The sequence below is a fragment of the Melospiza georgiana genome, chromosome 13, assembly GCF_028018845.1.
Source record: "Melospiza georgiana isolate bMelGeo1 chromosome 13, bMelGeo1.pri, whole genome shotgun sequence".
In the NCBI taxonomy this organism is placed as follows: Eukaryota; Metazoa; Chordata; class Aves; order Passeriformes; family Passerellidae; genus Melospiza; species Melospiza georgiana.
In genome coordinates this window covers 3,523,903-3,647,860 of record NC_080442.1, presented here as the reverse complement: position 1 = coordinate 3,647,860, position 123,958 = coordinate 3,523,903, and the positions used below count along the sequence as shown (strand labels likewise).

At 55.3% G+C, this 123,958-nt stretch overlaps 6 protein-coding genes across 6 annotated transcripts; 2 read left to right on the top strand and 4 right to left on the bottom strand.

Annotated features, from left to right (window-relative positions):
• Positions 1 to 43,689: 43,689 nt before the first annotated feature.
• STRA6 (signaling receptor and transporter of retinol STRA6) lies at positions 43,690 to 60,744 on the top strand. Its single transcript, XM_058033065.1, has 17 exons — positions 43,690 to 43,811; positions 44,676 to 44,754; positions 45,618 to 45,703; positions 46,627 to 46,745; positions 48,224 to 48,411; positions 49,527 to 49,649; positions 50,497 to 50,564; positions 50,705 to 50,781; positions 51,472 to 51,533; positions 52,192 to 52,372; positions 54,445 to 54,520; positions 55,859 to 55,992; positions 56,988 to 57,105; positions 57,727 to 57,828; positions 58,587 to 58,750; positions 59,435 to 59,572; positions 60,534 to 60,744. The coding sequence occupies exons 1-17, from the start codon at positions 43,690 to 43,692 to the stop codon at positions 60,710 to 60,712; spliced, it is 2,016 nt and encodes a 671-aa protein (XP_057889048.1). The 3' UTR covers positions 60,713 to 60,744.
• Positions 60,745 to 62,817: 2,073 nt separating this feature from the next.
• Positions 62,818 to 65,711, bottom strand: LOC131088774 (immunoglobulin superfamily containing leucine-rich repeat protein-like). The gene has a single exon (XM_058033066.1). The coding sequence runs from the start codon at positions 65,261 to 65,263 to the stop codon at positions 63,743 to 63,745; it is 1,521 nt and encodes a 506-aa protein (XP_057889049.1). The 5' UTR covers positions 65,264 to 65,711; the 3' UTR covers positions 62,818 to 63,742.
• Positions 65,712 to 72,376: 6,665 nt separating this feature from the next.
• ISLR2 (immunoglobulin superfamily containing leucine rich repeat 2) lies at positions 72,377 to 75,430 on the bottom strand. Its single transcript, XM_058033063.1, has 2 exons — positions 75,308 to 75,430; positions 72,377 to 74,567 (listed from the first exon to the last, which is right to left on the bottom strand). Exon 2 carries the CDS (start codon positions 74,559 to 74,561, stop codon positions 72,465 to 72,467), a length of 2,097 nt encoding a protein of 698 aa, XP_057889046.1. The 5' UTR covers positions 74,562 to 74,567; positions 75,308 to 75,430; the 3' UTR covers positions 72,377 to 72,464.
• Positions 75,431 to 79,617: 4,187 nt separating this feature from the next.
• On the bottom strand, positions 79,618 to 90,672 carry PML (PML nuclear body scaffold). Its single transcript, XM_058033592.1, has 8 exons — positions 90,156 to 90,672; positions 89,888 to 90,075; positions 85,746 to 87,848; positions 83,586 to 84,177; positions 82,680 to 82,717; positions 82,313 to 82,405; positions 81,715 to 81,904; positions 79,618 to 80,490 (listed from the first exon to the last, which is right to left on the bottom strand). The coding sequence occupies exons 1-8, from the start codon at positions 90,217 to 90,219 to the stop codon at positions 80,402 to 80,404; spliced, it is 3,357 nt and encodes a 1,118-aa protein (XP_057889575.1). The 5' UTR covers positions 90,220 to 90,672; the 3' UTR covers positions 79,618 to 80,401.
• Positions 90,673 to 96,690: 6,018 nt separating this feature from the next.
• Positions 96,691 to 108,211, top strand: LOC131089068 (zona pellucida sperm-binding protein 3-like). The gene is made up of 8 exons (XM_058033590.1): positions 96,691 to 97,065; positions 100,519 to 100,637; positions 103,056 to 103,159; positions 105,385 to 105,562; positions 107,405 to 107,525; positions 107,628 to 107,719; positions 107,928 to 108,043; positions 108,183 to 108,211. Exons 1-8 carry the CDS (start codon positions 96,694 to 96,696, stop codon positions 108,209 to 108,211), a joined length of 1,131 nt encoding a protein of 376 aa, XP_057889573.1. The 5' UTR covers positions 96,691 to 96,693.
• Positions 108,212 to 110,479: 2,268 nt separating this feature from the next.
• LOXL1 (lysyl oxidase like 1) lies at positions 110,480 to 123,733 on the bottom strand. Its single transcript, XM_058033083.1, is given in 9 exon segments — positions 110,480 to 110,597; positions 111,982 to 112,081; positions 112,084 to 112,096; positions 112,444 to 112,461; positions 112,464 to 112,541; positions 114,715 to 114,871; positions 116,301 to 116,438; positions 119,403 to 119,511; positions 123,468 to 123,733. Coding segments are annotated over 9 exon segments (804 nt in total). The 5' UTR covers positions 123,652 to 123,733; the 3' UTR covers positions 110,480 to 110,590.
• Positions 123,734 to 123,958: the final 225 nt, after the last annotated feature.

Genomic DNA, 123,958 nt, shown 5'->3' with positions numbered 1-123,958 from the left:
GGGAATACAGGGAAAAAACAGTGGAAAAGCCATTGAAGAAAGGGCAGGAGGAGGAGGAAATGCTCATCCCAACAGTGGCTGGGTTGGAAAAGGGAAAACATCCACGGAAAATATTCCTGGAATCCTGTTGGTACATTTGGGCTGGAAAATATCCATGGAAAATATTTCAGGGTTTGTGTTGCCCCTTTGGGTTGGATAAAGGAAAATATCCATGGAAATGATTCCCTGCGATCTTGTTGGCACATTTGGGCTGAAAAGGGAAAAATATTGGGGCAAAATATTTCTGGGATCCTGTTAGCACATGTGGGCTGGGAAATATCTGTGGGAAATATTGCTGAGATCGTGCTGGAAAATTTGGGCTGGAAAAGGGAAAATATCCATGGAAATGATTCCCTGGGATCGTGCTCCTCCCCGTCGCTCTGGTGGCATTTTGGGGACCTGGATTTTGGATGAAGGAGACACTAAAAACGAAAAAAAAACCCCTAAAAATTCCCCTAAAATAAAAAAATTAAAGCTACTGGAATGACAGGGAGGAGCTGTGGGTGGACACCAGGAAGGTTTTGGGGTTCAGGGTGGGGGAGCCCCAAAATCCAGGTCCCCAAAACGCTGCTGGAGTGGCAGGGAGGAGCTGTGGGGTTGGAGCTTTGGTGTTTGAGGGTTTTGGGGTGCGAGGTGAGGATGGGGTTGAGCTTGATGTCCCCTTCCCCCCAAAATCCAGGTCCCCAAACACCACTGGGAGTGGCAGGGAGGAGCTAGGGGTCGGCACAAGGAAGGTTTTGGGGTCCAGAGTGAGGAGACCCCCAAATCCAGGTTCCCAAAATGCCCCACTGGGAATCATGGGGAGGAGCTGAGGATTTGGGGTTCGGATGGGGCTGAGCTTGGTGTGCTCTACCCCACAAAATCCAGATCCCCAAACACCACTGGGAGTGGCAGGGAGGAGCTGGGGGTCGGCACAAGGAAGGTTTTGGGGTCCAGATTGAGGAGACCCCAAATCCAGGTTCCCAAAATGCCCCACTGGGAGTGGTGGGGAGGAGCTGGGGATTTGGGGTTCAGAATGGGGCTGAGCTTGGTGTCACCCCCACCCAAAATCCAGGTCCCCAAACACTGGTGGGAATGACAAGGAGGAGCTGGGGGTCGGCACCAGGAAGGTTTTGGGGTCCAGAGTGAGGAGACCCCAAATCCAGGTCCCCCAAACACTGCTGGTGTGATGGGGAGGAGCTGAGGTTTTGGGGTTCAGAATGGGGCTGAGCTTGATGTCACCCCCAACCCAAAATCCAGGTCCCTAAACACTGGTGGGAATGACAAGGAGGAGCTGGGGGTCGGCACAAGGAAGGTTTTGGGGTCCAGAATGAGAGACCCCAAAATCCAGGTTCCCAAAATGTCCCAGTAGCGACAAGGAGGAGCTGAGGGTTGGCGCCAGGACGGATTTGGGGGTTCTGCGTTCAGATGGGGCTGAGCTTGAAGTTCCCTTTCCCCCAAAATCCAGCTCCCAAAACACCACTGGAGTGACAGGGAGGAGCTGTGGGTTCGGGGTTTTGGGGTTTGGGGGTTTTGAGGGTCTGAGGTGAGGATGGGGCTGAGATTGATGTCCCCTTTTCCCCAGAATTCAGCTCCTAAAACACCACTGGAGTGACAGGGAGGAGCTGTGGGTTCGGGGTTTCGGGGTTCGGGGGTTTTGTGGGTCCGAGGTGAGGAAGAGAAGGAGGAAGAGGAGGAGCAGCACTTCCCCATCCCCAGGGGTCTCTCCCGGGTGCCGCAGCCCCGTTCCCCCCTCTGTGCCCCCCCGGCCGTGCCAGAGCCGTGCCAGACGCTGCCGGCAGCGCTAACTCGATTTCCCGAGCCCTCATTTCCCTCTCCGGCCCGGCTTTGATGGACTCGGCCTAATCGGGTTAGGCCGGGAAGCGGCAGCGTAATGGGATGGGATGGGATGGGATGAGGGCGGCGCGGAGCCAGCGCTGCTGCCCGCGGGGCGGGCCGGGTGGCACGGGGCCTGGCACGGCACGGCACGGCACCCACGGAGCGATCCCGGGACAGCCCCGCCAGAGCCAAGGGCCTGGAGGGCTCTGGGCCGGGCCTGGGCCTGGCTTAGCCTCGAGAGAGAGGCGCTCCCGGAATGATCCCGTCATTGCCGGGGCTGATCCCGGAGCGGCTCCCGACCATTCCCGGGAACGGCTCCGGGAATGGTCGGGAATGGCCCCGGGAATGGCTCCGGGAATGGCTCCAGGAATGGCTGGGAATGGCGGCGGGAAGGGCCTCGGGAACGGCTCCGGGAATGGTCGGGAATGGCCCCGGGAAGGGCCTCGGGAATGGCTCCGGGAATGGCGGCGGGAGTGGCCTGCAATGATCGGGAGCCGCACCGGGATCAGCCCCGGGAATGGCTCCGGGAATGACGGAATCGGTCCGGGAGCGACCGGGAACCGCTTCGGCGGCTGCTCCAGGAATGACCGGAGATGGCTTCGGGCACGGCCCCGGGAATGAGCGGGAATAGCTCCGGGAATGGCTCCGGGAATAACCAGGAATGGTTCCGGGAATGACCAGGAATGGTTCCGGGACCAGCCCCGGGAATGGCTACGGGAGCAGCCCTGGGAATGGCCGGGAATGGCTCCGGGAGCGGCCTCAGGAATGGCTCCGGGAATGGCTCCGGGAGCAGCCCCGGGAATGACCAGGAATGGCTCCGGGAATGACCAGGAATGGCTCCGGGAGCGGCCCTGGAAATGGCTCCGCGAGCATCCCCGGGAATGGCCGGGAATGGCTCCGGGAGCAGCCCCGGGAATGGCTCCGGGAATGACCAGGAATGGCTCCGGGAGCGGCCCTGGAAATGGCTCCGGGGATGACCAGGAATGGCTCCGGGAGCATCCCCGGGAATGGCCGGGAATGGCTCCGGGAGCAGCCCCGGGAATGGCTCCGGGGATGACCAGGAATGGCTCCGGGAGCGGCCTCAGGAATGGCTCCGGGAATGGCTCCGCAGCCGCTCGGTGCCCGCCTCATTAACCCCATCATCGGTGCCGGTGCCGCCCCCCGGGGCCGCTCGGTGCGGATCGCGGCGCTCCGGGCCCCGCCGCAATTACCGGGCCCGCGCAGCTGCGGCCGGCGGGGCCTTAATTCAATTAGCGCTGCCCCGAGCGCTCCCCCGGGAGCGGCACCGAGCGCTCCTGACAAAGACATCCCCGCTCCAGCAGCCAGGCCGTGATTGGCAGCTGTCAATCAAACCGGGCGCGGTGGAAATGGCGGCGCGGAGGGATTGTTCCGTGCGGGGAAATTCCCGGAGAAAATCCCGGGGATGGCCGAGGATGGACAGATGGACAGGGGACGTGTGGCTGTCCCTGGCTGGGCTTGAGGGTCCCTTCCAACCCAAACCAGGGCGGGATTCTGGGATCCCCAAAGCAAACCTGTCCTGGGGACAAAAACCCCAATTCTGGGATCCCCAAAGCAAACCTGTCCTGGGGACAAAATCCCAGTTCTGGGTTTCCCAAACCGAACCTTTCCTGGGAACAAAACCCAGTTCTGGGATCCCCAAAACCAAACCTGTCCTGGGAACAAAACCCAATTCTGGGATCCCCAAACCAAACGTTTCTTGGGGACAAAACCCCGATTCTGAGATCCCCAAATCAAACCTCACCTGGGGACAAAACCCCAATTCTGACATTCCCAAAACCAAACATTTCTTGGGGACAAAACCCCAATTCTGGGATTCCCAAAACCAAATCTTTCCTGGGGACAAAACCCCAATTCTGGGATCCCCAAAACCAAACCTGTCCTGGGGATAAAAATCCCAATTCTGGGATCCCCAAACCAAACCTGTCCTGGGGACAAAACCCCAATTCTGACATTCCCCAAACCAAACATTTTTTGGGGACAAAACCCCAATTCTGGGATTCCTCAAACCAAATCCTTCCTCAGCATGTCCCCCGCCCTGTTTTGGGGGACAAACCCCCAATTCTGGGACTCTCCAAACCAAACCTTTCCCCCCTGTGATTTGGGGACAAAAACCCCAATTCTGGGATTCCCAACCCAAACCTGTCCTGGGTACAAACCCCCAATTCTGGGACTCTCCAAACCAAACCTTCCCCCCTTTATTTGGGGATAAAAAACCCAATTCTGGGATCCCCAAACCAAACCTGTCCTGGGGACAAAATCCCAATTCCGGGACTCTCCAAACCAAACTTTCCCCCCTTTATTTGGGGATAAACCCCCGAATTCTGAGATTCCCAACCCAAACCTTTCCCCGGGTGCCTCCCCCTGGATTTGGGGATAAAAACCCCAATTTCAGCGCTCCCACCAGGCTGAAGCACGGGCACCAGAGGCGATCCCGGTGTTTTTGGCCGGCCCGGGCTGGCTCGGTGACAGCTCCAGCCTGGCGCGGTGACAATCAGCGACAATCGGCGCCAACCGCGGCTCCGGTGGGGCTTTCAGCTCGGCGATCCCATAAATTAAAGCTGTTTAAGCGCCATCAGCAGCTTTTCCCTGATTTCCCCGCTTTTCCAGGCTCTGGATGTCCCCAAACCCCCGCTCGGGTGACAGCGCCAGCTCGGTGACACCCCAAAGGTCGCAGGTGCCAAATTAAGGGAGCCGAGCGAGGTCGGGCCGGGTTAAACCGAGCCTAAAACGCGGCTGGTGATTAAATCTGGGATGGAAACGAACCCCTCGGGATTTGTCTTTTCCAGGCTCGGCATTCCCGGGATTCACCCCCTGGGATTTATCTCAGCTTTTTTTTGGGGGGGGTGAAACGCCGGATTTGGGGTGAAAAAAGAAAAATAAAGGGAAAAAATGAGGCGGGAGAGGGAGGAGGAATTGAGCTGTTTCCCCTGGGAATAAAAACCTGGAAAAAAAAAAAAAAAACCTGGGAAAGGTGGAGTTTCCCGACGTTAATTCGCTCGAACAGCAGCGATTTGCTCAAGTCTTTGATTTCTTTGTCTCCCGCAGATGTCAAAGGCTTTTGTTCTCCGGAGGGAGAGCGCGGGGGATGAGGGAAAAGGGGGAAAAAGGATGGAAAAGGGAAAAATTTGGGGTCTCGGTGCCTTTTCCAAGGGGTGCTGGAAAAAAAAAAAAACTGGGATAAGTTTTCTGGGATTTGCTCGTCCTGGTGCGGGGGATCTGGGATTTTCACAAAGCCCACAGGGGTTGTGGGGTTCATAAATTTGGGGTTGTGGGGTTCCTCAAATCCAGGGATGGGCAGGGATTGTGGGGTTCCTCAAATCCAGGGATTTTGGGGTTCCTCAAATCCAGGGATGGGCAGGGATTGTGGGGTTCCTCAAATCCAGGGATTTTGGGGTTCCTCAAATCCAGGGATGGGCAGGGATTGTGGGGTTCCTCTGTTCTGGGATTGTGGGGTCCTCAAATCCAGGGATTGTGGGATCCTCACAACCAGGGATTGTGGGATCTCCAGATCCAGGGATGGGCAGGGATTGTGGGGTTCCTCAATTCTGGGATTGTGGGATCCTCAAATCCAGGGGTTGTGGGGTTCCTCAAATCCAGGATGGGCAGGGATTGTGGGATCCTGAGATCCAGGAATTGTGGGGTTCCTCAAATCCAGGGATTGTGGAACTCCTCAATTCTGGGATTGTGGGATCCTCAAATCCAGAAATTGTGGGATCCTCAAATCCAGAAATTGTGGGATCCTCAAATCCAGGGATTGTGGGATTCATCAATTCTGGGACTGTGGGATCCCTAGATCCAGAAATTGTGGGGTTCACCAGTTCTGGGATTGTGGGATTCCTCGAACCCAGGGATTGTGGAACTCCTCAATTCTGGGATTGTGGGGTCCCCAGACCCAGCAATTGTGGGATTCTCAAATCCAGGGATTGTGGGATTCCTCGATTGTGGGATCCCTAGATCCAGGGATGGGCAGAGATTGTGGGATTCCTCAATTCTGGGATTGTGGGATTCCTCAATTCTGGGATTGTGGGATTCCTCAATTCAGGGATTGTGGGATTCCTCAATTCTGAGGTTGTGGGATTCCTCAAATGCAGGGATTGTGGGATTCCTCAATTCTGGGATTGTGGGATTCCTCAGTTCTGGGGTTGTGGGATTCCTTGGATCCAGAGATTGTGTGATTCCTCAAATGCAGGGATTGTAGGATCCTCAATTCTGGGATTGTGGGATTCACCAGATCCAAGAATGGACAGGGATGTGGGATTCCCAGATGCCGGGAAAATCCTGACCTTCCTTGGACAATCCTGACCTTCTCTGTAAAATTGTGGTGTTCCTTGGAAAATCATGACTTTCCTTGGAAAATCCTGATTTGTCTTGGAAAAATCGTGACTTTCCTTGGACAATCAGAATTTTCATTGGAAAATCGTGACTTTCCTTGGACAATCCCGATTTCCCTTGGACAATCCCGAGCCCCGGGTAGAGCGTGGGGAGCCGTGGCCCTGCTCAGCAGGAATTGCTTCCCTCATTTCCATCGCTCCGGATAAATTATCCGGATCTGCTTCCCTGGTTTTCGTCTCCGCTCCCGGCTCTTCCATCCCTTACGGGAAGCCGGAGCGGGGAATTGGAGAGGTTGAGGAAGAAGAGAGAAAAAAAAAACAACAAAAAAAAAACCAACTAAAAAAAACCAGCCCCTGGCAGCTCTCAGATCCAAACAATAATCAGGGAAATGAATTCCAAAGGCGTTTTCCCGCATGACCAGGAGCGATAATTTAGCGCCAGCTGGAAGAGCCGGGATTAATCCCTGCGCCGTGAATAATTCATCGCGCGAATCCCCCTTTTTCCCTCCTCATTCCAGAGCCGCTCCATCCCCAAATTCTGCCGGCGGAGGGGATTTGGGGATGTGGAAATGAGATCGATCGGGGCTGGCGGCGCATCCCGCCCTTCCCCGGGCCGTGATTCCCGGGAACAGCGCGGCTGTCCCCGGGGATGGGGACAGATGGACATTTGTCACCGGGGTTAAGCAGCCTGGCCTTTCCCCTGCTCCCGGCTCCCGCCGCGGTTTCCTGGGAATACCGGCACGTGCGGAAATTCCCAGAAAAGCCACGGATTTGTGGTGCTGCTTTTTGCAGAGCCTCGGGACCAAATTTCCAAGGGATACAAGAGGGATCCGACCCCGCTGATGGGACTGGGGAGGGGTGGCATCTCCAGAGTCCCAGCTTTGTCCTCGTTCCCGTGGCTCCCAACTGTGGGATTCGGCATTCCCGGGATCGCACCTGGGATGTCTCAGTTGGGATCTCGGTGCCCATGGGAGGCAGAGGAAGGGTGGGATGGGGTTTTCTATGGAGTTCTCAGTTTGGGATTGTCCCTGTGTCAGCCAGAGGGGCAGGGCTGGGGTTGGAGTGGGGATCGCAGGTTCCTGTGGGATTGTTTGGGAATTCTGTACCAGGATGGTCATCCAGGCCTGGAGGGGGGGTCTGCATCCCAGAAACCCTGATCCATCCATCCATGGATCCATCCATCCATCCATCCATCCATCCATCCATCCATCCATCCATCCATCATCCATCTTCCATCCATCCATGGATCCATCCATCCATCCATCCATGGATCCATCCATCCATGGATCCATCCATCCATGGATCCATCCATCCATCCATCCATGAATCCGTCCCTCCATCCATGGATCCATGGATCCATCCATCATCCATCCATGGATCCATCCATCCATTTCTCAGAATAAAACAGGGAATTCGGGAATTGTGAGGGAATTTGGGATCTGTAGGGACTCATTGTCCTTCCGCCACCCTCAAACCCCTTCCCAAGCTGGAATTCCAGCTCACACAGAACAGCAGGAACCACGTCCATCCCCAGATCCACCATCCATCATCGGGAATGACATCGGCTTGTCAGGAATGACACCAGCTTGTCGGGAATGCCACGGGCCTGTCCCCAGCAGGGCCTCACCTCGGGAGAACTTCCCAAAGGTCAGCCCTGCCACCGCCATCCCAGCGCCGGGAATTTATCGACAGCAGCTCCTTCCTGACGCTGCTTCTCTGGGAACGAGATCCCTTTCCACAGCAGCACATTCCCGCTTCCCAAGAGGCTGGAAAAGCGTCAGGGCCTCCCTCTGCTCCGGCTTTGGGATGGGCATGGGGTCACAGAGATCCATGGCCGTGCTGTGTCCAGCCTTGGAATGAGGCTTGGGATGCTCCACGCCCCAGGATGGGCGGTGTGAGCTCAGCACCGGGAATTTGCCAGCGCTTCCCGAGGGATTTTTGGCAGGGACACAGCATGGGTTGGGCACTGGGAATCCTTGGGAAAACTCTCTGGCTGCTCCCGTCCTTTCCCAGCCCTCGGGAAATCCAATTTTAGGGGGAAACCTCCTTAAATCCCCCGAATTCCGCCGGCTTTTCCCGGCCCCGTGGAGACGGCCCTGGAGGTGGCCCCGCTCCAGCCGCAGCGGGGGACACAAAGCCACGCTCGGGGACACGCTCGGCGCGGGTTTGACCCCGCGTGTCGCCCGCCCGGCTCCTGTCACCGGCGGCGACATCGCCCGCGTGCCCCGGGGCCTGGCGGGGCGCCGGGCCTGGGGACAGATGGCGGCTCCGCGGGCGATGTCACCGCCCGTGCTCTGATCCGCCAGGACGTTTGGGCACCGCCACCCGCGGCCACCTGGAGCGGCGCAACAAAGGGACCAGGGAGGAGGAGGAGGAGGAGGAGGAAGGAGGGGGAAGGAGCCGCCTTCATCCCGCCGGGATCCTTGGCACGGGTGGGGCTGGAGGGGGCAATCCCAAAGGTTGAGAATACTCAAAGGGAAGACCCCACGAATGAATTTACCCCAGAAATAAATACATCCCCAATTCCCGGATCTTGGCTGGGCTGCGGCTCTCTGCATCCCCGCGGGTTTGCTCCGTGCCCAGCGCGCCCAAATCCATCCTTTTTGGTGGAAAAGTGGCTCTGGGTGCCACGGGAACACCCCAGAGCACCCAGCGCTGCCACAGGTGGATCCCTGCAGAATCCCCAACTCCCGGCCAGGAATTCCAGCTCTCGGCGATGCCAGGGAAGGGTTAAACCGCCGGGATCCCAAAAAAAAACCCACCAAAGGCGGGCAGAGGGGGTGTCCTGTGAAGGTGAAGCCAAGCGCGGACCTGATGGGAAGCGACAGGCGAGAGGACGCGCGGGATCCTGGAATCCCATTATCCCGAGCCCAGGGAAAGCCATTAACCTCGGGAAGCGGAGCGGCCGCGCTCCCCCCTCCCCCTCCTGCCCCTCCTCCTCCTCCTCTCGGCCTTTCCCAACATTTCCCCCCTCCCCAGGCAGGAGGAATCCATCCCGCCGCGAACAAAGCGCGGCCTACAGGTGGGGAAACTGAGGCAGGGCGTGTGGGGGAGAGCCCTGAGGGATGCGGAGGAGGAGGAGGAGGAGGAGGAAAAGCAGGAGCAGGAGGAGGAGGCTGGCGGCCAGGCCAGATGGCCGGGATTAATCATTCCTCGGGCTCCCGGCAGTGCCAGGGATGCGGGATCCGCCAATCCCACAGATTCCCGGCGGCTGTGTCTGTGTTCATCCCTCCAAAGCCCCCAGAAAGGTTTAAATTAGGAAAATATCCCCGGGAAACGGCGGGGACTGGGGAGTCGGCAGGGGTTTCCTTCCCGAAACCTCAAATCCCAAATCCGTGCGGGTGCCGATCCAAACCCGGGGGTCCCTCCCGTGCAGGAACAGCCCAGAATTCCTGGAAAACCGCGCTGATTTTGGTGACAATCCAGCGCCTCACGGCCCACCCGGAATCCTGCCGGCCTCTTTTCCACGATATTTTATTTATGGCCTCCCGGGGCCCTGTTGATCCAGGGAATTCTGCTGCGGAGCGCCATCAAAATTCAGCGCACGGAGCAACCTGTGCTCCACCAGCTGGATCCGTGCTCCGGGGCCGGCCCGAGCTCTGACCCCGGCCCCGGCCTGAGCTCTGCCCCCCAGGGATGGAGCTCTGCCCCCCAGGGATGGAGCTCTGCCGCTCCAGGGGATGGAACTCCGCCGCTCCCGGGGATGGAGCTCTGCCCTAGCCCGAGCTCTGCCGCTCCCGGGGATGGAGCTCTGCCCCCCAGGGATGGAGCTCTGCCCCCCAGGGATGGAGCTCTGCCCCCCCGGGATGGAGCTCTGCCGCTCCCGGCGATGGAGCTCTGCCCCCCAAGGATGGAGCTCTGCCCCCCAGGGATGGAGCTCTGCCGCTCCCGGCCATGGAGCTCTGCCCTAGCCCGAGCTCTGCCCCATCCCCGCCGCCCCTCCCGGGGAAGGATCGGCCCCAGCGGAGCTCCCGCTGCTCCGGCCCTGCCCCGCTCCCTCCTCCGCGGTTTTGGGAACAAAAGCGAGGCCCCGAGCTCCGGTTGCCGCGGCAACGGCGAGTTTGAAGGTGCCGCGGAGGCACTGGAGGAGCGGGGAGGAGAAGGTCGCTGCTCCTTCCCTCCCTCCTCCTCCTCTGCTTCCCTCCCTCCGGCAGCTCCGGGCCGCGGGAGGGGGAAGAGGCGGGAGGAAGGCTCAGACCGCGGGTTCGGGATGGGGGCGATGCTCAGCGCCCCTAAAGTGTTCCCTGCAGGAACACAGCGGGCGGGAGGCGGATCCCTAAATCCCGAGGGATCCCTAAATCCCGAGGGATCGCCTCCTGCTTGTGGGGGTCACACCCAGCCCCACAGCGGGGACACACCCAGTCCCTGTAGGGTGGGGTGTACAGCCCTACAATGGGGTCACTCCCAGCCCCATAATGGGATCACACACAGTCCCACAGCGGGGTCACACCCAGTCCCTGTAGGGTGGAGTGTACAGCCCTACAGTGGGGTCACACCCAGCCCCATAATGGGGTCACATCCAACCCCACAGTGGGGTCACACCAGTCCGTATAGGGTGGGGTGTACAGCCCTGCAATGGGGTCACACCCAGCCCCTGTAGGGTCACTCACAATCCTTGTATGGTCACACCCAGCCCCTGTAGGGTGGGGTGTACAGCCCTGCAGTGGGATCACACCCAGGCCCATAATGGGATCACACACAGTCACGTAGGGTCACACCCATCCTCTGTAGGGTGGAGTGTAGAGCCCTACAATGGGGTCACACCCAGCCCCTCAGTGGGGTCACACCCAGCCCCACGATGGGGTCACACCCAGCCTCATAATGGGGTCACATCCAGCCCCACGATGGGGTCACACCCAGCCTCATAATGGGGTCACATCCAACCCCACAGTGGGGTCACACCCAGCCCCATAATGGGGTCACACCCAGCCCCACAGCGGGGTCACACCCAGTCCTCCAGTGGGGTCACACCCACCCCTACAATGGGGTCACACCCGGTCCATGTATGGTCACACCCAACCCTACAATTGGGTCACACCCAGTCCCACAATGGGGTCACACCCAGCCCTGTTCCCACCAGGTGGATTTGGGGGATCCCGTTCCCACCAGGTGGATTTGGGGGATCCCTTCCCCACCAGGTGGATTTTATGGGAACAGAGCGACTTTGCCAGGCCTCAGCAGCGCACAGAGCTCTCTGGGATGGAGAAATCCCAAATGGAAGAGCCCAGGAAGCCGCTCCTCCCTGGGGTTAATTAACACCCAGCTGCTTAATGAGCAGGAGGGGGAACAGCCTGTCCTGAAATCCCAAAAGCTCCAAATCCCAAAATCCTGGCCCAGTACAAGGCCAGCCTTGTTCCCAAAGCCCGGGATCAGGGGTCACACGAGGCTCCCTCGGCCCCGCTAAAATCTGGGAAAAATCAAATTAAAACCAGGATCGGGATTGGGATCGGGATTGCTCGGAGCTGCACCGGCAGCAAGAATGTCCCCAAGGCCAGCAGGGCTGGGGTGGCAGCAGGAATGTCCCCAGAACCCCTTGGTGGCTTTGTCCCACAGCCTGAAGGGCAGGGAGGGATGGCAGGAGCCAGGATTGGGGCAGGGATTTGGGGCAGGGAATGAGGGATGGATTTGGGATTTGGGGCAGGGAATGGGGAATGGATCTGGGATTGGGGCAGGGAATGGGATTGTGAAGGGGCAGGGAATGGGGGATGGAACCAGGATTTGGGGCCAGGAGAGGACTGGGAAGTGGCAGGGAATGAGGGATGGATTTGGGTTTTGGGGCACAGAATGGGAGATGAGCCAGGTTTGGGGCAGGGAATGGGGGATGGATTCGAGATTGCAGCAGGGAATGTGGGATGGATTTGGATTTGGGGCAGGGAATGGATTCAGGATTTGGAGCAGGGAATGGGGGATGGATCTGGGACTAGGGCAGAGAATGGGGGATGGATCCAATTCCAGCATCTCCTTCCCCTCTCCAGCCCCAAACTGGGACAAAACCCCACGCACATCCCAGGGAAGGGAAAACCCAAAAATTCCCATTTAAATTCCCGTTTATCCCCACTGCTCCATCCCAGCACATCCGGCCACCCCAGAGAAGGCAAAACCCCCAAAATTCCCATTAAAACTCCCACTGCTCCCCGCTGCTCCGTGCCCGCCCCGGCTGTCGCGCGTGTCCCCTGGCGCGGTGACATCGCCACCCCCCTGCAATTAGCGCGGGGCCGCGATTGATGTGACAGGCGGGAGTGGGAGCTTTTCATGGAAACGGGGACAAAAAAAAAAAAAAAAAATAATTAAATAAATAAAAAACCCTAAAGAGCTGACGGGAGGGAAAACCGCCCTCTCTCTTTATGCTGCGCTCGGCCTTCCCTTCCCCCAGCCTAGCTAGGCGCGGCTTAACTCCTGCCTGGCCAAAGCCGGGACTGAGGCTCGCGTGCTGCCCCATGGATGTGGAAATTCCCCTTTTAGCCGGGAAAAGGATTTGTCTTGGGGTCCTGCGGCGTCCCGGCGGGGTTTATGGGATGGTGAGGGCGGGAATGGTGTTTTGCACCTGGAGGGAACTTCTGGGAACAGCTGGAGCCCCCGTGGATCAAAATCCACCCCAAATGGCCTCATTTTTTTGGGATCAGGGATCAGGGATCAGGGGAGGGTTTGTTTTGTAAGGAGCTGCTTTTGTAACCAAATCCCGGCCCTAATTCCGTGGGGTTTGTCCCGGTTCCAGGAAAAGCGGCAGGATGTGGCTGTGAGGTTTTTTTGGGGGATTGCTGTGGGATGTTGTGGGATCATCGTGTCTCCTGGTCCCCGCTGCCTGGGGACTGCAAAATCCTAAATAATCGCAGGGAATAACACCCTCAGGAAGGGAAAACCTCAAAATTCCCATTTATTCCCTGTATGAGGTGCCAGGGATGGCCAGGAATCCCACATCCCAATCCTGACCATCCCTGTCCCCACCTGCCCCAAATCCCAAACCCCAGATCCCAAATCCCAAATCTCAAATAACCCCAAATCTCAAATTGCAAACCCCAAATCTCAAATCCCAAACAACCCTAAACGCCAAATCCCAAACCCCAAATCTCAAATCCCAAACAACCCCAAACCTCAAATCCCAAACAACCCCAAATCCCAAACCCCAAATCTCAAATCCCAAACACAAAATCTCAAATCCCAAACAACCCCAAACCTCAAATCCCAAACCCCAAATCCCAACCCCAGCTCCTCCCCAGCCCTTCCAGGGTTTTTCTTTGGGGTCAAGGCAGGGATTTCATGGCGGACTTTTGGGAATGGGGCAGCCCCTGCTGCAGGGGAATCGGGATTTGTTCCCGGATTTTCGATCCCCTTGATCCCAAATCCCGTTCCAGGCTCTGGGGGCTAATTAGCCCAGAATTGATGAGGGGACAGGGAAAGGCCCAGGGCTTGGAATGTTAACGAGGGCCTCATTAGGATGGCAGGGTTAATTATGGGGTGCTTGGGGCTCATTAATTAATTATGGGGAGTTTGGGGCTCATTAATTAGGGGGTGTTTGGGGACCCTTTATCTGTGCTGTCCTGGCCATCTGGATCAATTAATGCCTCGTTAATTGGCTCGGTTCATTAAACGGCTCCCCCACAGTTTAATGGGGCCGGTGGGATATTTTGGGGTCTCCGTTGTCTGCTTGGGGTCGTCCTGGGAACCCCAAAATCGCTGGGGGAGCCCCAAGTCCAGTCACCAATGGGGTGGAGACATCCATGGGGACACAGCCCTGGAATGTGAGCGCTCTGGATTTAGGGTCCAAGGAATCCCTGGATTTAGGGTACAAGGAATGGGAATGTTCTGAATTTAGGGTACAAGAAATGGGAACGTTCTGGATTTAGGGTCCAAGGAATGGGAATGTTCTGGATTTAGGGTCCAAGGAATGGGAACACTCTGAATTTAGGGTACAAGGAATCGGAACACTCTGGATTTAGGGTACAAGGAATGGGAACGCTCTGGATTTAGGGTCCAAGGAATGGGAACGCTCTGAATTTAAGGTACAAGGAATGGGAACACTCTGGATTTAGGGTCCAAGGAATGGGAACACTCTGAATTTAGGGTACAAGGAATGTTCTGGATTTAGGGTCCAAGGAATGGGAACGCTCTGGATTTAGGGTACAAGGAATCAGAACATTCTGAATTTAGGGTACAAGGAATGTTCTGGATCTAGGGTCCAAGGAATGGGAACGCTCTGGATTTAGGGTCAATGAATCTCTGGATTTAGGGTCCAAGGAACGGGAATGCTTTGGATTTAGGGTCCAAGGAACCTCTGGATTTAGGATGCAAGGAATGGGAACACTCTGGATTTAGGGTACAAGGAATGGGAACGCTCTGGCTTTAGGGTCTGAGGAATGGGAAATCTCTGGATTTAGGATCCACAGAATGGTAACATTGTGGATTTAGGGTCCAAGGAATGGGGATGCTCTGGATTTAGGATTTGAGGAATGGGAAAATTCTGAGTTTTTTCCTGGGATTCTCTGGGATGGATTCTCCATCCCATTCCCATGGGATGTTCCAGGATGGATTCTCCATCCCATTCCATTGCTGTTCCAGGATGGATTCTCCATCCCATTCCCACGGGATGTTCCAGGATGGATTCTCCATCCCATTCCTATGGGATGTTCCAGAATGGATTCTCCATCCCATTCCCACGAGATGTTCCAGGATGGATTGTCCATCCCATTCCCAGGGAATGTTCCAGGATGGATTCTCCATCCCATTTATGTTGGGATGTTCCAGGATGGATTCTCCATCCCATTCCTGTTGGGATGTTCCAGGATGGATTCTCCATCCCATTCCATTGATGTTCCAGGATGGATTCTCCATCCCATTCCTGTTGGGATGTTCCAGGATGGATTCTCCATCCCATTCCCATGGGGGACGTTCCAGGATGGATTCTCCATCCCATTCCATTGATGTTCCAGGATGGATTCTCCATCCCATTCCCACGGGATGTTCCAGGATGGATTCTCCATCCCATTCCTATGGGATGTTCCAGGATGGATTCTCCATCCCATTCCCAGGGAATGTTCCAGGATGGATTCTCCATCCCATTCCCATGGGGGACGTTCCAGGATGGATTCTCCATCCCATTCCCAGGGAATGTTCCAGGATGGATTCTCCATCCCATTCCCATGGGAGATGTTCCAGGATGGATTCTCCATCCCATTCCATTGATGTTCCAGGATGGATTCTCCATCCCATTCCCACGGGATGTTCCAGTATGGATTCTCCATCCCATTCCTGTTGGGATGTTCCAGGATGGATTCTCCATCCCATTCCATTGCTGTTCCAGTATGGATTCTCCATCCCATTCCTGTTGGGATGTTCCAGGATGGATTCTCCATCCCATTCCATTGCTGTTCCAGGATGGATTCTCCATCCCATTCCTGTTGGGACGTTCCAGGATGGATTCTCCATCCCCTTCCTGTTGGGATGTTCCAGGATGGATTCTCCATCCCATTCCCAGGGAATGTTCCAGGATGGATTCTCCATCCCATTCCATTGATGTTCCAGGATGGATTCTCCATCATTATCATTATGGGATGATGAGGAATGCTAAGGGACAATAAGGGACGATAACGAATGATACGGGATTATAAGGGATGGTAAGATTTTATAATGGGTGATAAGGGATGATAAGACATGATAAAAGGTTATAAGGCATGATAAAGGAAGATAAGTAATGATAAGGGGTGATAAAGGATGGTAAAGGATGATAAGGGTTGATAAGGGGTGATAAGGGATTATAAAAGATGATAGCTGATGGTAAGGGATTATAAAACATGATAAGGGCTGATAAAGGGTGATAAGAGATAAAAGATAAGGATTTATCCCATCCTGATCTATTATCCCTGCAGGCAGATCCATTTCCTGGGCCCTTATCACACTTTTCCCAGCGCTCCCGATATTCCAGCCCTGCGCTGCTCCATCCTCATCCCAGCAGGAGGCTGAGGGGGGAACACAGCTCAGGAGGCATCGGGGAGCCCTGAGTTGTGTTTTGTTTTCTATTTTATTTAATATTTTATTTTATTTTATTTTATTTTATTTTATTTTATTTTATTTTATTTTATTTTATTTTATTTTATTTTATTTTCATTTTGTTGTATTCTATTGTATTTTATATTTTATATTTTATATTTTATATTTTATATTTTATATTTTATATTTTATATTTTATATTTTATATTTTACTTTTGTATTTTTACTTGATTTTTAATGCTTTCTATTTTACATTTTATTTTAGTCTATTAGATTTTCTGTTTTCTATTTTATATTCTATATTTTATTCTATTCTATTCCCCTGCAGGTCAGGGACAGGGGGACACGGCAGCCACGGGGGACGAGGGGACACCACAGTTGGGGACAGGGGGACAGAGCATCCATGGAGACAGGGGGGCATGGCAGGTGGAGTCAGGGGACAGGGGGGACAAGGGGACACCGCAAGTGGGGACAAGGGACACCACATTTGGGGACAGAGGACACTGCAGCCATAGGGACAAAGGGACACTGCAGGTGGGGACGGGGGACAGGGCAGCCATGGGGACAGGGAACACAGCAGCCATGGGGGGACAGGGCAGCCATGGGACAAGGGGACAGGGCAGCCATGGGGACAAGGGGACAGGGCAGCCATGTGGGGACAGGGCAGCCATGGGGGCAGTGGACCCCACAGTTGGGGACAGGGGACAGGGCAGTCATGGAGGGACGCTGCAGGTGGGGATAAGGGGACACCAGAGCCATGGGGGACAGGGAACACAGCAGCCTTGGGGACAGTGGGACATGGCAGTTGGGGACAAGGGAACGGGGCAGCCATGGGGGGCACTGCAGGTGAGGACAAGGGGACACCAGAGCCATGGAGGGCAGGGAACACAGCAGCCATGGGGGAACACGGCAGCCATGGGGACAGGGGACAGGGCAGCCATGGGGACAAGGGGACATAGCAGCCATGGGGGGACAGGGCAGCCATGTGGGGACAGGGCAGCCATGGGGACAGTGGACCCCACAGTTGAGGACAGGGGGGACAGGGCAGTCATGGAGGGACACTGCAGGTGGGGATAAGGGGACACCAGAGCCATGGGGGACAGGGAACACAGCAGCCTTGGGGACAGTGGGACATGGCAGGTGGGGACAAGAGACAGGGCAGACATGGGCAGAGGGGACATGGCAGTTGGGGACAAGGGAAAGGGGCAGCCATGGGGGGACACTGCAGGTGGGGATAAGGGGACATAAGAGCCGTGGAGGGCAGGGAGCACAGCAGCCATGGGGGGACACGGCAGCCATGGGGACAGGGGACTCTATAGCTGGGGACAGGGGACAGGGCAGCCATGGGGAAAAGAGGACAGTGCAGATGGGGACAAGAGGACCCCACAGTTGGAGACAGGGGGACAGGGCAGCCATGGGGGGACAGGGAGACATTGCAGTTGGGGACAGCGCAGCCAGGGGGACATTGTAGTTGGGGACAGGGGCCAGGGCAGCCCCGCCCCCCCCCTCCCGGAGCAGCTGCGGTGCCGCGGCCTTGAGGAGCTTTGTGGGCGCTGAAAGGAGCGGGGAGGGCCCCGAGGCTCTAATTGCGCTAATTACCTTAATTGGGGCCTCGGTCCCGCTCCAAGGTCATCCCTGAGTCCTTGGCAGAGGGGGAGGGAGGGGCTCCAAACCCCCTGGAAACGGGAATGGGGTGGTTGGGAATGGGGGATTTGGAATGTCCTGGAACCCCCTGAAAATGGGAATGGGGGATTTTGGGAATGTCCAGGAATCCCCAGAAATGAGAGTAGGAGATTTGGGAATTTCCTGGAACCCCTGGAAATGGGGGTGTGGGATTTGGGAATGGGGGAGTGGGAATGTCCTGGAACCCCTGGAGGTGGGAATGGGGTATTTGGGAATATTCAGAAACCACCCAGAAATGAGAGTGAGGAATTTGGGAATGGGGGATTTGGGAGAATCCAGAAACCCATGGAAATGGGAATGGGGGACTTGGGAATGTCCTGGAACCCCTGGAAATGGGAGTGGGGGATTTTGGAACATCCAGAAACCCCTTGGAGGTGGGAATGAGGGATTTGGAAGGCCCAGGAACCCCTCAAGGTCCTGGAGGTGGGAATGGGGAATCTGTGGGACACAGGTGCCCCTGGAAGCAGAAATGGGGAATTTGGGAACATCCAGGAACCCCTAGGAGCAGGAACAGGGGATGTTTGGGATATCCAGGGTGAGAACCAGGGCCGAGACGCTTCCAGGACCCTGGAGCATCCCAAAAAGAAGATCCCAATCCATGTCCTGTCCTCTCAGGGATCTACCACCACTTTTCCAGGCCCCCTTTCCCTCCTCAAATCTCTGGAATTCTCTGCGACTCTGGGATCGCATCCTTTTGGGATGGGAATGTTTTGGGGGGATCTGCGGCTGCCACTTCCATAAAATCCTGTTTTTCCCTGGAGCGCGCTCCCAGAGTGTCTGGCTCCCTTGCTATGGTGACAGACAGGCCCCTCTCCTGTCCTCATCCCAAAAAAAACACCCAGTTGCCATAGCAACGCGCTGATGGAGTGACAACAATCCCATGGCTTGGGATATGGATGGATATGGAATGGCTGGAGAGACCTGGCAGGGTCAGGGCAGGGAACAGAAATGGTGCCAGTGCTGGAGCACGGCCCAGGAATGAGGGGACACTGAGGGCATGGAGTGTGGCCAAAATCCAGCGGCTGGAACTTCTCTGGGCATCCCACATCCATCCATGGATCCATCAATCCATGGATCCATCCATCCATCCATCCATCCATCCATCCATCCATCCATCCATCCATCATCCATCCATCCATCCATCCATCCATCCATCCATCATCCATCCATCCATCCATCCATCCATCCATCCATCCATCCATCCATCATCCATCCATCCATCCATCCATCCATCCATCCATCCATCCATCCATCCATCATCCATCCATCCATCCATCCATCATCCATCCATCCATCCATCCATCCATCCATCCATCCATCCATCCATCATCCATCCATCCATCATCCATCCATCCATCCATCCATCCATCATCCATCCATCCATCCATCCATCCATCCATCCATCCATCCATCCATCCATTCCCACTTTTCCCAGCCCTGTGTCCCTGTCCCTGCCATGGCTGGAGCTGTTCCAGAATCTTCCCTGGCACAGTGTGGGGAAAGCAGCACAGGGGACTCCTTTTCCCTGGAAAAAGGAAAATCCTGGCTGGGGAAATGTCCTGGAAAATGCGACCCTACAGGGCACCTGTAGACCCTGGAGCTGCTTTCCTAACTTTTCCATGATAAAGGAGCTGGATTTCCTATTTTTCCATGGAAAAGGAGCTGCTTTTCCCAATTGTCCATTAAAAAGGAGCTGCTTCTCCCACTTTTCCATGGACCTGGCTTTTCCAGGGAAAAGGAGCCCCCAAGAGCTGCTTCCTCTCCATTTTTCCATGGAAAAGGAGCTGGTTTGCCCTGTTTTTCCATGGAAAGGGAGTAACTCTTCTCATTTTTGCATGGAAAAGGAGCTGCTCTCCCCATTTTTCAATGGAAAAGGAGCTGCTTTCCCCGTTTTTCCATGGAAAAGGAGGCCCTGACCTCGCTTTTCCATGGAAAAGGAGTTGTTTTCTCCCCATTTTTCCACAGAAAAGGAGCTGGATTTCCCATTTTCCATGGAAAAAGAGCTGTTTTGCCCTGGTTTTCCATGGAAAAGGAGCAGCTTTTGCCATTTTCCATGGAAAGCAGCCCCAGGCCGGAGCTGGGACCGGAGATCGAAGCCCTCACCATTAATTGCCTCCCCCGGCTCCTGCATAATGCACGAGCTGCTCCTCTGCACCCCTGCCTCATTTATTTTATTTTATTTTATTTTATTTTATTTTATTTTATTTTATTTTATTTTATTTTATTTTATTTTATTTTATTTTATTTTATTTTATTTTATTTTATTTTATTTTATTTATTGGCCCTTTTATTTAATTTACCATCCCCTTTTATTGATTTATCAACTTCCTTTTTATTGAATTCATCAACTCCTTTTATTTAATTTATAGCCCCTCTTTTATTTATCAAATCCCCTTCTATCTATCAACCCCTTTTTATTTATCAACCCCTTTTTTATCAACCCTTTTTTATCTTATTTATCAACTCCCTTTTATTTATCAAGCCTATTTTATTTTATTTTATTTTATTTTATTTTATTTTATTTTATTTGTCCTTTATTGAATTTACCATCCTCTTTTATTGAATTTATCAACTCTTTTTTATTTAATTTATCAACTCTTTTTATTTAATTTATCAACCCTTTTTATTTAATTTATCAGCCTCTTTTATTTAATTTATCAACTCATCTTATTTAATTTATCAAGCACTTTTATTGATTTATCAACTCCACTTTTCTTTAATTTATCAAACCTTTTATTGAATTCATCAACTCCTTTTATTTATCAGCCCCTCTTTTATTTTATTTATCAAATCCCCTTCCATTTATCAATCCCTCTTTTATTTAAAAACCCTTTTTTATCTTATTTATCAATCCCCTTTTATTTATCAAGCCTTATTTTATTTTATTTTATTTTATTTTATTTTATTTTATTTTATTTTATTTTATTTTATTTATTTTTTTATTATTTTATTTTATTTTATTTTATTTTATTTTATTTTATTTTATTTTATTTTATTTTATTTTATTTCATTTCATTTCATTTCATTTCATTTCATTTCATTTCATTTCATTTTATTTTATTTTAATTTCCAACCCCTTTCATCTCTCAGCCCCGTGGATCCTTGAGCTCCATTTTGCATTTCCAACATTGGGAATTCCGGAATTCCTCCCTGTCCCTCGTGTCCCCTGGTTGGTGGTGACAGCTGGCAGGGAGGGGACAAGTTGGGGACAATGTCTTCAACGCATTGTCACATCCCAAATTTGTCCCCTGTTTGATGGTGAGGGCCTGGAGGGAGGGGACAAATCAGGAATGGTGTCCCCAACATTCCCCCTTGTCCCCAAATTTGTCACCTGGTTGGTGGTGACAGCCTGGAGGGAGGGGACAAATTTGGGACAATGCCTCAGGGACACCTGCATGGCCCCCAAGAGGTCCCCAAGAGGGTCCCCAAGAGCATGACCAAGCCAGAGAAAATGTCCCCAGCGTGTCCCCATGTCCCAAACTTGTCCCCTGTTTGATGGTGAGGGCCTGGAGGGAAGAGACAGATCAGGAACGGTGTCCCCAACAGATTGTCACATCCCAAACTTGTCCCCTGGTTTACAGTGAGGGCCTGGGGAGAGGGGACAGAATGGGGACAATGTCTCAGGGACACCTGCATGGCCCCCAAGAGGTCCCCAAGAGTGTGGCTTGGGGACCAGGCCAGGGACAGTGTCCCCAACGTGTCCCCATGTCCCAAATTTGTCACCTGTTTGATGGTGAGGGCCTGGAGGGAAGGGACAAATCGAGGACAGTGTCCCCAACATTTCCTCTCATCATAAACCTGTCCCCTGGTTAATGGTGGCAGCTGGCAGGGAGGGGACAGAGCAGGGACAATGTCTCAGGGACACCTGCATGGTCCCCAAGAGTGTGGCTTGGGGACCAGGCCAGGGACAGTGTCCCCAATGTGTCCTGCTCACCACGGCCTCTCCCTGATGGATGTGACAATGTCACCGCGGTGCCACCCTCTCTGGGAGGACAGGACAGCATGCCCAGCCCAGCCCAGCACGCCACCCAGTGTCCCTCTGAGCTGCCACCAACCCTGGGCCACCTCCTGTCCCCTCCCTGCCACCCTCGGGGACAAGGATTGGGGTCAGAGCCCTTCAGGGGGATCTGTGACTGCCACCACCCCCTTGGCCACCTCGTGTCCCTTCCCTGCCACCCTCGGGTTGGGATCAGAGCCTGTTGGGGGATCTGTGAGTGCCACCACCCCCTGGGCCACCTCCTGTCCCCTCCCTGCCACCCTCGGGGACAGGGACTGGGGTCAGAGCCCTTCAGGGGAATCTGTGACTGCCACCACCCCTGGGCCACCTCCTGTCCCCTCCCACCCATCTGTGGGGACAAGGACTGGGGTCAGAGCCCTTCAGGGGGATCTGTGACTGCCACCAACCCTGGGCCACCTCCTGTCCCCTCCCTGCCACCCTCGGGGACAAAGATTGGGGTCAGAGCCCTTCAGGGGGATCTGTGACTGCCACCACCCCCTTGGCCACCTCGTGTCCCTTCCCTGCCACCCTCGGGTTGGGATCAGAGCCTGTTGGGGGATCTGTGAGTGCCACCACCCCCCGGGCCACCTCGTGTCCCCTCCCTGCCACCCTCGGGGACAGGGACTGGGCCCGGAGCCACCGGCATTAATTAATGATCTCGTTAATTGCCGGCAGCTGCCGCCCCCCCCCGCTCCGCTCACGGCCCGGCGGGTGCGAGACAGCGCGTCTGGCACGGCAGCGACACCTGGCACGGCACGGCACGGCACGGGTTAAAAACCGGGATTCGGCATGGAAAACCCGGGATTGGGGGCTTGAAAAACTGGGATTCCTGGATAAAAACCGGGACTGGGGACAAAAAACTGGGATTCGGGGAGGAAAAGCTGGAATTCCTGGATGCAAAGCTGGGGTTCAGGGATGAAAAACTGGAATTGGGGGAATAACAAAATGGGATTCAAGGATAAAAAAACGGGACTGGTGGAATAAAAACTGGGATTCAGGGATGAAAAGCTGGATTTCAGGGATATAACCCTGAAATTCCCAGATGAAATATTGGAATTTGGGGGTAAAAAGCTGGAAATTAGGGTATAAAAACCTGGGATTCAGGGATGTAAAGCAGGGATTGGAGAATAAAAAAATAAAAAACTGGGACTGGGGGGTTGAAAAGCTGGAATTTGGGGGGATAAAAAATTGGAATCTGGGGATAAAAGGTGGAATTCCCAGACAAAAAGCTGGAATTCAGGGATGAAAAACCAGGATTGGGGCCTTGAAAGTCTTGGATTCGAGGATGAGAAACCGGGATTGGGGGATAAAAAACTGGGATTCGGGGAGGAAAAGCCGGAATTCCTGGATACAAAGCTGGAGTTCAGGGATGAAAAACTGGAATTGGGGGAATAACAAAATGGGATTCAAGGATAAAAAAACGGGACAAAAACTGGGATTCAGGGGTGAAAATCTGGATTTCAGGGATAGAACCCTGAAATTCCCAGATGAAATATTGGAATTTGGGGGTAAAAAGCTGGAAATTAGGGTATAAAAACCTGGGATTCAGGGATGTAAAGCAGGGATGGGAGAATAAAAAACTGGGACTGGGGGGTTGAAAAGCTGGAATTCGGGGGGATAAAAAATTGGAATCTGGGGATAAAAGCTGGAATTCCCAGACAAAAAGCTGGAATTCAGGGATGAAAAAGCAGGATTGGGGCCTTGAAAGTCTTGGATTCAAAGATGAGAAACCGGGATTGGGGGATAAAAAACTGGGATTCGGGGAGGAAAAGCTGGAATTCCTGGATGCAAAGCTGGAGTTCAGGGATGAAAAACTGGAATTGGGGGAATAACAAAATGGGATTCAAGGATTAAAAAAACGGGACTGGGGGATAAAAACTGGGATTCAGGGATGAAAATCTGGATTTCAGGGATATAACCCTGAAATTCCCAGATGAAATATTGGAATTTGGGGGTAAAAAGCTGGAAATTAGGGTATAAAAACCTGGGATTCAGGGATGTAAAGCAGGGATTGGAGAATAAAAAAATAAAAAACTGGGACTGGGGGGTTGAAACGCTGGAATTTGGGGGGATAAAAACTTGGAATCTGGGGATAAAAGCTGGAATTCCCAGACAAAAAGCTGGAATTCAGGGATGAAAAACCAGGATTGGGGCCTTGAAAGTCTTGGATTCCTGGATAAAAACCGGGATTGGGGACAAAAAACTGGGATTCGGGGATGAAAAGCTGGAATTCCTGGATACAAAGCTGGGGTTCAGGGATAAAAAACAGGAATTCAGGGATAAAACCCTGGAATTCCCAGATAAAAAGTTGGAGTCCTGGGATAAAAAACTGCAATTGAGGGATAAAATCTGGGATTCAGGGATAAAGAGCAGGGATTGGGGGTTAAAAATCTGGGGCTGGGGGGTTGAAAAGCTGGAATTCAGGATTAAAAAGCTGGAATTTGGGAGGATAAAAGGTTGGAATCTGGGCATAAAAGCTGGAAGTGGGGGAATAAAAAAACTGGAATTCAGGGATGAAAAACCAGGATTGGAGCCTTTCAAAACTCGGATTTGAGGATGAAAAACCGGGATTGGGGGATAAAGAACTGGGATTCAGGGACATCACCCTGGAATTCCCAGATAAAAGGTTGGAATTTGATGATAAAAAACTGGGATTGGGGGGTTGAAAAGCCGGAATTCAGGGATAAAAAGCCGGAATTCCTGGATCAAAAACTGGAATTTGGGGGGATAAAGAGCTGGAATTCAGGGATAAAAGCTGGAATTCCCGGGTAAAAATTTGGGACGGGGGGTTAAAATCTGGAGTTCAGGCATAAAAAGTTGGGATTAATGGATAAAAAGCTGGTATTTGGGGATAAAAAGCTGGAATTGGGGGGTTAAAAAGCTGAAATTCAGGGATGTAATTTGGAACTGGAGGATAAAACTCTGGAATTCCCGGATAAAAAGCTGGAATTCAGGGATAAATAACCGGGATTCATGGATAACATCAGGAATTGGTGGATAGAGCCGGGATCGGCGCTCTGTGCGTGCGGCCCCAGCCCCGGCGCAGCCCCGCGGGCTCCTCAGATCCCCGCCCGCCAATCGCGCCCGACAGCGCCGAGCGGCGGCCCCGGCACGACCCCGCTGTCACCCGCTGTCACCCGCTGTCGCTCTGTGTCACTCGGTGCCACCCCGTGCCACCCCCGGCACCGCAGGGGGGGCTTTGTCCTGAACCCGCGCCCGCGGCACGCCCGTGTCGCTCTCGTGTCGCTCCCAGGGGTGGCTTCGTCCTGAACCCCAGGCCTGTGTCACTCCCGTGTCCCTCCCATGTCATTCCCGTGTCCTTCTCATGTTGCTCCATGTCACTTTGGTGTCACTCCCAGGGGTGGCTTCGTCCTGAACCCCAGGCCTGTGTCACTCCCGTGTCCCTCTTTTGTCACTCTCATGTCCCTCCCATGTCATTCCCATGTCCCTTCTGTGTCACTTTGCTGTCCCTCCCAGGCGTGGCTCTGTCCTGAACCCCAGATCTGTGTCCCTCCCATATCATTCCCACATCCCTCCCATGTCCCTCCCATGTCATTCCCCTGTCCCTCTTTTGTCACTCCCGTGTGCCTCCTGTGTCCCTTTGGTGTCACTCCCAGGGGTGGCTTTGTCCTGAACCCCAGGTCTATGTCACTCCCGTGTCCCTCCCATGTCATTCCCAAGTTCCTCGTGTCACTTACGTTTTCCTTCTGCGTCGCTTTGGTGTCACTCCCAGGGGTGGCTCTATCCTGAGCCCCAGGTCCATGTCCCTCCCGTGTCCCTCCCGTGTCCCTCTTGTGTCACTCCCATATCCCTCCTGAGTCATTCCTATGTCCCTCTTGTGTCACTCCCATGTCCCTTCAGTGTCACTTTGGTGTCACTCCCTGGGGTGGCTCCGTCCTGAACCCCAGATCTGTGTCACTCCCGTGCACTCCTGCGTCCCTTCCATGTCATTCCCATGTCCCTCCCGTGTCCTCCCGGCACTCCAGGGACGGCTCTGTCCTACCCCTCCCTGTCCCATGTCACTCCCATGTCACTCTCATGTCCCTTCCATGTCCCTCCTTGCACTGCAGGGGTGGCTTTGTCTTGAATCTGTCCCGCGTCACTCCCATGTCCCCATGGTGTCACTCCCGTGTCCCTCCCGTGTCCCTCTGGTGTCCTCCGGCTGTTCCTTCCGTGACCTGCCAGCCTTTGGAATGACGAGCCCGAAGCTCCGGAGCCCCCGGGGATGGAAATCTGGGAATCTGCCCGGCAACAGCCGCAGAAAGGCGGGAATCAGCGCTTTTCCCGGGATTCTTTCCCGGGGATTTCCTCGCTGGGGACAGGCGCTGTGACAGGAGGTGACACGGAGGGAGACAAAGCTTCCCCGAGCGGGATGATCCCAATCCATCCTGAGGGATTCCAGCAAAGGGATCCGGAATTCCGGACGGGAATCAGACCGGGGCTGCTCTGCCTGGATCCCCCCGTCACTGCATGCTCCAATCCCAAAAATTCTGGAAGGATTTCGGTGGGAAGGGAATCCACAGCTGATCCCATTCCATGGGCACCTCCCAGATATCCCAAACTGCTCTAATCTCATATCCATGGGCACTTCCCAAATATCCCAGATGGCTCCGATCCCGTTCCATGGGCACTTCCCAAATATCCCAGACTGCTCTGATCCCATTCCATGGGCACTTCCAAATAACCCAAACTGCTCCAATCCCATTCCATGGATGCTTCCCACTATCTTGTTCATGCTCTCATCCCAAAAATCCTGGAAGGATTTCGGTGGGAAGGGAAGCTGGAGCTGATCCCATTCCATGGACACGTCCCAAATATCCCAAACTGCTCCAATCCCATTCCATGGATCCTTCCCAAATATCCCAGATGGCTCCAATCCCATTCCATGGGTCCTTCCCAAATATCCCAAACTGCTCCAATCCCATTCCATGGGCACTTCCTAAATATCCCAGATGGCTCCAATTCCATTCCATGAATGCTTCCCAAATGTCCCAGACTGCTCCAATCCCATATCCATGAATGCTTCTCAAATATCCCAAACTGCTCCAATCCCATTCCATGGGCACTTCCCAAATATCCTAGACTGCTCCAATCCCATTCCATGGGCACTTCCCAATTATCCCAGATGGCTCCAATCCCATTCCATGAATGCTTCCCAAATGTCCCAGACTGCTCCAATCCCATACCATGAATGCTTCCCAAATATCCCAAACTACTCCAATCCTATTCCATGAATGCTTCCCAAATATCCCAGACTGCTCCAATCCCATTCCATGGATCCTTCCCAAATATCCCAGATGGCTCTGATCCCATTCCATGGGTCCTTCCCAAATATCCCAAACTGCTCCAATCCCATTCCATGGGTCCTTCCCAAATATCCCAAACTGCTCCAATCCCATTCCATGGGCACTTCCCAAATATCCCAGATGGCCCCAATCCCATTCCATGGGCACTTCCAAATATCCCAGATGGCTCCAATCCCATTCCATGGATCCTTCCCAAATATCCCAGACTGCTCCGATCCCATTCCATGAATGCTTCCCAAATATCCCAAACTGCTCCAATCCCATTCCATGAATGCTTCCCACTATCTCGTTCATGCTCTCATTGCAAAAATCCTGGAAGGATTTCGGTGGGAAGGGAAACTGGAGCTGATCCCATTCCATGGGCACGTCCCAAATATCCCAGATGGCTCCAATCCCATTCCATGGATCCTTCCCAAATATTCCAAACTGCTCCAATCCCATTCCATGAATGCTTCCCAAATATCCCAAACTGCTCCAATCCCATTCCATGGATGCTTCCCACTATCTCGTTCATGCTCTCATCCCAAAAATCCTGGAAGGATTTCGGTGGGAAGGGAAACTGCAGCTGATCCCATTCCATGGGCACTTCCCAAATATCCCAGACTGCTCCAATCCCATTCCATGGATCCTTCCCAAATATCCCAGATGGCTCTGATCCCATTCCATGGGTCCTTCCCAAATATCCCAAACTGCTCCAATCCCATTCCATGGGCACTTCCCAAATATCCCAAACTGCTCCAATTCCATTCCATGGGCACTTCCTAAATATCCCAGATGGCTCTGATCCCATTCCATGGGCACTTCCAAATAACCCAGACTGCTCTGATCCCATTCCATGGATCCTTCCCAAATATCCCAAACGGCTCCAATCCCATATCCATGGATCCTTCCCAAATATCCCAGATGGCTCCAATCCCATATCCATGAATGCTTCCCAAATATTCCAAACTGCTCCAATCCCATTCCATGGGCACTTCCCAAATATCTCAGATGGCTCCAATCCCATATCCATGGGCACTCCCCAAATACCCCACACCGCTCCAGGCCCCAGACAAGCTCAGCTCGGCTGAGCCAAGCTTAGCCAAACTCTCCCTATGAATTCCAGCTGGGAATTCCAGCCCTGCTCTCATTGTTCCAACACCTCGGAACATTCCCGGCTCCAGACTCAACGTTGGGACATTTGGTTGTGGATTTTTCCCGGTTTTCTTTCACGTTCCTGGTTTTCCAGCTCTCACCCTCACCCCTGCCGTGGTTGTTTCCATCTTCCCAAAAAAACCCGAGCCGCTTTTCTCATTGGGAAAACAAAGCATCCCAAAAACCTCCACCCCTAAAAAAACCCCAAATCCAACAGGACCCCCAGAATTCCCTCTTGGAATTTGTTTCCCTGCTTTGTTTTCCCAATGAGAGGAAAACTCCTCCCAAACCAGGAATTCGCCGCTCGTTCCTGGTTTGGGGTTGGAGGGAAAAGACATTCCCGGTGTCCCCGAGGCGGCGGCTCCAAAATCCGGGATTGTTTGGAGCATCCCTGGATCCCGGCGAGCATTCCCAGAGCCTTCATTCCCGGCCGCCCTGAGCACCTCATTAACGAGGGTCATTAATTATTCACGGCGCGCGTTGATTAGCGGCGCCTGCAGCCGGAATAATTTGTTTTTCCATCAACACTTCCCGGTCCCCAGCGGAGCCGCGGGAAGGAATCGCTGCCGGCTGGGAGTGGCCGCGGCTGGATCGGGAATGGCAGCCCGGAATTGCTGGGATATCCGGGAATGGCAGCCTGAAATTCCTGGGATATCTGGGAATGGCTCTGGGATATCTGGGAATGGCAACCTGAAATTCTTGGGATATCTGGGAATCGCTCTGAGATGTTTGGGAATGGCAGCCTAGAATTCCTGGGATATCCGGGAATGGCCCTGGGATATCCAGAAATGGCATCCCAGAATTCCTGAGATATCTGGGAATGGCAGCTCCACATCCCTGGGATATCTGGGAACGGCAGCCTGGAATTGCTGGGATATATGGGAATAGCCCTGAGATATTTGGGAATGGCAGCCCTGAATTGCTGGAATATCCAGGAATGGCAACCTGAAACTCTTGGGATATCCAGGAATGGCAGCCCAAAATTCTTTGGATATCCAGGAAAGGAAGTTCTACATCCCTGGGATATCTGGGAATGGCTCTGAGATATCCAGGAATGGCTCTGGGATATCTGGGAATGACCGCCTCACATCTCTGGGGTATAAGGGAATGGCCCTGGGATATCCAGGAATGGCAGCTCCACATCCTTGGGATATCCGGGAATGGCAGCCTGGAATTGCTGTAATATCTGGGAATGACTTTGGGATATCCAGGAATGGCATCCCAGAATTGCTGGAATATCTGGGAATGGCAGCTTGGAATTGGTGGGATATCTGGGAATGGCTCTAGGATATCCAGGAACGGCAGCCCCACATCCCTGGGGTATCCAGGAATGGCTCTAGGGTATCTGGGAATGGGAGCTCGGAATTGCTGGGATATCCGGGAAGGGCAGCCCCCCATCTCTGGAATATAAGGGAATAGTCTGGGATATCTGGGAATGGCAGCCCCACATCCCTGGGATATCCTGAAATGGCAGCCCAGAATTCCCAAGATATTTGGCAATGGAAGCCTGGGATTGCTGGGATATCTGGGAATGGCAGCCCTACATCCCTGGGATATCTGGGAATGGCAGCATGAAATTCCTGGGATACCCGGGAATTGCATCCCGGAATTGCTGGGATATCTGGGAATGGCAGCCTGGAATTGCTGGAATATCTGGGAATGGCAGCCTGGAATTGCTGGAATATCCAGGAATGTCAGCCCGGAGTTGCTGGGATATCCAGGAATGGCATCCTGGAACTGCTGGGATATCTGGGAATGGCAGCTCCAGTCCCTGGGATATCTGGGAATGGCTCTAGGATATCTGGGAATGACAGTCTGGAATTCCTGGGACGTCTGGGAATGGCAGCCCAAAATTCCTTGGATGTCCAGGAATGGCAGCCCCGCATATCTGGGATATCCAAGAATGGCAGTCCGGAATTGCTGGGACATCTGAGAATGGCAGCCTGAAATTCTCGGGATATCTGGGAATGGAAAGCTGGAGTTCCTGGGATATCTGGGAATGGCTCTGGGATATCCGGGAATAGCAGCCCAAAATTCTTTGGTTATACAGGTATGGCAGCTCCACATCCCTGGGATATCTGGGAATGGCAGCCTGAAACTCTTGGGATATCTGGGAATGGTATCCCCACATCTCTGGGATATAAGGGAATAGTTGTGGGATATCCAGGAATGGCAGCCCAAAATTCTTTGGATATCCAGGAATGGCAGTCCCACATCCCTGGGATATCTGGAAATGGCCACCTGGAATTCCTGGGATATCTGGGAATGGCAGCCTCACATCTCTGGGATATAAGGGAATAGTCCTGGGATGTCCAGGAACGGCTGTGAGATATTTGGAATCGGCTCCTCCAGTCCCTGCCCACTCCTGGCTGTGTTTTCCCTGCTACTTTTTGGGTTCTCCTGGAATTTTTGGGATCGGCATTCCCCCCATGGCTCCAATTCCAGCTGGGATGTTCCAGGAGGAGCTGCCAGCCCCTGAACAAACCCAGGACCCTTTGGCGAGGACCCCCAGACCTGGATAAACCTGGGAGTGATCCAGGATAAATCCAGGAGTGATCTGGGATAAATCTGGGAACTATCAGGGATAAATCCAGGAGTGATTCTGCATAAATCTGGGAATGATCCAGGAGCAATTAAGGATAAATCATGCAGCAATTTGGGATAAACCCAAGAGTGATTCAGGATAAATCCAGGACTGATTCTGGATAAATCTGGGAGAGATTCCAGATAAATTCAGGAGCAATCCTGGATAAATTCAGGAGTGATTTGGGATAAACCCTGGAGTGGTTTGAGAGAAATCCAGGAGTGATCTGGGATAAATCCAGGAGTGATTTGGGAGAAATCCAGGAGCAATCTGGGATAAATCCTGGAGTGATTTGGGATAAATCCTGGAGCAACCTGGGATAACTCCAGGAGTGATTTGGGATAACTCCAGGAGTGATTTGGGATAAATCCGGGAGCGATCCGGGAGCAGCCGCTGCTCCGCGCCCTCCCTGCTGCCGGTGATTTACGAGCGGCTGTTGGGAACGTGGCAGCTTTATCCCACTCCCGAGACTCCATAAATTCCGGAGGAAGATGGAGAGGCTGGGAAAGCTTTTCCTGCCTGATGGCTCCCCAGGCTCCGTTCATGGCGCTAAACGCCCGGGGCGGAATAACGGGAATAACGGATTAAACAGGCGGCACGGGGACACGGATGGGAGGGGGAAGGGCTGGAGCATCCCAGGGTTGGGCTGGGATATCCTGGAATATGGCCAGGGCATCCCAAATTATGGTCAGGATATCCAGGGATTTGTCCAGGATATCCTGGAATATGGCCAGGACATCCCAAACAATCATTGCAATATCCCAGAGACTGGGATGCTGAATTCCAATGGATCCTTGGGACATCCAGCAAATCCCGTGATAGGCCCATCCCATGGATCTGCCCCCATCCCATCCCTATGGATCTGCCCCATTCCTATGGATCTGCCCCCATCCCATCCCTATGGATCTGCCCCATCCCTATGGATCTGCCCCAATCCCATTCCTATGGATCTGCCCCATTCCTATGGATCTGTTCCCATCACATCCCTATGGACCTTCCTCATTCCATCCCTATGGACCTTCCCCATTCCATTCCTATGGATCTGCTCCATCTCATTCCTATGGATCTGCCCATTCCTATGGATCTGTTCCCATCCCTACGGATCTGCCCCATCCCATCCCTATGGATCTGCTCCATCCCATCCCTATGGATCTACCCCATCCCATCCCTATGGATCTGCCCCATCCCTACAGATCTGTTCCCATCCCATCCCTATGGACCTTCCCCATCTCATTCCTATGGATCTGCCCCATTCCATCCCTATGGATCTGCCCCATTCCATCCCTATGGATCTGCTCCATCCCATCCCTATGGATCTGATCCATTATATCCCTATGGATCTGCCCCATTCCATCCCTATGGATCTGCCCCATCCCTACAGATCTGTTCCCATCCCATCCCTATGGATCTGCTCCATTCCATCCCTATGGATCTGTTCCCATTGCATCCCAATGAACCTTCCCTATCCCATCCTTATGGATCTGCCCCATCCCATCCCTATGGACCTGCCCTATCCCTATGGATCTGCTCCATTCCGTCCCTATGGATCTGCTCCATCCCTATGGATCTGCTCCATCCCATCCTATCCCATCCCATCCCATCCCATCCCATCCCATCCCATCCCATCCCATCCCATCCCATCCCATCCCATCCCATCCCATCCCATCCCATCCCATCCCATCCCATCCCATCCCTCTGGATTTGCCCCATTCCCGATCCCATCTCCATTCCTCATCTCCATTAATTGGATCAGATCCTGGAATTCCCATTTTCACCCCCGTTAATTCCAGGAACAGACCCAGCCTGGCTCCAGGGGTGGAAAACTGGGAACAGCATCCAGATGGAAAAAACGCTGCTCCTGGATCCGGCTGGATCCTGGGAAAAAGGAAAAATCCAACCGGATCCATCCCTTTTCCATGGATGCTTTTCCCATTGTCTCCGAAGTTTTCCATCTCAGATTCCTCAGAGCTGCCAGGTATGGGATGGGAGGAGGACACTGGAATGTTCTGGATCTGCTGGAAAATCCCAAAATTCCTTGGAAAACGCCCTCAGCACAGCTAGGACTGGCCCAACAACACAAACATCCAAGGATGGAAATTCTGGATTTTTCCTGGGATCCAGCTGGGACTTTTCCTTGGATCTAGCCAGGATTTTTCCTTGATTTTTACTTGGATCCAGCCAGGATTTTTCTTGGATCCAGTCTGGATTTTTCCTTGGATCCAGCCAGGATTTTTCCTTGGATCCAGCCAGGATTTTTCCTTGGATCCAGGCTGAGCTGGATAAATTCTGTTTATTTTCCTCATCTTTATGATTTTTAGGGAATTTCCCCCCGGAGCAGAGCTCGTTAACAATCCCAGCATTTTTCCAGCAGTTCCCTCCTCCTTCTATCCCATCCCAACTCCCAGAATTTCCCTGGAGATCCATCAGGAATGGCCTCAGGATTCCAAATCTCCAAATTCATTTTCCTTCCCAATTCTGAGGTCGATTCCCAATCCACCTGTTCCGTAATGGAATTCGCTGCCGTTCCCACCCGGAATTCTCTTCCCAGAATTCTCCCTTTCCCTCCCCCTCCTGTCCCACTTTTCCTTTGCTCCCGTGATACTTCCAGGGCTGCAATGCCGGAAAATTGTGGGAATTAAGTCTGGGAATTTGAGCTTTTCTAGGCGAGCCAATGGAAAACCTGGAGATTTTCCAGCTTTTCCATCCAAGGATGTTTTCTCCCCTCATTTTTAGGGGAAAAAAATGTGGATTCCTGCTTTGTGCCATTCCATTCCCATCTTGCTCCTGGGAAATTGTTTTCCTCTTTTTCCCTAGGATTTTTGTCCCAGGAAGGACCCATTTTCCAAACCCCTGGAATCTCCAGGATTGGGAATTTTACAATGGAAAATCCAGAGGGGCAAACCCTGACATGAACAGGGCCAGGAGCAGCTTTGATCCCATTTTCCAACCCCTGGAAGCTCCATAAATCCCAAATCCACAACTTTCCCCCCTCCTTGTCCCTTTGTTTCCGCCCTCTTTTCCCCAACCATTTTCCCAAGTTTTCCCCACTTTTTTCCCCACCATTTTCCTCTTTTTTCTCCCCCTTTTTTCCTCCTTTCCCCTACTTTTCCCCCAATTTTTCCTTCTTTTTTCCTTTTTTTCCCCTCTTCCTTGTCCTTTCTCTTTTCCCCCCAATTTCCCCCTCCTTTTCTCCACCTTTATCCATCTTTTTATTCCCTCTTTTTTCCTTCTTTTTCGCCCTCTTTTTCCCTGGTTTTTCTTCCCACTTTTTTCCCTTACCATTTCCCCTCCATTTTCTGCTCCATTTTCCCATTATCTTCCTTTTATTCCCCTTTTTTTCCTTCCTTTTCCCTACTTTTCCCCCTCCTCTTCCTCCACCTTTCCCCCTCTTCATTCCCTCTATTTCCCCCTCATTTTCCCCTCCATTTTCCCTTTTTATTCCCTTTGTTTCCCCTCCTTCTTTTCCCTGCCTTTCCCCTGCCTTTCCCCCCTTTTCCCCCCTTTTTTCCTTCCCTGCCACTGGGAATGATCCATGGGATAATCCCAGATCTGTGGCAGCAGCTGCTCCATGCCTGGGAATTTGTTATTTAAAGGCTCCAATTCCTGGGAATTTGTTATCCAAAGGCTCGAATTCCTGGGAATTCATCATCCAAATGCTCTGGAGAAATGAGAGGAAATCGTTATTCCAGTGCTGAGGCCTTTCCCATCCATCAGCCAGAGTGGAATTCCCACCGGGAACGCAGAATCGATGGATGTGGCACCGGAATTCAGAATTCCTGGGATTCAGAGGCTCCAGGACCTTGGAGCTGCCAGAATTCCTGAGGCTGCAATTGAGAATTCCCAAATTCTGGATCCCCCAAGCCCTGCCTGGATTTGGGGAGAGATTCCCAAATTCTGGATCCTCCAAATTGTGGGAATTCAGGGAGAGATTCCTAAATTCTGGATCCTCCAAATTGTGGGAATTCAGGGAGAGATTCCCAAATTCTGGATAAGCCATGTCTGGATTCAGGATCCATCCCATCCCGGGAATTCTGGAGTTTCTCAGCAATGCAAGGCCTCCTCCAGGACCCTTTCCCATATTTTCTGGGATGAAGTTCCCCCATTTTTTTGGGATGAAAGGCGAGCCAGGCCGCAGGTGGCTCCTGTCCCAGACAGCTCCACATTCCATGAAAATCCCACATTCCAGGCCTGAAACAACAGGATTATCCTGGGGAAAAAGTGTCGGGATCAAATGGCACCGGAGGCCCCGGGGAGGGGAAGTTTTGGGATTTTTTTGGGGATTCCCAGACACCTGCAAGGAGCCAGAATTCCACCCCAAAAACCCGGCCCCAAAATGCCGGCCCCAAAATTCCAACCCCAAAATCCCAGCCCCAAAATCCCTGGGCTGAAATTCCCAAATAAATCCCACATCTCCCTGGAAGCCTCTTGGGATGTCCTGGTGCTTCAGGATGAGGAGGAGGTGGGAATTGGGATAAAGCAGAATTTGGGATGAGGATCCCATGGAAATCAGGATAAAGATGAGGTGGAATTCGGGATGAGGATCCCATGGAAATTGGGATGAGGATTCCATGGAATTGGGATGAGGATGAGGCAAAAATTGGGATGAAGATTCCATGGAAGTTTGGATGAGGAAGAATTTGGGATGAAAATGCCACAGAAATTGGGACGAGATGGGAATGAGGATGAGGATTCCGTGGAATTTGTGATGAGGAGGGAATCGGGATGAGTTAGAAGTTGGGATAAAACAGAATTTGGGATGAGGATCCTGCAGAAATCAGGATGAGTACTCTATGGAATTTGGGATGACACAGAAATCAGGATGAGGTGGAATTTGGGATGAGGATCCCATGGAAATTGGGATGAGGAAAGAATTGGGATGAGGATGAGGCAAAAATTGGGATGAGGATTCCACAGGAGTTGGGATGAGTTGGGAATCAGGATGAGGATGAAGTGGGAATTAGGATGAGGATTCCATGGAAATCAGGATGAGGATTCCATGGATATCAGGATGAAGGTCCCATGGAGTCCCACAGAACTGGGATGAGGATTCAATGGAATTCAGGATGAGAATCCCATGGAATTGGGATGAGGGTGAGGTGGATGACGCTGGAATTCCCTGCATCCTTGTCCAGCACTCTGGGATAAACTGGAAAAACAGCAATTCCCCATTGCTGGAAGCTCTCAAGGGAATTCCCTGGAATTCCCATCCCTGGAAGTGTCCCTGGATAATCCAGGATGCTTTCCCAGCTTTTCCCATTCCTGCTTTTCCAGGCCCACCCTCAACATCCTGGCAGCCCCAAAGCCAAGACCCTTTCCCAGGAAAAAAACCCTGAATTCCTGGAATTCCTGGAATTCCAACATTTCCAGGATATCTGGAGGAGTTTGGTGATCCCAGCAGAAATCAGGATGGATTTCCCCAGGAATATTTTTATTTGGAATAAAGAAAAACCCCTGAGGACTCAGAATTCTGCCCATTTCCCAGGATTCTCCTTCGGGATCCTCCAGCGGCGTTTTCCCTTTAAAAACAACCCTGGGAAAAGTGGGAAAAGCAAAACAAATCCCAAAGATCCCTCGGGGTCATGAGGCTCGGGCTAAAAATTCAACGGGATTTTCCGCCCAGATGAATTTTGCCGGGATTTGGGGTCACGTGGGGATTTGTCCGCATTCCCGAGGTTTTTCCCCGAGCTCCGGGGTTTGTGGGGTGGAGGATGGGCTTGGGGCTGCTCCCACCCTCTTGGCATCCCAAAATCTTTTCTGTCCCTTTCCCACATTCTCTGTGGGATCCCTGGGGGTGATCCCAGGGTTTGGCGTTCCCAAAATCGCAAGAAATCCCAAGAAAATGGTGAAATTTGGGATTTGGGGTTTCGGGGAAAGAGCAGGCTTGGCTTTGTGCATCCTGATCCTTGTGGGATCATCCAATCCTTGTGGAATCATCCCAATCATTGTAGGATCATCCCAATCCTTGTGGGATCCTCCCAATCCCTGCATTCCTCCCTCCATCCCAGGGATGTTTTTCCCCAAATTCCCTTCCCTGATATGCCAGGAGAGGCGAAATCCCCCCAAAAATGCGTAGGGTTTGATGAATTTGGGGAAAGAATCCCCGAATTCCCAAGAAACCCCAATAAAACCTTGGGATTTTGGGATTTAGGGGAAAGGATCGGGCTCAGCTCCCCCTGCCCTTCCCCCTCCACCCCAGGGAGGTTTTCCCCAAAATTCCCAACAAATCCCAATAAAACCTTGGGATCTGGGGAGAGAATCAGGCTCAGTTTTTGATTCCCTGTGGGATCATCCCGATCCCAATACAAATTCCTGTGCTCCCTCCTCCATCCCAGGGGGGTTTGGCCCCAAATTCCAGAAAAAACCCCAAGAAATTTGTGGGATTTAGGGGAAAGGATCAAGATCAGCTTCCCCTGGATTTGATCCCGGTAGGAGCGAGGGACGTTCCCATCCCAATCCCTGTGCTCCCCCCCTCCATCCTAAGGGCGTTTAGCCTCAAATTCCCGAAAAACCCCAAGAAATTTCTGGGATTTAGGGGCAAGGATCACGCTCCGTTCCCGCCGCTCCTCATCCCAAAGTTTCCCATCCCATTCCCGACATTCCCCGTCCATCCCAGCAACTCCCAAATCCCGGGAAAAGCTCGGAGCCGCCTCCTCCCCCCCCCGAGCTCAGCCCCAAGCCCCGCTGGGCCGGGTTTAAATCCCCGAACCCCCTCGGGGGCCCCTGGGCCGGGTTTAAATCCCCAAAGCCCCGCGCGTGGCCCCCGGCCAAGGCTCCATGGAGGGGATAAAGATCCCAAAGTTTTCCCTAAATCCCAAAGTTCCCGCAGTTCCCGCAGCCTCCGCAGCGTCCCGAGCTGCATGGCCGGGCCGGGCCGGCCTTTAGACCGAGCTTAGCAAAGCCCGGCTCGGCTCAGCTCGGCTCGGCTCGGCTCGGCTCGGCTCGGCTCGCCGGGGGAGTCGCGGCCGCGGCCGGAAGGAGGGGAAAGAAGGAAAGAAGGAAAAGGTAAACCGGGATTTGGGGGTTTTTCCCCTCTTTTCCCCTCCCCCTTTTTGTGGTTTTTAGGTTGTTTCGTCTCCCGGCTCCCAGGGTGGGAATTTTTGGGATCAAATCCTGGCCGGGAGGTGCGGGAGTTGCCAATAATCCCCCCAAAAAATTCCCAAATTCCGACTCCCCAGCAGAGATTTAACCCCCAGGGGACCCAAATCCAGCCCTGGGGATGCGGGAATTCCCAAAAATCCCCAAATCCCAAATTCCTCCCCCCCCCCCAGCAGGGATTTAACCTCCAGCGAACCCAAATCCGCAGGAATTCCCAAAAATCCCAAATTCTGCCCTGGAGGTGCGGGACATGCCAAAAATCCCCAAAAAATCCCAAATTCTGCCCCCCCTCCCCCAGAAACGCTTTCATCCCGGGTTTCTCTTCCCTGGGGGCTGCAGAATCCCAGGATCAGGAAAATCCCAAAAATTCCAAATTCCAGGCCCCCAGCAGGGATTTCACCCCTAGCGACCCAAATCCTGCCCTGAGGGTGCGGGAATTCCCAAAAAATCCCAAATTCCGCCCCCTAACAGGGTTTGAACCCCCGGTTTCCCTTTTCCCGGAGGCTGCAGAATCCCGGGATCAGAGAAATCTCCAAAAAATCCAAGAAAAATCCCAAATTTCCGCCCCCCAGTAACGCTTTCATCCCGGTTTTCTCTTTCCTGGGGGTTCTGGCATTCCAGGATCAGAGAAATCCCAAAAAAAATGCCCAAATTCCACCCCCTAGAAGGGATTTCACCCCCTGGGCTTTCCTTTCCCTGGGGGCTGCAGAATCCCAGGATCAGGATTTGGGATTCTGGGAATGGGGGGACTGCAGGGATTTGGGGGGAATTTTGGTATGGGGTCAAGGAGAATCAGGAATGGGGTTGAGAATGGGATCAGGAATGGGGTTGGGAAAAGTTAGAGCAGCTCCCGGGGCTCTGGGAATGGAGGAACTGGAGGAATTTTGGGGGAATTTTGGAATGGGATTGGGGGAAAATGGGAGGATGGGACTGGGAATGGGGTCAGGAATGGGGTTGGGAATGGGGTCGGGAAAAGCTGGAGCAGCTCCCAGGATTTTGGGAATGGGGGAACTGTAGGGATCTTGGGGGTGAGTTTTGGGGTGGGATCAAGGAGAATGGGAATAGGATTGGGAATGGGGATGGGAATGGGATCAGAAATGGGATTGGGAATGCAAATGGAGTTGGGAGTAGGGTGGGGAATGGGTCGGGAAGAGCTGGAGCAGCTCCCAGGATTTTGGGAATGGGGGAACTATGGGGATTTGGGGGGAATTTTGGGGTGGGATCAAGGAGAACAGGAATGGGGTTGGGAATGAGGTTAGGAAAAGCTGGAGCAGCTCCCAGGATTTTGGGAATGGGGGAACTTGTGGGGATTTTGGGGTGGGATTTGGAATGAGGTCGGGAATAGGATTGGGAATAGGGTTGGAAGTGGGGTTGGGAATAGGATTGGGGTTGGGGTTGGGAATGGGGTTAGGAAAAGCTGGAGCAGCTCCAAGGATTCTGGGAATGGGGAACAGGAAGAATTTTGGGGTGGGATCAAGGACAACAGGAATGGGGTTGAGAATGGGAAAGGAACTGGGAATGGGGTCAGGAATGGGGTTGGGAAGAGCTGGAGCAGTTCCCAGCTCTCCTGGGATTTTGGGAATGGGGCAGCCATGGGGATTTTGGGGTGGGCTCAGAGATGGGGTTGGGGAAAAGCTCCGCAATCCCTTGGGATGGTCCCGGAATCTCTTGGAAGTCTCTGGGATGTTTGTGGGGTTTGGAGAGCTCTGGGGCTGCTTTTCCAGAGGCTTTTCCCAAAAAAACCCTGGGAGAGGCTTTGGGGGTTCAGGAGCTCCGTCCCTTTGTTCCCATCGCGTTTTTGGGATCGTTTTGGGGCTGGATCGCTGAGTTTGGGGTCTCCTGGGGGCCGCTGGGGTGGGATCTGATCCTAAATCCACTTTTGGGATTTGCAGGGATTGGGAATGGGAATTAAGGGCAATCCTGATGATCCCAACCCCTGGCCCAAGAATTCCCTGGAAAACCCTGGAATGAAATTTGGATCATTTTGATTAAAAACTGGATTGGGATCAGGGAATTCCCTCATGGATCTTTTCCATTCCTGGTTTTATTCTGGGAATTCCCTCCTGAATCCTTCTCCTCTTCCCAGTTTTATTCCAGGAGTTGGGGATTCCCTCCTGGATCCTCTTTCCCTTCCCAGTTTAATTCTGGATCCCCTTTTCCCTTCCTGGTTTAATTCCAGGAATTGGGGATTCCCTCCTGGATCCCCTTTTCCCTTCCCAGTTTTATTCCAGGAATTCAGGAATTCCCTCAAGGATCCATTTTCCATTCCCACTTTTATTATGGGATTTCCCTCCTGGATCCCATTCCCGGTTTAACTTTGGGATCTGGGAATTCCCTCCTGGATCATTGTCCCGTTCCCAGTTTTATTCCAGAATCTGGGAATTCCTTCCAGGACCCCTCTCCCATTCCCAGTTTTATTCTGGATCCCCTTTTCCCCCTCTGGTTTAATTCCAGGATCTGGGAATTCCCTCCTGGATCCTTTTTCCCTTCCTGGTTTTATTCTGGGAATTCTCTCCTGGACCCCTCTCCCATTCCCGGTTTTATTCTGGATCCCCTTTTCCCACTCCCACTTCCATTCTGGGATCTGGGAATTCCCTCCTGGATCCTTTTTCCCTTCCCGGTTTTATTCTGGGAATTCCCTCCCGGATCCCATTCCCGGTTTTATTTTGGGATCTGGGAATTCCCTCCTGGATCCTTTTCCCCTTCCCGGTTTCATTCTGGGCATTCCCTCTCGGATCCCATTCCCGGTTTCATTTTGGGATCTGGGAATTCCCTCCTGGATTCTTTTCCCCTTCCTGGTTTTATTCTGGGAATTCCTTCCAGGACCCCTCTCCCATTCCTGGTTTTATTCTGGATCCCCTTTCCCCACTCCCACTTCCATTCTGGCATCTGGGAATTCCCTCCTGGATCCTTTTCCCCTTCCCGGTTTCATTCTGGGAATTCCCTCCTGGATCCCATTCCCGGTTTTATTTTGGGATCTGGGAATTCCCTCCTGGATCCTTTTCCCCTTCCCGGTTTTATTCTGGGAATTCCCTCCTAGATCCCATTCCCGGTTTTATTTTGGGATCTGGGAATTCCCTCCTGGATCCTTTTCCCCTTCCCGGTTTCATTCTGGGCATTCCCTCCCGGGTCCCATTCCCGGTTTTCTCCCGGATCCCGAAGTTCCCGGGAGCAGGGGGTGGGGGATGGGCGGGAGTGTCATGGAGGGCTCCAAGGTCGCGGGAGGAGCGGCGGGATCGGATTCCAAGGAAAACGGGACCGGATTCCAAGGAAAACGCGAGAGCTGGGAAGGGCTCGGCCGGGAATGCGGATCCCGCTGGGATCTTGGCCTTCCCGCCTCTTTTTTTGGGATTTTGGGAGTCAAGAAAGAGCTGAGGGATCCAATTTTATGGGGGGACAGTTCCTGCGGTGCTCCAGAGGCGGAAAATCAGGGAAATTTTGGAATGAGCCCTTCCATAAAATCGGGAACTAGGCCTTCACTAAAAATCAGGAATGAGCCTTTCCCTGTGTGGGAAAATTGGGAATGAGCTGTTCCCTATGTCCTGGGAGGCTGAAAAAGTCGGGAACTCTCAAACCCCATTCCCAAATCCCAAATCCTAAACCCCATTCCCCAAATCCCAAACTCCATTCCCAAATCCCAAATCCCAAACCCTCTTCCAAAAATCACAAACTCCATTCCCAAATCCCAAATCCCAAATCCCAAACCCCCTTCCAAAAATCACAAACTCCATTCCCAAATCCCATTTCCAAACCCCATTCCCAAATCCCTAATCCCAAATCCCAAACCCCATTCCCAATTCCCTAACCCTAAGCCAGCTCCCAAACCTGGGATGGGATTTGGGATGGGATCTGGGATCACTGCAATCCCAAACTGGGATTTGGGATTTGTGGGATCCCAAATTGGGATTTGGGATGGGTTTGAGGATGGGCCTTGGGGTGGGGTTTGGGGTTTGGGATATGGGATTTGGGAATGGAGTTTGGGATTTTGGGAGTGGAGTTTGGGAATGGAGTTTGGGATTGCTGGGATCCCAAACCGGGATTTGGGATTTGAGATCACCTTTGGAGGGGCAGGTTCTGATTCCCAGTAGATTTTTGGGAAGGGAGGCACAAATCCCCAATTTTCCATCCCCATCCTGAGGGAATTCCAGTACTGGAGCAGAGCCAGCTCCAGCTGTCCCCTCACAACCTTGGGGACATTGGGGACATCCCCAAGCCGTGTCCCCAAATCCCGAGGTGACCCTGGCGCTGCTCCCGCTGTCCCCTCATTGCCTTGGGGACATCAGGGACATCCTGGAGCTGCTCCCGGGGTGTCCCCAAGCCCTGGGGTGTCCTTGCCACTCTCCCCTGGGGACACTGGGGACACCCCTGACCTATCCCTGGGTTGTCCCTGGGGCTGCTCCTGTGGTCCCTTGGGGACATCGGGGCCATCCCGGAGCTGCTCCTGCCGTGTCCCCAAGTTCTAGAATGGCCCCAATGTCCCCAGAGTCCCTGGGGCTGCTCCCTCTGTCCCTTGGGGACACTGGGGACGTTCCCGAACCGTGTCCCCAAATCCTGGAATGTCCTCGGGGACATTCTCCTGCTGTCCCTTGGGGACACTGGGGAGTGACATGCCCGAGATGCTCCCGGGATGTCCCCAAGTTCTGGAATGTCCCCAATGTCCCTGGGGCTGCTCCCGCTGTCCCTTGGGGACATCGGGGCCCTCCAAATCTGCTCCCGGGGTGTCCCCAAGCCCTCAGGTGACATTTGGGGACATTTTTGGGGTTGTCCCGGCACCAAACTGATCCGGAATTCCCGGGATGGCGCTGGGGACAGTCCCCGGGCTCGCGATGTCGCCGCTGGTGGCACTTTGGGGACAGCGCCGCGGCCCCTCCCCCCTGCGACCTTCGCGCCGCTTTCCCAGCTCCGAGAATTCCCAAAAAACCCAAACAAAGGCGGGATCGGCTCCGGAGCCTCGGGAGCGGCCCCGCCCCGGCTGCGGGATCTGCTGAGAATTGGGATCAGAGCCGCTTTTCCCGGCTTTTTCCCCATTTTTTCCAGAATTTTCCCCATCTCTTCCCCACTTTTCCAGCCCTCATCCCACTTTTCCAGGCGTTTTCCCCACTTTTCACAGCACTCTTCCTCTTGTCCCAGCGTTTTTCCCAATTCTCCGCTCCCTATCTCACTTTTCCCCACTTTTCCTGGCGTTTCTCCCACTTCTCTCATAATTTTCCAGGAGTTTTCCCCTCTTTTCACCACATTTTCCCCTCTTTCCCCAGCATTTTTCCCCTTTTTGGCAGCGTCTTTCCCACTTTTCCAGCCCCCTCTTTTCCCAGCATTTTCCCCCTCTCTTCCTGGCTTTTTCCCCACTTTTCCTGGTGTTTCCCCCATTTTTCCAGTCTCCTCCCACTTTTCCAGCCCTCATCCCGCTTTTCCAGCCCCCATTCTTCTTTTCCTGTCATTTTTTCCACTTTCCTGGCATTTTACCACTTTCCTGGTGTTTTCCCACTTTCCCATATTTTTCCCAGTTTCCCAGAGTTTTTCTCAGCTTTTTTCCCCACTTTCCCGGGTTTTTTCCCCACTTTCCTGGGGTTTTTCCCATATTCCCTTTATTTTTCCCACTTTCCTGTTATTTTTCCCACTTTCCCAGGGTTTTTCCCACTTTCCCGGGATTTTTCCCACTTTTCCAGCCGTGAGGGCCCCGGTGGGGGAGGGGCGGCCATGGCCCCCAACGGCTCTGTGGGATTTCGGGACTCCCCCCTGGAGCCAGGAATTTTCCTGGATGAGGATTTGGGATCCGACTGGTACATCTACGAATCCACGGAGTCTGCGCCTCATGATGAGTGAGTGGCCCCAAAATGTCCTCAAAATGTCCCTAAGTGTCCCCAAAAGTGTCCCAAATAATGTCCCCAAAATGTCCTCAAAAGGTCTCCAAAATGTCCCCCAAAATGTCCCCAAAAGTGGCCCCAAAAAATTCCCCAAAATTCCCCCAAAATGCCCCCCAAAATGGCCCCAAAATATCTCCCAAAATGTCCTGAAAACTGTCCTTAAAATATCCCCCCAAAGTCCCCAAAACATCCCCAAAATTGGCCCCAAAAATGTGCCCAAAACAGCCCCAAAATGGCCCTAAAAGTGACCCCAGAACATTCCCAAAATTGGCCCCAAAATGTCCCCAGAATATCCCTAAAATATCCCCAAAATATCCCAAAAATATTCCCAAAATATCCCCGAAAATGTCTCAAAAATGTCTCCAAAATGTCCCCAAAAGGCCTCCAAAATTGGTCCCAAAATATTCCCAAAAATGTCCCCAAAAGGTCCCCAAAATTGTCCCCAAAAATGTCCCCAGAATATACCCAATGTGTCCCCAAAAAGTCTCCAAAATTGGCCCCAAAATGTCCCTAAAATATCCCCAAAAATGTCCCCAAAAATATCCCCAAAAATATTCCCAAAACATCCCCAAAATGTCCCCAAAAATGTCCCCGAGTGTCCCCTTCCCATGGAGCAAATCTCTGAGTTTTGGACCCTCTAAAAATCCTGGAATTTTTGGTCATTCCCAGATTTATTCCTGAATTTTTGGCCCTGGAATTTTTGGGGCCAGCCCTGTCATTCCCAGATTTATTCCCATCAAAATCTGGGATTTTTCCCCTTTTTCCCCAGCCCTTTTAGGATTAAACCCACCCAAATCCGGAATTTTTACCTTTTTCCAGCCTTTTTCCCGATGCCATCCCGGAATGCCACCCCACAATCTCCCCCCAGCTGTACCACACCGTCATGGCTCCCATTTCCGTGAGTATCCGCCCCAAAATCCCCATCCCCACCCCAAAATTCCCGGAAAAAACCCCAATCCCACATCCCCACGTTCCATTCCCATTCATCTTCGATGGATTTTCCCACCAAAACCATCCCAGAATTCCTGGATTTGTGGGATTTCGCTTCCCTGTGGGACGAGAACTCCAAAATTCCTCCCAAATCATTCCCAGAACACTTTTCCATGGATTTATGGGGTCTCCATGGGGTTCCCATCATTCCCACCATTCCCAGATCGCTTTCCCATGAATTTATGGGATTTCCATGGGGTTCCCAGCACTCCAGGACCCTTTTCCATGGATTTATGTGGTCTCCATGAGGATCCCATCATTCCCACCATTCCCAGGTCTCTTTTCCATGAGTTTATGGGGTCTCCATGGGGTTCCCATCATCCCATCATTCCCAGGACTTTTTCCATGGATTTATGGGGTCTCCATGGGATTCCCATCATTCCCACCATTCCCAGATCTCTTTCCCATGGATTTATGGGATTTCCATGGGGTTCCCAGCACTCCAGAACCCTTTTCCATGGATTTATGGGGTCTCCATGAGGATCCCATCATTCCCACCATTCCCACCATTCCCAGGTCTCTTTTTCATGGATTTATGGGGTCTCCATGGGGTTCCCATCATCCCATCATTCCCAGGACTTTTTCCATGGATTTATGGGGTCTCCATGGGGTTCCCATCATTCCCAGGTCTCCTTTCCATAGATTTATGGGGTTTCTATGTGGTTTCCATCACTCCCATCATTGCCAGGACCTTTTCCATGGATTTTTGGGGTCTCCATGGGGTTCCCAGCGCTCCAGGACCCTTTTCCATGGATTTCCATCCCGTTCCAGCTGGCTGTGCTCCTGGCCTTGTCCTTCCTGGTCAAGCGCCGCCGGCTCCACCTGAGCTGCTGGAACGGCGTCCCGGGATTGCTCAGGTATGGAATTCCCAAAATCCTGCTGTTCCCTCCCTGCAAAGGGCTTGGAATTCCCAAAACCCCTTCCATGGAAATGACTCAGAATTCCAGAATCCCATCCCTGCAAAGGGCTCAGAATTCCCAAAATCCCTTCCTGTAGAGAACTTGGAATTACCAAAATTCCGTCCTGAAAAGGACTTGGAATTCCCAAACCCTGCTGATCCTTCCTTAGAAAGGGCTCAGAATTCCCAAAACAACTTCCATGGAAATGACTCAGAATTCCAGAATCCCTTCCCTGCAAAGGGCTCAGAATTCCCAAAATCCCTTCCTGTAGAGGACTTGGAATTACCAAAATTCCGTCCTGAAAAGGACTTGGAATTCCCAAACCCTGCTGATCCTTCCTTAGAAAGGGCTCAGAATTCCCAAAATGCCCTCCATGGAAAGGGCTCAGAATTCCCAAACCCAGTTGATCCCTTCCCTAGAGAAGACCCGCAATTCCAAAAGTCCCTCCCTGGGAAGGAGCGGGAATTCCCAAAATCCCTCCCTGGGAAGGAGTGGAAATTCCCAAAATCCCTCCCTGGAACAGGACGGGAATTCCCAAAACCCCGTTCCCGCAAAGAGCTCAGAATTCCCAAAATGCCCTCCATGGAAAGGACTCGTAATTCCCAAAATCCCCTCCCTGGGAATTCCCAAAATCCCTCCCTGGCAAGGAGCAGGAATTCCCAAAGTCTCTTCCTGGGAAGGAGCGGGAATTCCCAAAATCCCTCCCTGGGAAGTGCTCAGAATTCAAAAATCCCCACCCTGGAAAGAACTCGGAAATCTGAAAATCCCATCGTTGGAGAGAACCCGGAATTCCCAAAATCCCCTCCCTGGGAATGAGCGGGAATTCCCAAAATCCCCTCCCTGGAAGGAGCGGAATTCCCGACTGGTGCCGATTCCTGCAGCCCCGGGAATCTGCTGGAGCAGGACGGGCAGCGCGCCGTGGCCGCGGCGGTGCTGGCGCTGCTCTGCTCCGAGCTCTGCCGGCTGCTGCTGGACCCCGACCCGCTGCCACTGCTGCCACCCACGGCGGGGACACCCGCGGGGACAACAACGGGGACAACAACGGCGTCACCCGCCGCCCGCGGTGAGACACGGAGAGCCCACATCCCACCCTGGGAAGGGCTCGGAGTTCCCAAATCCCCACCTGGGAAGGGTTTGGAATACCCAACCCCATCTCTGGGAAGGGCTCAGAGTTTCCAAATCCCATCCTGGGAAGGGCTCGGAGTTCCCAAATCCCATCCTGGGAAGGGCTCAGAGTTTCCAAATCCCATCCTGGGGAGGACTTGGAGTTCCCAAATCCCATCCTGGGGAGGGCTCGGAGTTCCCAAAATCCCCATCTGGGAAGGGCTCGGAGTTCCCAAATCCCATCCTGGGGAGGGCTCGGAGTTCCCAAAATCCCCATCTGGGAAGGGCTCGGAGTTCCCAAATCCCATCCTGGGGAGGACTTGGAGTTCCTAAATTCCATCCTGAGGAGGACTTGGAGTTTCCAAATCCCATCTGGCAAGGGCTCAGAATTCCCAAATCCCATCCTGGGAAGGGCTTGGAGTCCCCAAATCCCCACCTGAGGAGGGCTCAGAGTTCCTAAATCCCATCCTGGGAAGGGCTCGGAGTTCCCAAAATCCCATCCTGGGGAGGGCTCGGAGTTCCCAAATCCCATCCTGGGAAGGACTTGGAGTTTCCAAATCCCATCCTGGGAAGGGCTCGGAGTTCCCAAATCCCATTCTGGGAATGGCTCAGAATTCCCAAATCCCCACCCCACAAAGGGCTCGGAGTTCCCAAAATCTCCACTCTGGGAAGGGCTCGGACTTCCCAAATCCCATCCTGGGAAGGGCTCAGAATTCCAAAATGGCACCCCTGGAACACCCCAAATCCCTCCATGGAAAGGGCTCAGAGTTCCCAAATCCCCATCGCTGGGAAGGGCTGGCTGGGCTGGTGGCAGTGACCCCTTGTCCCCAGGGTGGTGGCATTGACCCCAGGGTGGTGGCAGTGACTTGGTATCCCTGGGAGGGTGGCCGTGTCCCCAGCGTAGTGGCAGTGTCCTTGGGGTGTTGGCAGTGACCCCAGGGTGGTGGCATTGACCCCAAGGTGGTGGCAGTGTCCCTGGGGTGGTGGCAGTGTCCCCAGGTCGATGGCCAGGTCCCCAGGGTGGTGGCAGTGATTCAATGTCCCCAGGGTGGTGGCAGTGTCCCCTGGGGGGGTGGCATTGACCCCAGGGTAGTGGCAATGACCTCTGGGGTTGTGGGAGTGTCCCTGGGGTGGTGGCAGTGACCTCTGGGGTGGTGGCAGTGACCCTGTGTCCCTGGGGTGGTGGCAGTGTCCCCTGGGAGGGTGGCAGTGTCCCCAGAGTGGTGGCAGCGATGCAGTATCTGTTGGGCAGTATCCATGTCCCTGGGGTGGTGGCAGTGACTTGGTATCCCTGGGGCGGTGGCATTGACCCCAGCGCAGTGACAATGTCCCAGGGTGGTGTGTCCCTTCGCGGTTCCGTCGGTGTCACCCCTGACCCGCGGTGTCACCGTGCAGAGTTCCGGAAGGTTCTGGCCCTGCTCTATTTCCCGGCACTGTACCTGCCCCTGCTGGCCTGCGCCGGCCCCCGGCACCGCCTGGGCTACGCCGCGGGGACCCTGCTGGCCTGGGGACACTGCGGGGCGCAGGCCTGGCACCGCGCGCAGTGTCCCCTGGCACCCAAGGTGGGTGGCACCGAGGTGTCGTGGCTTCCTGGGGTGGCTCTGTGTGGTCTTGGCTCCCTTGTCACCTCCTTGAGTGACCCTGAGGTGGCACAGCTTGGTGGGGTGGCCCTGAAGTGCCATGACTTCCTTGTCACCTCTTGGGGTGGCCCCGAAGGGTTGTGGCTCCCTTGTCACCTCCTTGAGTGTCCCTGAGGTGGCACAGCTTGCTGTGGTGGCACTGAGGGGTTGTGGCTCCCTTGTCACCACCCTGAGTGGCCCCAAGGCCGGGAAAAGGACAGAGAGGTGGCCCAGGGCAGAGGTGGCTCCCTGGAGTGTCCCTGAGGTGCTGTGGCTCCCTGGCCAGCCCCAAGTGTGTCCCTGCAGTGTCCCCTGGCTGGGCTGCTGGCAGTGACCCAGTGTCTGTGTCCCCTGGGTGGTGGCAGTGTCCCTGGGGGTGGTGGCAGCGTCCTCAGGGCAGTGGTAGTGTCCTCAGGGTGGTGGCAGTGATGTGGTGTCCCTGAGAGTAGTGACAGTGTCCCCAGGCCAGTGGTAGTGTCCCCAGGGTGGTGGCAGTGATGTGGTGTCCCTGGAGGTAGTGACAGTGTCCCCAGGGTGGTGGCAGTGTCCCTGGGGGTGGTGGCAGCGTCCTCAGGGCAATGGTAGTGTCCCCAGGGTGATGGCAGTGATGTGGTGTCCCTGGAGGTAGTGGCAGTGTCCCCAGGGTGGTGGCAGTGATGTGGTGTCCCCAGGGTGGTGGCAGTGTCCCCAGGGTGGTGGCAGTGTTCCTGGGGTGGTGGCAGTGACCCTGCGTCCCTAGGGGCGGTGGCAGGGACCCCGTGTCCCTAGGGACAGTGGCAGTGACCCCGTGTCCCCAGGGGTGGTGGCAGCGACCCCAGGGGATGGTGGCAGTGACCCAATGTCCCCAAGGGTGGTGGCAGTGACCTCGGGTGGTGGCAGTGACCCCAGGGGATGGTGGCAGTGACCCAGTGTCCCCAAAGGTGGTGGCAGTGACCTCGGGTGGTGGCAGTGACCCCAGGGGATGGTGGCAGTGACCCAGTGTCCCCAAGGGTGGTGGCAGTGACCCCGGGTGGTGGCAGTGACCCCGGGTGGTGGCAGTGACCCCGTGTCCCACACAGATCCACCGGCTGTACTCACTGCTGTCCCACGTCCCCGCGCTGCTGTCCCTGTCCCTGCTCAGCCTCTGGTACCCGGCACAGCTCCTGCGCAGCCTCCGGAACGGGGACAGCCCCGAGCCGCGGGTACGGACACGGGAACTCGGGATCGGGATCGGGATCGAGATCAGGATCAGGATCAGGATTGGGATCGGGATCGGGATCAGGATCAGGATTGGGATCGGGATTGGGATCGGGATCGGGATCAGGATTGGGATTGGGATCGGGATCGGGATTGAGATCGGGATCGGGATCAGGATATGGATCGGGATCAAGACTGAGATTGGGATTGGGATCGGGATCGAGATTGGGATCAGCACCAGAACTGGGACCAGGATCGGGATTGGGATCAGGATCAGGATTGAGAGCCTGATTGGGATTGGGGTGGGGATCAGGATCACGATTGGTATTAACCTGATTGGAATTGGATCGGGACTGGGATCAGGACTGGGATCTCCATGTATTGCCCTCCCAGCTCTGCTGCTGGGGGTTCTCCGTTGCTCTCCTGGGATTGGTTTTGGAGTTGAAATTGGAATTGGGATCTCCACATGTTCCCTCGCCCTGCTGGGGGTTCTCCATTACTGTCCCAGCACCGGCAGTGGGGTTGGGAAATTCCTCCAGGATAAATCCCTTACACAAGAGGCTCCTGCCATCAATGGCTCCCTTCAGGCCGGCTCCGGGCTCTCCTCATTTTCCCGGATAATCCTCGGAGCTTTGTTGGGAAGAGAGGAGGGAAAAGCAAGAAAGGCCTGAGGTGACCCCTCATGGGGGAACGAGGGATCCCACAGGGGTTTGGGAACAAAATCCCACTTTATTCCCACTTTTCTGTACCAACATCACACATTCCGTATGCTGGCCCGGGCTCAGGAATTCCTGTCGGGATACGCCCGGGCCAGGGCAGCTCTGCCACCCCAAATCCATCCGTTATCCCCAGATTTCCGGGAAAAGCTATTACGGGAAGTACCTCAAGGCCCTGCTGTCCAAGCGGGACCGGAAAGGGAGGTAAGGATGGGAATTCCCATTCCCGGCAAATCCCATTCCTGGCAAATCCCATTCCCGGTAAATCCCCTTCCCGGTAAATCCCATTGCCGGCAAATCCCATTCCCAAGGTGGGGAATGTCACCCTCTCCCACCTCCCGCAGCTCCGTCAAGATTGATGAGAGCCTCGGCTCCCGGATCCGCTCCTACCTGCTCTCCTACATCTACATTCCCGAGGAAGGTGAGCACCTGGAAAATTCCATGGAATCTGGGCACAGTTGGGGTTGGGATTTATGGATCAGCCAGGCCATTCCCAAAATCCTGGGTTGCTCCAAGCCCTGTCCAGCCTGGCCTGGCTTGGAGCCGGAATCCAGCTGTGCTTGGGGTAGGGATCCAGAAATCCATGGAAAAGGGGTTCTGGGAGTGATGGGAATCCCAAGGAGGCCCCATAAATCCATGGAATTACGGAAAACCCAGGGAGGCCCCATAAATCCATGGAAAAGAGACCTGGAATGATGGGAACCCCATGTAGGCCCCATCTCCATGGAAAAAGGTTCCTGGGAAAGATGGGTTCTTCATGGTGGCCCCCTAAATCCTTGGTAGTGATGGGATTCTCATGGAGAATCCATAAATCCATGGAAAAGTGGTCCTGGGAGTGATGGAATCCTCATGGAAGCCCCATAAATCCACGGAAGGGAATTGTCCTGCACAGAGGGGGTGAAATCCTGGGAATGCAGAGCCATTCCCATCCATGAAGGGGGCAGGGAATATCCCAAGTTTCCATGGAAAAGCAGGATGGACCCATCTGTCCATTCCCGACTCTCCATCCCAGCAGTAATTCTCTGTGAAAATCCCATTCCAAAGGGTGTTCCCTTTGCCGGGTGCACCCTGATCCTGCTCCACCACCAAAAATTCCCAATTTTCCTTCCAGGATTCCGGATCCCACTGAAGCTGGTGGTATCCGTCACCGTGGCTGTCATCGCCGTCTACCAGGTGACATTCCCAGAGGATCCTGAGGGATCCCACCCAGGAATGGTGTTAAAATTCCTTCTGGAATTCCACACTCATGTAAATCCCAAAATCCTGTAGGATCCCCTCTGTAAATCCCTAAATCCCAGAATTCTGTGGGATCCCAGCCGTAAATCTCTAAATCCCATGGGATCCCAGCTGTAAATCCCAAAATCCCATGTGATTTGAGCTGTAAATCCTGCAGGATCCCAGCTGTGAATCCTGAAATCCGTGGGATCTGAGCATTAAATCCCAAAATCCCACAGGATGCAAGCTGTAAATCCCAAAATCCCACATGATTTGAGCCAAATACCCCACAGGATGCAAGCCATAAATTCCAAAATCCTTTGGGATCCAAGCCTTAAATCCCATGGAATCTGAGCCATAAATCCTGAAATCCTGTGGGGTCCGAGCCTTAAATCCCAAAATCCCATGGGAATTGACCTGTAAATCCCACGGAATCTGAGCCATAAATACCAAAACCCTGTGGGATCTGAGCCTTAGATCCTGTGGGATCTGGGCCATAAATCCTGAAATCCCACGGATCTGAGTCATAAATTCTGAAATTTAATGGGATCTGAGCCATAAATCCCGAAATCCCGCGGGATCCGGGCCGGAGCTGAAGTGTCCCCATGTCCCACAGGTGGCCGTGCTGCTGCTGGTGGCCGTGGTGCCCACGCTGCGCATTATCCGGGCGGGAATGACCAAGGACGTGGTGGTGCTGCTGGTGCAGTTCGGGCTCGTGCCCTCGCAGGGCGCGGCTGTGCCCGGGGACCTGGAGCAGGAGCTGCGCACGGCACGGCACTTCCTGTGGGCGCTGGAAGGTGGAGCCGCATCCCGAACCCAATCCCGATCCCGATCACCATCCCAATCATGATCACAATCCCGATCCCAATCCCGATCCCAATCCCAAGATGGCTCCCAATCTAGATCTCAATCTAGATCCCAATCCAGATCCCAATCCCAATCACGATCCTGATCACGATCCCCATCACGATCCCAATCCTGATCCCAGTCCCAATCCTGATCCCAATCCCAATCCAGATCACAATCACAATCTCTATCCCTATCCCAATCCTGATCCCAGTCCCAATCCAGATCACGATCCCAATCCCGATCACAATCTCAATCCTGATCTCGGTCCCAGTCCAGATCCTGATCCTGATCCCAGTCCCAATCCGGATCCCAATTCGGATCCCGATCCCAATCCGGATCCCAATCTCAATCCTAGTCCCAATCGAGATCCTGATTCCAATCCTGATCACGATCATGATCCCAGTCCCAATCCAGATCATGATCCCAATCCAGATCCCAATCCAAATTCCAATCCCAATCCTGATCTCAGTCCCAATCGTGATCCGGATCCTAATACCAATCCCGATCACAATCACAATCCAAATTCCAGTCCAAATCACGATCCCAATCTGAATCCCAATCCCAATCCTGATCTCAGTCCCAATTCAGATCCTTATCCCAATCCCAATCCACATCCCAATCTGGATATCAATCCAGATCCAGATCCCGATTCCAGTCCTGATCCCGATCCCAGTCCCAATCCAGATCCTGATCCCAATCCCAGCCGGATCAATGCTCCAGAGGGATTTCCTGAGGATTCCTCCCCTGGAGGATGGGATGGGGTGGATTCCAGGGGGTGAATTCCAGAGGGATTTTGGGAGAATTCCTCACCTGGAGGATGAGATTGAGTGGATTCCAGAGGGATTTCCAGAAGATTCCTTGCCTGGAGAATGGGACTGGGAGGATTCCAGGGGCATTTCCAGAGGATTCCTGGCCCAGAGAATGGGATGGGGCAGATTCCAGAAGGATTTCCAGAAGATTCCCTGCCCAGAGGATGGGACAGGGAGGAGTCCAGAGGGATTGCTGAGGATTCCCTGCCTGGAGGATGGGATGGGGCAAATTCCAGGGGATTTTGGGAGGATTCCTCACCTGCAGGATGGGATGAGGTGGATTCCAGGGGGATTTTGGGAGGATGGGATGTGGAGGATTCCAGGGGGATGCGGGGAAGATTCCTGGCCCAGGGGATGGGATGGGGCCAAATCCAGGGGGATTTTAGGAATGGATGACAGAGATTGGGCAGATTTCAGCAGGATTTCGGGAGCAGCTGGCAGGGATGGGGCTGTGCCAGGCTGGCACGTGCCAAGGCGGGAAGAGACTCCGGGAAAAGCCGTTGGGAAGAGCCAGAGGGAAGAGCTGGCGGCAGATGCTCCAGGCTTGGAAATGTGCTGGAAGTGAACAGATGGGCCTGGATCCCCGGAGAGTGGAAATCCTTGGATGGGGGATGAGGGAAGAGCAGGGAAGAAGGAAGAAAAGGGATCAGGGAATTCCAGGGATCAGGGAATTTCAGGGATCAGGGAATAGCAGGGGTCAGGGAATTTCAGTGATTGGGGAATTTCAGGGATGAGGGAATAGGGATGAAGGGATAGCAGGGCTGAGGGAATTTCAAGGATGAGAGAATTCCCAGGATAAAGGAATTTCAGGGATCAGGGAATTCCAGGGATAAAGAAAGAGCAGGGATACCCTGCTCCTTCCTTGAGATCCCACCAGCTCCAGGGAGGATTTTTGGGGCTTTTCCTGGATCCCCAAACCTCTCTCATCCCATTTTTTCCCTCTCCCCTGTTTCCCGCAGATCCTCTTTCCCAAGGCCCCCATTCCAGCTCGCTCCAGGGATTTTCCTGGATTTCCCTTCCCCTTTTCCCTCGCTCTGTCCTGTCCATCCCCCCTTGGGAGCTGACAGTGGGAGTGACAAAAGGGGAAACTGAGGCACAATGCAAATCCCAATGTTTCTGTCCCCATCCCCAAGGTGCAATTCCCAGCAGAATCCTGCTCCCGGAATTATTCCCAATCCCAAATCCGGGATTTTTTCCCCATTTTTCCACAGTGTGCTACATCTGCTCGCTGGTGCTGTGCTGCCTGCTCACCTGCGCCATGCTGCTCCGGAGCCTGGGCATGCACAGGTGGGGCCGGCCCTGCTCCTGGCATTCCCAGGATTCCCATTCCCAATATTCCCATTCCCCATTTCCCTGTTCTTGATATTCCATTCCCAGCATTTCTATTCCCGATACCCCCAGTCCCATTCCTGATACCCCCAGCCCCATTCCCAATATTCCTTTTCCCGATGTTCCCATCCCCATTCCTGATGTCCCATTCCTATTCCCAAAGTCCCTGGCCCCATTCTCAATATTCCCAGCATCATTCCCAATGTTCCCTTTCCTGATATCCCCATCCCCATTCCTGGTATTCCCAGGCCCATTCCCAATGTTCCTGTCCCCTTTCCCAATGTTCCCTTTCCCAATGTTCCCTTTCCTGATACCCCCATCCCCATTCCCAATGTCCCTGGCCCCATTCCCAGTGTTTCCAGCCCCTTTCCAATGTTCCTATTCCCCATATCCCCATTCCCAATGTCCCTGGCCCCATTCCCAGTGTTTCCAACCCCTTTCCCAATGTTCCTATTCCCCATATCCCCATTCCCACTGTCCCTGGCCCCATTCCCAGTGTTTCCAACCCCATTCCCAATGTTCCTATTCCCCATATCCCCATTCCCAATGTCCCTGCCCCCATTCCCGATGTTCCTATTTCCAAGATCTCCATCATCATTCCCAATGTTCCCAGCCCCATTCTCGATGTCCGTGTCCCCTTTCCCAATGTTCCCTTTCCTGATACCCCCATTCCCAATGTCCCTGGCCCCATTCCCAGTGTTTCCAACTCCATTCCCAATGTTCCTATTCCCCATATCCCCATTCCCAATGTCCCTGGCCCCATTCCCAGTGTTTCCAACCCCATTCCCAATGTTCCTATTCCCCATATCCCCATTCCCAATGTCCCTGCCCCCATTCCCGATGTTCCTATTTCCAAGATCTCCATCATAGTTCCCAATGTTCTCAGCCCTATTCTCCATGTCCCTGTCCCCATTCTCAGTGTTCCCAACCCCATTCCCGATGTTCCTATTCCCAATATCCCCATCCCAATGTCCAATGTCCCTGCCCCCATTCCCAATGTCCCCACCCCTATTCCCAATGTTCCCATTCCTGATGTCCCTGTCCCCATTCCTGATACCGCCATCCTCGTTCCCAATGTCCCTGGCCCCATTCCCAGTGTTTCCAACCCCATTCCTGCTGTCCCTGGCCCCAGTCCCAATGTCCCTGTCCCCATTCCTGATACCGCCATCCTCATTCCCAATGTCCCTGGCCCCATTCCCAGTGTTCCCAACCCCATTCCCGCTGTCCCCGGCCCCAGTCCCGATGTCCCTGGCCCCATTCCCGGGCTGGGATCAATCGGGATCATTTTCCCTCCAGGTCCAACCTGCGGGCGCTGTACCAGGGCGCTGTGCTGGACGTGTTTTCCAAGGCCCACATCCTGCGGCCTTCCCGGGAATCCCTCGTCTGCTGGATGGCCTTCTCCAGCTTCCAAGCGGCCTTCGCCTGCCTGGGTAACGGGATTTTGGGATCACGGCATGGAGATCCTGATTGTCCTAAAGATTAAGCAGCAATTCCCCATTTTTGCCCCATTTTCAAGAGGGTTTTTAACCCCCTTTCCTTAAATGGAATATGGCGGGTTTTGGGAGCATGGGATGATTGGGAATTGGGAAAAACTGGAAAAATAGTGGGAATAATTGGGTTGGGAATTCAAAGAGGAAGAAGGAGTGAAATGATGTCTAGGTAATGGAATTTTGGGATCATGGGATGGGGGATCCCAATTTTCTTTAGGATTAAGTGACAATTCCCTATTTTCGCCCCTTTCCCAAGAGGGTTTTTAGTCTCCTTTCCTCAAATGGAATCTGGCAGATTTTGGGAGCATCGGATGGTTGGGAATTGGGAGAAACTGGAAAAATAATTGGGAAAACTGCAAAAAAAATGAGAAAAATTGGGTTGAGAATTCAAAGAGAAGGAAGGAGTGAAGTGATGTCTAGGTAACGGGATTTTGGGATCACGACATGGGGATCCCAATTTTCTTAAGGATTAAGCAGCAGCTCCCAGAAGGGTTTTAGCTCCCTTACCTCAAGCAGGATCTGGCGGGTTTTGGGAACACCAGATGACAGGGAATCAGGAAAAACTGGAAAAATAATTGGAAAAATTGAGTTGGGAATTCAAAGAGGAGGAAGGGGTGGGATGATGCCTGGGTTTGGCTCAATCCCAAATATTTGGGTGGGAAAAGCTGTGGAAGCCTCTTGTCCTCGGCACATTCCGGGGGCTCCTCGTCCCCATCCCAGCCTGGATCATCCTGGGAATGGGGAGGGGGACCCCAAAAAAAGGGAAAATCTTCATTCCACCCCCAGGAATTGTAGGGACAACCCCTTGGGAACGCAGACCTGGTTTTTGGGACTGGTGGAGTTTTTATGGGATTATCAGGAAAGCCCCGTGCAGGGATCTGGGGAAAGAGAGCTGTTGTTCCATCCTGGACTCCTGCTCCGTGTTCCCATTCCAGGTCTCCTGATCCAGCAGGTGATTTTCTTCCTCTGCTTCGTGGCCTTCACCTTCCTGGTGGTGATCCCGCTCCAGCTCGGCACCAGCTCCCCTCTCTTTGGGATCATCCGGAACATGTGGTGAGCTGGGAAGGGCTGGGAACCCCAAGGAATGGCCCAGGATGGGTTTGGGATGCTCCGTGTGGGGTTTTTCCAACCCCGCTGGGCGTTTCTGCTGCCTGGGGTGGTGCCTTGGGACATTCCCAGTACCTTGGGACGTTCCCGGTGCCTTAGGACATTCCCAGTGTTTTGGGACACTCCTGGTGTCCATCCCGCTCTTTGGGATCGTCCGGAACATGTGGTGAGCTGGGAAGGGCTGGAAATCCTAAGGAATGGTCCTGGATGGATTTGGGGTATTCCATTTGGGGTTTTCCCAACACGCCTGGAAGCTTCGGCCCGTGGCGGTGTTTTGGGACATTCCTGGTATTTTGGGACTTTCCTGTTAATTTGGGGCATTCCTGGTGTTTTTGGACATTCCCAGTGTCCATCCTCCTCTTCAGGATGATCCAGAACATGTGGTGATCCCTTGGGAAGGGTGGAAAACCCCAAGGAATGGTCCTGGATAGGTTTGGGATGCTCCATGTGGGGTTTTTCCAACACCACTGGGGGTTCCTGCCCGTGGCAGTGTTTTGGGACATTCCCAGTGTTTTGGGGCATTCCTGGTGTTTTGGGACATTCCCAGTGTCCATCCCACCCTTCCAGGCCCTTCTGGCTGACCCTGGTGGTGGCCGTGCTCGTGCAGCATCTCCTGGCCCATTTCCAGTTCCTGGAGCAGCATTCCCTGCAGAAGGAGATCACCAACAGGTACAGGGACACCGCCATCGTCCCGTTGTCCCTGATTGTCCCCAGGGGGGGTTGGCAGGAATTCCAGGCTCCCACTGAGGTATTTCCAGATGTTCTGGCCTGGATTTTGGTGGGGTGACGCCGGCAAGGGTGGCCCTGCTCCACGGGCCCCGTTTCCAAGCCCAGATCCCTCAGGATTGGCCAGGTGGGGTCGGTTACCACTGGCAGATGTCCCCCACTCACAGGTGGTGTCACCACCCGTGACCAGGGTGACAGAGGGACACAAGTGTCCCGTGCCACCCCCTGACAGGGCAGAGATGTCCTCCTGGTGTCCATCCCAAACCAGCAGGCGTTGTCCCTCACTCCTACATGTTGTCGCCACCCAAGACCGGGGTGGCAGAGGGACCCAGGTGTCCTCCTGGCAGGTCAGTGAGGCTCTCCTGGAGTCCATCCCAGGCTACCAGCAGATGTCCCTCACTCCCATGTGGTGTCACCATCAGAGACTGGGGTGACAGAGGGACCCAGGTGTCCTCCCGGCAGGTCAGCGAGGCTCTTCTGGAGCTGGTGGCCTCCATCCCAAAATCCCATCCCCTCATTTTGGCTGGTTCCTCACTCTCAAGGAGACAATGAGCTCCTGACGGTTCTCCAGAAGCCTGGGAGGGTGTTGGCTTCTCCCAGTGGGATGGAGCCACCTGGGCTGGACACAGGCAGGGCTGGGAGGTTTGAGGTGGCCGGAGTTCTCCTGGAAGGGCCATCCCGGGGGTCTGTGTGTCCTGCAGGCGCGCGCTGTACATCGTCACCTTCCTGCTCTTCCCCACCAACGTCATGGTGGGCTCCATGGCCGCGGTGTGGCGCATGGTCATCTCCGGCCTCTACAACGCCGTCCACTTCTGCCGGCTGGACATCAGCCTGCTGCACCGCGGCGTGGAGACCTTCGACCCAGGTGGGACAGCGAGAGGTCCCCGTGCCACCACAGGGGGTTGGGATGGGGGCCTGGAGCTGCTGGGATTGAGGGTGGCCCCAAATGTTGGGAGTGGGACACCTGGAGCTGGTGGCTTCTCCTGATTCCTGCTTTTTATCCCAAAAAAATAAGTGGTGACCTTGGAACTTCACCAGTGGTCACCTCGTGTCCTGGCAAAAAGAAGAGACCTCCACATTTTTCCTGTGGGATTGAGGGTGGCTTGGAAATGGGATGATGGCAGCAGGTGGCTTCTCCTGATTCCTGCTTGGTCCTGCTCTTTGATCCCAAGAAATGGGGGATAACCTTTGGGGTTCCACCAGTGGTTACCTCATGTCTTGGGATAAAGGAGGGGGGACCTAAGGGGACCTCGGGCCTTCCTCTGATTTTCCTGCTGGGATTGAGGGTGGCTTCAGAGCGTTGGGAATGGAACACCTGGAGCAGGTGGTGCCAGCTGGGTCCTGCTATTTGTGTCCCAAAAAATGGGATGAGCTGTGGGGTTTCCCCTCATCTCCTGGGATAAAGGAGAGGAGACCTCAAGGGAGCTCAGGCTGGCCCCTGATTTTCCTGTCAGGATTGTGGGGCGTGGAGACCAGAGCTGGATCCATCCCTGGGCTCTGGGTGGGAATGGGTAGTGCTGTCCCCAGTGAGGGCACGGTGTCCCCACAGGGTACCGCACCTACTGCCACTACCTGCGGGTGGAGGTCAGCCAGTGCCACCCGCTGCTGAAGGCCTTCTGCTTCCTGCTGCTCCAGCCCGGCCGGCCCGAGCCGCCAGCACCGCCCCGGGACACCCAGCTGGAGGAAGGTGGGACCTGGGGACACCAGGGGGACTGGGGGAAGGGACAGGAGAGTGACCTGTGGGTGGCACCTCTGGTTACTGTGGGGACATCCATCCATGGATCCATCCATGGATCCATCCATCCATCCATCCATCCATCATCCATCTATCCATCCATCATCCATCCATCCACTCATCCATCCTTCCATCATCCATCCATCCATCCATCCATCATCCATCCATCCATCCATCCATCCATCCATCCATCCATCCATCATCCATCATCCATCCATCCATCATCCATCATCCATCATCCATCCATCCATCATCCATCCATTGATCCATCCATCCATCATCCATCCATCCATCCATCCATCATCCATCCATCCATCCATCATCCATCCATCCATCTATCCATCATCCATCCATCTATCCATCATCCATCTATCCATCTATCCATCATCCATCCATCCATCCATCCATCCACCCATCCATCATCCATCCATCCATCATCCATCCATCCATCCATCCATCCATCCATCCATCATCCATCCATCCATCATCCATCCATCCATCTATCCATCATCCATCCATCCATCCATCCATCCATCCATCCATCCTCTCCAGGATATGGATGGGGCTCTTTGGGGTGTGGTGGGATCTTGGTGGCTCCAGGAAAATGCGGCTGGGGCTGGAATCTGGGAATCTTGGAACACTTTGGGTTGGAAGGGCCCTTAAAGCCCATCCAGGGACACCTCCCACTATCCCAGGCTGCTCCAAACCCCATCCAACCTTTCCTTGGACACTTTGCGCATCCAGGGGCAACCACAGTTCTTCTGGGAATTCCATCCCAGCCACGAATTCCATCACAATCTCCCCTTTCCCAGCAGGAATCCATCCCTCTGCACCTCATCCCAACCCCTCTCCCGCTCTCCTGGTGCTTTTCCAGGCCCTGAATCCTCTCCCTGCTGCTCCCGTCTCCTTCCAGGCCTCCAGCTGATGCATCCCAAGCCCCCGGCTCCGGGAAGGGCGCGGAGCCGGCGGATCCGGGCGCGCTGGTGGGTGGCCTACACGCTCCTGCACAACCCCTCGCTGACCGCTTCCCGAAAAACCGCGCTGGCCGATCCCGCGGCCAACGGTGCCCAGCTCGGTGTTCCCAGGCCCTGAATTCCCGGGAATCCCATCCCATCTTCCATCTCCCATCCCTGAATTTCAGGCGCTTCCCGCGCGCCCTATCCCAGCCTCCAGACTCTCTCCGAGGGTTTATCCCTAAATCTGTGCCAAGCCACTCCCGAGCTCCAGAGGTGACATCTCTGAGCCCAGCCTGGATGGAGCTGAGCCAAGGAAAATGCTCCCAGCATCCCAAAAATATTTTGGGATTCAGTCCTGCAGCCATCCCCCTTCCCAGCCGCTTTTCCAGCACGGGACAATTCCCAGGGAACTGGAAGAGGAGCTCGGAGGGATCCCCAGCTGGCCAAAGGAATTCTCAACCACCAGGAATTACCCCGGGAACTCCACGAGGGAGAAAATTCCCATTCCTGGCTTCTCCCTTCCCGATCCCAGCTCCATTTGGGCTCCACATCCACTCCTGGAACGTTTTTTTCCCTGATTTTTGAAGGATCGAATCCCACCCTGCTCCCCACCCTCTTCCATTCCCGGTTTTGTGGCGATCCCAGGGTTTTCCAGGGCTGGGATCCATGGAAAACCTCACTGGAAAGTGCAGGGGAAGGAGAATAAATGGATACCTCGTTCCTACTCCTGGGATGTGCAGTTTTCCTTGGATATTCCCCCAATTCCAGCAGGATTTGGGACCACCCCAGCCCCGAATCCAGGGAATGGTTGGGACAACCTCGCTCAGCAGAGATTTCAGGGACCTGCTCCAGCTGGGAATGTCAGGATCTGATCCATGATCCAACTTTAGGGCTGTTTTATGGGAAAACCGCTCTCTTCCCATTCCCAAAACTTTGGGAAGGGTGGGAATGGGAACGGGGAATTTTGGAGATAAAACCCCATAGGGATGGAATGAGATGGTGCTGGATCACCTCTTCCTGCTCTTAAATCTGAGAATTCCCAACTTTTTGGGCTGGAATGAGCAGGCCCCTGGTGGATCCCAAACTCTCCAAGATTCCCTTGGGAATTCTCAGCCCACCCCGCATGGAGATGTCAGATCATGCTGGGATTTCCTTGGAAGTGGCCAGAGCTGCTCTCTGAAGGAACCCAGGGACCCCATTCCCTCCCTCTGGACTGTTCCCAGCACCCTCAGGACGGTTTGGGGGCACTGGGGGTGATTCCCATGCTTTGGGATTTCCTTGGAGCATCTCCTCCCTTTTCCCAGGATTCCCTCCCAGCCCATCCCAACCCCTGCAGCTCCAAAGGCGGCCTAAAACCCCATGAGAAAACCCCTTTAAAATTCCCTTTAAAAATCCCTTTAAAAATCCTAAAAATCTACAAAATATCTTTTTAAAAATCCCAAAAATCTCTAAAATCCATTTAAAAATCCCTAAAATCTGCTGCAGCTCCGTGCTATGGGTGGGGCTGAATTTTGGGATCAGCTTCCACAGCCCCACCCAAGGCTCCCTGGAGATCCATGGAATTTGTGTGGGTTTTGGGATAACAGAAGCGCCCTGGGCGGGATTTGGGAATTTCTTCCCCTTCCTGTTGCTTCCCGGCTCATCTGGAAACTCCAGATCCGCATCCTCACCCCTCTCATCCCAGCTGGAATTTCAGGAATAATCCTGGATCCCACTATTCCCAGGGATAAAATGGAGTTTAAAAGTCGAATGCTGTGAAATGAACCCAAAACTTCCATTGGGGTCACGGTTTTTATCCCACAGTGGGGAAAATTTGTGGGAATCCAGGAGCTCCCCACAGAGACCTTGGCTGCCCTTTCCCTAAAATCCCTCTGGATAAGGAATGTTGGTGCTGGAGAGCTCCAGGCTCTGATTTTGGGGTCAATTCCATTCCCGGGCAGCTGCAGGGGGGGATTTTGGGGTATCCCAGGATTTTGGGGGTTTGGGGTGGGGGGGAAAAGGGAAGTTTGGGGGATCTTGGGATGCTCCAGAATTAGGAAGGATTTGGGGATTCTCCAGTGCTGGGAGGGATTTGGGATAGCTGGGAATGACAGAAGTGTCCCCTGATCCAGGAGGGTTGGGGACAATCTGGAGGAGCCCAGGAGTCGCCATCTCAGGGAATTTTGGGATTTTGGGATGCACAGACCAAGCGAAGCCCAGCTGGTTTAGATAAAAAAAAAAGGGAGTTTATTCAAGGTGTTTATAAAAAAGTAATTATTCATTCAAGGTATTTATTAAAATTGTTTCTTTATTACAGGTGTTTATGATAGGTATTTCTTAATTAAAGGCATTAATTAAAGGCATTAATTAAAGGCATTTATTGCTGTCCCTACAGGGCATTACAAGGCCGGGGGGCTGCAGGGTGTGCCCAGCTCCCACTGGGAATTCTGGTGCTGTTTCCCAGTCTGGGGGCCATGGACATTCTCAAAATCCCCCAAGGGTTTCCTGGGACACCTGGAGAAGGAATATTTGTCCCACCGGGAATTCTGGAGCACTCGGGGAATGTTTATGGCTTCAAAGCAGCTCAGCTTCTCTGCTGTTCCCAATCTTTCCCCCATTCCCACCGGGAACACTTTGGGAATCTTTGGCTCAAGCCTGGTGGGTCCAGCCCAGACGGATTTTTGGGATGGTGGTCAGGGGGTTTTTGGGATTCCTGCGGCATTCCAAGGCCTTGGAGGTGCTCGGAATGCTCCTACAGGGATAAAACCGGTGAATTTCTTCCCAATCTAAGGCTGTGGGTCCAACCAATCCTCTGTCCTTTCTGTGTCCCCCAGGACCTCATTCCCAGGGATTTTATCCTTGGATCCCTCCCCGTTAGCAGTCGTGGTGGCTCTGGGGCGGGATTGTCACCACTGTCACCTCCTGTGATCACCTCAGATCTGGGCAGGGAGAAAAGCGGGAAGTGGGGACAGCCGGGATTTGGTGGCAGATCCCGACAGGATCTGGGCTGGATCCTCCCCACGTTCCCTGAGTTCCTCCAGGAATGGGAACGGCAAGGGCTGGACCACCCACCCCTGTGGTGGCCCCGTTGGGCTCCGGAGCGCTCCCGGACGCCAGAAGCTCAGCAAAGGCACTACGAGAGGAAAAACTACGGAAAAATCGGGAATCCCGAGGTGCCGCTCGCCCTTCACCAGAGCAGCAGCCCCAGAGCCAGCAGCAGAATTCCCAGGCGGAATTCCCGGGCTCCCGCCCCGCTCCGGGCCTGGCCGGCCACGCGGTAGACGATGACCAACTTCTCGCCCATGCCGGACGGGTCCAGCTCATCGCCCTTGACGCAGCTGTGCCCGCCGGGGTGCCCGGCCTGGGGGTCATCACGGGGCAGCTCCTCGGCCGGGTTGGCCGAGCCAGCCAGCGCCACGTTGACGGACACGTCCCTCGTCCCCACGTCGTTGACCGCCACGCAGGTGTAGGTGCCCTCGTCCTCCTTGCCGAAGTCGGGGATGGCCATGGTGCCGTTCTTGAAGGCCAGGAAGCGCTGCCGGCCTGCCTTGGCGCCGCCGTCCCGCGCCACCGTGGGCCCGTGGATGTCCACGCGGCGCTTGGCCGTGCGGATCTGCCAGCGGATCTCCGGCGGCGGGCTGCCGGCCACGCTGCAGTGCAGGGTCAGCGTCAGCCCGTCCCGGGGTCCGGCCGCGGCCGGGCCGGACAGGTAGGTGAGCTGGGCCGAGGGCGGCACGCAGAGCGCGCCGGGGATGTCGGTGACCGGCCTGCCCCGCAGCCTCGCCGGTGCCGCACACAGCGTGGAGCCGGCCCTGGAGAGCACCACCGAGGTGTCGTGCGCCCACTCCTTGAGCCAGAAGAGCTTGCAGGAGCAGTTGAAGGGGTTGTGGAAGAGCTGCAGCTGCGCCAGCGCCGGCAGCCCCTCGAAGGTGCCGCGGGCCAGCGTGGCCAGCTCGTTGTCGTTGAGCCAGAGCGAGCGCAGCTCCCGCAGCCCGGCCAGCGCGCCCTGGGGCACGGTGACCAGCCGGTTGTTGCTGAGCTTGAGGATCTGCAGCGCGCTGAGGTTGCGCAGGTCCTGCCAGGGGAAATCCGCCAGCCGGTTGTGGCTCAGGTCCAGGTTCTTGAGGTGTGGCAGGGCCGCGAAGGTGCCGGGCTCCACCGAGGAGATGTGGTTGTAGCCCAGCCACAGCGACTGCAGCTCGGGCACCTCGGCCAGCGAGGCGCGGCCCAGGCGGCCCAGGCGGTTTGCGGAGAGCGTGAGGATGGTGACATTCGGGGACAGGCCCCGCGGGACGTCCCGCAGCTCGCGGTAGGCGCACTCGGCCAGCAGCCGCCCGTTCTTCTTGGTGGAGCAGGAGCACGGCGTGGGACAGGCCAGGCCTGGGGACAGGAGTGTCACCAGCGCCAGGACGCCCAGCAGAGGCCTCATCCTCGCGTCCTGCCGGGGACAGAGAGGGTATGAGCCCGGCCAAACAGCCGGGATGGGAAATGATTCCAGCTGGCAAAAGCGGTTTGGGAGATTCCCTAAATCCCGGCCTCTCTCCCCCTCGAGCTCGTCCTTCCCCCTCTGGAAAATCTTTTCCGGGTTTGGGATGAAACGCTGTTTGGGATGAGGAGCGAGAGCCGGGGGGTTCCGGGTTCCTCCCGCTGAGCTGAGGAGGAGCAGAGCCACCGCAGCTCTTTCCCAACCAGCCTTCCCATAAATCATGGAATTTTCGGGATTTCCAACGGGCTCGCAGACCGTGTCATGGAAAAAACCCAGCGCCTTCTCTCAGCCAGGGGCTGTGGGGTCCCCGCTGCCGCTGGAATTCTTGGGAAGGGAATTTTTCCCGACTTAACTCCTCATTCCCCTCTCGGTGACTTTTCCAGGGCGCTCCAGAGGTTCGTTCCCGCTTGGAATTCCCAGCAGCTGGCGGCCAGACCCCTTTGTCTGAGCCTCGCAGGCCAATTCCCCTGCCCTCCATTCCCAGCCCTGCCATTCCCGGCGGGAATTTCTCCGGAATAAACCCCATCGGGAGCTAAGGGGTGCCAAAGGCGCCTCGCTGGCTCTGGGGGAGATCCAGGTGACATTTTGGGGTGCCCAGGGAGGGACAGACCCCATCTCCCGGGGATTTGGGAGGGCAATCGCGGGATTTTGTCCCTCCTGGAGCTGCGGGTGTCATCCCACCCCTTTTCCAGAGCCCCCCGGGACTCCCCCGCCGCCTCCCGGCGCATTCCAGAGCCGTGAATAACCGCCCTGCCTCCTTCCTTCCCTCCTCTCCCGGAGCTTGTTCCCGATTTTTTCCCGCTTTTCCCCCGCTCCAGCCCCGCTCCCCGGGCCCGCGCCCCCGCCCCGTCACCGCCGGTGGAGCCCCGGTGTCCCCGCTCCGCTGGACTCGGTCCCGCCGCTCCCGGGCCCTCCTCGGCTTCTCCTCCTCCTCCTCCTCCTCCTGCTGCTCCTCCCGGCCCGTCCCCTCCCCGTCCCCCGGGCCCGGATTGTTTTCCATGGCACCGACCCGCGGGGCCCGTCCTCGGCTCCGCCAAAGTCCCCGAAAACGCGTTAGCACACACCCGTGAGCCCAAAAACCCCTAAAAAACATTGACCCCAATTCCCTGCCCCCCAAAATCCCCTAAAACCCGTTGGCACACACCTCTGAGCCCAAAATCCCTTAAAAATCTGTCACCCCAATTCTCTGCCCCCCAAAATCCCCTAAAACCCGTTAGCACACACCCGTGAGCCAAAAAACCCCTAAAAACCATTGACCCCAAATCCCTGCCCCCCAAAATCCCCTAAAACCCGTTAACACACACCCCTGAGCCCAAAAACCCCTAAAATCCATCACCCCAATTCCCTGCCCCCCAAAATCCCCTAAAACCCGTTAGCACACACCCCTGAGCCCAAAATCCCTTAAAAAACTGTCACCCCAATTCCCTGCCCCCCAAAATCCCCTATAAAACAGTGACCTCAAATTCCTGCCCCCCCAAAATCCTGGCAAACCCCATCAACTCATACCCCACACCCCAAAGTACCCTAAAACCTGTTAGAACACACTCCTGAACCCCAAAATCCCTTAAAAAACAGTGACCCCAAATCCCTGCCCCCCAAAATCCTGCCAAACCCCATCAACCCACACTCCTGGGCCCTAAAAGTACCCTAAAACCTGTTAGCACACACCCCTGAGCCCAAAATCCCCTAAAAAAATTCACCTCAATTCTCTGCCCCCCAAAATCCCCTAAAAGCCATTATCCCACACCCGTGAGCCCCAAAATCCTCTGAAAAACGATTATCCCAAATCCCTGCCCCCCAAAATCCCCTGAAAACCCATTATCCCATTCCCTGTACCCCAAAATCACCTAAACCCCATTACTCCAATTTCCTATACCCCAAAATCTCTCCAAACCCCCGTCCTCCCACACCTCTGCTCCCAAAAATCCCCTAAAACCCCATCAGCCCAATTTCTTGTCCCACAAAATCTCCTAAAACCTGTCACCCCAATTCCCTGCTCCCCCAAATCCTCTAAAACCCCATTACCCCAATCCCTTGTACCCCAAAATAACCTGTCACCCCAATTCCCTGCCCCCCCAAATCCCCCCAAACCCCATCACCCCCATCCCTGCCCCCAAAATCTCCTAAAACCCCATCACCCCAAATCCCTGTCCCCCAAGAGCCCCTAAAACCTCATCACCCCAATTCCCTGCCCTTAAAATCCCACAAAACCCAACACCACAATTCCCTGTCCCCCAAAATCCCCCCAAACCCCATCACCCCACACCTCTGCCCCCCCAAAATCCCCCAGAATCTCATCCCCCTCCAAACCCTTGACCCCAAAAATCCCCCCAAACCCCGTTTGGGGACACAGGGTGAGGACAGGCTTTGGGGACAGGCTTTGGGGTCAAGCTTTAGGGACAGGGTTTGGGGTCAAGCTTTAGGGACAGGGTTTGGGGTCAAGCTTTGGGGACAGGCTTTGGGGACACAGGGTGGGGACAGTGTTTGGGGTCAGGCTTTGGGGACAGGCTTTGGGGACAGGCTTTGGGGACACAGGGTGGGGACAGGTTTTGGGGTCAAGCTTTGGGGTCAGGCTTTGGGGACAGGGTTTGGGGATAGGGTTTGGGGACAGAGTTTGGGGTCAGGATTTGGGGACAGGGTTTGGGGACAGGGTTTGGGGACAGGTTTTGGGGTCAGGCATTGGGGACAGGAGGTGAGGACAAGGTTTGTGGTCAGGATTTGGGGACAGGATTTTTGGGCAGGTTTTGGGGACACAGGGTGGGGACAGTGTTTGGGGATAGCGGGGTTTGGGGATAGTGGGGTCAGTGTTTGGGGACAGGCTTTGGGGACTGGGGTTGGGGACAGAGTTTGGGGACAGGGGTGGGGATGGGGTTTGGGGTCAGGCTTTGCAGTTAGACTTTGGGGACAGGTGATGAAGACAAGGTTTGGGGTCAGCCTTTGGGGACAGGGTTTTTGGACAGAGTTTGGGGACAGTGTTTGGGGACAGGGTTTGGGGACAGGGTTTGGGGACAGGGTTTGGGGACAGGGTTTGGGACAGGGTTTGGGGTCAGGCTTTGGTAACAGGAGGTGAGGACAAGGTTTGGGGTCAGTCTTTGGGGACAGGGTTTTTGGACAGAGTTTGGGGACAGAGTTTGGGGACAGGGTTTGGGACAGGGTTTGGGACAGGGTTTGGGGCAGGGTTTGGGGACAGCATTTGGGGTCAGGCTTTGGGAACAGGAGGTGAGAACAGGGTTTGGGGACAGCATTTGGGGACAGGGAGTGGGGACTGGCTTTGGGGACAAGGCTTGTGGACAGAGTTTGGGGAGAGGGTTTGGGGACAGGGATGGGGTTAAGGTTTGGGGTCAGGCTTTGGGAACAGGAGGTGAGAGCAGGGTTTGGGAACAGTGTTTGGGGACAGGGAGTGGGGACAGGGTTTGGGGACAAGGCTTGTGGACAGGGTTTGGGGACAGGGATTGGGGACAGGGATTGGGGACAGAGTTTGGGGACAGGGTTTGGGGACACAGGGTGGCAGGGTGACCCCACAGAGGGGTTGTGGGGCCAGAGCTGGGTCAGGAGGGAGGAGAAAACTCCCAAATTCAGGAATGGCACGGGGAATGTCACCAGGGGATGGCACCAGGGGATGTCCCCAGTGCCACTTCCTTGTGTCCTTGTGGAGAATTCCCAAGAAAAGGTCAGAAAATTTGGATTGTGGGGATTTCATCCCCCAGACCCCACAAGGGAATGGGAAAGGTTCCTGTCCACCCCAAACTGGCCAAACTGGGAATTCCCGACTGGTCAAACTGGGAATTCCCTGCTGGTGAAACTGGGACATTCTAACTGATGAAACTGGAACATTCCAACTGCTCAAATTAAGAATTCCTTACTGGTCAAACTGGGAATTCCCTACTGGTCATAATGGGACATTCGAACTGGTCAAACTGGGACATTCCCAGCTGGTCAAACTGGGACATTCCCAACTGCTCAAATTAAGAATTCCCTACTGGTCAAACTGGGAATTCCTGACTGGTCAAACTGGGACATTCCCAACTGCTCAAACTATGAATTCCTGACTGGTCAAACTGGGACATTCCCAAGTGGTGGAACTGGAACATTCCAACTGCTCAAACTAAGAATTCCTGACTGGTCAAATTGTGACATTCCCTACTGGGCAAACTGGGACATTCCCAACTGCTCAAATTAAGAATTCACTACTGGTCAAACTGGGAATTCCTGACTGGTCAAACTGGGAATTCCCGACTGGTCAAACTGGGACATTCCTGACTGCTCCAACTAGGACACTCCCAACTGGTCAAATGAAGAAGTTCTGACTGGTCAAACTGGGAATTCCCAACTGGTGAAACAGGAAATTCCTGACTGGTTAAACTGGGACATTTCCAACTGCTCAAACTGGGAATTCCTGACTGGTCAAACTGGAAATTCCCTGCTGGTGAAACTGGGACATTTCCAACTGCTCAAACTAAGAATTCCCTACTGGTCAAACTGGGAATTCCTGACTGGTCAAACTCAGAATTCCCAGCTGGTTAAATTGGGACATTCCTAACTGGTCAGACTGTGACATTCCCAACTGGTCAAACTGGGGCATTCCCAACTGGTCAAACTGGGGGATTCCCAACTGGTCAAACTGGGAAATTCCCGCTGCAGGGCTGGAATTCTCCGCTCATTCCAGCCGTGGGGATAAAACCAGAGGATTTTTTGGGAATTCTGAGCACTCCATGGATGCTTTAACCACTCCCAGCAGGAATTTTTTCCAGGAAAAATGCAAATCCCCACCCCCATTTATTTGTGGCCTCCTGGAGAGCAGCAAATCCCGGCCTCATCCCGGATTCCCAGGAATCCACAGTTCCCTAATTAAAGGCAGCTGGAATGATTGTTCTTTTCCATTCCCGCCGTGACTCCCGAGCACCACGCTCAATTATGGGAATATCAACAATTATGGGAATATTCGCAATTATGGAAGTCTTCACAATTATGGAAATATTCACCATTATGGAAATATCCACAATTATGGCAGTATCCATAATTAATTATGGGAATGGCAACAATTGTGGCAATATCCACAAATAATTATGGAAATAGCAACAATTATGGGAATGTCAACAAAGATGGGAATAGCCAGGCTCTGCCAGGCAGATCCGAACACCTGGAGCAGCCTCGGACTCCCGGGATTTGGGGGATTTTGGGGGAATTTGTGGGGGGATTCTGGAGGGATTTGAGGGATTTTTGCCCTGGAGAAAGGAATGTTGGATTGCCGGGGGGATTTCTTCAGTGGGATGGGATTGGGAGCAGAAATCCAGTGGGAATTTTGGGATGAGTGCTGGGAGCACTTGGGGATCAAGTTGACAATGTCAGGGAGAGGGAATTTGGGGAGAGAAAAGGCAAAAAAAGCGAGGTTTGGGGTGTGATTTATAACAAAAAAAAGAGAGATAGGGATTGTAGAAATTCCATCAAAAATTAAATACACTACACATAAAATGATAAATAAAAGGTATCTAAAATGAAAGAAATCATATCTAAAATGATAAAAACATATCTAAAATAATTGAAAGCGTATCTAAAATGATATAAAAATGATAGAAATTATGATTAAGATGACAGAGAATGATCTGGAAAACGACAGAAAATGATCCATAAAACGATGGAAAACACATCCGTGGGATGTTTCCTTGCTCCAGCGGATTCCAATGCTCACCGGGGGAAAATGGAATTCCTTTTTTTTTCCTCTCCGGGGTGAATTTATAGGGAAGATTTAATGGATTTGGGCGATTCCGTTCGCACACAAACGCGATTTTATGGCCGGAAAAAAAATGAATTGATGTTTTTACGAGATTAAAAAACGTGTCAAACACATAAAAGGAGGCGGCCGTGGCGGTGCCACCTCCCGGCTGTCCCCTCCCCGCCCTGGGGACAAAATCCCGGTTTTTCCCCCCAAGCACGGAGGCGGCTCCACTTTCAATCCCTTTTATTGACTCGTCACGGACAGAAGCGCGCAGAGAAGGCGCCCGCGGCTCTCCGCGGCACCGGGGCCAGCACCGGGGCTGGTTGGCGGCCACCGCGGCCACCGTGGCGACATCGGCCGCGGCTGCGGGCGCGTCTGCGGCTCACACACTTGGCTACAAGGCTACTCTACCCAAAACACACCGAGGGGAGGGGACGGGGCCGGGAACCGGGGATTGGGGACCGGGGATTGGGGATTGGGGATCGGGGATTGGAGATGGGGGATCGGGGAGCCCCCGGAGCCTCGGGGCGCGGAGCTGTCCCGGCGAGCCCAGTGCTGAATTGGGGAGAGCGGGACCCACCGGGAATAGGAGTGGTGGGAGCGGGGAGAACCGGGACCCACCGGGAATGGGGGTGGTGGGAGCGGGGAGAACCGGGACCCACCGGGAATGGGGGTGGTGGGAGCGGGGAGAACCGGGACCCACCGGGAACGGGAATGGTGGGGACCGGGGAGAACTGGGACCCACTGGGAATGGGAGGGCGGGGACCGGGGATCAGCCCCCGGGAGTGGCGAGGATGGGGGAGAACCGAGACCCACCGGGAACGAGAGTGGCGGGGACCGGGAATCAGCTGCCGGGAATGGCGGGACCGGATAGAACCAGGACCCACTGGGAACGGGAGTGGTGGGGACCGGGAATCAGCTGCCGGGAGTGGAGGGGACCGGGGAGCACCGGAACCCACCGGGAATGGGAATGGTGGGGACCGGGAATCAGCTGCCGGGAATGGGAGGGCGGGGACTGGGGAGAACCGGGACCCACCGGGAACGCGAGTGGTGGGACCGGAGAGCACCAATATCCATCGGGGGCTGGAGAGAACCGCCCGGGAGCGGCGGGGACCGGGAATGCCGGCACCCAGCGGGGCGCGGGGAGCATCGCCCGGGAGTGGCGGGGACCGAGGAGCTCCGTGATCCATCGGGAAGCGGGAAAACCGCCCGGGAGTGGCGGGGACCGGGAATGTCGGCACCGCGGGGGAAAATCGGGACACACCGGGGAGCGGTGGGGACAGCTCCGGGCTCGACAGGAGAGAACCGGGGAGCAGAGGGGACTCACCGGGCACCGAGGAGCGGCGGGGACTGAACCGATTCCAGCAAAGAGAATTTGGGGCTATCGGGCTTTTCTCGTTTATCCCGTTTTCTCGGGTTTTTTTCGTTTTTTTCCTCGGAGGGGAAAGCGAACCCGGGGCTGGCGGGCGGCGGAGGGAGCGGGGGGAGAGGGAATCGTTGTTGCCGCCGAGCCGGCAGCGAGCACCGCCGGTGCCCGAAATGGAAACGAAATCGTGGGAGGCTCATCCCGGGGGCACCGGGCGAGAAGGAGAAGAAGGGGAGGAGGAGAAGGAGGGGGAGGAGAGGCGGGGATGGCTCCGCTCGTTCCCGGAGGTTTTTCCCCGGGCGGAGCGGGGGGTGGGAGCGGGGACCGGGGGTTCGGGGGGCTCAGCGGGGCCGCTGCCGGTAGTTGCCGTTGATCTCCGGGGAGATGGTGACGGCCTCGGCGCCCAGCGGCAGCTTGTCGCTGTACTCGGAGCGCACCTCGAACTCCTCGGCGCCGCCCTTGGACTGCGACTCCGCCATGGAGCTGGCGGCCACGCTCTCCTCCCGCTCCAGCTCGGCCGCGCCTTCCCCCTCCCTCCCGCGCCGCCACCGCGCTCCTTCCTCATCCCCCGCCTCCTCCTCCTCCTCTTCCTCCTCCTCCTCGGCCTCGGCCTCGCCGGCACCGAAGTTCTTCTCGGACTCCAGGTAGGAGGCGCGGGGGTCGAAGTCGGCGGCCATGCGCTTCTCCATCTGGTCGGGGTTCTGCGCCTTCATGATGAGCTTGTAGGGCTTGGCCTGCAGCTTGGCGAGCAGGTGGCACCACGTGGCGCCCAGCAGCGGCAGCGTGGCCAGCAGCAGCAGGAAGATGCTGACCACTACGATGATGATGAGCGACGGGATCTCCTTCTTGGTGGTGAACACCACCTGCACGCGGCACTCCTCGCCCGGCGAGCTCAGGCACACCGAGTAGTTGGTGCCGGGGCTCAGGCCCTGGAACCAGTACGAGTTCACGCCGGCCTCGATCTGCGACCACTGCAGCAGGGCGTGGCCCTGGCGGCCCTGCTGGCACAGGTACAGCACGCCCAGGTGGCCCCCGCCGGGCTGGGTGGGCGTCAGCTGCACTCGGGCGTCGCGCTCGGCCACGTCCAGGGCGATGACGCCCAGCTCGAAGCTGTGCCGCTTGAAGTCGCCGCTCTGGTTGAAGGCGTGGTTGGAGATGTACTTGGAGCCGCCCGCCGAGGCCCCGCACTTCTTCTCCAGCCCCGGCGGCTCCAGGGGGACCCGGCCCCGGCCCTCAGGCTCCCGCCCCGCCGCCGAGCCGGGCCGGCTCTGCCGGGTGGGGCCCAGCGCTTTGCCCCTCTCCTCCGGGGTCAGCACGCTGTTCTTGGCCGCCTCCGTGCCGGGTTTCTTGTCGCCCGCCTGCCCCTTTCCGCCCAGCGGGTCCGCACCGGGCACCGGCGGGTATTTCTGCGGGCCCGCCACCGCCACGCTTACCGAGGAGTGGTTGCTGCCCACCTCGTTGGTGGCCACGCAGGTGTAGGTGCCCTCCTCGCGCTTGCTCAGCTGCGGGATCACCAAGGTGCCGTTCTTGAAGGCCACGAAGCGCTCGGGCTCGGGCCGCGGCTCCTCCTTGGCCGCGCTCTCCGCGCCGCTCCCGCCCAGCTCCAGGCTCTGGCCGGCCGTGCGGATCTTCCAGCGCAGCTCGGGCGGCGGCGAGCCGCTGGCGGCGCAGTGCAGGCTCAGCGTGAGCCCGTCGGGCAGCCCGGCCGCGTCCAGCTCGACCGAGGAGCCGATGGTGACGGCGGGCGCGGCGCAGCGCAGCTCGGGCAGCTTGGCCAGCGGCACGCCGCGGAGGCGCTCGGGCAGCGCGCAGGCGATGGAGTCCTTCTCGGGGATGGAGATGAGCGTGCTCTCCATCCAGCGCTTCAGCCACTGCAGCGCGCAGGAGCACTCGAAGGGGTTGTTGTAGATCTGCAGGTGCGACAGCGAGCCCAGCGAGTCGAAGATGCCCTCGGCCAGCGTGGCGAAGCGGTTGTTGTTGATGCGCAGCGAGCGCAGGTCCTTGAGCGTGCGGAAGGCGTCGGGCGGCACCAGCGCCATGCGGTTGTTGTTCATCTTGAGCAGCTGCAGCGCGCTCAGGTTGCGCAGGTCCCGCCACGGGAACTCCACGATCTGGTTGTGGCTGATGTCCAGGTTCTTGAGCTGCGCCAGCACGGCCAGCGCGCCGGGCTCGATGGTGGCGATCTCGTTGTGCGCCAGCCACAGCGAGCTCACCTGGGTCACCTCGGCGAAGGCGCCGCGGGGCAGCGAGCTGATCTTGTTGGCCGACAGGCTCAGCGTGGTCACGTTGGAGGGCAGCCCCGCGGGCACGGCCTGCAGCTCCTTGTAGGCGCAGTCGGCGAACTGGTGCGCGTACTTGTCCACGCAAGCGCAGGGCTCCGGGCACGCCCGGCCCGAGCCCAGCAGGGCCGCCAGCAGCAGCGCCAGCAGCGGGGCCATGTCCCCCTGGCAGGGCACGGCGCGGGGCTCAGCGCCAGCGCGCCCCGGCCCCGCCCGCCGGCGGGAGGTGGAGGCAGCGGGGCCGCGCCCCATTGTCTGTGCCCGGCTCCCCCCGGCTGCCGCCCGCTGCCTCCCGCGCATCCCCTCCTCGCCCGAGCCCCCGCTTTCCTCCCCTTCCCCTGGGCTCTTCCCACCCTTCTCGCTCTCTTTTTCTCGGCTCAGTCAGGTTTTTCCTTCTCCTCTTTCCTGCCCGGCTCTTCCCACCCTTCTCACTCTCTATTTCCAGGCTGGATCAGGTTTTTCCTTCTCCTCTTCCCTGCCCGGTTCTTCCCACCCTTCTCACTCTCTGTTTCTCGGCTCGATCAGGTTTTCCCTTCTGCCTTCCCACCCTTCTCACTCTCTATTCCCCGGCTCAATCAGGTTTTCCTTCTCTCTCCCCTTGCAGGCTCTTCCCACCCTTCTCACTCTCTATTTCCCCGCTCGATCCGGTTTTTTCCTTCTCCCTTTCCCAGCCGTCTCTTCCCACCCTTCTCACTTTCTTTTTCCCGGCTCTATCAGGCTTTTCCTCCCCCACTCACTCCCCCCCTCCCTCAATAACCAACTAATTAACCTCCATTTTCTTTATCCTCTGCTTTCATCTCTTCATCCCCAATTATTCCTTTCGCTTCCCTCTCCCCTCCCTCTCTCTCCCTACTTCATCCCCGCCCTATTCCCCCTCTCCTGTCCGCCTGTCCCCCGCCACTCACCCTCTCCTAGGAGCCTCTCCGCCACCCTCAGCCCTTCCCGGCGCTCCTCATCCTCCCGCTGCCAGCCGGCCGAGGGGCGGGGGGACCGGGGGGACCCCGCCCGCTGCCCCCGCGCCTGCCGGGGCTGAGCTGCGAGCGGCGCCGGGGCCGTGCGGGCTCTGGGCTGCCGAGGCACAGCGAGAGGCAGCGATTTGCATTTCTGCCAGCCTCCCCCTCCGCCCGCCCGCCCGCCACCCCCTTCCTTCTCCCAGCCCACCACCCACTCACCCACCCACCCACCCACCCACCCGCCCGGCCGGCGCCGCCCGCGGCCGCTCCCGCACCGCCGGTACCCCCGAAAACACAGAAATATCCCCCCAAAAAAGCCGGGGCGCGGGTGATGCTCGGCCCGCGGGCGTTCTCCGCCGCTCGGCCGCGGTTTAGCGGCTCTCCCGGAGCGGCGGCGATGCCGTCGGGGCGCGGCTGCCCCCGTCCCGCCCGCGCACCCCTGGGAGGATGGAGGAAAAGCAGGTGGGAGCCTCCCGTGCTGCTATTCCCGATCCATGCGGGAATTCCAGCGGCGGTGCCGGCCCGTGCGGGCGCTCAGCGCACCTGGAGCCCGGAGGGAGGACGGGGACGGGAGCGGGGGGGACGCTGCTCCCGCATCCCGCCCCCGGAGCGTTCCCACCGCGGGAAAGCGGGATCGGGGAGCGCGGGGTGCCCCGAGCCCCGGGCGGGAAACATCGATCGGGGCAGGGATCGATCCCGCCGAGCCCGAGCCCGAGCCCGAGCCCGAGCCCGCCGTCCCCGCCCCGCGGAGAGAGACCAGGGCAGGGCAGGGGGGCTGAGGGGCGAGCGGCTCCTCCCGGTGTCGCCGACACGGCGGAGTCGCGACAGAGAGCGGCCCCGCCCCGGGCTGTGCCTGCCGGCAACAGCTCCCATTCCCTGGAATGGATGGATGGATGGATGGATGGATGGATGGATGGATGGATGGATGATGGATGGATGGATGATGGATGGATGGATGGATGGATGGATGGATGGATGGATGGATGGATGGATGATGGATGGATGGATGGATGGATGGATGGATGGATGGATGGATGATGGATGGATGGATGATGGATGGATGGATGGATGGATGGATGGATGGATGGATGGATGGATGATGGATGGATGGATGGATGGATGGATGGATGGATGGATGGATGGATGGATGGATGGATCCATGGAGGATGGATGGATCCATGGATGGATTCATGAACTCATGGATCCATGGATCCATGGAGGGCACAGATCTGTTCCCATTCCCACACCAGATTTATCCCGTTATTTTCCCATCCCCTTTCCAACTCTTTTTGGGATCGCTGCTGTGGGATTGGGAATCACGCCTTGGATCCTTTGGGATCGCTGCTGTGGGATTGGGAATAACGTCCCGGATCCTTTGGGATCTCTGCTGGATTGGGAATAATGTCCTGATCCTTTGGGATCGCTGCTGTGGGATTGGGAATAACGTCCCGGATCCTTTGGGATCGCTGCTGTGGGATTGGGAATAACATCCGGGATCCTTTGGGATCGCTCCTCGTCCCACCCTTCTCCCTCTTTTCCGTCCCCTCTCCCGTCCCCTCCCTCCCCTCCCCCCGGCCCCGCAGTGCCACCACCCGCGGGTGGCCAAGGGACATTTGGGGGACACGCAGAGGGGCCGGGTGAGCACGTGACCAATGGCGGTGTGACAATGGCAGTGACACCGTGTCCGTGTCCCCGGTGTCAATGTGTCACAGTGTCACAGGGTCACAGGGTCACAGGGTCACCATGTGAGTGTCACAGTGTCACAGTGTCACAGTGTCACAGTGTCACAGGGTCAGCATCACAGGGTCAGTGTCACACATATCAGTGTCACAGGGTCACCATATCTGTGTCACAGGGTCACCATGTCAGTGTCACACATATCAGTGTCACAAGGTCACCATATCAGTGTCCCTAGTGTCACAGTGTCAGTGTCACACATATCAGTGTCACAAGATCACCATATCAGTGTCACAGGGTCACCATATCTGTGTCACAGGGTCACCGTGTCAGTGTCACACATATCAGTGTCACAAGGTCACCATATCAGTGTCACAGGGTCACCATATCAGTGTCACAGTGTTGGTGTCCCTGTGTTGGTGTCCTCAGTGTCACAGGGTCAGTGTTGCCAATGTCACACGTTTCAGTGTCACAGCATCACAGTTGTCAGTGTCCCCAGTGTCACCAATGTCACAAGGCCAGTGTCACGGTGTCAGACGTGTCAGTGTCCCCAGTACCCCCATGTCACCAATGTCACACGTTTCAGTATCACAGGGTCAGTGTCCCCGTGTCGGTGTCCCCAGTGTCACAGAGTCAGTGTCGCCAGTGTCACATGTTTCAATGTCACAGTGTCACAGCTGTCAGTGTCACCAATGTCACGTGTGAGTGTCACCGTGTCAGTGTCACCAGTGTCACCGTGTCAGTGTCACAAGGTCACAGTGTCAGTGTCACACATGTGAGTGTCACAGCATTAGTGTCACACGTGTCAGTGTCACCATGTCAGTGTCCCACTTGTCAGTGTCACAGGGTGTCCCCAGTGTCACACGGTCAGTGTGACAGGTTCAGTGTCACCGATGTCACACGTTTCAGTGTTACAGCGTCGGTGTCCCCAGTGTCCCCAGAGCAGCGCCAGCCCGCGAGCCGCTGCGCAAGGGGGACACCTGGTGGTGGCACTGCCTTGTCACAGCCAGCCCCGCTCGGCGACACCGCCCGCGCCGCGACACTGCCACCCAGCGCCACCTGCATGGGACACTCAGAGCCATCTGCATGGGGACACGGGGCACAGCAATGACACCTGCATGGGGCCACCCAGGGCCACCTGCATGGGGACACCCAGTGCCACCTCCATGGGGACAATCGGTGCCACCTCCATGGGGACACCCAGTGCCACCTCCATGGGGACACTCAGTGCCACCTGCATGGGGACACCCAGTGCCACCTCCATGGGGACACTCAGTGCCACCTGCATGGGGACACCCAGTGCCATCTGCATGGGACACTCAGAGCCACCTCCATGGGGACACCCAGTGCCACCTGCATGGGGACACCCAGTGCCATCTGCATGGGACACTCAGAGCCACCTCCATGGGGACACCCAGTGCCACCTGCATGGGGACACCCAGTGCCATCTGCATGGGACACTCAGAGCCACCTCCATGGGGACACCCAGTGCCACCTGCATGGGGACACCCAGTGCCATCTGCATGGGACACTCAGTGCCACCTGCATGGGGACACTCAGTGCCACCTGCATGGGGACACCCAGTGCCATCTGCATGAGACACTCAGTGCCACCTCCATGGGGACACTCAGTGCCACCTGCATGGGGACACTCAGTGCCATCTGCATGGGGACACGGGGCACAGCAATGACACCTCCATGGGGACACCCAGTGCCATCTGCATGGGACACCCAGTGCCACCTGCACGGGGACACCCAGTGCCACCTGCATGGGGACACTCAGTGCCATCTGCATGGGGACACGGGGCACAGCAATGACACCTGCATGGGGACACCCAGTGCCACCTCCATGGGGACACTTGGTGCCACCTGCATGGGGACACCCAGTGCCACCTCCATGGGGACACTTGGTGCCACCTGCATGGGGACACTCAGTGCCACCTGCATAGGGCACTCAGTGCCACCATCTCCAGCATATCCTGGGAAAAGGGGTTGGGATGGGGATTTTGGGGTGCCTCTGTGTCCCCACATCCCCCGGACAATGTCACTTTTGGGGACATCCTTGAGGCCGAGGGATTCCGGAATTCCCGGCTCCAACTGGGAACCCCAGGGCCAGGATGGGGACAGGGCTGGGTGCCACCCACAGGCCGGTGTCCCTGTGTCCCCAAGATCCTGGAAAAGGGATCCCAATCCCGGCTGGCGGCTTGGGGCTGGGTGGGGACAGCCATGGGAGCAATGAATGGGAATTTAATCCATGGAAAACATTCCTGGGGTGGGGAACCCCAAAATTGGGATTGGGGAATCCCAAATCCAGCTGGGATTGAGGCAGGAACATACAAATCCCAGGAATTTTGGGAGCCCTAAAAGTGGGATCTGGGAACCTCAAATCTGGCTGGGATTGAGGCAGGAACACTCAAATCCCAGGAATTTTCTGAGCCCCAAAAATGGGATGTGGGAATCCCAAATCCAGCCAGGACTGAGGCAGGAATGCACAAAGCCCGGGAATTTAATCCATGGAAAACATTCCTGGAGCTGGGGTGTCCCAAATAAAAAATGGGATCTGGGATAAAAGCAGAGCCCTGAATTCATTCCCTGTTTTCCCTCGGGACAATCCCACATCATTTTCCTGGGAAATGGAAATTCCATTTCCCTCTTTTCCTGGATTTTTGTGGGAACATGGCTGGAACAGGCTCCTCCACTCATGGAATGTGGGAATTTTATCCCTGGGATCTCTCCTTGTCCTCGGGAATTTCTCCTGTCCCTAAAATGCCAGGATCAGTGCCCGGAGCAGGGAGCTGGGACAGGTTTCACCTCAGAATTCCCAGGTTTTCCCTCTGCTCAGGATTGTTTGGGAAAAGCAGAGTGGGGAGAAGAGGAAGAAGCTGGAATTTTATCCCAAAGCAGATTTATTGAGGGGAGACATAAAAAAACTGGGATTTTAAACCCTCATTACACCAGGAAACTGACCCAAATCCTAATCCCAATCCCAATCCCAATCCCAATCCCAAGGAATTCCCAGCTCCAAGCGCTGATGGGGGATCCCAGAGGGGATCCCACCCTTGGGATCATCTCCCCACCTTTGGGGGGGCTCGGGAACGGGATCCGCCAGCACAGATCCCAACTCCCATCCCAAATTTTATTTTGGGATCAATCCAGACAGGATTTAAGAGGAAAACAACATTCCCAGGAAACCTCAAAGTATTGAAGGAGAGATCCCATCAGATCCAGGTGGGATTTGGGGCCGCTCCGGAACACCAGAGCTCAGTCCAGGAATAAATTTGGGATTGGTCAAGAAGAGGAAAGTCCAAGAAGAAATCCGGGAATGGGAGGCCGGGAATTGCGGGATGAGGCCGGAGGATCCCGTGGGATGTCAGCACGGGGGCGGCTCCGGTGTCACCGTCACCACCACGGTGTCCTCGTCGCTGTCGTCAGAGCTGCAGATGATGATGCTGCCAACCTCTGCAAGGGAAATCCCCAAAATTCCGGATCCCACGGGATCAACGTTCCCGAGCTTTACACAAGAAACCAACCAGAGCGTGGGGGCAACCCCTGGAATGGTGGTGACCACGTGGATCCTGAATTTCAGGGATCCCTCACCCCGTGGATCCCCCATCCCAATGATCCCTCACCCCATGGATCCTTCACCCCATGGATCCTTCACTCCATGGATATTGAGTTCCACAGATCCTTCATCCCATGGATCCTTCACCCATGGATCCTTCACCCATGGATCCTTCACCCCATGGATCCTTCACTCCATGGATATTGAGTTCCACAGATCCTTCATCCCATGGATCCTTCACCCATGGATCCCCCGTTCCATGGATCCTTCACCCCAGGGATCCTTCACTCCATGGATATTGAGTTCCACAGATCCTTCATCCCATGGATCCTTCATTCCATGGATCCCTCATTCCATGGATCCTTCACCCCATGGATCCTTCATCCCATGGATCCTTCACCCCATGGATCCTTCACCCCATGGATCCTTCATCCCATGGATCCCCCATCCCAATGATCCCTCACCCCATGGGTCCTTCACCCCATGGATCCTTTACTGCATGGATACTGAATTCCACAGATCCCTCATCCCAATGATCCCTCACCCCATGGATGTTTCACCCCATGGATCCTTCATCCCATGGATCCTTCATCCCATGGATCCCTCATCCCATGGATCCCCCATTCCATGGATCCTTCATCCCATGGATCCCTCATCCCATGGATCCCTCATCCCATGGATCCCCCATTCCATGGATCCTTCATCCCATGGATCCCTCATCCCATGGTTCCTTCATCCCATGGTTCCTTCATCCCATGGATCCCTCATCCCATGGTTCCTTCATCCCAATGTTCCCTCACCCCATGGATCCTTCATCCCATGGATCCTTCATCCCATGGATCCCTCATCCCATGGATCCCCCATTCCATGGATCCTTCACCCCATGGATCCCTCATCCCATGGTTCCTTCATCCCAGTGTTCCCTCAGCCCATGGATTCCTCATCCCATGGATCCCTCAGCCCAGTGTTCCCTCAGCCCATGGATCCCTCACCCTACAGATCTGGATCCTCCCCACCCTTGGCCAAGATTCCCACGGAACAGGGGCACAGAAAGGCCGGGAATGATCCCATGGGATGAGGCAAAGCAGGACAGCAGGGACGGTGACATTCCCGGTGCCCACCTGTGTCGCCGGCACGGACGCAGTTGTGCCGCGAGGTGGAGGGGCCGGGCTCCATGGGGAATTCCCACTGGGATTTGGGATGGCTGGGGCCCGGCTCGTGGTCACATTCCAGCTTCAGGACTTTGGGAGACACCTGGCTGCCCCTCTCCATGCTGGGCAGCGGCCGCTTCCAGCAGGGCAGCGGGAGAGGCTGGAAAAGCAGGATTGGGATTGGGACTGGGGTGGGATTGGGACTGGGGTGGGATTGGGATTTGGGTTGGAATCTGGGATGGGATTGGGGGTGGGATTGGAGCGGGACTGGGATTCGGGTGGGATGGGGGAGGGATTGGGATTGGGGTGGGATTGGGGTTGGGATTGGATTTGAGTTGGGATAGGGATTGGAGTGGGATTGCGGTGGGATTGGGGTGGGATTGAGGGGTGGGATTTGGATTGGGGTGGGATTGGGGGGTGGGATTTGGATTGGGGTGGGATTGGGGGGTGGGATTGGGGTTGGGATTGGGGTTGGGATTGGCATTGGGATTGGGATTGGAGTGGGATCTGGATTGGGATTGGGATCTGGGATGGGATTGGGGGGGATTGGGATCCCAGCGGATCTCACCTGGTTGGGACAGAGGGACCTCACCTCCTCCACGTGGATCTCCTCCAGGCTGGGGGAGACGCTGCGGGGTTTGGGATGGGTTGGATCCTCATCCTGCAGGAAGAGCGGGGAGTTGGGATGGACTTGGGCCCCAGTGGAGGGGCGGGAACACCCTCGGGAATGGGGAAACTGAGGCACGGAGGGTTTGGGATGGGTCTGGGGGCTGTTCCCGTGGTCTTTGCCATGGTCATGGAATTCCCCAGGGATGGAGCAGTGCCTGGTGGGATGTGGGAACTTGTGGGGGAGGAAGCCCTGGAATTCCCCAGGCATGGGGAGGGAAAGGAGAGGTGCAGGTTTGGGATGGGGCAGGAGCACCCCGATGTCTCACCAGGTTGTTCTCCAGGCCCACCTCGACCTCAGGGACATCTGGGGACAGAGAAAACCGGGATGAGACCCCGAGCTGGAGCTTCTGGAGCCAGGAAGGTCCAGCTCAGCAGCTCCAAACCCTTTCCCTCCGGATTGGGGTGGCCCCGGGGAGGCTCCAGGGAGCTGGGAATGAGCGTCCCCAGAGCCACCAGGATTGGAGGACACCCAAAGGGCTCCACAAAAACAACTGAGCAAATCCTGGCTCTGGGGGGTGAGGAGCTGGAGCAGGGAAATGGGAGAGGAGGAGGAGGGGAAGAAGGAGAAGAAAAAATGAAGAAAAATAAGAAGGAGGAGGGGAAGAAGGAGAAGAAAAAATGAAGAAAAATAAGAAGGAGGAGGAGAAGAAGGAAGGAGAACAAGGAGAAGAAGGGGGAGAAAGAGGAGGAGGAAAAGGAGAAGGAGAAGGAGAAGGAGAAGGAGAAGGAGAAGGAGAAGGAGAAGGAGAAGGAGAAGGAGAAGGAGAAGAAGGGGGAGAAAGAGGAGAAGGAGAAGGAGAAGAAGGGGGAGAAAGAGGAGAAGGAGAAGGAGAAGGAGAAGGAGAAGGAGAAGAAGAAGGAGAAGGAGAAGGAGAAGGAGAAGGAGAAGGAGAAGGAGAAGGAGAAGGAGAAGGAGAAGGAGAAGGAGAAGGAGAAGGAGAAGGAGAAGGAGAAGGAGAAGGAGAAGGAGAAGGAGAAGGAGAAGGAGAAGGAGAAGGAGAAGGAGAAGGAGAAGGAGAAGGAGAAGGAGAAGGAGAAGGAGAAGGAGAAGGAGAAGGAGAAGGAGAAGGAGAATCCAGCGCTGTCCCTGCTCACCGAGGGCACTTTGCAGTCCAGCCCAGAGCTCCCTCCCCAGCCCGGCCCGGCCCAGCCCGGCCCGGCCCAGCGCTCACCCGGCCGGCCCGTGACGCGCTCCACCAGCGCCCGCAGCCGCGCCCGGCACTCGGCGAAGTCGGGCGGCTCTCGGAGCTCGGGGGGCTCGGGCGGCTGCAGCCGCCGCAGCTCCAGCAGCGCCGCCTTGACGAAGGGCTGCATGTCCATGAGCTCCTGCTCGCCGCCGTAGCGCCCCAGCCTCTCCACCAGCCTCTCGGCCGCCTCCAGCCGCAGCAGCGCTCCCTCGGCCCCGCTCAGCTCCTCCGCCAGCGCGCTCCGGCCGCGCTCCGGCCGCGCCTCCAGCAGCGCCCGCAGCTCCTCGGCCTCGCTGCGCACCAGCTCCTGCAGGCGCTCGGCGCTGGCGCGGACGCGCTCCCGCAGCCGCTCCCGCTGCTCCTCCCGCCGCGCCGCCTCGCCCCGCAGCCGCCCCAGCGCCGCCTCGAAGGAGCGGCGGAGGCGCCGCAGGTCCCGGCGCAGCGAGCGCAGCTCGTCCTGGCGGCGGCGGCTCTCGGCGCGCAGGTCGCGGAAGGGAGCGTGGCGAGTGTCCAGCAGCGCGCACGGACAGCACAGAGCCCGCTCGCAGCGCGGACAGTAGATGCTGGCAGGGACACGCGGGGGGCGTCAGGGAGCGGTGGCAGCAGGGACACGCGAGGGGGGACAGCGGGGAGATGCTGCGGGGTACCGGGATTGGCTCCCGGGATGGGGGACAGGGACACGGGGCAGGGAGGGACAGCGATGGATGGGGGGCAGGGAGGGACAGGGGTCAGCGATGGACAGGGGTCAGGGATAGACAGGGGTCAGTGATGGACAGTGGTCATGGATGGACAGGGGTCAGGGATGGACAGCAATGGATGGGGGTCAGTGATGGACAGGGGTCAGGGATAGACAGGGGTCAGTGATAGACAGGGGTCAGGGATAGACAGGGGTCAGGGATGGACAGGGGTCAGGGATGGACAGGGGTCAGGGATAGACAGGGGTCAGCGAGGGACAGTAGTCATGGATGGACAGGGGTCAGGGATGGACAGTGATGGACAGGGGTCAGTGCTGGACAGCAATGGACAAGGGTCAGGGAGGGACAGAGATGGATGGAGGTCAAGGGATGGACACTGGTCAGTGATGGACAGAGGTCAGTGATGGACAGCAATCAATCATGGATGGGGGTCAGTGACGGTCAGGGGTCATGGATGGGCAGGGGTCAGGGATGGACAGCGATGGATGGGGGTCAGTGATGGACAGCAATCAATAATGGACAGGGGTCAGTGATGGACAGAGGTCAGTGATGGACAGGGGTCAGTGATGGACACGGGTCAGGGAGGGGCAGAGGTCAGGGAGGGACAGCAATCAATCATGGACAAGGGGTCAGTGATGGACAGGAGTCCAGGATGGACAGGGGTCAGTGAGGGACAGTGGTCAGGGATGGACAGGGGTCAGGGATGGACAGGGGTCAGTCATGGACACGGGTCAGCAATGGAGAGGGGTCAGGGATGGACAGTGATCAATAATGGACAGGGGTGAGTGATGGACAGGGGTCAGGGATGGACATGAGTCAGTGATGGACACCAGTCAGCAATGGACAGGGGTCAGGGACGGACAGCGGTCAAGAAGGGACAGCGGTAAGTCATGGACACGGGTCAGGGATGAACAGGGGTCAGGGAGGGACACTGGTCAGAGAGGGACAATGATGGTCAGTGGTCCCCTGGGTGCCCATCAGTGGTCATCAATGATGGTCAGTGGTCCCCATCAGTGCCCATCCCAATGATGGGCAGGGGTCAGGGACAGGCAGGGGTCAGGGATGGAAACCAGTCAGCCATGGTCAGTGGTCAGCAATGGTCAGTGATGGTCAGTGATCATCAGAGGGCAGGGATGGATAGGGGTCAGGGATGGTCAGTGATGGTCAGAGGGCAGGGATGGACAGGGGTCATGGATGGTCAGTGGTCAGTGATGGTCAGAGGGCAGGGATGGACAGGGGTCATGGATGGACACTGGTCAGGGATGGTCAGTGGTCAGTGATGGTCAGTGATGGTCAGCGATGGTCAGCGATGGTCAGCGATGGTCAGTGCCCATCCCAGGACATCCCAGGCCATGTCCAGCCCTCTCTGGAGCCTTTCCCCAAATCCCCACTGGAGCTCCCCGGGCCCCCCGGGGTCTCTGTGGGGTCACTGCCATCAGTCCCCAATGGCAGAGCTTTGGGGACAGGAGATTTGGGGACCGGACGAGGTTTGGGTACAGGACGAGATTTGGGGACAGTGTGAGATTTTGGGACAGGAGAGATTTGGGCCCATCCCACTCCAGCACATTCCAGACTGGAGCATCACCCCCAAACCTCCTGGAGCAGGGCAGGATTTGGGGACAGGATGAGATTTGGGGACAGCACGAAATTCAGGGACGGGATGAGATTTGGAGACAGGACAAGATTTGGGGCCAGGACGATTTGGGGCCAGAATGAATCTGGGGGGCAGAATGAGTTTTGGGAAAAGGCAGGGGACAAGGTTTGGGGACAGCATAAGATTTGGGTATGGGGGACATTTGGGAGTGCAGTGAGATTTGGGGACAGGATGAAATTTGGGGACAGGAGGAGTTTTGGGGACAGGGTAAGGTTTGGAGACAGGGTGAGATTTGGGAATGGGATGAGATTTGGGGATGGGATGAGATTTGGGGCCATGGCAATGTTTGGGGAGAGGCCAAGGTGTGAGGACAGTGTGAGATTTGAGGACAGGACAAGGCTTGGGGATGGGACAAGATTTGGGGACAGTATAAGTTTTGGGGACAGGATGAGTTTTGGAGACATGATGAGGTTTGAGGACGGACTGAGATTTGGGGATGGAATGAGATTTGGAGACAGGATGAGATTTGAGGACAGGATGAGGTTTGGGGATGGGATGAGATTTGGGGACAGACTGAGGTGCAGGGACAGTGTGAGGTTTGGGGATAAGACGAGATTTGGGGACAGGATGAGATTTGGGGATGAGATGAGTTTTGGAGACGGGACAAGATTGGAAGACAGGATGAGGTTTGGGGATGGGACGAGGTTTGGGACTGGGACAAGATTTGGGGACAGGACGAGGTTTGGGAATGGGATGAGATTTGGGGCCATGGCAATGTTTGGGGACAGGCCAAGGTGAGAGGACAGTGTGAGATTTGAGGACAGGACAAGATTTGGGGACAGTATAAGTTTTGGGGACAGGACGAGTTTTGGAGACATGATGAGGTTTGAGGACGGACTGAGATTTGGGGATGGAATGAGATTTGGAGACAGGATGAGATTTGAGGACAGGATGAGGTTTGAGGGTGGGATGAGATTTGGGGATGGAATGAGATTTGAGGACAGGACGAGGTTTGGGGATGGGATGAGATTTGGGGACAGACTGAGGTGCAGGGACAATGTGAGGTTTGGGGATAGGACGAGGTTTGGGGATGGGATGAGATTTGGGGATGAGATGAGATTTGGAGACGGGACAAGATTGGAAGACAGGACGAGGTTTGGGGATGGGACGAGGTTTGGGGACAGGACGAGGTTTGGGACCAGGACAAGATTTGGGGCCGGGACAAGATTTGGGGACAGGACGAGGTTTGGGGATGGGACACGATTTGGGACCAGGACAAGATTTGGGGACAGGACAAGATTTGGGGACAGGACAAGATTTGGGGCCGGGACGAGGTTTGGTCCCACGCCCCCATTTGAGGCTGGGCGGGCGCTCCCACCTGCACACGCGGCTCTCCTCGGGGTGGCTGTCGCTGGAGCAGAAGAGGCTGCAGGAGCCGCGCGTGTCCTCCAGGAACTGCCGCGCCGAGCCCGCCCGCAGCTCCTCCACCCTGCGCACCCGGTGCGCCTTCTTCTTGTGCCACCACTGGTGCTCCTCCAGACACCGCCCGCAGAAGAACTCCTCGCAGTCCGAGCACCACACCAGCGCCGCCTCGGCGCGGCAGCGGCTGCAGCCGGGCCCGCCCGAGCTGCGGATCTGCCGCCAGAGCTGCAGGCGGCTCCGCAGGTTGCAGAAGAGCAGGTTGTCCACGGCCGGAGCGCCCGTGGCCGCCTGGCAGCGCGGGCACTGCTTGGTGTCGCTCAGGCAGGCCGGGCACAGCGTGTGCAGGCAGCGCAGCAGCCGCGGCTGCGCCGTGTCCTGCCCGCAGCCATCGCACCGCAGGAACTGGAAATCTTCGTCTTCATCCTCACCCTCATCCTCGCCCTCCGCCGCCGCCGGGCACGGGGGGGAGGCGGGCGCGGCGGGGCCCGGCTCTGGGTGAGGCTCCGGTTCTGCTTCTGGCTCCGGTTCCGTCTCCATCTGCGGAGATGCGGGGTTCTCCCGTGGGTTGGAGGAAGCTGAGGCTCGGCCCCGTGATTCCCGCTCGGGGTTCTGCTGTCCCGCCCCTCGCAGGTTCCTCGCCGAGCTCTCGGCCTTCCTGGAATTTGGCATTTCCCAAGCGCCGGTGGAAAACGAAAGCAAAACGGTTTCGGTGCCGCCGCGGCCACCGCCCCTTCCTGCTCCGACAGAGGGAAAAGCGGGAACGACCCCAAAACCTCCCCGGCAGCGACTCCAAACCCCCTTGGCAGCGACCCCAAAATCCCCCCGGCAGCGACCCTAAAACACCCTGACAGCGACCCCAAAACCCCCTCGGCAGCGACCCAAACCCCCTTGGCAGCGACCCCAAAATCCTCCCTGCAGTGACCCCAAAATCCCCTCGGCAGCGACCCTAAAACACCCTGACAGCGACCCCAGAACCCCTTTGTCAGTGACCCCAAAACCCCCTGGCAGTGACCCCAAAACCCCCTGGAAGTGACCCCAAAACCCCCTGGCAGTGACCCCAAACCTCCCGGGCAGCGACCCCAAAACACCCCAGCAACTCTGTCCCCAGCACCAGCCGTGTCCCCAGAGGTGTCCCCAGGGGTATCCCCATCCCTGTCCCCATAGATGTCCCCAGCCCTGTCCCCAGCGGTGTCCCCAGAGATGTCCTCCTCGCCACTCCTCACTCCCAGCTCGGCAGCGCGCACAACTCCCCCCATCCCCCCAATAAATATTTGGGGGGCCAGAAAAAGGAAAAAGCCGGGACCCCCTTCCCAGCCGGCCCTACAAACGCACCCGCCCCCTCTCCCCGGGCAGGAACCGCCCGCGGGTCCCCCCGTGTCCCCCGGTGTGTCCCCGTGTGCCCCTGCAGGCTCCGGTTTGTCCCCGTGTCCCCCCCGGTACCTGCGGGGTCGCGGCGGGGCCGGGAGCGGCGGGAGGAGGAGCGGGGAGAGGGCGGGACGGAGGGACGGACGGACGGACGGAGGGGAGACCGGGAGCTGTGGGGCGGTGCCGGGGGAATCCGAGCGTGCGGGCACCGGGGGGATGCGGGATCGGGATTGGGATTCTGGGATGGGGATTTTGGGATTGGGATTGGGATTCTGGGATGGGGATCGGGATATAGGACCGGGATGGGGAATGAGGATGGGGATATGGGACCGGGATCGGGATGTGGGACCGGGATCAGGATAGGGGACCGGGATCGAGATGTGGGACCGGGATCAGGATCGGGATAGGGGAATGGGATCGGGATGTGGGACCGGGATCGGGATATGGGACCGGGATCGGGATATGGGACCGGGATCGGGATGTGGGACCGGGATGTGGGATCGGGATGGGGTTATGGGATCAGGATGGGGGTTCAGGGACCGGGATGAGGATGTGGGATCGGGATGAGGATATGGGGTTGGGATCGGGATGTGGGAACTGGATGGGGACGTGGGATCGGGATGTGGGACCGGCACCGGGATAGGAATGTGAGATATGGGACCGGGATGGGGATGCGGGATCGGGATGTGGGACCGGTACCGGGATGGGGTTGTGGGATCGGGATGGGGATTCAGGGACCGGGATGGGGATGGGGGTGTGGGACCGGGATGAAGTTGTGGGATCGCCGTGGGGATGTGGGGTCGGGATGGGGATGTGGGATGGGGATGGGGATGTGGGATGGGGATTCAGGCCCCGGCAAGGGGACGATCCCGGCCCCGGGAAGGCGCTGCCGGTTCCGTGGGGGCGGTTCCGGTGTCCGAGCCCCGCCCCCGCCGCTCCGGGCCCGCTCCGTCCCCATTGTCCCCGCGGTGGGGCCGCGCCAGCCCCGCCCCGTCCCGAGGGACATTCCCGGCCCCATTCCCACCCCATTCCCGGCCCCATTCCCACCCCAATCCCGGCCCCAATCCCGGCCCCATTCCCACCCCCCGACACGCAGGGGGTGGCACCGCCACAAGGCCGGGGCGGGGATTTTGGGGACAAAACGCCGCCCCTGTTATGGCCGCGGTGCCCTGATCCCAAATGCCCGCGTTCCCGGATCGGGATGCGCTCACCGGGCCGGGATTTGGGATCGGCTCCGCTCCGGCGCTGTCACATGACGGAGCCACCAGGAAGCGCCGCCGCTCCTCTTTCCTGTCCCCAAGCCCGCGCTGGCGACAACGCCACCTCGCCAGTGTCGCCAGTGTCGCCAGAGCGGGGCCGGGACCGCGGGAGGATCCCGGAGCTCCGGGGGATTTGTCACCTGAGGTGGCACCTGGGGTGGCACCTATCGGGTTTGTCACCTGAGGTGGCACCTGGGATGGCACCGCTCGGGTTTGTCACCTGGGGTGGCACCGCTCGGGTTTGTCACCTGGGGTGGCAGCGAAAAAACCCCAAAAGATTTCATCAGTCCTCAGCCCAGCTGACCCCAAAGCTCATCCTGGTGTCCCTGGAATGTCACCAAGCCCAGGTGACCCCAAACTCTGTCCCCAGTGACCCCAAATCCTCCAGTGCCACCACCCCAGCTGACCCCAAACCCTTTTGTGGTGTCCCTTAAGTGTCACCAACCCAAGTGACCCCAAATCCTTGAATGTCACCCTGATCCCCGGTGACCCCAAATCCTGCCCTGGTGTCCCTCAAGTGTCACCAAGCCCAGGTGACCCCAAACTCTGTCCCCAAGGTGACCCCAAATCCTCGAGTGCCACCGCCCCAGGTGACCCCAAACCCTTCCACGGTTTTCCTCAGTGTCCGCAGCCCAAGTGACCCCAAATCCTGCCCTGGTGTCCCCTGAGTGCCACCACCCCAGGGCACCCCAAAACCTCAAATGTCATCACCCCAGGTGACCCCAAACCCTCCTGTGGTGTCCCCTGACTGTCACCGCCCCAGGGGACCCCAAACCCCACCCTGGTGACCCCAAATCCTGCCCTGGTGTCCCTGGAGCGTCCCCAATCCCGGGGAACCCCAAATCCTCGAGTTTCACCGATCCCAGGTGACCCCAAGCCCTTCTGTGATGTCCCTTAAGTGTCACCAGCCCCGAGTCACCCCAAACCCTGTCCCCAAGGTGACCCCAAATCCTCGAGTGTCCCCCTGACCCCAAACCCTTCTCTGGTGGCTCTGGAGTGTCCCCAAAGCTCATCCTGGTGTCCCTGAAGTGCCACCAAGCCCAGGTGACCCCAAACCCTTCTCTGATGTCCCTTAATTGTCCCCAACCCGAGTGACCCCAAACCCCACAAGGGTCGGGATCGGGATCCTGGAATTCCCTGGGATTTGCCCCTGGGGCAAATTTGGGCTCCCATTCCCAACTCCAAAATTCCCAGTTTGGGAATCCCGGAATTCCTGGCGATCCCGTGGGATCCTCCTTGGGAACAGCAGGGTCGGGATTGGGATCCAGGAATTCTGTGGGATTTGGAATCCCGGAATTCTGTGGGATTTGCCCCATTTGGGGTCACATTCCCAACCCCAAAACCTCCCAGTGATCTCATGGGATCCTCCTGTTCCCAGCTGGAATTCCCATGGAATTCCCAATCCAGAGCAGGAAATCCTCGCTCTGGGGGGAATTCCCAAATATTCCCAAATATCCCAAAGGGGATTCCTGACATTCCCAAGACATCCCTAGAAGTCCTGGGAAATCCACCCCAAAGGAATTCCCAAGGATTTGGAGGGGCTGGAGAGGAAAATCTGGGATTGGGAAAACCGGGAATGCTGGAGTCCCAAATCCCAGTTTGGGACTGGGAATTCTGGGATCCCAAATCCCAGTCTGGGACTGGGAAAAATGGGAATGCTGGAGTCCTAAATCCCAGTTTGGGACTGGGAATTCTGGGATCCCAAATCCCAGTCTGGGACTGGGAAAACTGGGAATGCTGGAGTCCCAAATCCCAGTTTGGGAAAAGTGGGAATGCCGGGATCCCAAATCCCACTTTGGGATTGTGAAGAATGGGAATTCTGGGATCCCAAATCCCAGTTTAGAATTGGGAAAAATGGGAATTCTGGGATCACAAATTCCACTTTGGGATTGTAAAGAATGGGAATTCTGGGATCCCAAATCCCAGTTTGTGACTGGGAAAAATGGGAATTCTGGGATCCCAAATCCCAGTTGGGTATTGGGAATTCTGGGATCCCAAATCCCACTTTGGGATTGTGAAGAATGGGAATTCTGGGATCCCAAATCCCAGTTTAGGATTGGGAAAAATGGGAATTCTGAGATCCCAAATCCCAGTTTGGTATTGGGAATTCTGGGATCCCAAATTCCACTTTGGGATTGGGAAAAATGGGAATTCTGAGATCCCAAATCCCAGTTTGGTATTGGGAATTCTGGGATCCCAAATTCCACTTTGGGATTGTGCAGAATGGGAATTCTGGGATTCCGAATCCCAGTTTGTGACTGGGAAAAATGGGAATGCCGAGATCCCAAATCCCAAAATTCCAGTTTTTCCCAGAAAAATTCCAGGACCCCCAAATCCCAAAAATCCTTTTTTTTCCCCTGGAGTTTTGGCCCATAGAAAAGGGGGGACAGCTCAGAATTCCCACTGGGATTTGGGATAAGCCTTTTTCCAGGAGGGAATTTGGGGTCCTGGATGGGATTTTTCCCAATTTTTCCTGCCTTTGGAGCTCCCTGATCCCGAAAATCCCATGAATCCCTCTGGAATCAGATCCCCCCCCTCCTCCAGCTGGGATTTTTTTTTCCAGAAAAAACCTCTGGGAAAAGGGAAAAGCTCTTCCCAAATTCCCATTTTTTCCATGGATTTTTTTACATTCTGGAAAATCCAGGAGTGGGAACAAATCCAGGGTCGTTTTTTGGGATAAAATCCCAGTTTGGGATGAGAGAGAGGCAGGAATTGCACCCCCAGGAATTCCAAACCCCGTAATTCTGATCCTGCTCCAAGGATTGTTTGGAATTCTTGGATCCCACCAGGATAAACAATCCTTGGAATTCCTGTGCTCGGAATTCCCTCCCCCAATCCCAAAAGCAGCTCTGAAATTCCCTTTTCCTGCTCTTTCCCCCTCTTTTTTTAATGGGATTTTGGGGTTTTCCCACTGCCATCCCCGAATCCCGGGATTTTGTGGGGTTGGGAAAGGAAAAGTTTGGGAATTCTGGAGGGAATTTTGGGGTTTTTCATGGATTTGGGGATTTGTGGGAAAGGGAAGAGCTGGGATTTGCTCCCCTTGGATTTGGGATGGAAAACTGGGAATTGTGGGATCACCTCAGCTGGAATTCATTGGGATGAAATTCCGAGGGAGATTTGGGATTTGGGGTGATCCAAATACTTGGATTTGGGAAAGAATTCCCGGCCCCAAATCCTCATGGATTCCTTCCCAATCCAGGTTTTTATGGGATCACCCCTCAGGGTTTTTTTGGGATCTTCCCTCGGTTTTCCTGGGATCCAGAGAGATTTTGGTCCTAAAAACTCAGGAAGAGCCCAAACCCCAACCCCAGAGCTGGGAATGAGAGAAAACCTCGGGAAAATCTGGGAAAACACAAAAAAAAAAAATCTGGGATGAGACAAAACCCTTGGAATTCCCAGATCTCCCAAAACTCCTGGGATTAAAACTCAGCTTTTAGGAAAAATAGGATGGGGAAAAAACCACGGATTTGATGCTTGAGAATTCCCAAAAAATCCTTCTCCCATTTTTCCTCAAGAAATCAGAAATCCCCTTTTCCCTATGGAACCCCCCACACACAAAATCCCAGATTTTTTTTTTTCCCTCTGGCTCCATCCTGAGGGATTTTTCCCCAAATCCCGAAGGGATCCCGGAGTTTCCTGGGGTGAGGAGAGGCCTTGGATCCAAGGATTTTTCCCCCCTCGGGGGAAATTCCCGATATCTCCCTGACGCAGGAGCTCAGCCTCTGGAATTCCGGGAATTTCCGCAGTGTTTTAAACACAGGGAAACAAAAAACCCTAAAAAAATCCCCGGGATTGGGGGATTTTGGGATGAGCAGAAAACCCCTGGAAGCAGCTGAGGGGTTGATGCTGATCCAGAAAATTTTTTGGGAATGCTGAGCTGCTTCCAGCTCCAAAACCCCTGGAATTCTTTTGGGATCAATGCCAGGAATTCCTTTGGGGTCGATTTTGGGGGGGAAAAAAAATCCCAAATATGAGATTTTTTTTTTTGAGGAATAAAGGGGGAGAGGGATTTTGGGATTTGGGGAAAATGGAGCTGATGGAAAACTGGGAAAGGGGAGGGGGGGACAGAAATTCCATTAAAATGCCATTTAAAAAAAAATCCATTTAAAAATTCCATTTAGAATTCCATTAGAAGAAATTCCATTAAATGAAATTCCATTAAAAGAAATTCCATTAAAAATTCCATTAAGAAAAAAAAAAAAAAAAGAATTCCATTAAAAAATCCATTAAAATCCGGGATTGGAATAACAAAGGGCATGAAATAACTCCACAAATAAAAGAGGAAAATTTGGAATTAGCCAGGAAAATCCATGGGATTTATTCCAGGGAGTTTTCCCTGTTTTTCCCTTCTCCTTGGATGCAATGGAATGGGAAGAGTTGGGAGGGAGGAAAATGAAGGAATTTTTGGGGTCTTGGTGATTCCCCATGATCCAAACTCAAGTCCCATAATTTTGGGGGGGATAGAATGAAGGATTTTCACTGGAATTTGGGATCCTGGAGCCTTGGATGAGGATTTTTTGGGAAAAGGGGGATAAACCAGGCTGTATCCCAAAAAAATCCCAGGATTTGTGCATCCAGATCACCGGGAATGATGGGGACCCCAAAATTCCCAGCCTGGGAACTAAAATTCCTTAAATTCCTTCGTTTTTTTGGGATAGAACGTGGGATCCTCCCCACATTCCTCATCCAAGGGGAAAGCAGCTCTCCAGGGCTCAGGGATTATCCCTGGAATTGGGGGAAATGTAGGAATTTTTGGGGTGTCCATCATACCCCATGATCCAAACCCAAATCCCATTTTTTTGGGATACAACCCCCCCAAAAAAAATCCTGATCCAAAGCTCTGGTTTTTCCTGGGATCCTGAATTCCAGGGATAATCCCAGAGTGGTGTTTCCCCTTGCCCTACCCCTCCAAAAATTGGGATTTGGGGGGGGTCACTGTCACCCCCTAATTCCAGCCAAAATTCCTTCTTTTTTTTTGGGATGGAACGAGGGGAAAACAGTGCCCCAGGATGATCCCTGGAATTCGGGATTCTGGGGAAAAGCAGAGCTTTTTTCCCAAAAATGAGGATTTTTGGGAAAAAAAGAAGGAATTTTGGCTCCGACCTCACTTCCAGGCTTGGAATTTTGGGGTCTCAAGGTGATCCAAACCCGTCTGGATGCAAAAATCCTTTTTTTTGTTGTTTTTTTCTGGGATACAACCTGGGATCCCTCGCTTTTCCCAAAAATCTTCATCCAAGACTCTGGGGATCCCGAATTCCAGGGATGATCCTAAAATAGGGGGTTACAGCGACCCCCCCAAATCCCATTTTTTCTTTGGGATGGAACGTTATTCCCCCACTTCCTCTTCCCAAAGATCCTCATCTGAGGGGAAAGCAGCGCTCCGGGGGTTCTGGGGTTATCCCTGGAATTCGGGATCCAAGGGAAAAGTGAAACTTTGGATGAGGATTTTTGGGATAAGGGGGGAGGATCCCAGATTTTATCCCAAAAAACTCTGGATTTGCGCATCCAGAGGGGTTTGGATCACCGGACACCCCCAAAATTCCAGCCCCGGGAGTGAAGTGGGAGCCAAACTTCCTTCTTTTTTTGGGATAACTTCCCCTTAAATTCCTTCTTTTTTTGGGATAACTTCCCCTTAAATTCCTCATCCGAGGGGAAAGCAGCGCTCCGGGGGTTCTGGGGTTATCCCTGGAATTCGGGATCCAGGGGAAAAGCGAAACTTTGGATGAGGATTTTTGGGATAAGGGGGGAGGATCCCAGGTTTTATCCCAAAAACCTCTGGATTTGCGCATCCAGAGGGGTTTGGATCACCGGACATGCCAAAATTCCACCGGGAGTGGAGTGGGAGCCAAACTTCCTTCTTTTTTTGGGATAACTTCCCCTTAAATTCCTCATTGGAGGGGAGCACAGCAGTCCGGGGGTTCTGTGGTTATCCCTGGAATTCGGGATCCAGGGGAAAAGTGAAACTTTGGATGAGGATTTTTGGGATAAAGGGGGGAGGATCCCAGGTTTTATCCCAAAAAACTCTGGATTTGCGCATCCAGAGGGGTTTGGATCACTGGACACCCCCAAAATTCCAGCCCCGGGAGTGAAGTGGGAGCCAAACTTCCTTCTTCTTTTGGGATAACTTCCCCTTAAATTCCTTCTTTTTTTGGGATAACTTCCCCTTAAATTCCTCATCCGAGGGGAAAGCAGCGCTCCGGGGGTTCTGGGGTTATCCCCGGAATTCGGGATCCAGGGGAAAACGAAACTATGGATGAGGATTTTTGGGATAAGGGGCGGGAGGATCCCAGGTTTTATCCCAAAAACCTCTGGATTTGCGCATCCAGAGGGGTTTGGATCACCGGACACCCCAAAATTCCAGCCCTGGGAGCGAGGTGGGAGCCAAAATTCCATCGTTTTTTTGGGATAACCCCCCTCTCCCCACCCCAAATTCCTCGCCGGAGGGGAGAGCAGCGCTCCGGGAGTTCTGGGGTTATCCCTGGAATTCGGGATCCCGGGAAAAGCGGAGCCTCCGCCCGCTCCTTATCAGCACCGAGCCCAAACAATTCCCTCTGCCCGCGGCTCCGCGGCTCCTGCCGGGATAAACAATTCCCAAAAATCCGCCGGGAACGCTCATCCCGACCCCTCGCACCCCGGAAATGACGGGGGCGCGCTCGGGGGCGCCCTTGGAATTCCAGAGGGGGGGATCTGGGCTGGTTCCCATCGGGATATAAACGCGGGCCGACGCTCCGCGCTGGGAATCGCGGGGATTTTCCGGGATGCGCTCCCAAATCCGCCTCCTCCTGGCGCTGCTCTGCGCGGCCCCCGCGGCCGCGGCGCCTCCGCCCTGGGAGCCGGCATGGAGCGATCCCAATCCCAATCTCAATCCCAATTCCTGGGGCTGGGGGGACGCGGAGCAGCCGCATTCCCCCTCGCGGTGGCATTCCCGGGCGCAGATCCCGGTGGAAGTGCAGTGCCAGGAGGCGCAGCTGGTGGTGACCGTGCACCGCGACCTGTTCGGCACCGGCCGCTTGGTCAGCGCCGCCGAGCTCAGCCTGGGCCCCGCCGCCTGCAAACATTCCCGCATGGATCCGTCCCAGAAAACCGTCACCTTCAGCGCCGGCCTGCACGAGTGCGGCAGCACCGTCCAGGTGAGTCCCGCCCCTCATCCCGGCATTCCCAACGCGATTCCCGACCGGGATTCCCACCCGGAGCGGCTCCCGGCGTCGCGGGGATTCCCGGGTTTGAGTCCTGTCCCGATCTCGGGATTCCCACCGGGAGCGGCTCCTGGAGTTGTCCGGATTCCGGATTTAAGGGAAATCCAGGTGAGTCCCGTTCCCATCCCGGGATTTCGCTCCTATCCCGGGATTCCCACCGGGAGAGGCTCCTGAGGTTGTCCGGATCCCAAGTTTTGAGGGAGATCCAGGTGAGTCCCGTTCCCATTCCGGGATTCCACTCCTATCCCAGGATTCCCACCGGGAGCGGCTCCCGCCGTTGTCCGGATTCCAGATTTAAGGCAAATTCAGGTGGGCTCTGTCCTGATCCCGGAATTCCAACCGGGAGTTGCTCCCGGGCTCGTGCAAATCCCAGATTTAGGGGATATTAAGGTGAGTCCCTGTTTCCATCCCGGGATTTCCACCTGGAGCGGCTCCCGCAGTGTCCGGGAAGATCCAGGTGAGTCCCGTTCCCATCCCGGGATTCCGCTCCTACCCCGGGATTCCCAACCGGGATTCCCACCGGGAGCGGCTCTGGGGGTTGTCCGGATCCCAAGTTTTGAGGGAGATCCAGGTGAGTCCCGTTCCCATCCCGGGATTTCGCTCCTATCCCGGGATTCCCACCGGGAGCGGCTCCCGGGGTTGTCCGGATCCCAGGTTTTGAGGGAGATCCAGGTGAGTCCCGTTCCCATCCCGGGATTTCGCTCCTATCCCGGGATTCCCACCGGGAGAGGCTCCCGCGGTTGTCCGGATTCCAGATTTAAGGCAAATTCAGGTGGGCTCTGTCCTGATCCCGGAATTCCAACCGGGAGTGGCTCCCGGGTCCGTGCAAATCCCGGGCTTTGAGGAAGGTCCAGGTGAGTCCCGTTCCCATCCCGGGATTTCACTCCTATCCCGGGATTCCCACCGGGAGCGGCTCCTGGGGTTGTCCGGATCCCAGATTTAGGGGAGATCCAGGTGAGTCCCGTCCCTATCCCGGGATTCCCACCCGGAGCGGCTCCCGGGGTCGTGGGGATTCCCGGGTTTGAGTCCTGTCCCGATCCCGGGATTCCCACCGGGAGCGGCTCCGGGGGTTGTCCGGATCCCAAGTTTTGAGGGAGATCCAGGTGAGTCCTGTCCCTATCCCGGAATTCCCACCCGGAGCGGCTCCCGGGTCCGTGCAAATCCCGGGTTTGAGTCCTGTCCCGATCTCGGGATTCCCACCGGGAGCGGCTCCTGAGGTTGTCCGGATCCCAAGTTTTGAGGGAGATCCAGGTGAGTCCCGTTCCCATTCCGGGATTTCGCTCCTATCCCGAGATTCCCACCGGGAGCGGCTCCCGCCGTTGTCCGGATCCCAGATTTAAGGCAAATTCAGGTGGGCTCTGTCCCGATCCCGGAATTCCAACCGGGAGTTGCTCCCGGGCTCGTGCAAATCCCAGATTTAGGGGACATTAAGGTGAGTCCCTGTTTCCATCCCGGGATTTCCACCTGGAGCGGCTCCCGCAGTGTCCGGGAAGATCCAGGCGAGTCCCGTTCCCATCCCAGGATTCCGCTCCTACCCCGGGATTCCCAACCGGGATTCCCACCGGGAGCGGCTCCCGGCTCCGTGAAAATCCCTGGTTTAGAGAGAGGTCCAGGTAAGTCCCGTCCTGATCCCGGGATTTCGCTTCTATCCCGGAATTCCCACCGGGAGCGGCTCCGGGAGTTGTCCGGATCCCAGATTTAGGAGAGATCCAGGTGAGTCCTGTCCCGATCCCGGGATTCCCACCTGGAGCGGCTCCCGGGTCCGTGCAAATCCCGGGCTTTGAGGAAGATCCAGGTGAGTCCCGTTCCCATCCCGGGATTCCACTCCTATCCCGGGATTCCCACCGGGAGCGGCTCCCGGCTCCGTGCAAATCCCGGGCTTTGAGGAAGATCCAGGTGAGTCCCGTTCCCATTCCGGGATTCCACTCCTATCCCAGGATTCCCACCGGGAGCGGCTCCCGGGGTTGTCCGGATCCCAGATTTAGGAGAGATCCAGGTGAGTCCCATTCCCACCCCGAGATTCCGCTCGTACCCCGGGATTCCAAACCGGGATTCCCACCGGGAGCGGCTCCTGGGGTTGTCCGGATTCCAGATTTAAGGGAAATCCAGGTGAGTCCCGTTCCCATCCCGGGATTTCCACCGGGAGCGGCTCCAGCGGTGTCCGGGAAGATCCAGGTGAGTCCCGTTCCCATCCCGGGATTCCGCTCCTATCCCAGGATTCCCACCGGGAGCGGCTCCAGCGGTGTCCGGGAAGATCCAGGTGAGTCCTGCCGGGATCCCGGAATTCCCACCGGGAGCGGCTCCCGGGATCGTGGGGATTCCCGAGTCCTTGTCCCGATCCCGGGATCCCGCCCCGATCCTGGGATTCCACCCGGGAGAGGCTCCAGGAGATCCGGAGGGGTCGGGGGAGATCCAGGTGAGTCCCGTTGCCATCCCGGGATTCCCACCGGAATTCCCACCGGGAATGTGGCTCCCGGGCTCGTGCAAATCCCAGATTTAGGGGAGATGCAGGTGAGTCCCGTTCCCATCCCGGGATGTTTCCCGGGAAATCGCGGGATGTGGGAGAATCCCGGTGAGTCCTGTCCGGATCCCGGAATTCCCACCGGGAGCGGCTCCGGGGCCCCGCCCGTTCCCGGTTTCACGGAGATCCAGGGGCTGGATCCGGGATCATTCCAGGAAAAGGAGGAGCCGCGATTTCCTCGGGATTTGACCGGTTTCCCTGCAGCTTTTCCCATTCCTGTGGGAAAAGCGTCTTCTCCCTCGGATTCAATTCAACTCCCTGAAAATTGTGATTTTCCATCCCTTTCCCCCCTTTTCCAACCCTTTTCCACCCCATTTTCCCCCTTTTCCATCCCTTTCCCCCCATTTCCACGAATTCCCCCAGTATTCCCAGTCAGCCCAGTGGTGCTGCTGGGATGAGGAGTGGCCTCTCCCACGGAATTCCCAACTTTTATTCTCAAATCACCCTGAATTCCCCGATTTCTTGGAATTCTCACTCACCCTCCTGACACCCCTGATTGGACACCCATGGAATTCCTGATTTTTATTCCCAGATTCCCTCATTTGTTTCAATTCCCTCATTTTTGCGTTCCCTTTTCCCACAGAATTCCTGGTTTTCATTCCTGGATCACCCCAGATTCCTGATTTCTTCCACTTCCCACTCACTCACTCACTCAGCACTGAGGAACCTCCTTTTCCCCAAATTCCCAGTTTTCATTGCCAGATCACTCTGGGTTCCCTCATTTCTTTCAATTCCTGCATTTTCTGGATTCCCTTTTCCCACAGAATTGCCAGTTTTTATTCCCAGATTCTCTCATTCCTTCCCCTTCCCGCTCACTCAGGACTGAGGAACCCTTTCCCCCCAGAATTCCCGGCTTTCATTCCCAGGTCACTCCGGACTCCCTGATTTACCGCACGCTCCTGAGCTACGATCCCAGCCCCGGCAGCAATCCCGCCATCGTGCGCAGCGACCCGGCCGTCATTCCCATCGAGTGCCACTACCCCAGGTGCTCCTGGATCCCATCCCGCATTCCCAGAATTCCCAGCAATCCCATTCCCATCCTGGATCCCATCACAGATTCCCAGCATTCCCAGGAATCCCATCCCCATCCTGGGATCCCATCCCAGCATTCCCAGGGATCCCATTCCCATCCCAGATCCCATTACAGGTTCCCAACATTCCCAGGAATCCCATTCCCATCCTGGATCCCATCCCGCATTCCCAGAATTCCCAGGAATCCCATTCCCATCCTGCATCCCATCACAGATTCCCAGCATTCCCAGGAATCCCATCCCCATCCTGGGATCCCATCCCAGAATTCCCAGGGATCCCATTCCTATCCTGGATCCCATCACAGATTCCCAGCATTCCCAGGATTCCCATCCCCCTCCTGGGATCCCATCCCAGCATTCCCAGGAATCCCATTCCTATCCTGGATCCCATCCTGCATTCCTGGGAATCCCATTCCCACCCTGGGATTCCATCCCTCCTTCCCAGCATTCCCAGGAATCCCATTCCCATCCCAGATCCCATTACAGGTTCCCGGCATTCCCAGCAATCCCATTCCCATCCTGGGATCCCTTCCTGGCATTCCCAGGAATCCCATTCCCATCCCAGATCCCATTACAGGTTCCCAGAATTCCCAGCAATCCCATTCCCATCCTGGATCCCATCACAGATTCCCAGCATTCCCAGGAATATAATCCCCATCCTGGGATCCCATCCCAGCATTCCCAGGGATCCCATTCCTATCCTGGATCCCATCCTGCCTTCCCAGCATTCCTGGGAATCCCATTCCCATCCTGGGATTCCATCCCTCCTTCCCAGCATTCCCAGGAATCCCATCCCCATCCTGGGATCCCTTCCTGACATTCCCAGGAATCCCATTCCCATCCTGGATCCCATCACAGATTCCCAACATTCCTGGGAATCCCATTCCCATCCTGGGATTCCATCCCTCCTTCCCAGGATTCCCAGAAATCCCATTCCCATCCTGGGATCCCTTCCTGGCATTCCCAGGAATCCCATTCCCATCCTGGGATCCCTTCCTGGCATTCCCAGGAATCCCATTCCCATCCCAGATCCCATTACATGTTCCCAGAATTCCCAGCAATCCCATTCCCACCCTGGGTCCCATCCCATGCTCCCGGCATTCCCAGGAATCCCATTCCCATCCTGGGATCTCTTCCTGGCATTCCCACGAATCCTATTCCCATCCCAGATCCCATCCCATGTTCCTGGCATTTCCAGGAATCCCATCCCCATCCTGGGATCCCTTCCTGACATTCCCAGGAATCCCATTCCCATCCCAGATCCCATTACAGGTTCCCGGCATTCCCAGGAATCCCATTCCCATCCTGGGATCCCTTCCTGGCATTCCCACGAATCCCATTCCCATCCTGCCTTCCCAACATTCCCAGGAATCCCATTCCTGTCCCCAGATCCCATCCTGCCTGCCCAGAATTCCTGGGAATCCCATTCTCATCCTGGGATCTCTTCCTGGCATTCCTGGGAATCACATTCCCATGCAGGGATCCCATCCCAGATTCCCAGTGTTCCATTCCCAGTGTCCCCATTCCCATTTCCAATTCCCTTTTCCAGGTGGGATAACGTCACCAGTGGCTCCCCATTCCCACTGTCCCCATTCCTGTCCCAGTGCCCCATTCCCATTGTTCCCATTCCCATCCTGGTGCCCAAGCTCTATTCCCAGTGTCCCCAACATCCCATCCCACATTCCTGGGATTCCCAGATTCCATCCTGAATTCCTGGAATTCCCATTCCCATTCTGGGGTCCCCATTCCCACCCACTGTCCCCATTCCCACTGTCCCATTCCCACCGTCCCATTCCCATATCACAATCCCAATTCCCCTTTCCAGGTGGGATAATGTCCCCAGCGCCTCCCCCTTCCCAGCGTCCCCATTCCCATTGCCAGTGCTTCATTCCCATCCCAGTGTCCCCATCCTGATCTCATTCCCTTTTCCTTGTGGGATAACGTCACCAGTGGCTCCCCATTCCCAGTGTCCCCATTCCCAATTTCCCCATTTCCATCCTGATGTCCCCATTCTTGTCCCAGTGTCCTATTCCCAGTTTCCCAATTCCCAGTGTCCCCATTCCCGATCCCATTCCCCTTTCCAAGCAGGATAATGCCTCCAGTGGCTCCTCATTCCAAGTGTCCCCATTCCCATCTCAGTGTCCCCATTCCATCCAATGCCCCACTCCCAGTGTCCCATTCCCGATCCCATTGCTTTTTCCAGGTGGGACAGGATCTCCAGTGTCCCCATTCCCAATGGCCCCATTCCATCCCAGTGTCCCCATCCTGATCCCGTTCCCAATCCCATTTCCTTTTCTGGGTGGGATAACTTCTCCAGTGTCCCATTCCTGATCCCATTCCTGATCCCATTCCAACCCCATTCCCTTTTCCAGGCGGGATAACGTCTCCAGCGGCTCCATCCGTCCCACCTGGTCTCCCTTCAACTCCGCTCTGGCCTCCCAGGAGAAGCTCCTGTTCTCCCTGCGCCTCATGAACGGTGCGGGATCGGGTCCTTCCCACACTTCTCCTCCTTTCCCATCCCTTTCCCATCTCTTTTCTCCCTTTTCCATCCCCACTTTTCCCGACCTTTTCCTCCTTTCTCATCCCCACTTTACCCCCTTTTCCCCCTTTCTCCATCCCCTTTTCCTCCTTTCCCATCCTTTTCCCCTTTTCCCCCTTTCTCCATCCCCTTTTCCTTCTTTCCCATCCCTTTTCCCCTTTTCCCCCTTTCTCCATCCCCTTTTCCTCCTTTCCCATCCCTTTTCCCCCTTTCTCCATCCCCTTTTCCCCCTTTCCCATCCCTTTTCCCCTTTTCCCCCTTTTCCCCATTTCTCCATCTCCCTTTCCCCCCTTTTCTATCCCTTTCCCGCCCCTTTTCCCCTTTTGGGATGGGTTTGGGGTTGATCCCATTGGGTTTTCCAGAGGACTGGAGTCCAGAGCAGGATTTCTGGGGATTCCCCCTTCCCATCCCTCTTCCCCTTTTGGGGTTTGTTTGGGGTTGATCCTGTTGGGATTTTCCATAGGACTGGAGATCCAAGTGTCAATTTTTCAGCTTCTCCCTTTCCCATCCCTTTTCCCCTTTTGGGGTCGCTTTGGGATTGATCCCATTGGGTTTTGCAGAGGACTGGAGCTCAGGGCAGGATTTCCTGGGATTCTCCCTTTCCCGTCCCTTTTTCCCTTCTGGGATGAGTTTGGGATTGGTCCCATGGGGTTTCCCAGAGGACTGGAGTTCAGAGTGGGATTTTTTTTGGGATTCCCCCTTTCCCATCCCTTTTCCCATTGGGTTTTCCAGAGGACTGGAGCTCAGAGAGTGATCTCTCAGCATTCCCCCTTTCCCACCCCTTTTCCCCTTTTGAGATCAGTTTGGGGTTGATCCTGTGGGGTTTTCCAGAGGACTGGAACTCTGAGTGAAATCTCTCGGGATTCCCCATTTCCCATCCCATTTCCCATTTTGGGCTCAGTTTGGGGTTGATCCCAGGGGTTTTCCAGAGTTCTGAGTGGGATCTCTCGGGATTCCCCCCTTTCCCATCCCATTTCTCCCTTTTGGGCTCAGTTTGGGGTTGGTCCCATGGGGTTTCCCAGAGGACTGGAGTTCAGAGTGGGATTTTTTGGGATTCCACCTTTCCCATCCCTTTTCCTGTGGGGTTTTCCAGAGGATTGGAACTTCGAGTGGGATTTTTTTTGGGATTCCCCCTTTCCCATCCCATTTCTCATTTTGGGCTCAGTTTGGGGTTGATCCCATGGGGTTTTCCAGAGGACTGGAGCTCGGAGTGGGATTTCCTGGGATTCCCCCTTTCCCATCCCTTTTCCTGTGGGGTTTTCCAGAGGACTGGAGCTCAGAGAGGGATCTCTCAGCATTCCCCCTTTCCCACCCCTTTTCCCCTTTTGAGATCAGTTTGGGGTTGATCCTGTGGGGTTTTCCAGAGGACTGGAACTCTGAGTGAAATCTCTCGGGATTCCCCATTTCCCATCCCATTTCCCATTTTGGGCTCAGTTTGGGATTGGTCCCATGGGGTTTCCCAGAGGACTGGAGTTCAGAGTGGGATTTTTTGGGATTCCACCTTTCCCATCCCTTTTCCTGTGGGGTTTTCCAGAGGACTGGAGCTCAGAGAGGGATCTCTCAGCATTCCCCCTTTCCCACCCCTTTTCCCCTTTTGAGATCAGTTTGAGGTTGATCCCGTGGGGTTTTCCAGAGGACTGGAGCTCCGAGTGGGATTTTTTTTTTGGGATTCCCCCTTTCCCATCCCTTTTCCCATGGGGTTTTCCAGAGGACTGGAGCTCAGAGAGTGATCTCTCAGCATTCCCCCTTTCCCACCCCTTTTCCCCTTTTGAGATCAGTTTGGGGTTGATCTCGTGGGGTTTTCCAGAGGTCTGGAACTCTGAGTGAAATCTCTCGGGATTCCCCATTTCCCATCCCATTTCCCATTTTGGGCTCAGTTTGGGGTTGATCCCGGGGGTTTTCCAGAGTTCTGAGTGGGATCTCTTGGGATTCCCCTGTTTCCCATCCCATTTCTCATTTTGGGCTCAGTTTGGGGTTGATCCCAGGGGTTTTCCAGAGTTCTGAGTGGGATCTCTCAGGATTCCCCCCTTTCCCATCCCATTTCTCATTTTGGGCTCAGTTTGGGGTTGATCCCATGGGGTTTTCCAGAGGACTGGAGCTCCGAGTGGGATTTTTTTTTGGGATTCCACCTTTCCCATCCCTTTTCCTGTGGGGTTTTCCAGAGGACTGGAGCTCGGAGCGGGATCTCTCGGCGTTCCGCCTGGGGGACGTGCTGAACATCCAGGCCGAGGTGGGCGCCCACAGCCACGTCCCGCTGCGGCTCTTCGTCGACTCCTGCGTGGCCACGCTGGGCCCCGGCGCGGGCACCGAGCCCCACTACGCCATCATCGACTTCAACGGGTGCGACGGGGCTGCCGGGGACAGCTGAGGATGGCTTGGGGACATTTGGGGATGATTTGGGGACATTTGGGGATATTTGGGGACACCCAGGGGGTGATGAGCTCTCCTTGTCCCCCTACACCATCATCAACTTCAGCGGGTGTGCTGGGGACGTCTGGGGATATCTGGGGACACTTTGGGATGGTTTGGGGACATCTGGGGACGCTTAGGCGTTATGGGGAAGGGGCAGCTCATCCTGCCCCATTACACCATCATTGACTTCAATGGGTGCGCCGGGGACTACTGGGGACTACTGGGGACATATGGTGACATCTGGGGACATTTGGGGGTGTTTGGGGATGTTTGGGGACAATTTGGGGTGAGGGACACGGTCAGGGGGTGGTGACACCTCGTTCCTCTCCACTGCTCCGTCATCTACTTCAGCGAGTGAGTTTGGGGACCTTTGGGGACAGTTTGGGGACATTTGGGGACACCCAGGGGGTGATGAGCTCTCCTTGTCCCACTACGCCATCATCAACTTCAACGGGTGTGCTGGGGACATCTGGGGATGTCTGGGGACATTTGGGGATGGTTTGGGGACATCTGGGGACTTCTGGGGACACTTTGGGATGGTTTGGGGACATCTGGGGTTGCTTAGGGGTTATGGGGAAGGGGCAGCTCATCCTGCCCCATTACGCCATCATCGACTTCAATGGGTGCACCGGGGACATCTGGGGACTACCAGGGACATATGGTGACATCTGGGGACATTTGGGGGTGTTTGTTTGGGGATAATCTGGGGACATTTGGGGACAATTTGGGGTGAGGGACACGGCCAGGGGGTGGTGACACCTCGTTCCTCCCCACTGCTCCGTCATCTACTTCAGCGAGTGAGTTTGGGGACCTTTGGGGACAGTTTGGGGACATTTGGGGATGATTTGCGGTCAGGGGGAGGGTGGCTCCTCATCCTCCCCCGCTACACCCTCATCAACTTCAACAGGTGAGTTTGGGGACATTTGGGGACAATTTGGGGTCTGAGGAACACACACAGGGTGGTGACTTCAATGAGAGAGCTGGGGACATTTTGGAGACGTTTTGAGGTCTAGGAGGTGCTGAGCACTTGTCACTTCCCCAGCTGATCTGGGGACACTTTGGGGACACTCGGAATGCCAGCCAGGGCTCTGACCCTTCTGTCCCCATGATGGTGACCCCACTGTCCCCATGACAGTGACCCTGCTGTCCCTGTGGCTGTGACCCCACTGTTTCTGTGGTTAGGCCCCGCTGTCCCCAGGCTGTGACCCTGCTGTCCCCAGGCTGTGACCCTGCTGTCCCCATGGCTGTGACCCTGTCCCTGTGGTGTGACCCTGTCCCCATGGCTGTGACCCTGTCCCCGTGGTGTGACCCTGTCCCCAGGGCTATGTCCCCACTGTCCCCATGACTGTGACCCTGCTGTCCCTGGGGCTGTGACTCTGCTGTCCCCATGGCTGTGACCCTGCTGTCCCTGGGGCTGTGTCCCCATTGTCCCCATGGCTGTGACCCTGTCCCTATGACTGTGACCCTGCTGTCCCTGGGGCTATGTCCTCACTGTCCCTGTGGCTGTGACTCTGCTGTCCCCGGGGTGTGACTCTGCTGTCCCCATGGCTGTGACCCTGCTGTCCCCATGGCTGTGACCCTGCTGTCCCTGGGGCTATGTCCCCACTGTCCCCATGACTGTGACCCTGCTGTCCCCATGGCTGTGACCCTGCTGTCCCTGTGGCTGTGACCCTGCTGTCCCCATGGCTGTGACCCTGCTGTCCCTGGGGTGACTCCGCTGTCCCTGTGGTGTGACCCTGTCCCCGGGCCGTGTCCCCGCTGTCCCCACAGCTGCCTGGTAGACGGGCGCTCTGATGCCACCAGCTCGGCCTTTGTCACCCCCCGGCCGCGGCAGGACGTGCTGCGCTTCCAGATCGACGCCTTCCGCTTCGCCGGCGACCCCCGCAGCCTGGTAAGGCCCTGGGGACACCCCGGGGACACCCTGGGGACAACCCCCTGTCCCCAGAGCCACCCCGTGTCCCCGCGGTGTCCCCAGCAGTGTCTCCTGGTGCAGATCTACATCACGTGTCACCTGAAGGTGACACCGGCCGAGCAGAGCCCGGACGCACAGAACAAGGCCTGCTCCTTCAGCAAGGCGCGCAACACGTGAGTGCCACCTCCCCAGTGTCACCTCCCCAGTGTCACCTCCCCAGTGTCACCTCCCCAGTGTCACCTCCCTGGTGGCATCTCTGTGGTGTCACCTCCGTGGTGGCATCTCCCCTCTGGCGCCTCCATGGTGGAACCTCTGTGGTGGCACCTCGCTGGTGTCACGTGCATTGTGGCATTGGCTGACGGTGTCACCTCCCTGCCACAGCTGGGCGCCCGTGGAGGGGACAAGGGACATCTGCAGCTGCTGCGAGCTGGGCAACTGCGGCCGGAGGCCAGCGGAGACCTGGAACGGCCACCGCTACCGGAGACACGATGGGGACGGTGAGGGGACAGCAGGGGGACAGTCTGGGGGACACTGGGGATACCGGGGACATGGGGGCATGGGGACACTGGGACAGGGGACATGGGGACAGCGGGACATGGAGATGGGGGACAGGGGGACACGGGGACGGTGGAACAGGAGGACAGGGGACTGTGGACACGGGGTGATCCCTCCCCACTGTCCCCACTGTCCCCTCTCTCCCCTCACTGTCCCTTGTCCCCAGGTGCCACCTCTGAAGCTGATGTTGTCATCGGTCCCGTGCTGCTCTCGAGTGCCCAGCGTGGCCAGCGCCCCGAGGGCCACCAGGGTGAGTCCCTGAGGTGACACTGGTGACACTGGGTGACACCGGGTTACACTGGAGGCACTGGGTGACACCAATGACACTGGGTGACACTGGTAACACCAGGTGGCACCCGGTGACAATCCCCGCTCCCCTCCGTGTCACTTGGTGTCCCTTCGCAGGCGCGGTGGCACCGCTGGCCGTGGGGACAGCGCTGGCCTGTGCCGTGGCCGGCGTGGCCGTGGCCGGAGCCGCACTGGCCATTGGCCTCAGGCGCCGGAATTCCCCGTGAACCCCGGAATGAGCGACGGAAATCCCAATAAATCCCACAAGGACCGATGGAAATCCCGATAAATCCCACAAGGACCAACAGAATTCCCAATAAATCCCACAAGGACTGATGGAAATCCCGATAAAACCCACAGGGACCAATGGAAATCCTGATAAATCCCACAGGGACCAACAGAATTCCCAATAAATCCCACAAGGACTGATGGAAATCCCGATAAATCCCACGATCCGCGGTGTCCAGGGGGTCACTTGGGGAGGGAATCCCGGGAATAGGGCAGGGAGGGTGACCAGTCCTGTCCCAGTGTCCCCATTCCCATCCCAGTGTCCCCATTCCCATGCCAGTTGTCCCTATTCCAGTGTCACCATTTCCAGTGTCCCCATTCCCATCCCAGTGTCCCCATTCCCATCCCGGTTGTCCCTATTCCAGTGTCACCATTTCCAGTGTCTCCATTCCCATCCCAGTGTACCCAATCCCATGTCCCCAATCCCACTGTCCGCATTCAATCCCACTCTCCCCATTTCCATGCCAATGTCCCCATTCCCGTCCCAGTGTCCCCATTCCCATCCCGATGTCCCCAATCTCAGTGTCCCCATTTCCACTGTCTCCATTCCATCCCACTGTCCCCATTCCTGTCCCAGTGTTCCCAATTCCAGTGTCCCCAGTCCCAGTGTCCCTCTTTCCAATGTCTCCATTCAATCCCACTGTCCCCATTCCCAATGTCCTCATTCCCATCCCAATGTCCCCATTCCCGTCCCAGTGTCCCCATTCCCAATCCAACATCCCCATTCCCAACGTCCCCAATCCCAATCCCACTGTCCCCAATCCCAATATCCCCATACCATTCCCAATGTCCCCATTCCTGTTCCAGTGTCCCCATTCCCGTCCCAGTGTCCCCATTCCCAATGTCCCCATTCCTGTTCCAGTGTCCCCATTCCCAATGTCCCCAATCCAAATGTCCCCATTCCCAATTCCACTGTCCCCATTCCCAATGTCCCCATTCCCATTCCCAGTGTCCCCATCCCATTCCCAGTGTCCCCAATCCCAATATCCCCATTCCATTCCCAATGTTTCCAATCCAGTATCCCCAATCCCAATGTCCCCATTCCCGTCCCAGTGTCCCCATTCCCAATTCCAACATCCCCAATCCCAATGTCCCCATTCCCATTCCCAATGTCTTCAACCCAGTGTCCCCATTCCCAATGTCCCCATTCCCATTCCCAATGTCCTCAACCCAGTGTCCCCATTCCCAATGTCCCCATTCCCATTCCCAATGCCCCCATTCCCATTCCCAATGCCCCCATTCCCATTCCCAATGTCCCCAATCCAAGTGTCCCCATTCCCAATTCCACTGTCCCCATTCCCAATGTCCCCATTCCCATTCCCAGTGTCCCCATCCCATTCCCAGTGTCCCCATTCCCATTCCAAATATCCCCATTCCATTCCCAATGTTTCCAATCCAGTATCCCCAATCCCAATGTCCCCATTCCCATTCCCAATGTCTTCAACCCAGTGTCCCCATTCCCAATGTCCCCAATCCCAATCCCAATGTCCCCATTCCCGTTCCCACTGTCCCCATTCCCGACCCCATTCCCAGCCCAAAATTCCCAAATCCCAACTTCCGCTCTCTCCAGCAGGAAAACAGAAAAAAAAAAAATCCCTAAAAAAATTTCTGGGATTTCCCTCCCCAAAATTCCCAGAACTGTTTCTTCCCCCCACTTGGGGGCATTGCCAGAAATTCCCAAGGATTTGTAGGATCACGAGGATTTTATGGAGCATTTTGGGGTCCCTGCTTTGATTCCAGCCTTGGATTCTCCCAGGAATGCCGGGAAAATTCAGGATAAAAACGATTCCCAAGAGTCCTCGTGGCTTCCCCGCTTTTTATTGGGAAAAGGGGAAACTTTGGGAACGCAGCAGAGCCACCTCGGGAACTTCCCGGGAAAGGGGACAGGTGACACTTCTGGGGTTCTGCTGCCGTCAGGATCTGCAGGGAAAAAGGGAAAATCCCAGAAAATTCCATGGGGAAGGAGGAAAAACCCTGACCCCAAATGGGCAAATCCTACAAAATTCCATGGGAAAGGAGGAGAATCCCAATTCCTACCCCAAATCCCAGAAAACTCCATGGAAGAGGAACAAAATCCCAATTACCACCCCAAATCCCATAAAATTCCATGGGAAAGGAGGAAATTCCCAATTGCCACCCCAAATTCCAAGGAAAAGGAGCAAAATCCCAATTAAAAAAAAAATCCCAAAAAATCTCCAATTCAAAAAAAATCCCTATTCCAAAAATCTACATCCCCCAAAAATGGGGATTTTTGGGGGGGATTGGGATTTTTTGGGATGGGGGAATTTTGGGGTGGGGTTTTTTGGGGGATTTGAGTTTTTTTGGGATGGAGGATTTTTGAGATCAGGGTTTTCTGGGGCCGGGTTTTTATTGGGATACGTGTTTTTTTTGGATGGAATTTTTGGGGGGGGATTGGGGTTTTTTTGGGATTGAGGTTTTTTGGGATGGGGTTTTATTGGGCACAGAGTTTTTTGGGATGGTTTTTTGTTTTGCGATGGGTTTTTTTTTTTGGAATTGAGATTTTTTTCAGGATTTTTTTGGGATGGGGATTTTTTGGGATGGGGTTTTTGGGATGAGGGTTTTTTGGGATGGGGTTGTTTTTGAAATTGGGTATTTTTTTCAGGATGGGGTTTTTTTGAATTGGGTTTTTTATGGAATTGGGGATTTTTGGGATGGGGATTTTTTGGGATTGGGTTTTTTGGGGGATGGTTTTTATTTGGGGATTTTTTTTTGAGATCGGGGTTTTTTAAACTGAGGTTTTATTTGGGATGGGGGATTTTTAGGATAGGGTTTATTTAGGATGGGGGATTTTTAGGATAGGGCTTTTTGGAATGGAGATTTTTTGGGATTGGGTTTTTTGGGGGATGGTTTTTATTTGGGGATTTTTTTTTTTTGAGATCGGGGTTTTTTTTAATTGAGGTTTTATTTGGGATGGGGGATTTTTAGGATAGGGGTTTTTTAAGATGGGGGATTTTTAGGATAGGGTTTATTTGGGATGGGGGATTTTTAGGATTGGGTTTTTTGGGGGATGGTTTTTATTTGGGGATTATTTTTTTTTTGAGATCCGTTTTTTTTTAATTGGGGTTTTATTTGGGATGGGGGATTTTTAGGATAGGGCTTTTGTGGGATGGGGATTTTTTGGGATCAGAGGTTTTTTAAATAGTTTTTTTTTAATATGGATTTTTTTTAAAGGGGTTTTTTGGGGATCGGGGTTTTTTGGGGATCAGGGTTTTTTGGGATCAGGGTTTTTTAGGTTGGATTTTTTTGGGGGGATGGGTTTTATTTGGGGTCAGGAATTCCTTACTGGGCGATGCGGCAGTTGGAGGCGGACACGAAGCGCCCGGTGTAGTGGATGTGGCAGCGCACGACGTTGTTGGTGAAATCCGACTCCAGCACCAAATATTTGGATTGACCTGGACCTGGGATGGGGAAAAATTCCAGAAAAGGATCCCAGAAATCAGCAGGGAAAAATAAAAACCAGGGAAAAACAGACAGGAATGGGGGAAAGGGAAAGAAATCCCAAATGGGGAAAGGTGAATTAGGGGATATCCCAAAATAGGGAAAGGGAAGGGAAAAAAAATCCCAAAAATTAACAGGGAAAGGGAAACGAAAAAAAATCCCAAAACAGGAGAAAGGAAAGGAAAAAATGCCCACAATAACCTGGGAAAGCCCACAATAACCTGGGAAAGGGGAAAATCCCAATCTGGGTAGGAATTGGGATTTTCTACCCCAAAATGTCCCCAAAATGTCCCCAGATGTCCCCAACCTTGAGGATGTAGTTCCCTGCGGGGGGACATCGGTGATGTCGATCCACTGGCAGTCGATGTCGGCGTTGTAGGTGTCATAACAGCCTGGGCTGAGCCCCTGCAGGGGGAAAATGGGGTGAGAAATGGGGAAAATGGGAAAAAAAATGGGGAAAATGGGAAAAAATGGGGGGGAAATGTGAAAAAATGAAGAAAAAAGGGAGAAAAAAGGTTTAAAAATGGGTGGAAAAAGGACAAAAAAAGAAGGATCAAAAGGGATGCCTCGGGTGTTGTAACAGCCCAGGGAGAGATCCTGCAGGGGAGAAATGGGGTGAGAAGTGGGGAAATTGGGCAAAAATGGGGGGAAAATGGAAAAATTGTGGAAAAAAGGGATAGAAAGAAAAAAAAAGGGAGAAAAAATGTTAAAGAATGGGGGAGGAAATGGGGAAAAAATGTGGGAAAATTGGACCAAGAGGGTTTCATATCGTGATGTCATAACAGCCCAGCTTGAGACCCTGGGGAGGAAATGGGGTTAGAAATGGGGAAATAGGGCAAAAATGGGACAAATAAAAAAAATTGAAAAAAAGGGAAGGAAATGGGGAGAAAAGGGGGAAAAATGGGGAAAATGGACAAAAAATAAAAGGCACCAAAAAGGATCCCTCGGGTGTCATAACAGCCTGGGCTGAGACCCTGCACAGGGGGAAATGGAGTGAGAAATGGGGAAATTGGGCAAAAAATGGGGAAAATGGGAAAAAATGGGGGGAAAAATGGGGAATAAATGGAAAAAAAAAAGGGGGAGAAAAAAGGTTAAAAATGGGTGGAAAAGGACAAAAAAAGAAGGATCAAAAGGGATCCCTCGGGTGTTGTAACAGCCCAGGGAGAGATCCTGCAGGGGAGAAATGGGGTGAGAAGTGGGGAAATTGGGCAAAAATGGGGGGGAAATGGAAAAATTGTGGGAAAAATGGATAGAAAGAAAAAAAAAAGGGAGAAAAATGTTAAAGAATGGGGGAGGAAATGGGGAAAAAATGTGGGAGAATTGGACCAAGAGGGTTTCATAGGTGGTGGTGTCATAACAGCCCAGGTTGAGACCCTGGGGAGGAAATGGGGTTAGAAATGGGGAAATAGGGCAAAAATGGGACAAATGAAAAAAATTGAAAAAAGGGAAGGAAATGGGGAGAAAAGGGGGAAAATGGGGAAAATGGACAAAAAAAAAAGGCACCAAAAAGGATCCCTCGGGTGTCATAACAGCCTGGGCTGAGACCCTGCACAGGGGGAAATGGAGTGAGAAATGGGGAAATTGGGCAAAAAATGGGGAAAATGGGAAAAAATGGGGGGAAAAATGGGGAAAAAATGGGAAAAAAAAGGGGAGAAAAAAGGTTAAAAAATGGGTGAAAAAGGCCAAAAAAAGAAGGATCAAAAGGGATGCCTCGGGTGTTGTAACAGCCCAGGGAGAGATCCTGCAGGGGAGAAATGGGGTGAGAAATGGGGAAATTGGGCAAAAATGGGGAAAATAGGGGGAAATGGGGGGAAAATGGGGGGAAAGGGGGGAGAAAGGTTTAAAAATGGGGGAAAAAGGGGAAAAACTGGGGGAAAATGGGGGAGAAAAGGGAACCCTTGGGTGTTTTAACAGCCTGGGCTGAGCCCCTGCAAGGGGAAAATGGGGTGAGAAATGAAGAAACTGGGCAAAAATGGGGAGAAATGGGGAAAAAAAAAAAAAGGAAAAATGGGAAAAAAGTGAGAAAAAAGGGTGAAAAATTGGGGAAGTGGAGGAGAAAAAGGGGGGGAAAACAGGACCCTTTGGGTGTCGTAACAGTGTGGGCTGAGCCCCTGAGGCAGAAATGGGGGAAGAAATGGGGAAATTGGGCAAAATGGGGAAAAGGGAGAAAAAATGGGGGGGAAAAGGGAAAAAAAAGGAGAAAAAAGGATTAAAAATGGGGAAAAGGGGAAAAAATGGGGGAGGAAAGGGAACCTCTTTGTCCTCTCAGTGTCACCTGGGTGTGGGCAGTGCAGACATAGTGCCACAAATGGGGACAAAAGGGAGCAAAAGGGACAAAAAAGGGACAAAAAATGGAGAAAAGGGGACAAAAGGGACAAAAGGGACAAAAAGTGACAGAAGTGACAAAGGGTGCTGTCCCTGCGGTGTCACCTGGGTGTGGGCAGTGCAGACATAGTGCCACAAATGGGGACAAAAGGGACAAAAAAGGGACAAAAAAGGGAGGAGGACAGGAGATGAAAGGGACTAAAAGGGACCGAAAGCGACAGAAGTGCCAAAGGCCACTGTCCCCAGGTGTCACCTGTGTGTGGGCGGTGCAGGCGTAGCGCTTGAGGTGGCCGAAGTCACAGGTGGTGTCCTCCAGGCAGAAGCTGGCCTTGTGTCCCTCGGCCACCCGGCGGCCCGAGGTGACGTCCAGCAGGTCATAGTGGCTGAACTCCGCCATGCTGTGGTAGTGCCTGGGGACACCGTGGGGACACCGTGGGGACACCATGGGGACACTCAGGGGACAGTGGGGACACTTAGGGGGACAATCAGGGGACAGTCATGGGGACAGTCAGGGGACAAGGTGTGGGATAAATCAGGGGACATTCAGAGGAATAGTCAGGGGACAATCAAGGGACACTCTGGGGACAGTCATGGGGAGAGTCAGGGGACATCCAAAGGAATATCTGGGGACACTCAGGGGACACTCAGGGGACAGTGGGGACACTTAGGGGGACAATCAGGGGACAATCATGGGGACAGTCAGGGGACAAGGTGTGGGATAAATCAGGGGACATTCAGGGGACATTCAAGGGGACACTCAAGGGAGCATCCAGGGGATATTCAGAGGAATAGTCACGGGACAATCAAGGGACACTCTGGGGACACTCAGGTGACATCCAGCAGGGCATAGTGGCTGAACTCCGCCATGCTGTGGTAGTGCCTGGGGACACCAGGGGGACACTTTGGGGACATTCAGAGGACAATCAGGGCAGTGGGGCAATCATGGGGACAGTGAGGGGACAATCAGGGGACACTCAGGGGACAGTCATGGGGAGAGGCAGGGGACAACCAAAGGAATATCTGGGGACACTCAGGGGACAGTCAGGGGACATCCAGCAGGTCACAGTGGCTGAACGCTGCCATGCTGTGGTAGTACCTGGGGACATGGGGACACCATGGGGACACCATGAGGACAGTCAGGGGACATTCAGAGGAACACTCAGGGGACAGTCAGGGGACAGTCAGAGGACATCAGGGGACAGTCAAGAGGCAGTGGGCACAATCAGGGGACATTGAGGGGACTCCGCCATGCTGTGGTAGTACCTGGGGATGGGCTGGGGAGCCCTGGGGACACTCAGTGGTGGCAGCTGTGCAACTGCCACCATCATGAATGGCGACTTTGGGGACAAAGAGGTGAAGGAAGACTCCTAAACGAAGCCACCAAATGGGGAAACACCACCAAAGTGCCACCAAAGTGCCACCAAATCCCTTGGACCTGCTAGCAGGGGGTGGGCAGAGGCTGGGGACAGCTGGGGACATTCACTGGTGGCAGTTGTGTCACTCCCACTAACATGTTGGCTTTGGGACAAAGAGATGAAGGAAGACCCCTAAACAAAGCCACCAAATGGGGAAACGCCACCAAAGTGCCACCAAAGCCCCTAGACCTGCCACCCAGGGACGGGCTGAGGTTGGGGACATCTGGGGACACTCAGTGGTGGCAGCTGTGCCACTGCCACCATCACGGTGGCTTTGGGGATGAAGAGCTCACGGAAGGTGACACCGCACTGCAACGTCCCAAAACAAAGCCACCAAACGGGGAAATGCCACCAAAGCGCCACCAAAGCCCTTGGAGCAGCCCCTGGGCTGGGTGCAGTGTAGGGGACAGCTGGGGACACTCACTGGTGGCAGCTGTGCCACTGCCAGCGGTGGCGGGGCTGGCTGGGCAGGAAGTCGGCCGTGCCCTGGTTCTTGACGCGCTGCGGGAAGCGCAGCAGCACCCGCACGTCGTAGTCGGTGGCCTCGGCCGCGTACGCCGTGCTGGGGACGGGGACAGGGACAGTGGTGGCACTGCTGGCACCGCCCTGGCCCCTCCCTTCAGGGGGAATTCCTGTTTTTGCATGGAATTCCCTCCCGTGGGAATGGAAGGGATAGAGGGGGGAAATTCTGGGCTTGTTCCCGGTGCCTTTTCCTTTTCCTTTTCCTTTTCCTTTTCCTTTTCCTTTTCCTTTTCCTTTTCCTTTTCCTTTTCCTTTTCCTTTTCCTTTTCCTTTTCCTTTTCCTTTCCCTTTCCCTTTCCCTTTTCCATTTCTTCCTTTCCTTTGCCTTGCCTCACCTGGCCTCGCCTTCCCTTCCCTTCCCTTCCCTTCCCTTCCCTTCCCTTCCCTTCCCTTCCCTTCCCTTCCCTTCCCTTCCCTTCCCTTCCCTTCCCTTCCCTTCCCTTCCCTTCCCTTCCCTTCCTTCCCTTCCCTTCCCTTCCCTTCCCTTCCCTTCCCTTCCCTTCCCTTCCCTTCCCTTCCCTTCCACCTTTTCCATTCCCCTTTTCTCTTTCTCTTTTTCCCCCTTTTTCTTCCCCCTTTTTCTTCCCCCTTTTTTTCCCTTTCCCCCCTTTTTTCTTACCCCTTTTTTCCCCTTTGTCCCTTCCCTTTCCCTCCCCTCCACCTTTCACTTCCCTCTTCCCCTTTTTCCCCTTTTTCCCCTTTTTCCCCTTTTCCCCCTTTTCCCCCTTTTCCCCCTTTTTCCCCCTTTCCCCCTTTTTCCCCTTTTTTCCCTTTCCCCTTTCTCCCATCCTTCCCTCCCCTTTTCCCCTTTCCTTCTCCTCCCTCTCCCCCATCAGCACCTCCCCCTTCTCCACCCCCCAGCCCCACCGTCTCTCCCCCGGGGTATCCCCACCTCCCCCTCATCCCAGAATTCCCCCCTCCATCTCCCTCTCCCCTCATGCCAGAATTCCGTCTGTCCCTCTCTCCCCTCCCTTCACCCCCATCTCCCCCCATTCCCTCCTTCCAAAATTTCCCCATTTCCCGCTCACCCCAGCCCCCCTTCCTCCCCCCTTTCCGCTTTTCTCCCCACATCCCCCCAACCCCAGAGCACTCCCATTCCTGGGAATCCTCTCTCTCCCAGTCTCGGGAATTCTCTCCCATTCCCAGAATCCTTTCTGGCATTCCCGGGAATCTTTTCTCTCCCTTTCTCAGAATCCCATCCTGCATTCCCAGGATCCCATCTCTCCCATGTCCCATATCCTGTGTCCCATTCCTGGATCTCATTTCCCATTCCCATATCCCATGTCCCATTCCCATATCCCGTTTCCCATTCCTGGATCCCGTGTCCCATTCCTGGATCCCACATCCCATTCCCATATCCCATGTCCTGTTCCCAGATCCCATTTCCCATTCTTGGATCCTGTGTCCTATTCCCAGGATCCCATCTCTCCCATTCCCAGATCCTGTGTCCCATTCCCATATCCCATTTCTCATTCCCATGTCCCATTCCCATATCCCGTGTCCCATTCCCAGATTCCGTGACCCATATCCCGTTCCCATATCCCATGTCCCATTGTCCCATTCCTGTATCCCGTGTCCCATACCCCGTGTCTCATGTATCCTATGTCCCATATTCCCTGTCCCATGTCCTGTGTCCCATATCCCATATCCCATTGTCTCATTCCTGTATCCCGTATCCCGTGTCCCCTGTGTCCCATATCCCCTTGTCCCATGTCCCGTGTCTATGTCCCACATCCCATATCCCATTGTCCCATTCCTGTATCCCATGTCCCATGTCCCGTTCCCATATCCCATATCCCACTGTCCCATTGTCCCATTCCTGTATCCCATATCCCGTGTCCCATGTCCCATATCCCGTATACCGTGTCCCCTGTGTCCCATATCTCCTTGTATCCCATATCCCGTGTCCCATATCCCATATCCCATGTCCCATATCCCATATCCCATGTCCCATATCCCATATCCCATTGTCCCATTCCTGTATCCCATATCCCGTGTCCCATGTCCCATATCCCATATCCCATATCCCATATCCCATATCCCATTCCTGTATCCCATATCCCATATCCCATGTCCCATATCCCATATCCCATATCCCATATCCCATATCCCATATCCCATATCCCATATCCCATTGTCCCATTCCTGTATCCCATATCCCATATCCCATATCCCATATCCCATATCCCATTGTCCCATTCCTGTATCCCATATCCCATATCCCATATCCCATATCCCATTGTCTCATTCCTGTATCCCGTATCCCGTGTCCCCTGTGTCCTGTGTCCCATATCCCCTTGTCCCATGTCCCGTGTCTATGTCCCATATTCCCTATCCCATATCCCATGTCCGACGTCCTGTTCCCATATCCCATTGTCCCATGCCTGTATCCCATATCCCGTGTCCCACGTCCCGTTCCCATATCCCATATCCCATTGTCCCATATCCCATATCCCATATCCCATTGTCCCATTCCTGTATCCCATATCCCATATCCCATATCCCATATCCCATATCCCATAGTCTCATTCCTGTATCCCGTATCCCGTGTCCCATATCCCATATCCCATATCCCATATCCCATTCCTGTATCCCATATCCCATGTCCCGTGTCCTGTATCTCATGTCCCATCTCCCCTGTGTCCCATGTCCCGTGTCCACGTGTCGGTGTGCCCCCGGTGTCCCCAGTGTCCCTGTGTGTCCGTGTGTCGGTGTGTCCCTGGTGTGTCCATCTGTCCGTCGGTGTGTCTGTCAGTGTCCCCGGTGTCCCCAGTGTGTCGGTGTGTCCGTGTGTCGGTGTGCCCCCGGTGTCCCCAGTTTCCCTGTGTGTCCCCAGTGTCCCTGTGTGTCCGTCTGTCCGTCAGTGTGTCTGTCAGTGTCCCCAGTGTCTGTCAGTGTCCCCAGTGTCCCTGGTGTGTCCGTCTGTCCGTCAGTGTGTCTGTCAGTGTCCCCAGTGTCCCCAGTGTCCCCAGTGTGTCCCGGTGTCCCCGTGGGTGAGTGGCACCTGGCCAGGCAGCGCTCCTCGGCGGCGCAGCGCAGCGAGTACAGGTGAGCTCTCTGCACGTACGTGGAGGCCTGGACGTAGTTGGGGTCCGGGACCAGGTCCGGGAGCCCTGCGGGAAACGGGATCGGGATTGGGAACAGGGATTGGGGAAAACCAGGATGAGATCTGGGACCTGCCGGGAAATGGGATTGGGATTGGGGAAATCCGGGACTGGGGAAATCCAGGATCAGGTCCAGGAGACCTGCCAAGAAATTGGAATGGGATTGGGAACAGGGATTGGGGAAATCCGGGATCAGATCTGAGACCTGCTGGGAAATGGGATTTTTCCCCATTTCCCCCTATTTTTTTCCACATTTTTCCCCATTCCCCCCCATTTTTCCCCCCACTTTCCCCCCCTTTTTCCCTGGTTTTCCCCAGTTTTCCCCAATTTTTCCCCATTTCCCCCCGTTTTTCCCTGGAAAGGAGAACAATGCCTCCTTGTTTCTGGGCCTGCCTTCCCAGGAGGGATCACGTCATTCCTTTGGAGCTCATTTCCTGCCCCATTCCCGCTGATGTAATTCCCGGGGGGACCCAAAAAAAACGGGGTGAGCTCAGAAAAAACTTCTCCCCCATCCCTTAAAAAAATTCCTAACAAAAAAAAAAACCCATGGAAAACCACCCTGGGCCAGCCAAGGAAAAGTTTTCCATCCTTTCAGAATTTTTTTCCCTCCCTGCTGTTGTTTATTCCAAGGAATTCTTGGAAGCCGCGGAGCGAAATCCGACTCCGGGACCAACGGGGAGTTTTATGGGATTTGGATTTTCCCCTTTCCCACTGGATTCTGCCCTGGGATGGCCCCATTGTTTTTATAGGATCTCACTCTTCCTTTTTGGGGTCAAACCTTTGGAATTCATGGGATATCGGGATTCCCCCTCCAGAATTGTCGCCATCCCACCCCAAATTCCAGGAGGGGTTTGCTGAGGCTTCCCAAAAATCCAGGGAAAATCGGCCCTGGATCGGGACAATCCCATTGGGAAAAGGTTTTTGGTTTTCCCACCCGACCCCAGAGGAGATTTCCGTCCATTCCTGGGGAAAATCGGGATCGTGGGCCCTGTTTGTGCAGGTGTATGGGATCAGCGGGAAAATCCCACACGGAGAATCCCATGGAAAAGTGGGAGTGGGAGAGGCTGGGAATGGAGGGAGTGGAAATGGGGACAGCCAGAGGGACCAAGGGCATTCCAGCTTCCCATCCCATCAATCCCGTCCCAGTCCCATTCCCAATCCTAATTCCAATTCCATTCACAACCCCAATCCCATCCCAATCGCAATTCCAATCCCATCCCATCCCATTCCATCAATCCCATCCCATCAATCCCAATTCCATCCCATCCCAGCCCATCAATCCCAATCCCATCCCAATCTCAATTCCAATTCCAATCTCATCCCATCCCATCCCATCAATCCCATCCCAATCCCATTCCCAATCCTAATTCCAATTCCATTCACAATCCCAATCCCATCCCATCAATCCTAATCCCATCCCAAACTCAATTCCAATCTCATCCCATCCCATTCCATCAATCCCATCCCATCAATCCCAATCCCATCCCAATCCTATCAACCCCAATCCCTCCTCCATCCCCACGGAATCCCAGCATTCCAGGCCCCCAAAACCACCCCAATCCCAAATCTGACCCCACCACAGGGAGACTTTCCTGGGAATTCCGGCACCTCCCGGCCCATCCGGGGGCGACACCAAACACCCCCTTGGTGGGACCCAAATCCCCAGCGCCCCATGGAATTCCCAAGTCCCTCTTTCCTTCCAAACCCAACCCCGGGAACCCAATCCATGGGGGCAGGGGGAAAAGCCCTCCTGGAGATGGGTTGGGAAAGCACTGGTGATGGGATCAGGGTTGGGATCGGGATGAGGAACCCCTCCAGGAGATGGGATCGGGGTCAGCATTGGGGTGTGGAATGCCAGGAAGTGGGATCCGGGCAGGGATTGGGGCCAGGAAGTTTTGGAGATGGAATCTGGGTTGGGATCAGGGTGAGGAACACCTGGAGATGGGATCGGAGATCAGGAATCCCCCGGAGATGGGATCCAGGTGGGGATTGGGGTGAGGAAACCCCTGGAGATGGGATCTGGGTTGGAATGGGGATGAGGGAACCCCTGGAGATGGGATCAGAGATCAGGAAGTTCCCAGAGAAGGGATCCAGGTAGGGACGCAGATGAGGGAAATGAGGGAACCCCTGGAGATGAGACCTGGGTTGGGATTGGGGTCAGGAAGATTTTGGAGATGGGATCAGGATGAGGAAAACCCTGGAGATGGGATCAGGATGAAGGAACTCCCTGGAAATGGAATCAGGTTTGGGATCTGCGTAGGGAAAACTTCTGGAGTCTGGATCCCCTTCCCTTCCCCACCCCCTGGATCTGCTCCCGTCCCTCCCACCTCTGGATCAGGCCTGGAATTTTCCCAGCCCCTGTTCCCAGATTTCCCCAGGCCCCCATTCCCCCAGAAACCCCGAGAATTCCCCGCTGGAAGCAGCGGGATCGGATTCCTTCCCTCATTAACCCCGGCCGGGGGCCGGCAATGCCGAACATTCCTGGCAGATCCGGCCGGGATTAGGAGGCTCCCGAGGAGCTTTGGCCGTGGAATTAATCATTAATAATTAATAATTAACAATTAACGCCGGATCCGGCGCCAGCCATCGTTTGCTCCAATTAGGATCCCCGGGAGGTGACAGGGAGGTGACAACATTCCCAAAACACCGCACGTGACCCAGGATTTGAGGGGATCAGTTGGATTCCCGTGAAATTTCTCCAGGAAAAGGGGGAAGCTCCGGGAATTTGGGTGTCCAGAATTCCCTGCTGGAGCCACCGGCACCTTGCAGGATCCTGGAAGGACACGGACGGTGCCAACGGGGAATTTGGCTGGAATCTTTCCCAGGGAATTGGCCGGAATTTTTGCCGGGTCATCGGCAGGGCAGCTGTCCTTGAGTGTCCCTCCAGAGCCTTGGGAATTCTGGCATTCCCTGAATGTGTTCCCAAATCCCTCCCATCCTTCAACCCCCGTGCCCCGTTCCTGGCTTCTCTGCGATCCCAAAAATCCCCATTCCCGAGTTTTTTCCTGCAGCGTTCCCCCCCTGTTTGTGTAGGGCAGGGTTGGGCCTTTCCCACCACCCCAAATCCTCTGGGATGGCTTTTCCCAGAAAACTGGGATGGGGCTGGGCAGGGCACGGGGTCAGGCTGGGATGGGATTCCCGAGGGATGGGCTGGGAGTGGCTCCGAGGGCTCAGAAACTCTTGGAAAGTTCAGCCCAGATCCATGGGATTTTATCAGGATGGGGAGGGAGCGACCCCTGAGTGACCCCAGAGTGACAGGAGCATGAATCCATCTGTCATTCCCAAAAATCTGGGAATGGAGCGTGTCCCAGCTGGGATAACCGGGATCCAGCCCTGTCCCATCCCAAATATCCCATGGAAAAATGGGATAAACATCCCACGGATAACTGGGATCCAGCCTGTCCCATCCCAAATATCCCATGGATAACCATGGGATCCACAGGATCCAGCCCTGTCCCATTCCATGGAAAATGCAGTGGGATAAACACCCCACGGATAACTGGGATCCAGCCTGTCCCACCCCAAATATCCCATGGAAAAATGGGATAAACATCCCACGGATAACTGGGATCCAGCCTGTCCCATCCCAAATACCCCATGGAAAAATGGGATAAACACCCCACGGATAACTGGGATCCAGCCTTGTCCCATCCCAAATATCCCATGGAAAAATGGGATAAACATCCCACGGATAACTGGGATCCAGCCTGTCCCATCCCAAATATCCCATGGAAAAATGGGCTCCAGCATGGAGTTACCCGGGACAGACCCCAGGAATGCTCTGGAACACAGGACAGCCCCATCCCATAAATTTGGGGTGCCCTGGGACATGGCACAGCCTTATCCCAAAATTATGGGATGACCAGGAAAATGGCACAGCCCCATCCCAATCCCAGCCCCGTTCCCACCATTCCCAAACTCCAATCCCGGGAATTCCGCCCGTCCCAAGGAAGCCCCAAACTCACCTCTGGCCCCAAAGCTGGGCCTGTAGACGCTGCCCACGCTGAGCCGCGCTTGGCTGTCGGGCACGGCCTGAGGAATTTCGGGAATGAAGGGCTCGGGATGAGCGACCCCAAAGGATTCGGGCGCCCGGAACGGCGGCTGCGCCTCGTGGGGCGGGAACTGCGCCCCAAATCCCAGATTTTCCATGGATCCCGTCCCGGTTTGCGCCTCGGCGCCGCCGTCGTGGTACAGGCTGTGCGAGTAGCGGCGATCCAGCGGCACTCCCGCCGCTCCGAACGGCGGCGGCTCCTCCCCGAAACCCTCGGGGAGCGCGCGGGGCTGCAGCGGGAACGCGGCCCCGGTCCCTGTCCCCATCCCTGTCCCCATCCCTGTCCCCATCGGTGTCCCCATCCCTGTCCCCATCCCTGTCCCCATCCCTGTCCCCATCGGTGTCCCCATCCCTGCCCCCATCCCCGTTCCCATCCCTGTCCCCATCGGTGTCCCCATCCCTGTC

Coding starts and splice junctions, on each gene's coding strand:
- LOC131089068 (XM_058033590.1), top strand. CDS start 96,694: ATGCGCTCCCAAATCCGCCTCCTCCTGGCGCTGCTCTGCGCGGCCCCC. Junction 107,526..107,627: donor CCGGCGACCCCCGCAGCCTG/GTAAGGCCCTGG, acceptor CTCCTGGTGCAG/ATCTACATCACGTGTCACCT. Junction 108,044..108,182: donor CCGGAGACACGATGGGGACG/GTGAGGGGACAG, acceptor ACGGTGGAACAG/GAGGACAGGGGACTGTGGAC.
- ISLR2 (XM_058033063.1), bottom strand. CDS start 74,561: ATGGCCCCGCTGCTGGCGCTGCTGCTGGCGGCCCTGCTGGGCTCGGGC.
- STRA6 (XM_058033065.1), top strand. CDS start 43,690: ATGGCCCCCAACGGCTCTGTGGGATTTCGGGACTCCCCCCTGGAGCCA. Junction 43,812..44,675: donor GAGTCTGCGCCTCATGATGA/GTGAGTGGCCCC, acceptor ACCTTTTTCCAG/CCTTTTTCCCGATGCCATCC. Junction 49,650..50,496: donor GGGACAGCCCCGAGCCGCGG/GTACGGACACGG, acceptor CGTTATCCCCAG/ATTTCCGGGAAAAGCTATTA.
- LOC131088774 (XM_058033066.1), bottom strand. CDS start 65,263: ATGATTTATGGGAAGGCTGGTTGGGAAAGAGCTGCGGTGGCTCTGCTC.
- PML (XM_058033592.1), bottom strand. CDS start 90,219: ATGAAATCTTTTGGGGTTTTTTCGCTGCCACCCCAGGTGACAAACCCG. Junction 82,406..82,679: donor TGGGCCTGGAGAACAACCTG/GTGAGACATCGG, acceptor CTCTTCCTGCAG/GATGAGGATCCAACCCATCC. Junction 81,905..82,312: donor GGTCCCTCTGTCCCAACCAG/GTGAGATCCGCT, acceptor CTGCTTTTCCAG/CCTCTCCCGCTGCCCTGCTG.